General features: G+C 37.1%; 1 protein-coding gene across 5 annotated transcripts; it reads left to right on the top strand.

Annotated features, from left to right (window-relative positions):
• The first annotated feature begins 32,501 nt into the window (after positions 1–32,501).
• Positions 32,502–86,269, top strand: DYNC1I2 (dynein cytoplasmic 1 intermediate chain 2). 5 transcript variants are annotated; one of them, XM_037139517.2, is made up of 17 exons: positions 32,502–32,648; positions 34,074–34,190; positions 38,698–38,815; positions 47,428–47,518; positions 54,003–54,062; positions 56,172–56,287; positions 66,495–66,590; positions 66,798–66,960; positions 67,067–67,166; positions 67,856–67,981; positions 68,896–69,042; positions 69,395–69,508; positions 69,822–69,955; positions 70,821–70,965; positions 81,856–81,996; positions 83,776–83,901; positions 85,618–86,269. In XM_037139517.2, exons 2-17 carry the CDS (start codon positions 34,083–34,085, stop codon positions 85,729–85,731), a joined length of 1,899 nt encoding a protein of 632 aa, XP_036995412.1. In that variant the 5' UTR covers positions 32,502–32,648; positions 34,074–34,082; the 3' UTR covers positions 85,732–86,269. The 5 variants fall into 5 exon arrangements, with proteins under 5 accessions (XP_036995412.1, XP_036995414.1, XP_036995411.1 ...); XM_037139519.2 differs by lacking the exon at positions 32,502–32,648 and adding an exon at positions 32,660–32,896 and having other exon boundaries at positions 85,621–86,269; XM_037139516.2 differs by lacking the exon at positions 32,502–32,648 and adding an exon at positions 32,661–32,896.
• Positions 86,270–112,585: the final 26,316 nt, after the last annotated feature.

Raw genomic sequence — 112,585 nt, forward strand, 5'->3', positions numbered from 1 at the left:
TAGGGTCTGTCTGTGGTTAGCCACTAGACCATCTCCAGCCAGCCCAGCGAACTCTCAGCATTAGGTCGTGTCCAGTCAGCTGGAGGAGGATCTCAGTCTAGTGCTACGAGATCCAGCTATCAGAACACCAGCACTGCATTAGCAGCAGGCCTGGGGAAAGAGGATATGGGAAGAGGTGGGAGCTGAGGGGGAAATGGAACTGACTGCCCTGCACGAGTCTCTCTTTTCCCCGTTCTCCACAAAGCAGTACAAAAAAAGGCTAATTTAATTACGTTTCTTAAGGACAAGGATTGTATCTTCATTAGTACCATTTGTTACCTGAAAGTATTAAGAATAGTTAGTTGCTGCTCTTATAAAATTTAAAATGAAGTTTAAATGTCAAAATCTTTAAGATGAAGCCACTAAGCACATTTGTTTAACTAAAGAGTATAACAGGGTGATCTACTTTTTAAAAAATTCCTTTTTGTTTTTATTGCTGTTTCTTTAGTACTGTTGATTTAGGGGGGAAAGAAAGCCTGACTTTTCCCAAGGCCCCACTGGCACCACCACAGAGTTAAAAGGCTGAGTGGGTGTCCAGGGACTAAACACTAAACCAAATGAAGGTCCCTGTGCCACGAGGAGCAGAAAGCATGTGGCCACCAGCAGAGCCACCCCCTTGGGATGGAGTGTGTCACCTTAGTGAGGAGGGTCAGGAGTGCCAGCCAGGAAGAGCTGAAGAGTAGAGGCCCTTCTCCAACCTCCTGGGGGCCCTTTTACAACCTCGAGGAAAGGAAGTGGCTGAAAAAATTACTGAGACTGAAGTCTGTCAATTTTTAAAAATTAAAAATAAAATCTATTTATTTATTTTTAGAGAGAGGGGAAGGAAGGAAGGGAGAGAGGGAAACATCAATGTGTGGTTACTTCTCACATACCCCTGACTGGGCACCTGGGCTGTATCCCGGGCATGTGCTCTGACTGGGAATCAAACTGTCAACCCTTTTTGATTCACAGGCCAGCACTCAATCCACTGAGCTACACTAGCCAGGGCTGGAGCCTCTCAATTTCAAGAGAATAATGACAAAGCCAGATTTGATTCTAGCTGGAACATTGTGTGCTATGGAGCAATTCATTCCTGTTGTATTTGTACGTTGTAAAAGTATGCAATGATAGAGAAACAACATGAAAATGAAAATCACACATACTGCTCACAGATAACCACTCATAATATTTGGGTGATGACTTTTCCTGAAAACAAACATACACACCCGTACATATATTTGTATATGTGGGATCATACTTATATACCATTATATAAACTGGGGTTTTTATTTTTATGCAGCATAACTTTGCAAAATGTATTTCCACATCAATAAATACATTTTTCAACATGCCCTGGCCAGTGTAGCTCAGCTGTTTGGAGTGTGGTATGTAAACTGAAAGGTTGTAGGTTCAATTCCTGGTCAGGGCACATGACCAGGTTGCAGTTTTAATTCCCTGTGGGTTTGGTCTCCCCTCAGGGCAAGTAAGAAAGACAACCAATCAATATTTCTCAAAGAGACGGTTCTCTCTGTGACCCTCTCCCTTCCCTGCTCTCTAAAAATCAATAAGCATGTTCTCAGGTGAGGATAAAAAATTTTTTAAAATACATTTCTGCAACATAATTTTAATAGCTACATAGTATTCTATTACATAGAGTCTGTATTTTCTATATTATAAATATTGCATACAACCAAATTATTAGTTAGATTTGGTGTTATAATTAATAGCACTGTGGTAATTATAACTAAATCCCTTTAAACTTTCTTATCAAGCTCCTAATTTCCTTAGTATAATTTCTAGAAAGTGAAATATTTGAATAATGTTAGATTTTAAAATATATATGCCAAAATTTATTTAAAATAAATATTTTTTGAATTACATTCTCTACTTAGAGAAAATTTTTACTGGCCTATTAAATTGTCATACCAAAAACTTCACTTTCTTTTTCTATACCTAACCGTTTCATAACAAGAGTCCATTATGATGGCAATGAATTTACTACCCTGAAATTGTCATAGGTCTTATTTTTACTCCAAGTTAAAACTCTTTTATTTTCTAACTGCTTACTTTCTTGAATTTCTTCCACACATGAATACTCAACAACAGGGTTTGTAGCCCAATGTTTCGGCCTATTAATATAGGCAAATCTCTTTAGTAGTTCTGTTCATCTTTTGATCAAATTGATCATTTTGCATAAAATGGTAAGCTGTCACTATTTAAATTAAGTGAATTTAAAATAGAACATGCTAGGCCTTTTTGATTTGCAAATTTACCTGTAAAAGCCATGTCTACATAGCAGTTGAATGCTCAGTCTTTTGATATTAGCCCAGCATGAAAAGCAACAATTTATATATCTTGATAGCATGCATTTATTTTTAAAATATGCATAGCTATGTACATATAAACACACATGCATTCTAGGGATATGCTATGCTTTATTGCTTACAGATATGGCATACATTATTTAACTTGTAAGCCAAGTATTTGCAAAAGTGTTTTGTTATTGCTTCTAATCTGTATAAAAACCACTAGCTAGATGCTCCCTCTCTGCTCTGTCAACCTTAGCAAGGAAAAGTATACAGTCATCCCCACTTGTCTGCAGTTTTTCTTTGTGTGGTTTCAGTTTCCTAGTCAACCAAGGCCTGCAAATATTGAATTTCCCCAACCATCGATATCATCTGCTCTTGATAATCAACCATGGACATCATCGTGGCCCGATGACCCTCCTTCTAACATGTCATCAGGTCAGTAGTAGCCCAAGCCTATGTCACAGTACCTAAGTCCTTCACCTCATTCCATCTTATCACATAGGCAGTTCACCATCTCACATCATCACAAGCAGCAGGGTGAGTGCAGTACAGTAAGATATTTTAAAAGATACATTTAGATATTTTATATTTTAACCTTACAATCACATAGCTTTTATTATAGCATAATGTTATAATTATTCTATTTTTATCATTATTGTTGTTCATTTTGTACTGTGCCTAATTTATAAATTGAAGGTTAATATAGGTATGTATGTATGTATAGAAAATAACACAGTATACGTGGGGTTTCGTACTAGCCATGGTTCGGGCATCCACTGCAGGTTTTAGAATGTGACCCCCACAGATGATGGGAAACTATCGTAATTTAGCACTTGAGAATTAGTTTTGTTCAAAGACTCAGAAAATGCTAATGGCTAGACAAGTGACAGAATATTTTAACTTCAAATTTTAACTTAAGTTCACAACATGAACTACTTTTTCACTCACACAAAACAGAAAAATGTAGAAAATCTGACCTTTTTATGGAAAACTGTTATGAGGGAAACAAAGTTTCCCTAAGTAAATGTAATGTGAATTACAAGATCCATTAAGACCATATACTGATTCTATATATTTGGGAAGCATTGTGGACATAGAAATAGACAGGTTGTTTTTATAGAAGAATTGATCTATGGAAACAGAACAAATTTTTAATTAAGTTTATTGGGGTGACATTGGTTAATAGGATCATATAGGTTTCAAGTGTACATTTCTATGATACATGATCTGTACATTCATTGTGTGCCCACCACCCAAAGTCAAATCATCTTCCGTCAGTCCCCACACACTTTTCCCTCTGGCGACCACCACATTATTGCCTGAGAAACAACAGATTGGGCAGTGTTATTATGGCCTTAATTATTTGTATGAAACCATGAGTTAATTATGTATAATGACTCACTGCTGTACTTTCAACACCTTTGAGGATCAAATTCACCCAAAGGTGAACAGAGCCAGCACCGTATGGTCTGCATCAAACACTGACCTCTCAATTCAAATGCAAACTGCTATTGCAGATGAAATTCACTGGGACAAAATGTTCAATAGAAAGATTACATTTCCAGTGGCAGAAAGATATTTGCCAGCATCTCATTAAGGCTTCAATACCAAGTCTTGGGTTTCAATCAGCATTGAGAGAGAATGGCAATAACCCAGCAGCAAGACTGTGGTGAGGGCTTTGTTTCCCACAGCAATGCACATTTCCCCATCTACAATGAAATCTTGAAAAAAAATTTTCAAGGAATAGATATGGAAAGAAATAACCATGTAATCACTTTAATGTCAGCCACACAAAGCATTCGGAGAAGCCACTGCGGCCTAATAACTTTGCCTCTCACTACAGGAGAAAGTGAAATCATTTGCATTTAGCCCAACAGACGAAAAAGCCTGAAATTCTCTATGTGGTAAATGTAGCATCAATTCTTCCACCTTTGCAGCCCCACCTCCCATCATTAATATAGTCCAGCCATTTTATCACTGGCATTTTATCCTCTCTCCCTAGAAGTAATTTACTGACTTAATGGAAGTGTGAGAGATTTGCTTTAACAGATTTGATGAATTTAAGCAAAAGGTCCTGCTGAACATTCCCTCTGGAGAGAGGTTATTCTTTGGCCAGGAGGCATTTGTAATAGTTCAGTAATCAAAAAGGTTTGCTTCAGACTTGATAATTTGCTCAGATTCTTAAGTAACAAAAGGGTCTAAACTCTGCCTCTCGATTTAAAGTGAGCTCATAAAAGCTTCCAGCTTAGCAAGAAAATCTAAGAATTCACAGTCTGAAGTTTTAACCCCATTTCAATTCAAGCAAGTGTGATATAATTAGGGACAGATTTCTACTGTGGGGGAGCTGTGGCTTTTCACAGAATTTAGTTATTTATCCAAGAGGTGGTGGGTGGGGTGGGAGAACACACTGAAGACAAGACTATCACAGAAATAAGCTTGTTCCCTTAAAAAATTAGAAGCTGGGAACACTGCAGATTTCATGGGACCATCTTTTTTGTATGAAACTTGTGGTCAAGTGCAACCAGGTAGGAACTCAAGATTAGATTTGAATTAAGGGGTGGAAAATTCAACTGTATTCTTCTCAATTTGCATGGCTGTATCTGAAAAAGATACAACCAGGCAGAAATATGACACTGTATCCCCAGCATCTAGAATAGTACCAGGCACTGGAATGCTCAGGAAATATTGACTGAATGAATGAGCTGTAATAACACAGAACCACAGATATTATTTGGCCAGGGAGAGACACTGTGCTCTGCCTCAGGTTTTATCAACATCCTGCCATGCTTTGACTGGCTGCTTTGAGCTGGTTGCTCCGGCTCCTGGTTCCAAACATTTTTTTTCCTGAACAACTAATCAGAACAACTAATCAAACTACATAATTTAATAGAAAAATGTGTAGTGAGGATTAGGGCCTCTTAACCCAGAAAACAAGAAGAAAGCTAATCTATAAATCAATAATCTTGTTCAACATGTTAGTACTTTAAAAAAATCTATACAATTGAGGCCCTGGCTGGTGTAGCTCAGTGGATTGAGCTCGGGCCTGTAAACCAGACAATTGCGGTTCGATTCCCAGTCAGGGCACATGCCGGGGTTGCAGGCCGGTTCCTGCAGGCCAGTTCCCAGCAGGGGACGCATGAAAGGCAACCATACATTGATGTTTCTCTCCCTCTCTCCTTCCCTTCCCCTCTAAAAGATAAATAAATAAAATATATATTAAAAAATCTATACAATTGAGAACCTGGATAATCATATTTGCTGGAATTCCTGAAACAGTTCTAATTTTTAAAATCTTGTCTCACTGCCTTTGAAATCATTGCCTAACCATAGTAGGTGCTCATCATAATTAGACTGAAACACAGAGAGTGGAAAACAATAAGCAGGAAAGAAAGAAGAGGTTTTGCCAGAGCTTAACTGAACTAAATTACTTCCTCTGCGTATGTCATTCTGAGAATTACTAACAACCCCACCAGACAAGCATGGGCAACTCCCACATAAAGCAAAAGGGTTAATAATGCAAGCATGGGTAGTTCAGCATCTTCTCATATTCAAGGTAATATCAGTAGTGGTGAGACCAGTTATGGTTGGTTCATAAGTATATGCAAAGATCCAACAGGAAAGAAAATATGGCACACTTAGGTAACCCAGAGGCAATATTTCAGTTTGACACATAAGCAAAATTGTTACCTTATCAGTACTCTTCATTTTTGTTAAAAATTCTTCCTGAAATACCTTGCCCCTCCTCATGCAATTCTTTTTGACCACTTTGTACAGGCACCATCTGAGGACCTTTACCTGGCTTGTCTCACTGGTGTGTTAATTGGCTAAATCATACTAAAGTCTTTCAACTTTTACAATCCAGGGAGAACACCACTTTGGTTAGAATAAAAACTCCTGTGGCACACTACTTGTCCTAGACAAAAGAGAGAGGGAAAAGAACAGAGCAAAATGTCATTTGCCTTTATAAATAATTGCTACATTTTTATTTTTTATTTTTCAAAATGTTAATAAATGTTTGTCTTAATTTTTAAATTAATTAATGAATGTACACACATAGTCTAAACACTCAAAAGACAATATAAGGGCTATGTCTCAAACTTCCACACCAACAAAATCTGCTCTTTTAGCTGTTTATCCTCATTTGTAAATAATATTCTTAGGCTACTAAGATAAGTAAAAAACAAAGAAAGAGAACCCAAACGAAAGAAGATAATTCTCTAGAAAAAGGACTAAATGAAACTGAGACAAGCAATTTATCAGATAGAGAGTTTGGGGTAATGATTATAAGGATACTGAACAGCATGAAAAAAGACATAGAAATGATTTTAAAAGACCCATGAGAAATCAAGAATGTATTATCTGAGATAAATAATACACTGGAATGAATAAATAGTGGATTAGATGAAGCAGATGGTCGATTAGTGATTCGGAAGACAAGGTAGGAAAAGCACCCAAGCAGAACAGCAAAAAGAAAAAAGAATTTTTAAAAACCAGGAGAGCCTAAGACACCTTTGGGACAACATGAAGTGTAAGAACATCTGCATTATGGGAACACCAGAAGGAGAAGAGAGCAAGCAAGGGATTGAGAACCTATTTGAAGAAATAATGACTGAAAGCTTCCCTAACCTGGTGAAGAAAAAAAAAAAAAAACAAGTCCAAGAAGCTCAGAGAGTCCCAATCAAGTTGGACCCAGAGAGTCCTACACCAAGACATATCATTAAAATGGCAAGGCTTAAAGACAAGGAGAGAATCCTAAAAGCTACAAGAAAAAAGCAGGTAGTTACCTACAATGGAGCACCAATTAGACTTCCACCTGATTTCTCAAAAAAACATTTCGGGCCAGAAGGGAGTGGCATGAAATATTCAAGGTGATAAAAAGCAAGGACCTACAACCAAGGCCACTTTACCCAGCAAGGCAATAATTTAAAATCAAAGGAGAAATAAAGAGCTTCCAAGACAAGAAAAAGCCAAAGGAGTTTGCTAGCACCAAACCAGTACTGCAACAAATGTTAAAGGGCTTGATTTAAGAAGAACAAGAGCCCTGACTGGTGTGCCTCAGTGGGATGAATATTGTACTGCAAAACTTAATGTTGCCAGTTCAATTCCCAGTCAGGGCAGGTATCCAGGTGGGGGCTTTTGAGAGGCAACCCACTGATGTTTCACTGGCACATCAGTGTGTCTCATCCTCTCTTTCTCTCTCCTTCCCTTCCTCTCTCTCTAAATATAAATAAATAAAATCTTTTTTTAAAAATGAAGAAGAAGAAGAAAACAGAGGAATATAGTCTAAAATAAAATGGCACTGCATACATTTCTATCAATAATCACTTTAAATCCAAATAGCTTAAATGCTCCAATCAAAAGACATAGGGTAACTGAATGGGTAAGAAAACAAGACCCATACATATGCTGACTCCAAGAGACCCATCTCAGATCAAAAGATACACACAGAGTAAAAGCAAAGGGATGGAACATGATATTTCATGCGAATGAAAAGGAAAAAGGGCTGGGGTAACAGTACTTACATCTGAAAAAATAGACTTTAAAACCAAGGCTATAGTAAGAGACAAAGAAGGACACTACACAATGATAAAGGAAACAATCCAACAAGAGGATATAACCCTAGTAAACCTTTATTGCTCACAACATAGGATCACCTAAATATGTAAGGCAAATCTTGGTGGACATAAAAGGAAAGTCTGACAGAAATAGTTATAGTTGGGGATTTTAACACCCCATTAACTTCAATGGATAGATCTTACAGACAGCAAAATCAACAAGGAGACATTGGCTCAAAATGGCACACTACATCAAATGGCTTTAACTGGTATCTTCAGAGCATTTCACCCCAAAGTAGCAGAATATACATACTTTTCAAGTGCACATGGAATGTTTTCTAGGATAGAGCACATGTTAGGACATAAAACAGGTCCCAATAAATTTAAGAAGATTTAAATCATATTGAGGAGATCCTCTGACCACAATGCTATGAAACTAGAAATCAATCACAAGAAGAACACTGAAAAACACAAAGACATGGAAGGTAAATAACATGTTATTAAACAATGAATTGGTCAACAACAAGATCAAGGAAGAATTCAGAAGATACCTTAAAACAAATGAAAATGAGGACATAACAATCCAAAATCTGTGGGACACAAGGAAAGTAATTCTGAGAGAGAAATTCATAACATTACAGACTTATCTTGAAAAAAACACCCAACAGACAAACAAGAAAAACCTCAAATATACTTTACATTTAAAGGAACTTGAAAAAGAACAACAGAGCCCAAAGTGACTAGAAGGAAGGAAATAAAGATCAGAGCAGAAATAAACAAATAGAGTCTTAAAAAATGATACAAAAGAGCAATGAATCCAAGAGCTGTTTTTTAAAAGATAAAAAAGATTGACAACCTTTAAACAGATTCACCAAGAAAAAAAGAGGCCCCAAATAAATAAAATCAGAAATGAAAGAGGAGAAATAACAACTGACACCAAAGAAATACAAAGGATTGCAAGAAAATAGTATGAACAATTATATGCCAAAAAAAACTGGACAGCCTGAATGAAATAGATAAATTCCTAAGAACATACAATCTTTCAAAACTAAATCAGGAAGAATCAGAGAATCTGAATAAACAGATTACACCTAGTAAAAGGAATTAAAAAAAACTCCCAACAAACAAAAGCCCTGGACCAGATGACTTCACAGGTAAATCTTAACCAAACCTTCTGAGAAGAAATAACACCTCTCCATGTCAAACTACTTCAAAAAATTTCAAGAGAAGGGAGTCTCCAAAGCTCATTTTATGAGTCCAGCCATATGTTAATTCCAGAACCAGACAAAGACACTACAAAGAAAGAAAATTACAGGCCTATATCCCTGATGAAACTAAGTACTAAAATCTTCAACAAAAATAGTAAACTGAATAGGGCAATGAATTTGAAAGATCATACACCATGATCAAGTAAGATTTATTCTGGGAATGCAAGGTTGGTATAACATTTGCAAATCAATAATGTGATTCACCACATAAAAATGAAGGATGAAAACCACATGATCATATCAATAATGCAGAAAAAGCTGTTGATAACATCTAGCACCCATTTATGATTTAAAAAAACTGTAGCAAAGTGAGAATAGAGGGAACATACCCAATATGAGAACATACCTAACACACCAAGTAGTAAAGGCCATATATGACAAACCTACTCCAACATCATACCAAATGGGAAAAAACTATGAGCATTCCCCTTAAGATCTGGAACAAGACTGGAATGTTCACTTTCACCTCTCCTATTCAACAGAGTACTGGAAGTCCTAGCCACAACAATCAGGCAAAAAGAAGAAATAAAAGGCATCTAAATTGGAAAGGAAGAAGTAAAACTTTCTTTGTTTGTAGGTGGCATGATACTATACATAGAGAATCCCATAGATTCCATCAAGAAACTACTAGAATCGGTAAATTAATTCAATAAAGTAGCAGGATACAAACTTAATACCCAGAAATCAGTATCCTTTTTGTATGCCAATAATGAACTAACAGAAAGGGAAATTAATGAAACAATACAATTCACAATTGCTTTAAAATGAATAAAATACCTAGAAATTAACTTAACCAAGGATGTAAAAGACCCATATTTAGAAAATTATAAGACACAGAAGAAGGAAATTGAAGAAGATACAAATAAGTGAAAGCACATACTATGTTCATGGATAGGAAGAATTAGCATCATTAAATTGTCCATACTACCCAAAGTAATCTATAGATTCAATGCAATTCCTCTCAAGATTCCAAGGGTGTACTTCACAGAATTAAAACAAGCATTTCAATATATATACGGAGCCACAAAAGCCCCCACATAGCAACTGCAATCTTGAGAAACAAGAACAAAGCGGAAGGAATCATGCTACCTAATATCAAACTATAAGTCTATAATAATCAAAACAGCCTGGTAGTGGCATAAAAAAGGCCACATAGATCAATGGAACAGAATAGGGAGCCCAGAAATAAACTCACGTCTTTATTGTCAATTAGTATTTGACAGAGGAAGAAGTACATACAATGAGCTAAAGAAAGTTTATTCAAAAAACAGTTTTGGGAAAATTTGACAGATATGTGCAGAAAAATGAACCTAGACCACCTTCTTACGCTACATACAAGAATAAATTCAAAATGGATCAAAGACTTAAATGTTGGACCCCAAACCATAAAAATCATAAAAGAAAACATAGCCAGCAAAATCTTGAACATTGCTCATAGTGATATTTTATCAGATATCTCTCCCCAGGCAAGAGAAACAAACAAACAAAAAAATAAACAAATGAGACTACATCAAATGAAAAAGGTTTTGCACAACAAAGGCAAATATCAACAAAATAAAGAGAAAACCCACAGAATGGGAGAACGTATTCACTGATACATCTGATAATGGGTTGAAATATAAAATTTATAAAGAACTTTAAAGCTTAACACCAGAAAAACAAACAACCCAATTAAAAAATGGACAAAGGACCTGAATAGCCATTTCTCCAGAGAATACATACAGATGGCCAATAGGTATATGAAATATTCTCAATGTCACTAATCATTAGAGAAATTCAAATTAAAACCACAATGAGATATCCTCTCACACCTATCAGATGGCTATCATCCACAAATCAACAAACGACAAGTGCTGTTTAGGATGTGGAGAAAGGGGAACGCTTTTGCACTGTGGTGTAGCCACTGTGGAAAACAGTATGGAGATACCTCAAAAAATCAAAAATGAATCTGCCTTTTTACCCAGTGATTCCCTTCTGGGAATATATACTAACAAACTCAAAACACGAATACAAAAGAACATATGCACCCCTATGTTCATTGTGGTGTTATTTACAATCACCAAAATATGGAAGCAGCCCAAATGTCCATCAGTAGATGAGCAGATAAAACAACTATGGGATATTTACACAATGGAATACTACTTGGCTGTAAAAAAGAAGGAAATGTTACACTCTGTGACAGCATGGATGGCCCTAGAAAACATAATGCTAAGTGAAATAAGCCAGTCAGAGAAAGGCAAATATCATATGATTTCACTCATACATGGAATCTAATGAACAAACTGAACTAACAAGCACAATAAAGACAGACTCAGAGAGCAGGACAGCTAAGGAGGTGGAGGAAGGTTAGGAGGGATTAAGCTAAAAGGAAAAAGGACTCATGGCCATGGACAAGTGTGGTGATTGCAGGGGCAGGGGCTATAAGGGTACTAAATGTTAATGGAAAAAATTAAAAATTACAAAAAGTAGCATCTGGCCTTGGTGTGCCCTGTACCTCTTGCCTAGTGATCCCAGGTGTGGCACTAGTGACACCTTGCCCTGGTTCACAACTTGGCCTCTCCTGGGCACCTCCAAGACCAGCATAAGTAGCAACCATCTGCAGATCAGTTTGTAGCTGATGCCAGGTGGTTCCAGGCAGAGCATAGGCAGTGGCTGGAGGCTCTAAAGCCAGCACACCTGGTAGACAGCTTCAGACCAGTTGAGACATCACCCAACCACCTCCGCAAACAATACACTCAAGGGGTGGACTCATTGAGCACCAGAGTCACACTGAAGTAAGTCCTGCTCTGTGGGGTGGAGCTCTGCTCAGCTAATTCTCAGTGGTGGTCGGTGATTGCAGCCATTTGGCTTGGGGGTAAATCTCTATTACTGATGTGCCAACATTAATCAAGGCTCAAATACAACAGGACAGTGTACATAGCCCACAATATGAGGGACACACAACTGGGGTGCCCAGCTCAGGTGAATGAGGAGGCTATGCCACTGGACCCTACAAGATACCTACTACATAAGGCCACACTACTAATCCAGGAGACATAGCAGTTCTACCTAATACATAGAAACAAACACAGGGAGGCTGCCAAAATGAGGGGACAAAGAAACGTTTTACAAATGGAAGAAAAAAACAAAACTCCAGAAAAAGAACTAAACAAAATGGAGAAAGGCAATCTACTAGATGCAGAGTTCAAAACACTGATTATATGTATGCTCAGTGAACTTAGGGGAAGAGTGGATTAATTTAGTGAGAATTTCAATAAAGAGAAAACATAAGAAGAAAACTAGAAAACATAAGAAAGAAACAGTCAGAAATGAAGAATACATTATAGGGAATCAACAGTAAGGTAGATGAAGCAAAGGACCAAATCAGAGTTTTGGAAGATGACAAAGCAGAAAATACATAATTAGAACAGCAAAAAGAAAAAAGAATTAAAAAAAATGAGAATACTGTAAGGAGCCTCTGGATCAACTTCAGGCATACTAACATTTACAACATGGAAGTGCCAGAAGCATTAGAGAGTGAGCAAAAAATTAAAAACTTATTGGAAGAAATAATGATGAAAACTTCCATAACCTGGTGAGAGAAATAGACATACAAGTCCAGGAAGCACAGAGAGTCCTAAACAAGAAGAACCCAAAGAGGCCCACACCAAGACACATCATAATTAAAATGCCAAAGGTTAAAGACAAAAAGAGAATATTGAAAGCAGCAAGAGAAAAGAAAGCAGTTCACTGCTTACAAGGGAGCTCCCCTATGGCTGTCAGCAGATTTCTCAACAGAAACTTTGCAGGCCAGAGGGATTGGCAGGAAATATATTTTTTAAATATTTTATTTATTTATTTTTTGAGAGAGGGGAAGGGAAGGAGAAAGAGTGGGAGAGAAATATCAATGTATGGTTGCCTCTCATGCATCCCCTGCTGGGAACTGGCCTGCAACCCAGGCATGTGCCCTGACTGGGAATCAAACCTCGATACTCTGGTTCGCAGGCCCATGCTCAATCCACTGAGCTATGCCAGCCAGGGTGGCAGGAAATATTTAAAGTAATGAAAAGCAAGAACCTATCACCAAGATTACTCTACCCAGCAAGGCTATGATTTAGAATCAAAGAACAGATAACGATCTTCCCAGACAAGAAAAAGCAAAAGGAGTCCATCACCACCAAAACAGTATTACATGAAATGTTAAAGGGTCTTCTTTATGAAGAACTAAAACAAGACAAAAAATGTCATGATAGAATGACAATAAATACGTATCTATCAAGAACTGGTGAGGAACAAGTATGAAAGACACAGAGATGAGGACTGGGTGGGGGGAGGAAGGGGGGAGACCAGGCAGGGGGGTGGGGTGGGATGGGAGAAATAGATTTAAAAAAAATGTACTTGAAAAGTAACTAAATAAAATTTAATATTTAAAAAAAAAAGAACTGGATCTAAAAATCAAAATAAACCAAAATCAGAACAGAAATAACTCTTGGATACAGAGAACATTTTGATGGTTGCCAGATGAAAAGGGTTTGGGGGAATAGGTGCAACAAGGTGAAGGGATTAAGAAGTACAAATTTGTAGTTACAGAATATCATGGGGATGTAAAATATAATCTAGGGAATAGTCAATAATATTGCAGTAACTATATATGATGCCAGATACGTACTAGATTTATCAGGATGATACTTAGTAAGTCATATAATGTCTAATCACTGGGTTGTGCATCTGAAACTAATATAATATTGTAGGTCAAGTGTAATTGAAAAAAAATTGAATGTCAATAAATTAATAAAATAAAAATAGGTGTGTAGGTTTTTGGTTATTTAATGTATGATTTATACAAATCAAGACATTCCTGTACCTATTAAAGTACCAATGGCATATTTCACAGATATAGAACACTTCAAAAATTTATATGGAACCATAAACAACCTGAATAGCAGCTGCAATTTTGAGAAAGAAGAACAAAGTAGGAGGGATCACAATACCTGGCATCAAACTGTATTACAAGGCCACTGTAATCAGAACAGCCTGGTACTGGCATAAGAACAGACTCACGGACCAATGGAACAGAATAGAGAGCCCAGAAATAAACCCAAGTCTCTATGGTCAATTAATATTTGACAAAAAGGGAAGAAGCATAAAATGGAGTAAAAATAGCCTCTTCAACAAATGGTGTTGGGAGAGCTGGACAGCTACATACAAAAGAATGAAACTTGATCACCAACTTACACCATACACAAAAATAAATTCAAGGTAGATAAAAGACTTAAATATAAGTCGTGACACCATAAAATGCCTAGAAGAAAACATAGGCAGGAAAATCTCAGACATTCCATGCAGCAACATTTTCACTGATATGTCCCCCAGAGCAAGGGACATAAAGGAAAGAATAAACAAATGGCATCTCATCAAAATGAAAACTTCTGCACTGCTAAAAAAGAAGCATTAAAATGAAAAGAGAACCAAACATATGGGAAAACATATTTGCCAATGATACCTCAGTCAAGGGTTTGTGCTCCAAAATATATAAAGAACTCATACAACTGCACTCCAGGAAGACAAACAACCCAATTAAAAAATGGGCAAAGGACTTGAACAGACACTTCTCCAAGGAGGACATACAGATGGTCCAGAGACATGTGAAAAGATGCTCAGCATCTCTAGTCATTAGAGAGATGCAAGTTAAAACCACAATGAGATACCACTTCACACCAGTGAGAATGGCCATCATAAACAAAGGAACAAACAACATATGTTGGAAAAGATGTGGAAAAAAGGGAACCCCAGTATGTTGTTGGTAGGAATGCAACTGGTGCAGCCACTATGGAAAACAATATGGAATTTCCTCAGAAAAGTAAATATGAAACTGCCTTTTGACCCAGCAACTCCACTGCTAGGATTATATCCTAAGAACCCTGAAACACCAATCCAAAGAAACCTATGCACCCCAATGTTCATAGCAACACAATTTACAATAGCCAGGTGCTGGAAGCAACCTAAGTGCCCATCAGTAAATGAATGGATCAAAAAACTACAGTACATTTACACAATGGAATACTATGCAGAAAAAAGAAAGAAGGCATTCCTGCCATTTGCAGCAGTAAAGATGGAACTGGAGAGCATTATGCAAGTGAAATAAGCCAGGGGATGAAAGACAAATACCATATGATCTCACCTTTAACTGGAACCTAATTAATAAAAAAAAAGCAAGCACAATATAATCAGAGACATTGAAATTGAGAACAAACAGACAGTAACCGGAGGGGAGATGGGAGCAGAATAATGGAGGGGGGGAAAGGGTGAAGGGTTTTCAGAAACAACTATAAAGGACACATGGACAAAACTAAGGGTGGGCGAAATCAGGGGAGGGAGGTGGAGATATCTGGGGTGGGGGGAGAGATGGGAGGGAGTCAGAAAGCTGTACTTGAACAACAATAAAATTTAAAAGTATTAAAAAAAAAAAGACATTCCTTTTCTGGCCTGTCACTGATTGCAAATTCCTGTGGTTTGTGGAAAGCAGTTAGAGAAAGAAAGAAAAATGAATTCTCTGTTCTGTCTACTTTGTCTCATTTGTCATTGGAAGGGAAACATCACACATTTATAATGCAACCTAATGTTGGAAGTAAAGGGGAAAGAGTGGGAAAGAAATGTGGATGTGAGAAACATTTATCAGTTGCCTCTTGTACACACCCTGACTGGGGATTGAACCTGCAACTCAGGTATGTACCCTGACTGGGAACTGAATTGGTGACCTTTTGCTTTCCAGGATAAACTTCAACCAACTGAGCCACATTAATCAGGGCTTGGCAAATATTCTTTTTAAAATTAGCTTTTCATTTGGACCCTTGGGTTTTAAACAAACTGTTTAATGATGTGAACATTTTTTCCAGCACCAGAAGTTATTTTTCTACAAACCGTAACAATTTGTACTCTTTATAAGAGCAGTTGAGAATGAGGCCTAAGAGTTTTAAATTTTTCTGACTTGATAATTATATAACTATATATTTTTATTTAAGTTTGCACATCTTTACTACTACAGATTAAACATTTTCACACATAGTAGTAATTTGTAGTTGTAATTGTTTACTGCATATTGTAAACTGTCTTCGTCTCTATTTCCTAGTGTACTACTATTTTTCTATGATTTCTGTTGCATCCTCTGAATGTCAAAAATAATTGTAAGTCGTACATTCACTGAGCTTAAGCCAAATGTTTTACTGCAGAGCTGCTTGAAAACAATTTTACTTGTTTATTTTGTTACAACATGAAAAGGAACATTACAGTTTGTGATGTCTAAACTATTAGAATTATAAATCTGTGAGGTCCAAAATAACGAGTACCACTGTAATTACATTATAATTCATCAAAATTCAATGGCTATTTCTTGAGTGCCCACCATGGGCTAGGGACTGTTCTCAGGGCTGGGGGTACAATCTTGCTTGGGGTAGCCAAGCAAGGTTGGGGCGGGGGGTGCCTGTGTGGGGAACTGATCTGCCTGGCAATGGCAGTTGTAGCTCAGCCCTATTGGAAAACCCAATAGGTGCATTGTGGCATGCAGGAGCCAAACCCACAGATGGATTCTGCAGTGGGAAATCAGGCCTGCATTATAACTAGGCTGCTTTGTGACATGCTCTTGCTAAACCCCCCTCACCCTGAGTTCAGGCAGAAAATGCTTACTGCATATCTTTGAAGTAACTTCTCCCAAGGACTGAAGTGTAACCAGACCTATGATTCTTCTCCTTTCCTTGCATTTGCAACATTTTTTCCTTGTTAATCTGTAAGAAGTAATTAGTAACATTCCTTTTGTCGCTATCTGTAAAAAGTAATTACCTAAAGCAAACCTAAGCATAATGAACATAAACCTTTGCTGTATGCTATTAAAAAGCCAATAAAAGCTTGTCAAGGCAAGGGTCAGCGTGATCTCCCCTTGAGAGAGTGGCAGTGCCATCCCTTTTCCTCCACAGGACTCAGTAGTCCGTGTGAATTTGTCTTGTATCTCATCTATAATGACGCGGGCACTGCGGGCCAGTGATTGCATCAGGCCTGCACCCCCTTCAATTTCCTGTTTTTACTCTAGGGCCTTAATAATCTAGAATACACTTGAGAACAGCCAAGTCTTTAGAAATTGTGGGATTACTCAGTGGAAAGTATTATAGGCAGTAAATTAAAGTGATAGGGGGCTGTTAGTGAAATAGTTACAGATGGCATCCAGTGACAGCTGATGTGATGACCTCCTGGCCCCAGAGTCCTAGAAGCTCACATTTGGAACCATCTAACCTCACCTGCCCCTTCATTCCTATTCTAGCTTCTGAGGTTAATGTGGCTCCAAGGCCAGGGAAATTCGACTATGGGATCCACAGCCTGTGGCTCTGCCTCAAGTCACCCTCAGTGCTGATCCAGCTCTTAACCTTTGTCTTCTGGCACCGGACTCTTGTGGGGGTAGCATGTGTGACCAAGTCCCTGCCTGCCGTCCCAATTCTAGGAATATATGCCCAGCCTTATGTCTGAACCCCTGGCTTCCCTCACCTCTACCTAATTTCCCCCTAATCTACTAGTTCTTTGACCCTGGGCTCTCTTGGTCGAACCTGAGCATCATTAGTCCCTGTGGCCAGATCCTCACTTCCTGCTGCCACGCTTCTCTCATGAAGACCACCTGCCTGAATCTAACACTAGCTGGAGTCACACTTGCTGCAACCTTTCCACATAGCACCACAGATGTCTTTCTGTTGTCTCCAGAAAGTATTTAGTAGATGGAATAGAAGTGGGTGATATGGAATCTAAAAAGAATAGTTTTGCAGGACTCCGGCTTGGATGACTGAAGGAATGATGGTTTCATTCAGTGAGGTTGGGAACCAGGGAGAAGCAGGCTTGCTGGGAAATATGACAGGTCAGTTTTGGACACGTTGGATTTGAGGTGCCTGTAGTATCTCCAGAAGCTCGGGATAGTGTTACATTGTGTAAATATTTCTGTCCCTCTCTTTGTGTGTATATATATATATTCATGCATACACATAGGCAACATTTTAAATGCTAAGCACCTGCCAGTGATCAAGATTTCTATATTCATGTATAGCTGAAAAGATCACTGAGAAAACCATAGTTCTTTTCCCATTATGCAAATCTGTATGTGTTGTTAATCAACACTTTTGTATAATTAGAAGCTTATTTCCATGTTAATGTAGAAAGTCTTAACCACCCTGAAATTTGCCTGAAGTCAGTAAGGTCAAATGTTGAATAAATATTTATTCAAAGAGGAACATTACAGGTCAATGCTTCTAACCTGACAAATTAATCAATCTCTTTCTGATTTCAGTTTGCATAGGGTTTGTGATTTTCAAATCTGCCAATTAGTAATTGTTTTCTACCCTTACATTTGAAAAACAATGTATTGAATACCCAAGAATAACTTTCGAAAAATGACTCAAGATTTGATTCAATCACAAGACACTAAATCAATATAAGAAAGTCTGAAGGAAGAGTATCTCCCTGCACATTTGGGGGTGTATACTCCTTTAATGGGGCCCTAATAATTCTGATTACAGTTAATGGGGGTTGCATGTGTGTATCATGAGGTACACAAGCCTCACTGTGTCTATCAGGGAAGGATTCCTTTTGTGTTGATCTCCTCGCTGTGTTTTCATTTTACCTTTTAAAACCACTACACCTAACAGAGTTGTGAGTGCATTATCGGTAACTTGAAGAAGCTGTCATTATCTCTTCTCTCTTAACCACATAATAGGGGGTAGAAAAGTGAGAGCACAGCATAGACACCATGCTGAGGAAAAGGAACTTGCCTTGAATTTTTGAACCCTCAGCCTATTTTCTGTAATGCTTACTGGTGAATCACTCTTAAGTGCTCCATCATTCACTAGGATATATGCTTCCTGCCAAAGGTTACCAGATTACAAAAGTATCCTTAGTCGGAAGGGACTCATAATTTCCCATCACCTTATTTTGACACCAAGAAAGAAAATATGTGCATCAAGACAAGCAGAGAAAATAATGAAAAAAGGGTATATTAAGTTAACAATGAGGCAAACACTCCAAAGGGAAAAAATACAGACTAGAACAATAGTAAGGATAATAGAAAGTAATGCTGTTAAATTATGAGCAGAGATTTGCTGCTCAGCCTGTGAGCATTCCCCTGAATGAAGGTAGTTTCTTAAAGAGCTTCCCGTAGGCATGAGAATAAATGAGAAAGTTAAGATAGCTCCCAAAGTCGGAAGGAAATAGTTAGTTGTGTCAATGCTCCTAAAAGACATGGTCAAGTACATTTCCTGAAGGTGAGATAAAGGTATTTTTTAAAAATTAAAAATACCAGTGACTTGGAAAGAGATGTTAACATGCAAATAATGAGCAATCTCAAGGCCACAGAGGCAAGGTGGTGAAAACTTCAGGAAGTCAGGCAACCGAAGTGAAATCCTAGAGGACCTCTAATTAACATGTAGAAAAAATAGTAGAGCTGCAATATTTAAGAAAAGATGCTAGGATGTATGCTCTTTATATGCTCCTGTATATAAAAAATTCACAGGAATGTGTACCTGTGAATTTTAGCACATTTTATTTTGCAAAGTTATAACCAAATGAGTGACATTTACAAAAGGATACTAAAAGTGTAGTTACCAGAAAATTTTATCACAAATGTAGCTATAACTTACTTTTTTACAACATAATCTCACTGTAAACTTTGAATGGTGAGGATGTATATCACAAGACTTTCAACAAACAGTTATAAATGCAAGAATTGACTACTTGGGAAACCTCACTGGATGCCTGAATGATTCACTGGGTAACAGAACACATTTCTAACCCTTTCACATTCTTTCTTCTTCCTATTTGGGTGACTGCTACATCTTTCTGATGGTTTGTATGTTTGCTTATTTGTCTAAGTGCCACATTTTAACAGGTTACTTTTTCTTAAGTTATTAATTGACTGTAACATATATATATGTTAGAGGATTATATATTTTTAATATATTTTATTAATGATATTATTACAGTTGTCCCATTTTTCTCCACTTTATTCCCCTCTGCCCTGCACTACCACCTCTCACCATCATTCCCCCACTCTTAGTTCATGTTCATGGTTGTACATATGAGTTCTTTGGCTTCTCCATTTCTCATACTATTCTTTTTTTATTTTTAAATAATTTTATTTAATTATTTTTCAAGTACAGTTTTTTGTCCATTTCTCCCTCTCATACTATTCTTAACCTCCCCCTGTCTATTTTGTACCTACCATATATGCTTCTTATTCTCTGTACCTTTTCCCATTATTCTCCCCCCCCAATAATCCTCCATGTGATCTTCATTTCTGTGATTCTATTCCTGTTCTAGTTGTTTGCTTAGTTTGTTTTTGTCTTTTAGGTTCATTTGTTGATAGTATTAAGTTTGTTGTCATTTCACTGTTCATAGTTTTGATCTGCTTCTTTTCCTCAGATAAGTCCCTTTAACATTTCATATAATAAGGACTTGGTGATGATGAATTCATTTAGCTTTCTCTTATCTGGGAAGTGCTTTATCTGCCCTTCTATTTTAAATGAAAGTTTTGCTGGATAGAGCAATCTTGGGTGTAGGTCCTTGCCTTTCATGACTTGGAATACTTCTTTCCAGCCCCTCTTGCCTGCAAGGTCTCTTTTGAGAAATCAGCTGACAGTCTTGTGGGAACTCCTTTGTAGGTAATTGTCTCCTTTTTCTGCTTTTAAGATTCTCTCCTTATCTTTAATCTTAAGTAATGTAATTATGATGTGCCTTGGTGTGTGCTTCCTTGGGTCCAATTTCTTTGGGACTCTCTGAGCTTCCTGGACTTCATGGAAGTCTATTACCTTTGCCAGATTGGGGAAGTTCTCTTTCATTTTATTTTTCAACTAAGTTTTCTATTTCTTCTCCTGTTTTTCTTATGGGACTCCTATGATTTGGATGTTGAAACGTTTGAAGTCATCCCAGAGGTTCCTAACCCTCTCCTCATTTTTTTGAATTCTTGTTTCTTCATTCTGTTCTGGTTGAATGTTTATATCTTCCTTCTGCTCCAAGTCATTGATTTGAGTCTGTTTCCTTCCCTTCACTTTTGATTTCCTGTTTATTTTCCTTTATTTCACTTTTCATAGCCTTCACTTTTTTCTTTATTTTGCAACCACACTCAACCATTTCTGTGAGCATCCTGATTATCAGTGTTTTGAACTCTGCATCTGATAGGTTGGCTATCTTTTTATCATTTAGCTGTATTTTTTCTGGAGCTTTGATCTGTTCTTTCATTTGGACCATAGTTTTTGTCTTGGTGCACCTGTTACATAGTACGGGGCAGAGGCTTAGGTATTTGCCAGGGCGGAGCAACCCACATTGCTGCAGTGTGGTGTTGTCAGTGGGGGAGGGGTCTGAGAGGGAACAATGCTGCTTGCTCAGCTCTCAGCTGCTTTCAATCACTTCCCCACTACCCACAAGCAAATTGCAGTCTTCTGGTGCTGATTCCCTGGTGGGTGGCCTTGTGTATATTCTAGAACCTTGTGAATCTCTCCAACAAACTTTCCTATGAGGCTGGGAATTTCTCCCACAGTAGAAATTCCCACAGGTTTTAATAGCCAGAGGATTTGGGGCTTTATTTCCCTGTGCTGGAACCCTGGGTTGTGCGGTCTGTCTCACTCTCCAGTTATTCCTCCTGATTTATTAACATGCAAATGTGGGATGGCCTGGTCCTCTATCTGCCACGTTGCCATGCATCCAGAGGACCCTTCTTAAAGACAGAATTTTCCACAGATTATATAAATTTGTAAAATGTATACAACTTTACAGTGTACAGTTGTGTAACGAGCTGTCTGCAGACTATATAAATTCATGAAGCCCCAGCCCATATTAAGATGTGGAATATTACCAACATCCCAGACACCTTCCCACATCCCTCTCCAGTCAATAACCTGTACCTCAATGGCAGTGCTCTGTCTTATATCATCAGTGTCATTTTGCCTGCTTTAAAATGCCATATAAAAAAAGCCATATAAATGAAATCCTACAATATGTTCCACATATTTCTCCAAAACACTTTCCATAAGTTTGCATAATTGAGTTCAAGTGTAATTCTAGATAGAAATTTGTTCAACAAATGCAAATTTTATCTATTTCTATCCTCTCTTACAAACCATTCTAAGATTTAAAATGAAAATTCTCCCAACCTCTCCCCCCCAACATAAAACAAAATACCTTTTCAGCACTAATGCTCACTCTAACTCCTCCTCAATCCTGCCAATTTAGGAATGACACAGTGGTTGGAACTAAATAATAGCTGGAGTACTGACCTTTCTTCAGTCATTATAGTCTTTCTAATCAATGCTGATAAAAATGTTAAAAATGAAACAAAACAAAAGCCTGGATTGGTTTTTTTTTGTTGTTACATATTTATATATATAAAACCTTCATTTTACCCTAGGTTCTAAGACATCTAACCCCCTTCTGGAGAGACAATTACCCCCTTCTAGAGTAGTAATCATTACTTACTTCTTGTGTGTCTTTGCAAAAATAGTATACACATGTATGTTTCATTTTTTAGCACACATGGAATTATTCTATGCAAGTTATTCTGTAATTAGTTTTTTTTAATTGTAAATTATGTTGGTCATTTGCCATCAGCACATAAAGAATTACCATGCTGATTTTAATGGTACTGCATTCTATGGCCATGCCTTTATTTACTTAATCAGATTTTAGGATTTGAAAAACAGCCAGTAATTCTTTAACCACAATGAAATAGAAATTTTATGACGTTAAGAGACAGAAACCAGTTTTCACATATACATTCCCCACTAAATGGATAGAAATTTCAACTAAATCTTCCCCACACCACTTTCAGCTCCCTGCCTGAAAGCATCAGTCTTCAGTCCCTGGAGCCCAGAGCGGACAATAGTCCCTGTGTGAGAAGGGTCAAATAATGGAAGAGGGGTTGCCTATGATCTTAGAGAGGTTGCCAATGAAGGAAAGAGATATTCTGACTTTTTAAAAGAGCAATAATAGTTTTAAGACTGATCAGGAACAAGGCAAGTGTGCTTTCTTTCATCGCTTTACTTCAGCATTGTACTGAAAATTCTAGCCAGAGAAATTTAGACAAGGAAAGGATACAAAATGCATGCAAATTAGACAAAAAGAAGTAAAACTATCTCTACTTACAGGTGACATTATCTTATATACAGAAGATCCTAGAGAATTCATACACAATTCTGGACTTCCGGCCAAGATGGAGGCATAGTTGGACACACTGTGCCTCCTCACACAACCAAAATTAAGGACAACAAAGATTTAGAAACAAAAACACAACCAGAACAGACATAAAATTGAACTGTACGGAAGTTTGACAATTGTCCAACCAGACCAGTAAGAGGGGCAGAGGCTGGTGGAGAGGTGTTTGCAGCAGGAATAGGCGGTGGCTGCCAGACCCGGGAGCACAGGAGGCATGGGGCTAGCAGACCCTGGGCACAGGGAAGAAATGAGCAGAGCATGCAAGGCGGTTGGCTGACTGTGATCACACATTTGCACACAGATAAACTAGGCAAAAACGGGCAGCGAAACAGACCATGCAACGCAGGGCTCCAGCTTCGGAAAATAAAACCTAAAAGCACTGATTAAAAAGGTACCAGGTGAGACTCCCAGTCTCACAGGAGAGTTTGTTGGAGAGACCCACAGGGTCCTAGAACGTACGCAAGCCCACACACCTGGGAACCAGCACCAGAAGGGCCCAATTTGCTTGTGGGAAGTGGCAGAGGGGACTGAAATCCGACTGAAAGCGGAGCAAACGTCATTGCCCCTCTCGGACCCCGCCCCCACATACAGTGTCACAACCCAGTGATTGGGTTGCCCCACCCCAGTGAACACCTAAGGCTCTGCCCTTCTGTATGTAACAGGCATGACCAGACCAAAAAATTATGGCTTAAACAGCAAAACAAATCAAAGCCCCAGAGCCGATACTTTTAAGCGACCAAGAGATGGCCAACCTATCAAATGCATAGTTCAAAACACTGGTGATCAGGTACTCACAGAACTGGTTGATTTTGGACACAAATTAGATGAAAAAATGAAGGCTACACTAAGTGAAATGAAGGAAAATGCACAGGGAACCAATAGTGATGGAAAGAAAACTGGGACTCAAATCAATGGAGTAGACCAGAAGGAAGAAAGAAACAAACAGAAAAGGATAAAGAAACAAGAATTTTAAAAAATGAGGAGAGGCTCAGGATATCTTTAAACGTTCCAACATACTAATTATAGGGGTACCAGAAGGGGAGGAGGAAGAGCAACAAATGGAAAACTTATTTGAACAAATAATAAAGGAGAACTTTCTCAATCTGACAAAGAAAATAGACTTCCAGGAAGTCCAGGAAGCTCAAAGAGTCCCAAAGAAGGTGGGCCCAAAGAGCAATACTCCAAGGCACATCATAATTACATTAGCCAAGATTAAAATGAAGGAGAGAATTCTAGAAGCGGCAAGAGATAAGGGGACAGTCACCTACAAAGGAGTCCCCATCAGACTGTCCGCTGATTTCTCAAAAGAAACCTTCCAGGCAAGAAGGGGCTGGAAAGAAGTATTCCAAGTCATGAAAGGCAAGAACCTACACCCAAAATTGCTCTATCCAACAAAACTTTCATTTACAATAGAAGGACAGATAAAGTACTTCTCAGATAAGGTCAAGTTCAAGGAGTTCATCATCACCAAGCCCTTATTATATGAAATGTTAAAGGGACTTATCTAAGAAAAATAAGACAAAAAAACATGAACAGTGAAAGGACAGCAAATTCACAGTTATTAACAACATACCTAAAACAAAAGCAAATTAAGTGGACCCCTAAAACAGGAGTGAAGCCACAGAAATGGAGATCACATGGAAGGTTAGCAACAGAGGAGTGGGAGGAGGAGAGGGGAGGAGAAGGTACAGAGAATAAGTAGCATTGACGGTGGGGAAAAAATAGACAGGGGGAGGGCAAGAGTAGTGTGGGAAATGTAGAAGCTAAAGAACTTGTGACACATAGACATGAACTAAAGGGGGGGAATGTGGGTGGGAGGAGGTGTGCAGGGTGGAGGGGAATGAAGGGGGAGAAATGGGACAACTCTAATGTCACAATCAACAAAATATATTTAAAAAAAGAATCCATACATACACACACAAAGCTGTTAGAACAAATAAATGAATTCAGCAAAGTTGCAGTATACAATACTAATACACAGGTCATGGTCAGGTAGCTCAGTTGGTTAGAATGTCATCCTGATATGCCAAGGTTGCAGGTTTGATCCCTGGTCAGGGCACATGTAAGAAGCAACCAATGAAGCATAAATATGTAAAAAAAGGAATCAATGTCTCTATTCCTCTCTTTCTCTCTCTCTCAAACTAATTTTAAAAAGATTAATACACAAAATTCTGTTTTTTTAATACACTAAGAAAGAACCCAAAATGCATATTAAAAAACCAATTACAGAACTTCTGCCAAGATGGAGGCATAGATGGCGATGCCGTGCTTCTCACACAACCAAGTTTAGAGACAACTAAATACTAGCAACAGAAAACACAGCCAGAACACAGAAAACTGAACTTTTCAGAAGTCTGATAACAACAAATTCTTCAGCCTGACCGGTAAGAGGGGTGAAAGCAGCAGCTGGCGGAGCGGGGTTGCACAGGAAAACTCGGTCAGACGGACTCACGTGCATGGAACCCAGGCGCAGGGTTGGACCTTGTGGGCAACTCAGCGAGCAACAGCAGGGAAACAGCGAGGGAGCAGGGCTGTGGGTTGACTGTGGTCGCGCATTCATGTGTGGATAGACAAACCAGGGAGTGGGCGATTGGACGAGAGCCAGCAGCCCCAGCGGCAAGGGGCAGCGGAGGGCACGCCATTTCCCCGCTCTAACCCCGCCTCCACATACAGCGTCATAACCCAGCGACTCTGAGTGGCCCTGTCCCGGTGAACAACCTAAGGCTCTGCTCGTCACCCAGCAGCCAGAAACTGCAGAGGGGGCCGCCATTTCCCCACTCTGACCTCGCCCCCACATACAGCGTCACAACCCAGCGACCTGGGAGTTCAAGGCCTCGCTCCTTAAACTTAACGGGCGTGAACGAACCAAAAATGGCTCAAGAAGATCTCAAAGCCCCAGAGCCTATAAATCTAAGCAATGAAGAAATAGCAAAACTCTCAGATGCACAGTTTAAAACACTTGTGATCAGGATCCTCACAGAACTGGTTGATTATAGCCACAAATTAGACAAATATATGAAGGTGAAACTAATTGAAATGAATGGAATTGCACAGGAAACCAATAGCGATAAAAAGGAAACTGGGACTCAAATCAATGGAGTGGACCAGAAGAAAGCAAATAATGGCCAAACAGAAAAGAGTGAAGAGCAAGAATTCAAAAAGATGAGGAGAGTCTTAGGAACCTCCAGGACATCTTTAAACGCTCCAACATCCGAATTATAGGGGTACCAGAGGGAGAAAGGAACAGCCACCAGTGGAAAACTTATTTGCACAAATAATAAAGGAGAATTTCCCCAATCTGGCAAAGGAAATAGACTTCCAGGAAATCCAGGAAGCTCAGAGAGTCCCAAAGAAGTTGGACCCAAGAAGGAACACACCAAGGCACGTCATCATTATATTAGCCAAGATTAAAATGAAGGAGAGAATCCTAGAAGCAGCAAGAGATAAGGGGACAGTCACCTACAAAGGAGTCCCCATCAGACTGTCAGCTGATTTCTCCAAAGAGACCTTACAGGCAAGAAGGGGCTGGAAAGAGGTATTCCAAGTCATGAAATCCAAAGACCTACAACCAAGATTGCTCTATCCAGCAAAGTTTTCATTTAGAATGGAAGGACAGATAAAGTGCTTCTCAGATAAGATCAAATTCAAGGAGTTCATCATCACCAAGCCCTTATTATATGAAATGTTAAAGGGACTTACCTAAGAAAAAGAAGTTAAAAAAACATGAACAGTGAAAGGACAGCAAACTCACAGTTGTTAAGAACCACACCTAAAACAAAAGCAAACTAAAAGGACAGCTAGATCAGGAGTGGAAACATAGAAATGAAGATCTCAAGGAGGGTTAGCAACAGGGGAGTGGGAGGAGGAGAAGGGGGGAGAAGGTACAGAAAATAAGTACCATAGACAGTAGATAGAAAATAGATGGGGGGGGGGCAAGAATAGTGTGGGAAATATAGAATCTAAAGAACTTGAGACACATAGTCATAAACTAAAGGGGGGGGTAATGGTGGGGACGAGGGGGTAGGGTGGAGAGGAATGAAGGGGGGGAATAGAACAACTGTAATGGCATAATCAATAAAAAATATATTATTAAAAAAACCAATTGCATTTTCAATAATATCAAAAAGAATTAAATATTAGGTAAAATTGAGCCAAGGAGAGCAAGGCTTGTACACTGAAAACTGAAAAAAAATGCTAAAAAGGAGGTCTACTGAAAGAAATTAAAGAACTAAATAAATGGAAAAATATTCTGTGATCACAGATTGAAAGACAATATTGTTAAGATGCAATACTCCCCCAAGTGATCTACCAGTTCAATACAATTCCAACCAAAACCCCAATGGCCTTTTATTGCAGAAGTAGAAATATCCATCCTAATATTCATATAGAATTTTAAAGGACTCCAAATAACAAAAATAATATGGAGAAAGAAGATCAAAATTGGAGGTCTCACACTTTCTGATTCCAAAACTTAATTACAAAGCAAAGGTGATGAAAACACTCCATCACTCAAGAAGTTTCCCTTATGCCCTTTTGGCAATTAGTCACTCCTTCCCAACCCTAGCAAACTACTGGTTTGACTTTTGTTATTGTAGTTCTGCCTTCTCTAGGATTTCATAGATATGCAACCATACAGTACACACTCATTTCTTTCACTTAGCATGATGTTTTCAAGATTCATTCATGCTGCTGCATATTTGATTAGTTCAGTCCTCTCTGTTGCTGAGTAGTGTTCCATTGTATGGACATATTACAATGTATTCATTCACCAGTTGGTGGACATTTGGCTTATTTACAGTGCTTTTCTTTGTTGCTGTTGTTTTATTATTTTTAAATTTTATACTTTCATTCTGCTGTGCCAAATTCTAGATTTCATTTATCCCATTAGCCACTAATTTAAATTCTTTAATATGTGGATTGGTGATTTTTGTCCATTGTTTTTTCAGGTATTGCTTCTGCCCTGTTTTCTCTCCCCTTTCCTTGCAGAGCTTTATTAGATGCTTGCTAGGCCTTCTCCTCCTAACCTCTGTGTTGCTAAATCTTTCTCATGTATTATATTTTTGTCTCTGAACTTCATTTGAAATAATTTATGTAGTACTATCTTTTAATAAACAAATGTTGTTTTTTAACTTGCCCCTAATATTTCTAGGACTCTGGAAAGAGTACAAATGTAGGCCACATGCTATGTGGATATATTTAAAATTAGAAATCAAGCTAGCAAAGAAATAAATAAAATATATTCCACCCTCCTATCTTGAAGAAGGCCAGGTTTGAATTTAAAATTCTTGGATACCCCCAGCTATGGCCTCTGTTACAGCGGCACTGAGACAGCTGACTCCTAACTGCAAGCCTGAAACTCCTCTCTTTCTATTCTGGGCTCCATATCACATTGTAAGGGACATCAAGTGTGCACATTTAGACAGCCAACCTACAAATCCAGGTTCTATCTATAATCTCCCAAGAGCCATTTCTTGGCAACACCCTGAGGACTCAGTCTACCCTCAGGAGAGACACCTGGGAAGAACTAGAAGCAGGCTCAGGACCATTTGAGCTGAGAATTTCAGGGTCTGTGGGGCCAGGGGTATGATCTAGAAGGGAGCATATAGACTCCATGTGACCGGCCATATTCCTAGCCATGAAGATTCACTGTGGCTGGCTGAAGGGCAGAGACGACTCCAAAGTACAGGGCCTAAGGCTGTATAAGGCAAGTAGTATACTGCTTTCTGTAACTAGGGTAAACCCATCTTTGAGTTGTTAATTTTATACACTATATTAATCATTTCTTTAAGTTCCTATTGATTCTTTTTACAATCTGCTATTTTAGTCATATTTCCTGTTCCTTCTTTTTATTTTTTAAACATGTTAACCATATTTATTTTATATCCTGAGTTTGATGATCCCCATTATCTGAAGTCTTTGTGGATCTTATTCTGCTATCTGTTGTTTTGGTTGGTTGACACTTGCTTCTTGTGCCTTCTTTCTTTATGTGTTTTTTGATGTTTGAGCTCATATTTCTTGAAATTTATCTTTGTCAAATTTCTCAAAGCCTGCAATAAGGATGATTTCCTATAAGGAAGATTGCTTCTCCCAGGCACCTGAGTATATAAGAAGCCTAGAACAACTTTAAATCAAATTTTCAGACCATATTTTTATAAACCATCCAGATACTGAAATTTTAGGTTGAAGAATCCTTGTGAGGGCCCACTTGTGATTGAATATTCTCATATTTGCCTCCTCATTTCTATCCCACTCAGTGCCAGAGTTGTTGGATAATTTTCCAAGAGTGGAGGTAGATTTCTTACAGCAAGGATTTATTGAGAGGTTTCCTTTTTAAAATTCTAGTGTAGAGTACGCCTTGGGCTCTGTCTCTTGTAATTTGACCCCATAAAGCTGTGAAAATTTATCAAATTAGGCAAATGCTCTTTAGGTTCCCACCGTTTTTTTGTCTTAAGTATTCCTTACTTTCTTGCCAGCTCATTAAAGCAAGAAGAAAGGTATTTTATCTTGCATTTTTATCTAGTATTTTTAAATGTTTTTGGAAGGTCACATGGGGTACTTAGCCTGATTTATTGTTATAAAAGTTTTACACAATCTTAACATTTGCCTGGTTTATCTATTTTTCTTAATTCCCACTGCTAATGTATTGGCTCACATGTATACTTTTTGGCTCCATCCAAAAGCCTTCTAACTGCATTCTCTGCTTCTAGTCTCTACCCTGCCTCTTCTCTCCTTCTCTCCATCTCCCTTCCTTCCTTCCTTCCTTCCTTCCTTCCTTCCTTCCTTCCTTCCTTCCTTCCTTCCTTCCTTCCTTCCTTCCTTCCTAGCTATCAGTAAGGGTCTTGGAAGGAAACAGAATTAACCCAAGTAGTTCAAATGAAAATAATTTAATGAAAGGATCAGTTATAGAAGGAGTAGCACAGGTAAGAGAGCAAATCACAGTTGACAATACATTTAGAGATTAGCTACAGAGCAAATGCTAAAGAGACAAAGGGAGAAAATAAAGTTTGCAGAGCCCAGTGCAAGGTAGGGTCATGGAGGAGGGGCCACCTGACAGGAGGTATAATCATGGAGAGATGAAGTTACTGCTGGACACGTATCATCAAAGGAGAGAAGGAATGGGGAAGAGATGCCCAATTTCCCTTTCCACCGACCTTCTGATACCCTTGCCTAGGCCTTTGTTTATACCCAATAACATGAAAGTCCTCAGAGAAGCTGAGATCAATCCCTCAGGCATAGAGCCTGACACAGAAAGGCAGGAAATGAGTGAGGGATAAAGAAAATGGCACCAGCCTGTCTTCAGACTACCTGAAAAGGTCAATTGTTTAATATGCTAATCATATCATATCGGCATCCTACTTAAAATCTGTCAGTGAATTCACATCATCTTCAGGACTAAATCTAAATTTAGATATGTGATTTCACTGCTATTTATGTCTTTATTCCCCAGCTGTTGTCTTAGCTTACAGCCATTCTGAATTAATGTATTCTTATTTATTTATTTTATAATTATTATTTTGCAAGAGTAATAATTTTATTTGTAGCCCCAAATGAATAGTCCATGTGTACACAGTGAAATTTAAGAGAAAATAGAGCCCTGGCTAGTGTGGCTCAGTTGGTCGGAGCATCCTCCATAAACTGAAAGGTCGACTGTTTGATTTCTGGTCAGGGCACATGCTTAGGTTGTACGTTTCATCTCTGGTTGGGGCAGGTGCCAGACACAACTGATTGATGTTTCTTTCTCACATCCATGTTTCTTTCTCTCCACCCACTCTGCTTCCCCTCTCTCTAAAATCAATAACCATATCCTCAGATGAAGATTAAAAAAAAGAAATATAGGAATTAGAAATTTTTATTGCTAATTTTCAAAACTTTAACACAGAGGTAAGCAAGTTTACACCATAAATACTAGTAAAAACTGAGTAAAATTTACAAGTATCTTTCGTTTTCCTCCCCTCTTTATTGAATTCATTGGGGTGATACTGGTTAACAAAATTATATAGGTTTCAGGTACACAATTCCACAACATATCTGTACACTGTATTTTGTGTTTACTACCCAATTTTCTCACAGTTTTTGACAGAATGGGGTTACAGTACCTTTTAACAATTTAGACTTTTTATTTTAAATTCTGCCTAAGATCCCACATGAAACCTCTATACAGCATTTTCCCCCTAAAAACTGGTATATATGAGCAGGTACCCCCAAAGTCCCCCAAAATTATCTTTTTAAGGGAGGGTCCCATGTAGTACAGGCTTCCCCCAATAAGTGAGTGTTCTAGGAACCCATCTGTATCTGTGCACCAGCTGGCATTGTTGGGTGAGGCTGTGGTTAGCTTCAGTTAATTTTTTTGAAGGCTCTTTCAATGCATTTGCCAATTTCATGATGGATGATTCACGAGCACACCTGCTCACACCACATTGAGTGTTCATCAGTTTTTGACGAAAAACGGAATGATTTTTCCTATTCACCCAATCTCATCCTGAGCAACATTTTTTTTTTTGTTTCCCTCTCTGAAAAGAGTCCTCCATGGGAAACATTTTGCCAATGTAGAAGAGGTGAAACAAAAAACAGCAGAAGCACTAAAAGGCATAAAAATTGACGGATTCAAAAACTGAGCAGTGGAAAAAACGTCTCAAGATGTTTTTTCTCCATACTACTCTCACCTTCAAGTACTCTCCATTTGTTGCAATGCACCTATGATGTTTTTTTCCACAGGTGCATTGCAACAAATGGAGAGTACTTGAAGGTGACTGAAGTTTAAACATGTGAGAATAAATATACAACTTTTTGTAAGGAAACTCCAGGTTTTAGGGAGTCTCCCCTTGCATACCCTAAGAAGTGTTCTACACCAAAAATCTCAGAGCAATGTATAGCTTCGCTACTAGAAAACCCTTCTTAAAACAACCCTTCTTAAAAAATCTTGAGATACAACATACAACATTGTGATCAACAAACATAATACTTTAAGCAGTGCTGAAAGTTTCTAACAGGAGTTTTGAAGAAAGAAGGGCTCAAGGAGGGAGAACCCAAAACTAAGAAACACTACGTGTCCCAGAATACTTTGCGACTATCATGAACCACAATTCCCAGAATGCATCGCTCGTCTCACGCAAGTTCTCTTGGAACTGGGGCCTGTAGTTCTCCCCGGTGGTGTATGACAAGGGCGGTGGTTGTTTATTGAGTGCGAGGGTATTAGCAATAGTCTTCCAGTTTTGGGCAAAGCCAAAACACTTCGGGTCCTTGGACTGACTGGCTCCCTTGTCTCATCTTTTGGCTTCTGCTTTACACAGGTAAATCACGGAGGGACTACAATTCCCCTCAGCAGGGCCCCACCCTCTCTTTTTGAGAGCGACCTCTTTTTCTGTTGAAGCCATTTGTCCCTAAGCACTTGCCGTAACAGCCACCGCCCATCCCTCTTTGTGTGCTTCTGGTATCCCCCGAGCTGGTGGCGGCGACAGTTGGTCTTGTGTGTGAAGGAGTGGGACGTTACTGGGAAGTTGCAAGCCGGCGGATTCTTCCCCGTCCCGCCACCTGACAGGTGGGTTGACTGTCCTTACTTCCAGGCCCCCCTGTCTGCTGTGTCTCACATCAGGACTCAAAGGGCGGTTGGGAGTTCCTGCTGACATTGCCGCTGGGGCCGGCTCCGGGAAGGAGAGGCGGGGAGAGCCAGGTGCGGTGACTCAGGAAGGCCGGGGAGACGGGTCCGCGGTCTTACGTTCTTGATCCTTCTTCGGTGGCTCGAAGAGCCTCGTGGCTTTTCCAGCGCGCTCTGGTCCCCTCCTCCAGACACACTGCCCAGAACCGCGCCCTCTTGGTGGTGACCCCAGGGGAGAAGCGACTTCTTTTCGCCTTGCTCCATTTTATAAATAAAAGTCATTACCACTCGCATTGACAGCGTTTTCCCTCATCATTTGTGTTGGAAAGTACCCAAGTGCGGAGATGGTAGCATAAAATTCCAGAGCCATCTTCCGTCGAGTGTTAAAAAAGTGAACATGTGCGTTGTTAGTCTTTAGGGCTCAGACTTCTGTGAAGATGAGCGGGCCGATCAGCTTTATGTAGTCAAGCCGGTCAGGCTTTGTTCAGGGGCTTTGACTAAACATGTATTTACTGTAACTAAGTGCATTTGATAGTAAATGATGGTTATTTTGTGCTTTGCTTGTTAAACTATTACTATTACATTGTGCTTTTAGAATTTACAGCAATTTTGTGTCTGATTGCACAGTGTTTTTATTAAATTCCTGGGAATGAATAGAAAACTCAGGGAATTTGATCTGTATCATATAGCTTAAGTTAAGGTTCTTAATGACAACCCATATACTCTGTTTTGAGAGCCAGAGCTATTGCGTTACATTTGGGCATTTGTAGGTTGAAGAGCTATGTGCTAGGTACTGTGTTCAACTCTGAATATATTTTCTGGGGGTTTTTTTTGTACCTCCCTTCTGCTCTTCGCATTAGCTCATCCTGTATTTTAATTCCTTAATACATTTTATTTCTATACACATGTCAGCTCACAAAGTGCTCTCTGTTGTTTTTAAAGATCAATAATCTCTGTAATGATACATATTTACTCCTAATTGCACCTCAGTCCTTACATTTTCAGGTTCAACCCTGAATATTTTTTATACACCTTTGTTTATAATCTTGAAGACATTTTTAAAAAGAGTGCTGTTTTTACCAATGTAACAATGATTGCATATGATTATATGCTTCTTAAGGTCACAAACATGTCGGACAAAAGTGAATTAAAGGCAGAGTTGGAACGTAAGAAGCAACGGTTAGCCCAAATCAGAGAAGAAAAGAAGAGAAAAGAAGAAGAAAGGAAAAAAAAGGAAGTACGTATGATTTTTTAAAATAAACTTAATGTAAAGTAATTGCATTTTATTTAAATTACTTAACTTTTATGTAAAGCTTTCAGAATAGTTAAAAAAATCCAGGGGTTGTAACTGTAATAGGTGAATCTTACTTTAAAGAAACTGGATATGACTAACAAAATTCACTGTAGACAGTAGCTTGAGGAATAGGTATCTAGTCGATGTAGGCATTTGAGGTTCACAGTAGTCCCTTCTCATCTGTGAGGAATAAGGGTCCAAGACCCCCAGTGGATGCCTGAAACCCCAGATAATACTGAAAATGATAAAATGATCAATTAAAATACGGGTTTTTTTTTTACTAAATAAAAAGTATTTCATTGATTTGCATTTCTAAGATTTGATTTATGAAAGTTCAACTTACATAATTATTGAGTTGGCCAAAAAGTCTTTTGCATTTTTTCTATAAAATAAGACACATTTTTCATTTTCAGCAATAACTTTAGTGATTTGGGTATTTTGAGTATGTGGGCTATCTCCCTCTATTGGCTTATGGTGGATAGAAGCCAGAGGTGCTGCTAAACACCTTCCAATGCGTAAGACAGCCCCACAGCAAAGAACTATTTGGCCAAAAGGTTCATAGTACCAAGAAACTTTGCAAACTACTTTTGACGTGTTCTATCAGTCATAGCAACTTCTCCATACACCGCACAAATCCTTTTTGTATTTCAGTTAGTTGCTTTTTTACCTTTCTTGAAATAATAAACCATAATATGCTGAAAATGTTACATATTTTATTCCATCTTTATATTGAAATGGCTGCATAAAAACTTACCAATTTTGATAAGTTTTTTTTCTATGCAAACCCATATGACAGCTGTCATGATACAATCTAGCAGAACTGTTTCAAATGAAGTTAAAGACAATTAAGCACTAGTAGAGCTGTTTTACAGAATGTAAATAGACTCAAAATGTAATAGACTTTTTGGCCAACCCAATAGTTTTCTAGGAATGTGTTTATTATATAAAGTAAGGGGCTTCTGCTCATAAAACATGGCATATACAGTATCATAACTTTGGATTTTGGACTTACTAGTATGAACTGTTAATAATATTTTACTAGTTTGAACTGCTAATAATTTGTCAAGATAGTATTGATGGCAAAGAAATTATTTAATTAAGGGATTTGTTTTTATCTACTTTATCATGAGTTAGTCATTGAAATATTTTTACTAAGTAAAGGGTTTGCTATATCCTAAAGGTGGACGAGGTACTTATATCTTCTGATTTTTGGCATCACCATTTAATCATGTACGGCAAATATTTATTGACCCTAAGTTGGAGATATGTTACTTACTTCTCTATTGAAATGTACATTTATCCCTACAGAAGCTCTTTAGATAAAGTTTGTATACTTTCATCACAGATATGTTTTTAATGGCCAATGTAAGATAATTTGTTCTAAGTGTGACGTTAGTTCCAAGTTTTCTGCTGTGATAGCCTAAACAATAGCAAGACTTACAGGAATCTCTTAGGAAAAAAATAAAAATTAGTAGTAGAAAAATCAAAGATACAATTTGTTTGTGGCATTGCAATGATGCTGTCAATGCCTACAATTGAGGCATTTTTCTAGTGTGTTCTCCACCTTTCTGTGATACATAATTATGAGAGAGTTGGAGGTTTAAGCTAGTTATTTCTTTAAAAGCTCATGGCAGAAACATGAGTCAGACCAGCAGAGCCATTACAAAGTAAGCCCTTCAGTGCTGAGAGCAAATTCGGTTTTTTGTTTTCTAAGGATGACCATAAGCGGCCTCTAAAGGATATCTATTACATGATTTATATATCTAAAGTTTATGAAACATTACAAGAAATAATAGTATTAAACAATGAGTCTACTAATATGTTGTTACACAAAGTGTCAATTTGATAGTATAGCCTGTTTGGCCATTCTGATGAAATTTTTTAAGTTAAAATGGTATAGAAAATTATGACTGACAAAATTCACTGCAGCAGTAGTATGAGTAATAGTTGCCTTGTTGGACTAGGCATTTGAGGTATACAATAGTATTCCTCATCTACAAAGGATAAGGTCAGGAACCCCAGTGGAAACCTGAAACCCCAGATAGTACCAAATGCTATAAATATTGTGTTTTTTCCTATACATATGTTCCTATATTTAATTTGTAAATTAGGCACAGCAACAACAACTAATACAGCCAGGTGCCACTATATGACATGAATGTGTTCTGGGAAGTTTGTCATAGGGGAGTTCGTCCTTGTGTGACTGTCATAGGTGTTTACACAAACTTAGGTGGTGTAGCCTTCTATCCACCTCAGCAGTATGGTATAGCCTGTTGCTCCTGGGACACATACCTGCGCAACATGTTACTGTATAAAACAAAATGACATTAAATCAGCACGGTACATACATGTAAACACATAGTAAACGAGATGTATGAGGCTGCTGCCAGGATAATACACATGCTGTTTTATAGTAAACTTATTTTTTATAAATAACAATAGTACAGTCTAAAATAATGATGATAAGTATAGTATAGTAATATGTAAACCAGTAACAGTAATTTATTATTATCAAGTATTATGTACCATACATAATTATATGTGCTGTACTTTTTTATAAGACTGATAGCACAGTAGGTTTGTTTCCACCAGCATCACCACAAACACCTGCTTAATACATTGCACTTTGACATCACTAGGAGGTAGGAATATTTCAGCTCCATTATTATCTTATAAGACCACTGTTGTATATCTGGTCTGTTGTTGACTGAAATGCTATGCAGTACATGGATTATAATAATATACTATAATAAAGGTTATGTGAATATTTTCTCAGCAAACTAGCACAGATTTTTTTCCTTTACAATTTCACAGATAGAATATTCATTCTTATTGTAGATCTTAGCAACCTCAGCATATAATTCTTTTTCTTTATTTAAGGTTGAGAATTTTCACTTGTTCTCTTAAAGGATGCACTTCATGGCTTCTCTTTGGCATATAGGAATTGATTGCCAGCATCAATTTGGGACATTATTAAGTAAAGTAAGGGTTCCTTGAGCAGAGGCACTTCAGTACCATAATAGTAGATCTGATAACTGAAACAGTTACTGACTTACAGGTGGTTAGCATACATGCTGGACAAAGAGATGATTCACATCCCAGGCTGGACAGAGTGTGACAGAGCAAGATTTCATCATGCTGCTCAGAATGGCATGCAATTTAAAACTTATAAATTATTCATTTCTAGAATTTTCCATGTAATATTTTCAGACCAAGGTTGACCAACGGTAACTGAAAACCATGGAGATGAAATAGCAGATAAGGGGACACTACTGTATATATAGAACTTTTCTCTTGAAGGCTTAAATTTCTCCTGAAGGATTTCACTTTTGGATGGAATGAAAATATTGAAGCTTATCTAGTTAAATTTTTTTAAAGACTTTTTTCTTATGTATATTTAGGGAGGGGGAGGGAGGGAAAAGGGGAGGGAGAGAAACATCAGTGTGTGCTTGCCTCTTGAGTAGCCCCTACTGGGGACCTGACCTGGGACAAAGGCATGTGCCCCAACTGGGAATCAAACCAGCGACCCCTTGGTTTGAAGTCTGGCACTAAGTCCACTGAGCCACACCAGCCAGGGCTTGAAGCTTATCTAGTTTAACTGGAATTTTGCTAAAATTCCAGATTCCATAAATCTCTAAAATAAAAGCTGGCAAGAGTTTATTTTTAAAATGTTTAGAACTAGGCAAAAGTGATTTTTAACAAATCCAACCACATATTCATCATAAGCATAATATCTTAGCTTAAAATTTTTTTAGAAAACTTTTCTTCAGATGTATTTCTTACATACAGCGAATAAATACAATGAAAACTTTATACAGAAGTTTGAGGTACTCATACTTTTTTCAATGAATAAAATTGTCCATTTAGTTAAAATTTGTTACCTTTTAGATAATTCCATCTTGTTCTAACTGGTGTGGTTCATTGGGGTGGGTGTTTTTGATTCTGGGTCAAGGCACATGCCTGGGTTGCAGGCCAGGTCTCCTGTTGGGGGTGTGCAAGGGACAACCAATTAGTGTTTCTCTGGCACATCGATTTTTCTCTCCTTCTCTTTCTCCTTTCTTTGCCCATTCTCTAAAAATAAATAAATAAATAGGTTTTTTTTTAATTCCATGTTTTTTTTTTCCATAACATTGTGATACTTATGTCTAAGCTTTTGTGCCACTGGGGGAGATTTTCACAATTCCTAACTGTGGATAGCAATTTAATGCTGTAGATAATTAGAAGTTGACTGTACTTTTAGAATTTACATATTAAGAATTTTTTTATGGGAGCTCTGTGATTGCATATACAAATGGGTCAATTTAGTACATGTCATTTGGAGATTACTTACTAGAATTCTATTGAGAATGATTTTCATTTAATGAGTATAATGTGTAATCAAAATCCTTTTTTATAAACAGACATGTTGAATACCATATGTAAACTTAAGTTTTTATCTTAAAAAATTTAGACTGATCAGAAGAAGGAAGCAGTTGCTCTTGTGCAAGAAGAATCAGATCTAGAAAAAAAAAGAAGAGAAGCTGAAGCATTGCTTCAAAGCATGGGACTAACTCCAGAATCCCCCATTGGTAAGGATAAGAATATATCCATTTATAAGAGACAAGTATTCTATTCAGCTCATATGTACCTGAGATGGATGAGTTGACAATATATTTTGCATATTTTTCTTATTCATATCTTAAAAATTACCGATCTTATAATTTATTTGAAATTGTCTTTTTCAGATGTGCTAATATTTTGTTTGTTCAAAAGAACTGCAAGGTTAATTATGTTTATTAACATATACAAACCACCACTTGACTTTTTAATTAAATCAGTCATTTATTTCAACAAACATTTGTTGAACAAGTTTCTATGCTATACTGTATTAAGCTCAAAGATGACTGATTCCTGATTTTAACTCTATATTCCTCTTTGTAGGTTAGACAGAGGTATAATCAATTAGTTTTCAAAGGTACAGGAGTGGGAGGAGAAGCATATAGCCTTTTGCTCCATGCTAATAAGGGAAATAATATTGGTACATTATTTTGGCAGTGATCTGACTTTGTCTCATTCTTCTTCTAGATTCATTTTGATAGCAGTGCTAGACCAAAAAGCTGAAATAGGAGAGGTACTGAGGACAATATAGTTACATATCAAAAAGCATTAAATGCTTGCTTAAAATAATTTTGAGCTTGGTACAGAAGCTAAATATAGTATTATTAGTTTGACATGACTCTTGTTTAGGGACCTAAAATTTCAGGGTTAGCTTGAAGGCTAATTTCAGGTAGTCCAGGGAACGAATACCAGAGATAGCAACTGCTGTATACCTGTTTTGAAACTACAACAAAACTGTCCCTAGAGCTGATATATCTAAAAGGTGTGAAGATGAAAAGCTGGTTACTCTCATGGTCTGCTTCACTGTTACTTCTTTCAGATTATTCGCCTTTTCCTTATTGGTAGATTGTGAAGATTGAAATACATTAATGTTTACAACTTTATTTAATAAGCTTATGTTGCATATTTTATGTTGCATAAAAGTAAATGAATCAGGACACTGTTATCTTGTTTTAAAAATACTAAGTTGTTGTTGTTAATTGTATAGTCTTTAAATAATCATTTTTCTCTGAGCCATTGGCTTTTGTTTGTCCCCTGTAGGCTTTTTTTCTCTTTTCTGTTCTTTTTTAGGATATTGGTTTCACAGAATCCACTTGCTCATAATTCTTAATTTGTGGCCCACCTCCAGTCATCACTTCTTGGCAGATTGTCCTTTAGCTGTGTGCATATGTCTATGAGTGTTTTTCCCTTATGCACCATCTCCAATTTAATTCTTCTTCCCAGTCCTGCATTAAGTGCTTTTGCATTTGTAACATACCCCTTTTTGATCTGTACTACATGCGTTTACATTCGGGGTTTCATATATCTAAGTGTCTATGTGTTTTATATGCATACATGGCATTGTGCTGTATGTCTCGTTCTTCAAAGGGGAGCTTTCCTTCAGCAAATAGGGCTATTTGATTACTCTAACTGCATTTTCTGTTAGAAAAGCAGGAGACATGGTTCACTTTTTTCACTTTAATTACTAATAGTCACCTCTAATGGGTGGCAGACAAGGGGTGTGTGTGTGTGCATGTGTGTTTTAAAAGTAGATTAGCTAATATTTTATTTTGAATTTTTGTGTGTATACTCATAAGTGAAATTTGCCTATAATATTCTTATACGTCCATGTTCAGTGGCTACTCTGTTATGGTTTAAAATAAATTGGATAGCTTTCCCTTTTATTATTTTGTACAATAGGACCATTTATAAAATGTAGGTATTACCTGTTCCTTAAAAACTTGATGAAATTGAACTGTAAAGCTGCCCGAGATTATGACTTTTTCCCAGGGGATGGTTGACAACAGGGTTGTTTTTTTGTTGTTGCTTTTATGCAAGTTCAAGTTTTTTATGGTTATAGTCTTTGAGTTTTCTATTTCTTCTTAGATAATTTTTTAAAAATATTAAACATTTATAGCCCTGGCTGGTGTAGCTCAATCAGTGGATTGAGCACGGGCCTGCGAACCACACGATCGCAGTTCGATTCCCAGTCAGGGCACATGCCTGGGTTGCAGACCGGTTCCCTGCAGGCCAGTTCCCAGCAGGGGACGCACAAAAGGCAACCATACATTGATGTTTCTCTCCCTCTCTCCTCCCCCTTCCCCTCTAAAGATAAATAAATAAAATCTTTAAAAAAATTAAACATTTATTGTCTCTCACAGTTTCTGCCAGTTAGGAATGTAATGGTTGCTTAGCTGAGTGGTTTTGGCTCAGGGCCTCTCATGGGGCTGAAGTCAAGATGTTAGAATTGTAATCATCTGAAGTCTTGGCTGGGACCAGGGGATTTGCTTTCAAGATGGCTCACTCCCATGGCTGGCAGGTTGGTGTTGGTTGTTAGTGGGAGAGCTTAATTCCTCTCCATGTGGGCTGCTCCACAGAACTGCTTACGTATCCTTGCAGCATGTCAGCTGGGTTCTCCTAGGGTGAGCAATCTAAGAAAGCAAGAACCGGGAGGAAACAATCCTTTTTGTGACTTACCTTTGAAAGTCCTAGAGCATCATTGTGCCACATTCTGTCTATTAGAAGACAGTCCCTAAACCCAGCCCACATTCACACAGAATTTGTGGACATTCTTTAAAACTGCCAAAATATTTACAGAAACTCATACGCCTCTTCATATTTTAAGATGAAAATAGGTTTTTTTCCTTTGAATGTATTAATAGGATGATTTATATTGGTCTATTTTCTAATATAAAAACATGCTTATATTCTGGAATAAACCCAACTTAGTTATGAGATACTGTTTTTCTTATATATTGCTAGATTTGTTAGTATTTTATTTAGAAATTCTTCATCTATGCTCAAAAGACTCATTTTTTCCTTTTACTGTATTTTGTCTAGTTTTATTATAATGGTTATACTAACATCATTAAATGAGTTGTGTGGTTTTCCACCTTTTGTTCTTCGACCAATGCCTAAAAATCTTTCCATTATTTATTTAAAACTAGGCCTGAAAAATACAGGATACACATGTAGGCAGTGACTATCAAACTCTTTTGACAGTAACTCACAGTAAAAAATACATTTTGTCTCATGGCCCGAGATGGATACTTGTTCTTTTCAATACAGAATAAATTTATTAAATATTTTAATTATGTAAGAATACTGCTAGGATACTCAAGAAGATATATTAAAAACCATCGACCTATTATTAAAATGGATTTGTTTTTCTTTTATTTTATTCTCCCAAAAATAATTTGCTTTTTTAAAAAAAGGTATAGATATAATAAATAAATTTTTAAATAATATAATAAAAATAAGAAATAAATTTTTGATCAAGTGAAAAAAAGATATAGCTAAGAAAACCTCTTAGCTTCTCTTCACTGGTAGATCCTTATTTATTTGGTCATTTGACTACTTTTTGACAAAGGCCCTTGGGAGTTGGGATAACATATTACATTTTTATCCCTGGTGCCCAGCACAAGTTAGAGACTTCACTGTTTGTTCAATTGCTGTAAGTCAATTGTCTTTATAGCTGGTAAGGCCAAATAAAAGCTATTCTGCTTTAAAAGCAACAACAAAATCTTACTGTTAAAGTTTAGGAAAATGCATAGTGGAAATTTCCTCTATGGCTTCATTTTTTTTCTAACTAAATTTAAGTGGCAAGTCTTAAGAAAGTTAATTTTAGACCCAGTATGCAAAACAGTGTATCAGCCCTGGCTAGTGTGGCTCAGTGGATTGAGTACCAGCCTGCAAACCAAAATGTCACCGGTTCAGTTCCCAGTCAGGTCCTCAGTTGAGGACCAGGTCCCCATTTGGGGTTTAGGAGAGGCAGCAGATCCATGTATTTCTCACACGCTCATGTTTTGCCCCCTCTTTTCCCCTCTCTCTAAAGATAAATAAATAAAATCTTAGTGTATCAAATGGGGAGTTCTTAAACACCGATGATTGAGAAAATAAAGTGAATCTCTGTATGTATAACTACTGTTTTATCCATCTTGTACAGAGATGAAAATATATTGTCAGTTAATCTGTAGCCCAAGTCTTTACCAGTTGGGCAGAGTAAATTGATTAGTGTGATAGTTGATTATCTGAATTTTCTTTTATTAAGAAACAAAAGCAGCCCTGGCTGGCATAACTCAGTGGATTGAGCATGGGCTGCAAATCAAAGGGCTGCCAATTCGATTCCCAGTCAGGGCACATGGCTGGGTTGTGAACCACGTCCCCAGTGGGGGCCATGTGAGAGACAACCACACATTGATGTTTCTCTCCCTCTCTTTCTCTCTCCTTTCCCTTCTCTAAAAAGAAATAAATAAAGTCTTTGTAAAAAGTAAAAAGAAACAAGCAATTTGCTAGTCATAATAGTATTGCTTCCTTTTTTCCCTACCTCTTGAAACTTTTTAATATTTTAAATATGATTTTTAGAATGCTTTTCATGTAACAAGTTATTTTTCAAGTGATTTTAGTCTGTTTTTAACAGTTCCTTGTAATATTTTAATTCTATATTTTTATTGATATCTTTAAAAAATGTATCTGATGCTCTAAATTGCAGAGATTAAAGGAAAGAAAACATTTAGAGCATTTTAGTGGAAGATAAACTTCATTATCAGGAGAAAGGGCCATAGAAAAGAGAGTAATTAATAGTTTTCAGAGATTTAAGATTTAAAGCAAGAGCTTTCAGGACAAAAAGAGTAAGGAATGAAAAAGTTACTTATTAATATTCCAGGCTAGGAGCATTTGTGTCCACAAGAGGGCGAAATGCTAACAGAGGCTGTGTTTGAATACTAAGTACCCTAGAAGAGACCTCAATATCAGAAGCTCACTCTTTTCCTATCACTCTCTTCTACCAACACTTCCATTCCCTGCATTTACTTTCCTTGACTGTCCATCTTTCTAGATTCTTCTTTCTGAAAAAGTCCCATGATGCAGATCCTGGCTCGTGGGGTCCTCCACATTGTGGATGAGACACAATAAATTCACACAGACTACCAAGTCCTATGGAGGAAAAGGGAAGGCATGGCTTCTCTCTCAAGAGGAGAAAAAGCCTCGGCCCTTGCCTTGACAGGCCTTTATTGCTTTTCTGGGCACATTACATGATGGTCCTCATTTACTATGCACAGGTTCACTTTAGGTGGTTACCTTTTACAGAAAACAAAGGGGATGCTGCTAATCACATCACAGAAGAAGGATATTTGCAAATGCAAAGGGAAAAGTGGTTGAACTGGTTACAGTACATATTGGGGAGGTTTAGCACAGACTTTAGGAAGTTGCAGTAAGCACTTTTGCCTCAGTTCAGGGTGAGGGAGTTTTAGAAAAAGCAAGTCTCATAGCTTGTCTAGGTACAATGCAGGCCTGGTTCCCCACGGGAGAACCTGTGGGGAATCTCTGGGCCTGGGTCCTTTTTGAGCCCATGCCACACAGAACGGTCTCCTATATCTCTTCGTACCATTCTTTTACTTGAAAAATAATTGGGCTTTTCCCCATCCTTCATCTCTGAGACTTTTGTGTACTCAGTGGTTGACTCAGATTTAATTCTAATACTAAATCTAGGTGTATTCCCAGGTCCTTTGTGCTTTGAGAATATTCTAGTTGTTTCTTCACAGGCCAAAAGGCAGCAGTGTTAATTTTATATCCCTGGAAGGGCCTTTTTGATTTTATTTCTCTAGAGAATTAGAATCACAGCCTTTCAGTATTAATATTTATATGACCAGTGTATGCCATGGTGTAGATTTGGTTTTCAGTTTACTTCTTGTTTCTCTGTCGGTTCTCAAAGAAGGAAATAGGTGCCTTTGTCCTAAACTTCAAAGAAGTTTACATTTATTTACATACTCACATATGTCAATATTAAGTCTTTATTTTCTACCATTTAAAAGTTTATTTTAGGCTATATCATATACAGAACTGTGTAGTAAGGTGATCTGATTGAATTACTCTTATTAAGCAAATCATTTCTCAAATATGTGGCAAAAGCAAATTATTATTAGCTTATGTTATTTTCAAAGCTGATTGGACTCTTAACCCATCTTTAAAAATGAATTCTAGAATTGAGTCTTTTCTGAAAGGCAATGAGTTGTGTAGCTTTTTTTTTAATCTCCCTGAATGCATGCTTTCATTTGTCTTAGGGGTCATTTATTGGAGCCTGGGAGTGTGGTGGCATTGCCTTATTGTGCAATTACTGTATTCTTTGATTTTTCCAGACTAACTGGGTTAAAATATGGTAGCCATCAAATGAAGCTACCATTCCCTTTTTTCCTATTAACATTCCTCCTTTTGCACTAATAGTAAAACTTTCTTTTTTAGAGTTGTCTCTCTGTAGTATACATTATTTATTGATGCAAGATGAAGTTGGTAGGCCAGATAATAAATTTGAGTCTTTAATAAGCCCTGTTTATCAGCTGGCTTGTGTGTGTGTGTGTGTGTGTGTGTGTGTGTGTGTGTGTGTGTATTTAAGAGAGAATATAGCTTTGGGATGGAGATTTTTGTCTATAAATTTAAAATTATAGTGATTTATTTTGCTTCTGGCTTAGAAACATAATTTAGTAGCATTATCCTTATGATTTATTTTTAATTTCTGAAACCTTTATTTCAGCATTGGCTAAGTTAGTGTATTTATTTATGAATGTATAATTACTGTTTAACATGTTTTCATAAAGAATTTGAGGTAACATTTTTTTCAATATAGTTGTTAAACTTGCTGAGTGGAGTTATGGATACTTGAAGTCACTAGAAAGGGGAAAAACATATTAACCCAGAAAATAATTTTATAGTTTATCACAAACAATTGAGAGTAATATTACTGTTTTCCTTTCATCTAATATGTTGCTTAGAAAAATTATTTTCCTAAGCATGAAGTATGTAACTTAAGGAATACAAAATTTCTTGTTTGAAAACCTTTAATATCAAAACATGTTGCCTCACAATGATTAATAAACATTTATTTGTGCTTATAGTGACAAACCACTGTCAGATATTACTCTTTATCCCTCTCCATTTGGATCTTAGCATAAAGGAAACCTCATAGTGAGAGATGGACAAAAGATGAGGAAATGTAACATAAGAGAAGTTAAGGGATATTAATGTTCTTTTATTTCAGATACAAGTCACTTTTAGCTGCTTTGAGTTACATGTATATGCAGCACCTAGCACAGTGCCATCAGCGTGTGAACTATATGAAGGCAATTTGGTTTTATCATTGTTTCTGAGAGACTTAATCACATAATTAGAAACATGTAATTATATTTTATAATCCTTTAGAATTTAAGTAATAATCACTGTCTCAGGAAACAGACATACTAGCTATGATTTTTCTTCTAATCTTGTTACCAATAGAATTTGCCTCTGAAAAGATAGGATGATCAGTTGTATGCCTATGTTTAAGATGTAACTCGTCATACTGAACTTGTACATTTGTTAGATTAGCAAATTCATGGTTTCTACTGCAGCATGTATAAATATTTAAACATAATTTTAAGGATGCAGTGAAAGTGACTATTCCAAAAACGCAGACTTTTAATTAAATACATATTTCTTTAGTTCCTGGGAACTAAAGTTCTTTATATATCTGGGAACTTACCTTCTTTTCACTAGACTAGTAAAAGAAGGACTTGCGACTCAACATAAAATGCATTAGTCACTTAATATTGTACATTGAAAAATTATTTTAAAAATATTTGGGATCGGGGACAATAATGGTAAATTTTAACCAGAAGATGGCAGTGATGATCCTCCTATACTCCCTGCAATGGTAATGAAAAAGTTTTACAAATGTAATAGCATGAAATATGCACGCTCAGCTATTGGTATATAATGTTGTAAGTGACAGTTTAGGGGAAAGCATTTGCTGTTTGTTGTATATACTATGAAAAAATGTGTATTTTTCTATAAGAAGGGATTAAGAATATTTTGGGTGTCTGTATCTTTGTCTGTACACTTCAGTTTTTTCTGAATACTGGGGTAAGGAAGTTACCATAAGTCTTGCCTTGTTTAAGTTGCATGAATCACTTTATGTTATGCATCATGTCTAGAAGGCATGCTGTTTTATGGCCTGTTTGCATTTTTTACCCAAATTGCTGGAAACTAATGGACATTTTAAAGGAGCCATTCCTTTAGCAGCAGTCATTTCTCTAAATTGGCCTTTATTTTTTTGATGGGGAGGCAAAAATTAAATCATGTAAGACATTTTTGAAAGAAAAAAGACAAACAAATAACATTTAAAAATAAGTCTCAGAAAACAAGAGTTAATGACTTTAGAAGCATATTTTAGAGTTTTGATTTTGAAACAATTCTAAATATTATTTATAATCTGGTGATCTTAAAAGTGAGAAGTTAGAAAGGGGAGAAGGAATGCTCTCCTTTGAAAATTAGTGCCCACATTTGGTGTTGGCTGAATTGAAGATGCATCCTTCTATAATCTTGCTTTTTTTTTTTAATGTAAAGCCCAAATGCATTTTGCCGGAGAAATTGCATGAATTGTCAGCATGCATTGTTAACTTTGTCTTTTTCCTTTTCTTTCTACTGTTCATTTTCATTCATGTATTTTTGTTTTGTGTTTTGCCATTATTTATCTTTTTTGTTAATTACTTCATGTTAAATTACTTTGAAACGTCATAAGCTGAGCAACCTCTCCGTGTAGTAACAGAGGATACCTGTCTATTTCACTATTTAGTCCCTCCTCCTATGTCTCCATCCTCCAAATCTGTGAGCACACCAAGTGAAGCTGGAAGCCAAGACTCTGGAGATGGCGCAGTGGGATCTAGGTATAGTAATTTTCTTTTAATATTTTAATGATAGAATGCATTTAGTGCCCACGTACTGCCAGTGCTTTATAGGGACTTTAAATAGTTATGTTGAGTTAGTCTTAATATTTCAGAATCTAAATGGCACAGAAGTTGTTTGTTATAAGTTGGGTTTTTTGTTTTTTTTTACAATCAAGTGTGACAATAATCACACTTGATTAATTTAGTACTAAATAGTTAACTGATTTTATGCTAATTTATTTGATATTAAAATAGAGGTGTTTATTTATTTAAATGTTTTCTGTTTAAGCAAACTTTATATTGGTTAATATATGACTGTTTTGGGTATAAATAGTATAAAATCTCTCTATTCTGCTTAGTTCCCCATTCAGTAATTTAAAATCTCAACAATACAATTAAAACAGCTTAATTCTATTCTACTAATTCACTAGTTGTAGTTAAGATAGAAAATAATAATGCATAAAATATCAAGAATAAGGAGTAATTGCTAAGGAAACATTAGGTTTTTTACTTCCTTGAGGACATCATGCCAAGTAAAATAAGAGAAAGACAAGTTGCCATGTAATCTCACTTATATGTGGAATCTTTAAAAAATAAATAAGTCACAGAACCAGTGGGTGGTTACCAGAGCAAGGCAAGGGGCAGGCGGAATGGGTGAAGTGGGGGGGGGGGGCGTTAAAAGGTACAAACTTCCAATTGTAAAATAAATAACTTGAGGATGTAATGTACAGCCTGGTGGCTATAGTTAACAATACTGTGTTTAAAAGTTAAGAAGAGAATAGATCTTTAGAAAGTTCTCATCACAAAAAAAAAAAAGAAAGAAATTTATAACTGTATGGTGATGATGTTAACTAGATGCATTGTAGGGATCATTTCACAATATATACAAATACAGAATAATTACACTATATAGCTGAGACTAATATAATGTTATGTGTTAATTATATGTCTTTTTTTCATATTATTATAATCATGTTTTTACCATTTAGTGCTCTTATTTCCCCCTTCGGTTGCGGTCACCCCCCTGTTGTCCATGTCCACGAGTCATTTTTCCTTTTTGCTCCATCCCTCCACCACTTAACCTCCCCCCACCCCCTTAGCTGTCAGCCTGCTCTCTATTTGTGAATCTGTCTCTATTTTGCTTGTTCATTAGATTCCATATAAGAGTGAAATCATATGGTATTTATCTTTCTCTGACTGGCTTATTTCACTTAGCATAATGTTCTCAAGTTCCATCCATACTATCACAAAGGGTAAAATTTTCTTCTTTTTTATGGCCAAGTAGTATTCCATTGCGTAAATGTCACATAGTTGTTTTATCCACTCATCTACTGATGGACACTTGGGCTGCTTCCTTGTCTTAGTGATTGTGTTCTTTTGAATTAGTGTTTTGGGTTCCTTCAGATATATTCCCAAGAAATAGGATCACTGGCTCAAAAGGCAGATCCATTTTTAATTTTTTGAGGTATCTCCATACTGCTTTATAATTATATCTCAATTAAAAAAGAAAAGGTTATTTACTGCCAAGTTTTCCTAAATTTGTATCTTCCTTGGGAGACTGTACTTCATGCTTGTTTTAGGATTTTGGACACTTTCTGGGTCTTGCTGTTCAGGATTCAGTAAAAATTTCACCTTCTTTCCAAAACTCATATTAGAAAACATATTACTTAACTCTCCGTCACACACACACAAATGCACGCACACAACAATAGCAAGTCTTTAACAACATACTTTTTGACTTCTTATGACAGCTAAAATGAGATTAAACATAGCTAGTCAAAATCTTTTATTTAGAATCTTTATTTTGGGCCAGGAAGTTAAATTTCCTTCTCAAGAAAATCTCTCGACACATGTTTTAATAAGAAATAAACTGAAGTTTTATCTTACATGTGCCTGAGCCCCTCTGAGTGAAGTTGTTTTTTTTAAAGATTTTATTCATTTATCTTTAGAGGGCAAGGGAAGAAGAGAGGGAGAGAAATATCAATGTATGGTTTCCTCTCATGTATGTTTCCTGCTAGGAACTAGCCTGCAACCCAGGCATGTGCCCTGACTGGGGATCGAACCACTATCCTTTGGTTTGCAGGCCCAGGCTCAATCCACTGAGCTACAACAGCCAGGGCTGAAGTTTTAAAGAAGTAATGGAAAAACAGAGTAAGAAGAAAGAAGAGCAAGGAAGCAACACAATCCATAAACTTAGTACTCATTACTCCTGAATAATCAGGTCATCATTAATAATTAGAAAGCACAAAAGGTTCAGTTTGGATTTGAAATGTGCTTTCCAAAAGTATTCTGTATATAGAACCAAAATTGTAAATCTAGGCAAGACTGTCATTGGAGGTAAATGATATAACGCTATCATTTAAGACAAATCAAAGTGTTTTTTTAAGAAATATTACCTGATAAAATATTATTATTATAGATTATTTAGTCTAATTTTTAATATTTATACTCCCATGTTTTTATACAAATATGTTACTATTCCTTTGCTAATAAGCAAATGGTATTTTCAAGTGCAGGGTTTTTTTCCCTTCTACAGCATTACCATAGTAAAAATATTTCCCAAAATAAAAAATTAATTATTAAATTTCTTTTTAGGTATTTATTTATTTTTATTTTATTTTTTCCACTACCATTTATCCCCCTTATGCCCCTCCCTCTGCTTAAAATTTTTTAATCTAATATTATACGTTATTTTTAAGTATATAAAATACTGTGTTCACTCAAAACTCAGTTTTTTAAATTTTGAATAGGAATAGAAAGAATATTTTAATGCAGTGTCAGCAAGTTTGCTTTCAAAAACACTATCATCTATTGGTTATTAAAATTAATTTGAATTAAAACATGTCCCTCTGAGTTTCATTGGGAAACCTAGAAATTATTAGAGACCTCTTGGAATATTTTAAATTGGTACAGGAAATAAATACTACTAAGAAAAATATTTATGTGTATATACAAAGAGGGGCAAAAGTAGGTTTACAGTTGTGAGTATGGCAAAGGTTTATTCTTGAATTATCATTTATTAATTACTGTCTTACTTTCCATATGAACAACTGTAAATCTACTTTTGCCCCACCCTATAGAATACATATGCACTGAATCACCAATTTAATGTTAAATACTATAGATTACCACTGACAATAAAGTGTTCATGGCCCTTGCCTTCGTGGAACTTACGTTCTAATGATTACATCATTGATTTATGGGGGAAAATGTTTATAAATGATATGTCTGATAAGGATTTAGTACCCAAAATATGTAATGAACTCAAACTCAACTTCAAAAATAATCCAGTTAAAAAAATGGACAGAAGACTTGAATAGACATGTCCTCTAAAGAAGACGTACTGATGGCCAACTGACACATGACAAAGATGCTCAACATCACTACTCATCATGGAAATGTAATCAAAACCACAAAGCAATGTCACCTCACAAAAGGACAATAAGTAGTAAGTATTGGCAAGGATGTGTAGAAAAGAGATCCCTTTGCACTGCTGATGGGATTGCAAGTTGGCGTGGCCACTATGGATATAGTATGTAGGTTCCTCAAAAAACTAAAAATAGAACTGACATATGATCCAGCAACTTCACTCCTAGGTATTTATCCATAGATAAAGAAAACATTAAGAAAACATTAATTTGAATATGCACCCCTATTACCATTGCAGCATTATTCACGATAGCCAAGATATGGAAGCAGTCTTAAGTGTTCATCAATACATAAATGGATAAAGAATACATGGTATTCTTTTAATACATTAAAAAAGAATGAGATCTTACCATTTGTGCCAACATGGATGGCTTAGAGGGTATTATGCTAAGTGGCATAAGTCAGACAGAGAAGGACAAGTAAGATTTCACTTACATGTGGAATCTGAAAAACAAAACGAATGAACAAACAAAACAAAAACAGACTCATAGATTCACAGAACAAACTGGTGGTCTCCATAGGGAAGGAGAATAGGACTGGGCAAAAAGAGTGAAGGGAAAGAGGAGGTATAAACTTTCAGTTTTAAAATAAAGTCATGGAGATGTAATGCACAGCTAGGGAATATATTAGTAGTACCATAATAACTTTGTACAATGACAGATGGTTACTAGATTTATCACAGTGATCATTTTGTAAGGTATACAGTGTTGAAATAGTATGTTGTACACCTGAATACTTCAACTATGCTTTAACTAATTGACATATTCATATAATGCCAACTATGCTTTAATTTAAAAAATTGAGGATGTTATTCATTGTATTGAAAAGTCCTAATGATAGCATGCTAACTTGTATTTAAAGTATACATTTTTAATAATAAGTTATAAAACAAGAAAATAGGTATTTAATATCTTTGGGGATATTTGTTCTTATTGGAGAATGAATACAAAATTACTTTCTTCTAAGTTTAAGAGGAGAGGGAAAAATTCCTGAGTGAGATGACATATCTTTTTAATCTTAGTGTATGCATTGTCTCCTTTGAGCTCATTTTAAACATTAATTTTCAAGAGGGCTGAGTAAATTCATTACACACACACGAGTAGGAAACTATGACTTCCACTAAATCATCTCCAGATTCCGTAGTAGAAAGATAATTAATATTGTTGGTGTTATTGGTAACAAAATAATAGCATTTCTAAATATGTATATGGCTTTGAAAAAGAGTGCTAGGGTCTGAGAATAAAACAACAAACTTGAGCAGGCATGATTCAATAAATGAAGAAAAAAAAAGAAATATCACAGGAAAATGCCTGAAGATATGTAAGATGGCCAGGACAGTCTAAGGTTAGCACCCTCAGAGAGAAGGAAAAGATAGTAGACATTATCAGTTATGGTATTTGATATCACATGTTGAAATCAGGATCTCTAAGTGCTAAAAACTTCTATTGGGCCTGGTGGTAATTTATGAATAAATTTAAAAGGCCATGAAAATTGATATTTCTCTGACGTCACATTTCATTAGGTTTCTAGTTCACTTTCTCAATCACTTCTATTATCTCAAATTTAGGTGGCAGCAGTTATTCTATTGGGAAATTCATGCCTCTTGTTTCTTATTTTCCATTCTTCATCAGTTTATTTTTCAGGCTTTTGGATTATGGGAATTTTACTTTATATGTCTGCAGGTGGCTTTAATAAATATAATTCCATATATTGTCCAGTGTGTTTTTAGTACTGGCTGTATTTTGTAGCAAAGTATTACTTGATGTTAGACTAAAATGACATCTTCAGCAAGGAGTTCTATGTCACTGATAACAGCTCGAGCTTTCATATAATATAAAGGCTGTGGACCAAACATTCCTAGGACAGCATTTCATAGAACCCCTTCTGGTTTAACAAAGCCTGTGTTTGTTGCTGTTCATTGCTTTGTACAAAGTAAATCTCTGTGGCCTCTTTCTTTGCATACACATAATAATGTTTAAATCCCAAGATCTTTCTTTATATTTCTAAAATGAAGAATTAATTCCTCTAGTTCAAATTAACTGATCGTTTTTATTGATAAATTGTATAGGGAAGTAAAGTATAGAAATCCTTTGTTGTATTTGAATATTATAGCAGTTTTAGTTGTGCATTGTCACTTATATGAGAAACAAATATTTTGACAAAAATGGTAGCACTGAATGTATTATGCTTAACTTTTTAATATGAATATGTGCACCATACAGTACTGTACATAATTATTTTATAAGAATGCCATTGTGGCAAAGTACCTTTTGTTCTAGTAATGACTAGATTTCACTTAGGTGGAAAACATCCCAATAGACAAACCTAAAGCCCTACTCTATATTTATTTAGAATCGATAATTCTCCAAAAACTTAGTTTAGGTAAATCCTTTGAACATAAAATATTTTTTCTAGGAAAAATCTATTTCTTCCTGGAGACAGAAATCTTTAGCTACTTTTTAAAGCAGATGACATGTAAGCCCAAGGCAGTGCTTAACCCATAAATTACATAAGGGTCAAATTTTGGAAACTTTAGCTATTTCATATCCCAGTGGAATAGTCTTTGGCTTTCTTACCGAAAGGCTTATGTGTTGACTCATTTCCTTTACCAATATGACAATTTCCTGCACACATTTAATGCTTTGGGCAAGATTATAATATGTTAACTAAGATGTCTTTACTAATGTTTTTTTCATTAGGAAACTTTAATTTTAAACTATTTTTGTAGTCTAGCTTGTTATCATCGAAAAATAATATATTATCTGTGTTGTTGAATGCTTGGCTGTTCTTATCCATTATTGTGCAATATTAGTTTCCCATGATCTGAAAATACTGTCTTTTAACTAATCTAGGTTGCATGTTTCCATCTTTAACTGTATTATGCTTATTGCATGCACTAGAGCATTGAGTGATGCCCGGTGGTTTTTTTTTCATACTAACCAGAACATGTGGTTTTTAATTGTAAACAGTACTTTAGCTATTCATAGATTGTATTTGCTTGACTAACTTATGGCCTTTTCTGCTAATGCTTCATGGTTGCCCTACAACCATTTAGGACGCTGCATTGGGATACAGATCCATCAGTTCTTCAGCTTCACTCAGATTCCGATTTGGGGTATTGAATAGATTTATTACCTTCCCTTTTTTATAATTAATTTGATTCTTTGTGAAACTGTCCTAATTTTATTTTGCTTAAATTTGTAATATGTAGTATGTATTAGCAAAAGAGTTATATTTTACTGTGACACCTCATTTATCCTCTCTCATTTAGTGAAAGAAATATTCTATGTGTCCAATTTTCTAGGTACCCTAAATCTGCCCATTTAAGTGTCCAGATTCCTCTTTTTATTTCTATATTTTTATGTAAGTTTTTAAAAGATGTATTACAAACTTCCCAGACTTTTAATATATATTCCACATGTAATCAAACATTTTCTAGGTTACTCACTATGAATATTTATTTTTCTGTATTAAAATTCACTGATGATTTCTAATGTTTTGAGAGGAATAGAGCTGTTGGTCTCTATACTGTGGTCCCAGAGTGCTATTGATTTATTAATTTATTAGTTCAGTTTTTCAACTCATTTTTTTATTCTAGTCCCCAATGCAAAATGTAAATATTTGCTGCTGCCCCTGTGCTTGAATGAGATGCTATTTTCTCTTGCTAATTTGCAGCTTGTAAAACATATAACCAATAGTTTTCAAATTATGTCTAAAGTAAGAATAAATAAGCCTTGAATTGCAGGTAATAAAAGCATAGGAGCTTCTTGTTCATTAGCTGGAAGGCCTCTCTATTGGCTGATCTGAGGCTCCCCTACCCCTAAATTGCTTCCTTATTCTCAGCAAAAATGGCTGTTGAATAAGTGAGGTATTACCTCCCTACTTCTACCTTTAAATCTTAGAATATTTTGTTCTAATATTGTGATTTTTTATCTATTAGATCCTATATATACTCAAGTTAGTAACTTGTACTAATGTTGTTGCCTTGATCATACTTCCCAGATATGTGAGTCTTCCCTTTTCATGTGGTTCCCATATTAAAAATCAGAATATAATGTTTCTTACTTCAGTTTTTATTCTTAGAACACTAGATTTTTTAAATGTACTTATATTTTCTCATTTAATTTTTTGGTCATGCTTTTTTTCTTTAAGGCTAAGATATTCATAAAGTAAAAAATGCATTAATAATTTCTTATGTCCTACACTGAGGACCTTAGAGAAAAGTAATTTTTTTAATGTACTAATTTTACTATACTTTTTAATAATACAGGATTTTGAGAAGGATGTTTATATAAGAAAAATGTTATATATTACCAATGACATATATGTGTATTTCAAATATCCTATTTGATATTTTGGAAGTTACAGCAATGTCTTGATCAGATCCTTTAAGACAGCTTCATAATTGAGAACTTCTTTGGGAGTTTGGATGCATACTTTATCTGGTTTAGAATTTAAACATCTGGTATAATAACCAAGAAAAGACACAGACACCTAAAAATATATTTTTCAACTTTTTTATGTTTGTAAAATAAGAATACTTTTCCTCTATTTAAAATAGAAATTACTTTAGTAGTTTTATGGTATTCAAAAAATCAGTTGCTTTAGTTTAGATAGAAAGTACCAGCACTGTAGTTTGTCCATGTATGAATCAAGGACGACCTATATACCATGCAGATATTAGCAATGTAAGTTTAAATATTTTATTTTAAAGTCTAAACTGACTGTATGGTTCTCAATTTCTTCTAATTATAAGTAGAAAAAAAAGGTTTTCAGCAGAAACTTGTTTTTCAATCTTAAAAGTCAAGGGAACTGAACGTGGTGTGAGATCCATATTCTCTGACTTTCAAAACTGTCCGGAATCGCATCCCTGCTAAAAAACATTCTCATAGCTAACCATATTCAGCAGACCACTCTGAAACTCCTATCCTCTTATTCTATTATTACCCATACATTTGCTCTAAGAAACTAAATTATTTGCCTCTTTAAGGTGAAAAATAAATACCTTGAATAATTCAGAAATATCTTTTGTTTTTGCTACAATCTAATTCTTTTGTTAAGATAAAGCCAATTGCTTGTTCATTTAAAATTTCTTGAGTAAAACAGGGATTTAAATTACAATGTTGGATACACAGTGTTTAATTCTTTTCCAAAATAACATGGTTTGATGTAGTCAAATGTGTCATTTGTTGTATTTTAAAACATTTGTGTTGACTTTATTTAGACGAGGACCTATTAAACTTGGAATGGCTAAAATTACACAAGTTGATTTTCCTCCTCGAGAAATCGTGACATATACCAAGGAAACTCAGACTCCAGTTATGGCTCAACCTAAAGAAGGTGAATATCTGTCCTTATATAATTGTCATGAATTTCTCCCCTCCATTTTTAAATAAGTGGATTCTTTCTCTTTTTTTCGTACGCTTTTTTGTTTTTATTTTTTGGCATATTTTCTTAGGGTAAAATACCATAAAATTAATGCTTGCAGGGGTGTCCAACCTTTTGGCATCTCTGGGCCACACTGGAAGAAGAGTTGTCTTGGGCAACACATAAAATATACAAACACTGACGAAAACTGATGCGCAAATTAAGGTTTTAAGTAAATGTACGATTTTGTGTTGGGCTGTGTTCATAGCCTGGGCCCCTGGTTGGATACCCCTGCTGGGTGTCTGTACTTAGGTATTTGTCTTTCATAGTTTTAAAACTTTTTCTTTTAAAAGTTAATCAAGTATAAGTTGTATGTATGGTTTAGTTTTGTTGACATAAATTTAAGTTGATCTTCATTTTGTCATTAATAGGTACAGTTTTAGAAGCAGATTTGCTTAGCAATGTTCTATTTCTCTGTCACTGAACATAATTCTTCCCTACAAGAGCATGTATTCCACAGCAAATGAAATCATGTAAATAATTTCTGTAGTGCATACTATATTCTAATATGTTGTAATGCTGTAATTATTTTCCATATTAATGAACAAATCGTGACCTAATTCTTAAATTTTCTCTTTTATGATCAAAGGGCTCTACTATGTTGATTATATAGCAGCCTTTAATCTGTGTGTAATGAAGGGAAATATACACACACACAATATTGAGTGTGGAGTACTTTGATTTTTAAAGCAGAAGGAGTTACCATCTTTACATTGGGAACTAATTTTTTAAATTTCATCAGATAGCTAATGATTCAAGCATAAATTTAATAGATATGATAGTTCTTGTTTTTCCCAGTACAGCTAAATTTATGTCATATATATAAGAGGTTTACATAAGATCCCTACTACAAACATACAGTTTCTTGTCTAAAACCACGGGGTCATATATGTATTTGAAACCAGAATTTTTCAGATTTCAGAAAAGTGGTAAAGTGTAAGTACCATATATTGAATATAAACACTGTGTCAACATCATGGGCATTAATATTTGGGTGGCAAAAGATATAATTATTCAAACAAAGTCAGATAAATAATATTATAAACAGCTTTACTTCTGGTTATATCAGGGTTTACCACCAAACGAGTTATGGGTTTTAGAGCTGTTGATATTTTGAAATTGTGGGACCCTAATAAATTTTCCTTGTAGCAATCTGCACCTAAAGAACATTTTTTTCTTCTTAGCCAGGAAAAGTTATTCCTATTTAACTATAGAATATTGAACATAAAAACTATCATATGTTTTTATATAACTATGAGTTTTATGACTTAGTAATAGATCATCACGTGCACTTTTAACAATTCTTTTTCTGCCCATGGAGAGAACTGACATTAAATACCTTAAATTTTTTCTTGTACCCAGAGGAGCTGACATTACCATATGTACATACTTTGAAAAATTTGAGGAAATCAGAGTAACATTTTTATCTAAGTATTTTTTTACTTGACCATGTAAGTGTTCATTTCTGTGGATACATTTTTTTCATTCCTGCTGCTCCTTTGGTTGCTAAGATAGCTTTCACAGGTGCAAAATCCTCATCTTAGGAAAGAAATGGTAAACTTGTTTGAGATACAAGCAATTTAAAAAAAGAAAATAGAAAAGGTAGTGTTGAACTATCAGTATGGAGAATATTAGTATTGCAGGATTCCATAATTTCCAGAAAGTATTATTTTATTAACTAGAATATTAATTTAAGTATTACAATGTCTGTCTTTGGAGCTACATTATGACATGTGTTTGCTCAGAAAGTGCACCAAAATTGCCAGAATGCAGCACAATGACTCATTTTAAAAGTAAATTGGGCTTTTTTTCCCCTATCTAATAATTTGGAGATTGATTTCTTGTTACATCATTATACTTATGAAGTACATTTTAGAGTGTTTGAAATCTAAAGTGTTCTGAAGCTATTTTGGATAATGCCTCTTGTAATATACCTATGATTATATTCAGTTTAAGTGAAGACTTTCACTTTTAAAAATAATTTTTTCTAATTATAATAGTAGTATATAATAGAGAATTTAGAAAATACAGAAAGGATATAAAGAAGAAATGTCCATGATACCACTGTGTAATAGCCATTGTTCATATTTTGTTTTCAGTCAAAATATATTTTTATATATGATAAAAATATATGATATATATTTTTATAAATACACATGGTTTTATATCCTTCTTGAAATTTTCATTTCCAATTGCTTATTTTTGAGATGCATATAAATTTTAAAATATAAACATATAACTTACTGCCTTCGAACTAATTTGATGTATACCTGCATATTTAAGATTGGCATATTTCAAAAAGTTTTTCCATTTTATTTTGCAAGTAATCAAAACATTAGAACAATCCTGATTTGTTAGATAAGCTGATGTCCCAAAAGTACATGATAAACTGTATTCTTTTCAGTTTGAAATTATTTGGGACAAGGCTTTAGCTTCATCATACTTTACCTTCTTTGACAAATTTTTCGTGAAATAGAAACTGTTTCTTCTTCAGTGCTGTGTGTGCCTGGTCCAAAATAGTTCCTGGTCTACAGTGAGTACTCAATAAGTATTTGCTGAAGGAATTAATTACTTTTATCTCCTCAGGAGAATGATTTTGTTTACTCGACATGTTTATTTTCGTGTGTTTATTCTGGAAGTAAGTAGTAGGAAAATAGGTTGTTTTCAAGTGTTAATGCTACAATATAATTATTGATAAAGTTGGGTGAAAAGTATGATTATCTTAGTTCTTGGTTTTAATGACTATCTTGTATTGTATTGTTATTTGTTCTGAGACCCTTAAATGAAACCATTACAGATTCTGCTTTATGGCCTTCCTGAATTCCATGATGACATGCTGGGTAGATGCAAGTGTGTGCTGTTATTTTCTGTTCTATGTATCCCATCTGAATGCTTTGAACAAAATTGAACCTATTAGCATCTTTCAAATATGTATTTTTTTAGCTATTCATTTGTGACAGTTCATCAAACTTCATATTTAAATTGATTACTGAAAGTTTTAACAGCAGAGTGTCTACTACATGTCAGGGGTGGTGTGAAGCACTTTATATTACTTCTGATGCTCTCACCAAAACCCTTAGAGTTAAGTATTGGTACTGTTTGTGTACGTGAAGAAGCTGAAGCTGAAAGAGAGAATTTATCAAGGGTCTCAAAGATAGTAGCTAAGATTCTAAATCAAGTCCAACTGATTCCAAGATGTGCTTTCTCTCTCATGCTGCCACTGTAGCAGCACTTTCCTGCTTTTATGATAACCGGTGGTAAGAAATTCAATTAATATTACAGTCCAATACAAACATGGATACAGATGAATTAACTGAAACAGTTAATTCATGAATTAACTGAAACAGTTAATTCATGGATTAACTGAAACAAAGATTTTTATGGAATAGCACCTTCCCTGTCCTTGCGATATTTCACTTTTTTAAATGTTGACCATTGTGTACTTAATTTACTGGTTTAGATCTGTAGTTTGAAAAATACCTCATTATAGTTCACTTATTTATTGGCATATACATCAGGATAATGTTGTTTTATAGTGATTACCTAAGAATAATGAATGAGCAGCTTTGCTCTTTCATAGTATTAAGTAGAATTTTTCTTATTTTTACTGATAGGAGGTGAAAGTGACAAGACAGGTGAACTGAGCCTAGTTTTTAATCAGCACCATTGAGGCAGGCATACCTTTAAAATTTGTCTGAGGACTAGACTTAGTTATTAATTTTACAAAGGTCCATATTTATTCATTTGTAACATAATAAGTATTCATTGATTCTACAGGTTTATTGAGTATATGATATATATGAAGGCACTGGATTATCTTTTCTTTGGTGTTTTTAGTTTCAGGTTGAGGTATGTAACTGAAGCAGAGGAAGAAATATATCCCGATACCATGTGGCCATCCTTAGCCTTTGGAACTATTTATAAAAATTAGATAATTTTCTTTCTCTGTCATTATAATTATTTTCATGTCAAGGGCTCTTCCATTAAGTTTCTTCTCCCAATTTGTGGAAGTTTTTAGAAAGAAGGGAAAGAAAAAACCCTGAAATTAAGTTTATATAATGAAAACACTTGTACTTATCCATCACTTTAATACAGTGGTTCTCAAACTTAGCCTAGCAGGTTCCCATTGAAGAATTATGTAACAAATTCCAAAACTCGCCATGAGACAAAATTGCAGAAATCACAATTTGAGTGTAACAGACAGTAAATTAAACTTGGGTAGGCAGTGTAATCAGTGCAGAAGTAATGTGAGTTACCAAATTGAAGATAAAAATTGGTCATAGATTTAACTCTTATCGTTCTCTCATTTTCTTAAATGGCATGAACCTATTCTTTTAAAAGGCAGTAGTTTTTATTCTGTCTTGTTTTTTCTTTTTCTCCATTCTATCCATCTTCTTGCTTTCAAGTTTACTGTGTAAGTTGGTGGTACAGTTTCGGAACCAAGGTTCTTTGCTGTCTTAAAGTGCCTACTGTGAATGAAATTGACTAGGAACACGTGAACTCAGTCAATTTCATTCTCCACAGGTAAAAAGCTTCTCATGGCAGGAGCACGGTGCCCACAGTTATACTCCTGGAAAAGTTACTTTTCCCCCTTCCTTACCTTTTAACAGTTTTTAACTTTTTTGAAAAATGGCATTTTTATTATTCACCTCTCAGTATGGATTTTTGTTGCTATTTTTAGAAATTTTTTTTTAAGAGGAAGAAATCCTAAAGGTTATCTACTAATCATCTTGTTTACAACTAAGGCCTTGGGAAGTTGGTTGATGAGCCTATGGTCACAATGTAGAGAGAATATCAGGGCTACCTCCCTTTTAATTTCTAGTAAAGTTATTTTTTTATACCATTCAATTTTATTATCTGAGCAGATTTTGCCATTACTTTTGGTATTGGTTTAGTAGCCAGATGTCTTTATTCAGGTATATGTTAATTAGCATTTATAATGTGTAGGAAAGTATTATATGTAAATAGCTTTTAATTTTTTATTGAATGATCTTAACATCTGGAATTAACACTTCCCAAGTAAACTAAATTCGTGGGCCTGTGGTTAATGCTAACCTTGTCTAAAATGTTTTTTTTAAAATTCTGGAATATAATAACATAAAAAAGTTAGTTTTAACCCTCAGAGAATCTGTGAGTATATAAATATAATTGAAAGTTTAAGCATTTGTTCTTAATCTGGATTGAAAGACTTTAATCAGCATACCTGAAATTATGGCCTCAGAGAAATGGAATATTTATGAGAGCATAGATCATAGGGTCTGTGTAAATTATACCAGTACTGCCTAAATAAAATCTGAATTTTGTATGAAAAGACCATGTAGGAGAGACAAATTCTGCATTAAAGTAAATATAGAGTATTATTCCTTTCTTATACGTTCCCCAAATTAGCATTAGATCTGTATTCAGAATATCTGCAACTTTGTTGCAAAATAATGCAACAAAGTTGAAGGAGGAGAATACAATGTGGATAGGAGGCTGTAATTTATAATTCACAGTGCTCAAGAATGACCTGTCCAGTGTGATTCAAAATCCCTGTCTTTGATTTTAGGATTTACATACAGTGAATGCTACCAGTAAACAAAATTGATCAGACTAAAAAGTCTGCTATTGAAGATCTAAATTATTAAGGAAATTCAAGTGACCTTGCATCTTACTCTAGATATTTAAAAAAAAATGAAAGGAATGGATTCCCTTGATACATTCATGAAGCTTTGTCCCTATATATTTTCTCTTTTTTAAGCTTTATTTATTTATTTTTAGAGAGAGAGGGGAAGGGAGGAGAAGGAGCAGGAGAAAAACATCAATGTGAGAGAGAATGTCGATGGGTTGCCTCTCATATACACCCTCCAGGGTGGGATCTGCAGCCCAGGGATGTGCTCTGACCCAGAACTGAACTGATGACCTTTTGCTTCGAGGGATGATGCTCAGCCAACTGATCCACACTGCTCAGGGCCCAGTATAAAGTCGCTTAATAATGATTTTAAAGAGTAGGGTATAAGAAGGTGAAATTATGGACAAATGGATTGAAATGAAGTAATTCAAATGATGTTGATCCAAGAAGGGATTATTTTAAAAATATTAACAGAAAGTAATACATATCTAACCCGTATTTGTAAATTAATGATTGCAGCATTTCCCACTAATATTCTCATGTTCTGAAATATGTTTATACAGTTACTCATGTTTAATTTTTGTAAATTAAGGAATATTTTTATATGCAACAAATTTCTTGATTTTTAAAACTCAGTGGCAACTTTCTTTGTACCATGAATAATCAGACTACTTTTTAAATTAGGTATTCTTCATTGGATTAAACTTTGACTAGGGTACACCGGAATGATGAAACTATTTATAGACAACAAATATATTTTTAAACAACACTGATGGACTAATGATGGGATTTGTTTTTCACTTCATATTGAAAATTAATCATAGTGATAGATTAAAAATTATCATTGGTTAGTGAGCATTTTCCAGGCTTTTGTATATTACCTGTTAAATGAGTTGTAATATTTTAAAATAATTCAAAGTGTACTTTGTAGCTTATTCTTATCTTAGAATTCTCTTAAATATAATATGACATACAGATGAGAAAACTTGCTCTTAAGACTCCCTTCAGTTTAACAAAAGCCACCCATTTCACAGGTGATTTAACTTTGATTAACCTACTGCATTGTAACAGATTATTCTGACAACTGAAATTTCATTCTTTGGTGTTATTTCTAGGTGCAGTTTAATTTACAGAACAGCTTTTCTTTCCATCTCACCAAAATACATCACAATTTTGATGTTAACTCAGAGTAAAAATTCATTGGTTCATTAAACCTAGTCTTAGCGTTCATTGACAAGAGATTTGTCATTTTAAAAGTAACTGCTACTTTTATGCATTCTTTACTGCTCAGTTTATAACCTTAGATTCCCTGTCAGAGAAAGCATGGAGTTAACCACTTAGCATATTGCAATGAATATTCATCAATGAATTGATGTGACATGGCAGTCCCATTTTTCAGTCTTCCTGCTCTGTTGCAGTCTTTTTCACTTTTAAATATATTATAGCTTATCATGTAATAGGGACTAGCTTAGAAAATCTTTAGTATTGTAATATTTTGGTCACATTAGTAGTCCTTTGGTAGCTATTGTATTAGTTTTTAATAAGGGAAATATATTTATTTTAGGAACATTCTCTAATCTGATGTTAATGATGTTAAGCATTTTTGCCAAATATTTGGTTTATATATAGGTAATTGTTTAAGATTTTATAATAAAAATATTGTTTTGCATTTCATAAGAATAGATCATTTATTTTTTATGTGCCTTGAAATTTTATCAAGCTTAATCATTTTTATGAAGCTTGGGTTTAAATACCTATCATAATTTTTAAATGAGTTTTTAATCAATGTGGAAAGGGAGGTATGCACATTCATTCTGAAATTAAATCCTGAAAACATGTATTTAAGTAGTTAATACTTATCATTCAACAACTAAAATAATCTATATAGGCAAATAGACATGGCAGATGCCATATAGTAGGCAGATATAGATCACTGTCTAACATACTTCATCTACATTTTAAATTTTAAAAGAAAAAGAGTATCTATAAACAAGATCTTTTCTGTTAAGTATGTAGATTATGAGGTCACTTAGCACTAAAGTACTGACCATATGCATTATGACAGGAATTTGACACCTGTCATTGGAAATGGTACTTAGAAGCCGTATAATGCAACAAAGTTGAAGGAGGAGAATACAATGTGGGTAGGAGGCTGTAATTTATAATTCACAGTGCTCAAGAATGACCTGTCCAGTGTGATTCAAAATCCCTGTCTTTGATTTTAGGATTTACATACAGTGAATGCTACTAGTAAACAAAATTGATTAGAATAATTGATGGTATTAGCAGAAAATGGATATATATGTACATGTGTGTGTATTTACATGTATATCCCCAGACTTAATTTTTAATTGGAGTAACTATCCTATTCTAAAAGTCAACTTTTAAGTTAAATGTAATTAAATTATTTTATTACATTACACCTGCAGGTGACTTTATGGTAGGATTTTGTTCTAATGTTTGAGCAGTGGAGTATAGAATTGTTACCAGTTATACCATTTTCAGATTAATAATCCGTTGTATATGAGAATTCATCTAAAAAAGGAGTACTGTCTTTCTGTTTCTCTATGTGATTATATTGTCCCCAAAAAGCTTTCATTTTTTAAGTAGCACAAAAGCTGTAATTGGCATGCTTTGTAAGGAAGTGTCAATGTGCAAGAGAGTGGCGATCACTAAGAATTCTTTTACGTGTTCTTTCCCCTTTGCACCACCGCCTCCTCAGCGGGGTCACTGAGATCACTAGCTTTTCTTGAAATGGCCATTTTCACTGGCAGGTGCATTATACCCTGTATTTTCAGATTGTTTTTCCATTCTGAATGTTTGGCAGGTTGATTGCTCTGGCTGCATTGACGGAGAAAGGGCTGACAAATGCGGTTGGGCTGGCTGAAAAGACAGTGATTACTGTTTTCCTTTGTGGCTGATTGAGGCCCTTGAAAGGAAAAATTTTAACCTTCACCATTTGGTTCAGAAGTATGAGCATATATTGAAATCATTCGTGCCATTTATCCTAGTTCTGTAAACTTGTCAGAACGTAAAAATCACTCTATTTCAAGTAATGTAGGATTGGCATACGTCATTATCATTTTGATTAAGTTGGAGGTTGTATCATTGTGTGCATTATACAGTGTCATTTAAAGCTTTCTTTCCTACAGCTACAGTTATATTTTTATTGCTTATACTATAGAGTTAGAAAGATTTTCATAGCTCTCCAAACCTAACACTATGTGTGTGGTTTGGCAGCTGGTGTGGCCTACAAGCTGCATTTTGTTTGCAGGGTAAAGGCTTATCTGTAGGCCTCCTGGAGTGTGGGTAATTGCACGGCTCACCATTGGGGAGAGACAGGATTGGAAGCAGTCAAGCGGAAGAATGTTATGCCATCCCATTGCCACCATGTAGCAGAAAGACACAGTCCCAGCAGTGCCATCTGGTTGTTACTATCTAGTCAGCTGGCCTGGCTGCTGGGACCGTGACTTGGCAGCTGGTTCCCATCCTTGGCCATTCTTTTGTGTATGTCGTATGTATGTATGTTTTAGATAATTTTGAACATGGGTCAGGGGAATGATTATAACTAACAAGTAAAGTTCCCTTATTGAATAGGCTCTCATTACTTGAGATGTACTCTGCTGTAGATGCCTGCTGCTATTCCCTTATAGACAAATGACACATCTGTTTAGGCAATAAAAGTAAGTGTTTTCTCCATGAAAATCCATCTCAGTATGTAGCGAAAGAGAAGATAGGGAGAGTTGTATGTTCTGTAACATTTTAAAATAAGTGCTTTTAAGGTATTTCCTGGTTTGGGAATATAAGAGGACATTCGTAAGAAAAAAAGGTTGTATTATAAACGTATAAAATTTCAATATATATTTTTATTCAAGTTAAGAAAATATTATTTTAAGTGCTTATTGCCACATTATATAACGATAGATAATGAGACATGCATTTAAAATGACAGAATAGAAAATGTGGTCTCATAGCTATTATCTTTAAAATCTGCCTCTCAAATAGCAACCTGAGAGTTAATGTAAGCTGTCTTTATGCCATATGAAGACCCATTAGACACTGATGGTTTCAGATCACAAGTAAGCAGCCAGCTCTGTAGGCTATTTTAGACATTTGATTTTCTTCATTCTACAGCATTAATGTGTCAGCATGCTACATAAAACTATGCAAGAGTAGCATGTTGTTCTGTCTGGAATGATAAATGCTTGCAAGCTTTTAGAGATTTCCATAAGGAATTCATCCTGGTTGCTTATATATCTTATTTCAGTTTCCGTAGCTACAGAATTCGGTATGAGTGTTGATGAAATACCACATAGGTATGTATAAAAACCAGGGGGTTTTATTTAATCTTTCTTCAGAATTTGTTAGCAAAATTTGTATTAATTGCCCTCATTCTGTCTTATCAGTGCTTTCCTTTTGCTTTTATGTAAAGAATTGTTATACTTTCTGCACAGTACCTCAAAATTAGCCATTATTTTCATAAAAGTAATTTTTGTTCTGTTTTTTTAGATGAAGAAGAAGAAGATGATGTAGTGACTCCTAAACCGCCTATTGAACCTGAAGAAGAGAAAACTTTAAAGAAAGATGAGGAAAATGATAGTAAAGGTATCTTAAAGAATTTAACTTGAAAAAAACGTTGTTGATTCCTATTAAGATTTATTATGTATGTATGAACGTAGAATAAAATGCTCTAAATCAAAGAGGTGAATCAGATTGCAAAAGAATGTGTGATATTCATTGATCCAAACTAATGGCAAGTTGACCTGATTTGGCTCACATGTGTCAGACATCAGAAAAACATTCGTTTTCCAGCTCCCCCTCATGAGCTGACTGAAGAAGAAAAGCAACAAATCTTGCACACTGAGGAATTTTTAAGTTTCTTTGACCATTCCACAAGAATTGTAGAAAGAGCTCTTTCTGAGCAGATTAACATCTTCTTTGACTACAGTGGAAGAGATTTGGAAGACAAAGAAGGGTAATGTTTAATTTCTAAAATTATGGCTTCAGAATGTTAAATTACTTTAGGACTAAGAACAAGAAGTTATAACACCATCTCTTTTTGGATGTGTTTTTTTCTGTAGAGAGATTCAAGCAGGTGCAAAACTGTCATTAAATCGACAGTTTTTTGATGAACGCTGGTCAAAGCACCGGGTTGTTAGTTGTTTGGACTGGTCATCTCAGGTAAATAATAATGGCACTAGTTGCTATTAACTTATTTTTTCTTGTTTTCCTCCTTTATTTTTTTTAATTTATTGAATTTGTTGGTGTGACATTGGTTAATAAAATTGTAGGTTTCAGGTGTACAGTTCTATATCATCTATTGTACTCTGTGTTCACCACCCAACTCAAGTCTCCGCCACCATTTATCCCCCTTTACCCTGGTCTACCTCCCGGCAACTCCCACCTCCCTCTGGTAATCACCATACTGTTGCCTGTGTCTATGAGTTTCCCTTCACCTTTTATTTTAATTATGGAAACTTTATCATATTCATTGTGTCGTATGTACTATGGAAGAAATTATTGGAAACATTACTTACATTTAAAAGTCATGATTTTATTTATGCCACAATCCAGTTTTACTCATTTCGATTGCTCTCAAAATCCTTTGATAAAATTGCAACACATATATTAATGAAGTTAAGTAGTAAAACATTTCTGAATAGTATAAAAGCATTTGAAATAGCTAACTTTACTAATTCAAGGTTGTACTTACTAACGTTGCAGTGAGCATTACTCTAGAGATACCTTTTTTGATGAAGTGTTAGGTATTTATATTTCCAGAATAATTTGATAGACAACTGAGTAACTAGGAATATAAAAGCAGTTCTTATTATCACAGCATTTTTTTTCTACTTGATTTTTGTGAGCAGTATCCAGAATTACTCGTGGCTTCCTATAATAACAACGAAGACGCTCCTCATGAACCTGATGGTGTGGCCCTTGTGTGGAATATGAAATATAAAAAAACTACCCCAGAGTATGTGTTTCACTGCCAGGTAAAATGGTCTTTTAACAGTCTTCACCAAGTTAAAAATACATTAATGAATTTAGACGAGTGCCTTTTTTCTTTTCTTGTCAACATGATGATTTCATTGGGTTGGCATTTGCTAAACCACCCCGTATTTGCAAGCAGATGTTAACAGAAAACTGAAGACTTCTCAGCTCCACATGATCTGCCTTTTGTAGTGTTTCTGACATCTCTTATAATGTTTAATCACACCTAAAGTTCTTTGCACTTGTGATTTTCTGTTATTGTGATTGATTATATAAAAGAAATCTTTTATAAAATGTCTTTTCTACAGGGAGTTTTTCGGGAACGAAAAATACAATTAGACTGTTGGCCCACTGAATATACAATTAGACTGTTGGCCCACTGAATTACTTATACATGGCCTGAGGAGTTGGAACTAGATAGTTTTAAGTAGAAACATATGTTTGCAGTAAGAAACAGATGCAGCATTTTAAAGTAGATTTAGTGGAAGGTTAGAATTTGCAAGCCTATTTTGGTTGCATGCATTATAATCTTTTAATAATATAATAATTCTGAAAAAATACTTAACTGAACTTAAACTAGCATATATCCTATTGTAAGGTTATTGTTAGAGGCTAATGCAGAGCCACTTATCTTTTGACTTAAATCTATAATCAAATAAAATAATTGTTTGCTTTCTTTATAAGTTACTTAAACATTTATTCAAGTAATCATTCCATTTGACTTTTTAGCAAAAACTATTCTAAAATAAATATTTTTTTTTCTGGGACAAACAAAAATTTCAAATGAAGTTATTATTTTCATAACCTCTAATACCTTACAATAAAGAGGAAAATGTTTTGGACATAGATTTATTTTTATAACTTGTCAGGCTTCTATCATTTTAATCTTAAGTATACAAATATTACTTATTTGCAGTCAGCTGTGATGTCTGCTACATTTGCAAAATTTCATCCAAATCTGGTTGTTGGTGGTACATATTCAGGCCAGATTGTGCTGTGGGATAACCGTAGCAATAAAAGAACTCCAGTGCAAAGAACTCCACTGTCGGCTGCTGCACACACAGTAAGTAGAGAGGTTACTTCCTTAGACTTCCGGGCTCCTTCACCATTAAATACTTAGTAGTGTCCATCAGAGTTGTCTCAGACTGTGTTTCCTTTGATGTATGAATTCATCATCATTTAGCAACCAGGGGCAAAGGCTTTCTTCTGTATTTTTGGAAATTTGTTTTATTAGAAACTCATCTTTCTCCTGAGGCAACCTTTTGTTAATCAACAAAATAGCATTAACCCTCACTTTAATGCTGTGATGATACAAGACTGTTTTGATATGAAATAATACCTGTGATCATGGAGTAAAACATTGTCTTAGTTTTTGGTAAAATAATCTCAGAAAACCTTAATATTTCTTTCTCCAGCATCCTGTGTATTGTGTAAATGTCGTTGGAACACAAAATGCTCACAATCTGATTAGTATCTCTACTGATGGAAAAATTTGCTCCTGGAGTCTGGACATGCTTTCCCACCCACAGGTAGGCTCATCCGTGGAAAACATTGAAATTTTGAGGCAATTGTTGTTATTGTTCAAGTCTATGTAAACCCCAGCTTATGTTTTTCAGAATGTTTTATAATGGTATTATGGTAACAGTTCATAAACCTAACCATGTGTTAAATATATTGATTGCTTGTTATATATATATTTTTCCAACCTGGTTCATTGAATCAAAGACAGTCTATGTAAGTATATAATAAAAGAATTGTTTATAGACCAATTAACACCAGAAGTTTTTTAAAAATTTAAAATTACAAGTTTACAAACTAATCGCCTTCATTTTTTCTGTGCAGGATAGCATGGAATTGGTTCATAAACAGTCAAAGGCGGTGGCTGTGACATCCATGTCCTTCCCTGTCGGGGATGTCAACAACTTTGTTGTGGGCAGTGAGGAAGGCTCTGTGTACACAGCATGCCGCCATGGCAGGTACACGTGAACCAGAATCCGCAATTATTTAAAATTCTCCATTGAATAATCTCATTAAGACAAATTGCCCCTTGTCTAAGGAGAAATCTATCCCCGAGCACTATTATTTGTGACAAATTATTTGAGGTCAGGTATATAAAATTTAAACAAATCCTTTTTAAAAAATGAAGTGCTATTCTGGGTGCTGATGTGTCCTGAATGTTGAGGGCTGTGGTGTGCTGTGGTTTGTGTGTGTGTGTGTGTTCCCAGAAGTCAGTAGTAGGACATGACATTCAGCAATTACAGACACAGTGTGCACGTGCCACACACTGACCTTTAAAATTGTAAATAAAATTTTCAGTCATTTTCCCATTTTATTTGGACGTGGAGCTTTCGTCTGTCCTCTTAATAATTGTACAGTAATGTCACGGACACATTTTAAATTGACTAGTATTTCTCCTGCTGTTTAATCTGTTTTGAAATTGTCTGGCTGTTCCTTATCAATTGCTTCCTTAAAAAAATTGAATGTCCAGTTTTGATCTCAAATACAGATCTCCTTCCCTTCAAAGCTTTTGATTTGAGAGTAGCTCAGATTTTCTCTCTTACATGTAGCATCCCTTTGTCTCTATTTCGCCACCTCAGATATTGGACTTTTGATTTCTGTCGTCAACAGCGTGATGTTGATGATTCCGAATGTACTTACTGCTTTAGTTGTGCTGTCAGACAGAGTAACACTCAATTTGAGTTATTCTGATGTGTTATGAGTACAAAGTTAAGTTTATTGAAATTATGTTAGAAAGTCTAATATATAAATCGTAAAAATAATGTTTTTGTAAGTGGTCATCTTACAACAGATTTCTCTAACATTTTCACTTTTATGAAATAGCAAAGCTGGAATCAGCGAGATGTTTGAGGGACATCAAGGACCAATCACTGGCATCCATTGTCATGCAGCTGTTGGAGCAGTAGACTTCTCACATCTTTTTGTTACTTCATCATTTGACTGGACAGTAAAACTTTGGACAACTAAGGTACCTAAAAACACACGTCTGCTCATTTGCTTAGGTTTCTGACACAAGGTGGTGCTCTAATACTACATAGGAAAGATGAAAAGCTTTCTAATAGCTTAGCATGATTAACCGATAGGTCAAATCTGATAAGAAGTTATAAACCAAATGAACTATTATTGGAGGTTGTAGTTTTCATAGAAGTGTGCTGACAAATATGGTAACCCCACCACACGGAGCCAAAGACCAGTTTTCCCACCAGTTCAGGCTTTTCAAGCATAGAACTATCTACCCTGCACTGAGTTGGAGAAAAAGCCTCCGAGCATCTGACATAGTGCCTCACATAGCTGTCACAGCACAAAAATCATACATTTTTCTCTTTGGAGAGCTTTTAGAGACTTGTTCAGAACCACAGTGTTTCACAGAGCTGATGGAAAATGGAGAAAAGACAGATAAAAACTGATGTACACTAAGTCCTGTATGGTAAGGCTACACATAATAAACTTGAATCATTAAGAAAGTATATAAAGTAATGGGTGCTTATATATATTTGTTCTCCACAATAAATAATTTAATAGGGGCTTGGGTTTTTTGTTGTTGTTGTTTTGTTTTGGTTTTAATAAGCTTTAGTTACTCAAAAACCCCACTCAGGTTATAAAGTGCTTGCTGATTCTCCAGCAATTCCAGATACATGTGACATGGCCCAGCCTCAGTGAGAGTCTCATGGCAAATCCAGCTTGGGAATGTTACTTTCTGTGATAGGCCTTGTAATTTCATTTGACTCTAGTTTATTTTCAAGATTTTATTTATTTTTAGAGACAGGAAGGGAGGGAGAAAGAAAGGGAAAGAAACATTGATGTGAGAGAGAAACATTGATTGGCTGCCTCTCATAAGCAACCCAACCAGGGACCAAACCTGCAACCCAGGCATTTGCCTGACCAGGAGTTGAACTGGCAACCTTTCACTTTGTGGGACGACACCCAAGCAGCAGAGCCATACCTGTCAGGGCTGACTCTATTTTAAAATTAAAAGCCTTGTCTGTGCTGTCTTAACTTTTCTGCAGTGTTACATTGTTGCTTGGGAAAGCTGTATCCTTGGAATATCAGGTTACATTTGAATTAAGTTAAATTTTAAGCTATACTTTTCATGTTTCCATCTGCCCTATCCTAAACATTGACCTTTTAAATGATTCACCATGAGACAAAGTTCAGAGACCTTACTTGATTCTTCCAGGTTTTTTTTGATTCTTCAATTTTTTTTTTTTTGAGAAAACACAGTAGTCTTAAGAGATATTCTGTGCTTACAGTGAACTTATATTTGTTAATCAAATACTGGCTTCAGAAAACTGGGATGAGCTCACTGTTCACTATTATCCTTTTATGATACTTTCTTTCAGTCTAGTACCAAGTGAGTTAGAAAACTTGATCACATCTAAAAGCTTGCCTTTTAAAATCAAGCATTTTCAGGTTTGACATTATCACGCAGAAAAACAGTACTTACCTTAAGTCTAATAAAGAAAACATATAGAAAAGTGTTTAACTCAGTGTCTAGCATGTAATAGGTACTTACCAATGTTCAATTTCTCCTTTTCTCCTTTCATGGGAATCAGACAGCATCTGAATGCAGTGGTCTATTTTCTTTCTTGGATCATTCTCGAAATTTTGTTCTTTTAATGAGTCCTATTCATATATGACAGGAAACCCCCCAAAACTCGGAATTTATTTATAAAAAATTGTGTATTCTTACATGTTTAAAACTTCAGTCACCTTCAAAGTACTCCCCATTTGATGCAATAACCCATCAAGACATTTTTTCCACTGCTCAAAACAATTTTTGAACCCGTCAGTTTTGATGCCTTGTAGTGGTTCTGCCTCTATTTTTGTTTCACCTCTTCCACATTAGCAAAATGTTTCCTTTTGAGGACTCTTCATTTAGGAAAACAAAAAAAAGTCTCTCAGGGTGAGGTTGGTTAAACAGGAGAGGGTGGGTCACAAGGATCATGCTGTTTTTTGGTATGAAACTGCTGAACACTCAGTACGGTGTGGGCAGGTGTGCTCATAAATAACCCATCATGAAATGGGAAAATACATTGAAAGGGTCTTCCAAAAATTCGCCAAAGCTGAACACAGCCTCTCACAACAATGCCAGCTGGCCCACTGATACAGGTGGGTTCCTAGAACACTCACTCAGTGGGGAAAGCTTGTACTACAAGGGGACCACCCTCCAGAAGATAATTTGTTTTTGTAGGGTTCCCCCCTTGTAGAATGGAAAAGAGAAAGAAGACTCCCAGAAAAAAATGCATAATCCAGCTAGTAAAACCGAAGGAAGATACAGGACTAGAAAGATAAAGCCAACTTTCTTTCTGCAGGCTGCGAGTAGCAATGGTCCTTTATATAGACACAGAAGACATTACATCTTTCTTAGTTTTTTGGCCAGCTTCTTTTTTTAATAATTGAAAATAATCTGTAGATTTGTTATTATTTTTAATATCTCAGGGCTTCAGTTTGCTAGCCTTCTGTTAGCTTTAAATTTGAAGCTTTTATTCTGACATATATAACTAATAGGACTGGAAAATGAAGGGTTCATCTCACCTAAACAAGAACAGAACTTATATCTGTGAAAGCAGACTAACTGATGTTTGCTTTTGTGGTACCGCACGGTTGATTGGCGGTTGATTTTTTTTGTTCTTATATTTTGCTTTATTATAACATAAAACCATCTCTGAATGACAGGCAGGCATATCTCTTTCTGGGCTAGGTTTCCTTCTGTAAGCTTCATAAAGAAGACTTGTTTATTCATTCAATGATTATATTTATCTCTCCCCTGCTCCCTGCATTTATGTACCGCTCAAATGTTAGTGGCCAAAGGACTGGCCAATGTAGAACAGGGTGTTTTTATACATGCCCAAGGACCCTCTAAAACTTTATCAGAAGAATTACTTTTTATTCTAACTGTTCTGCACACAGTTCTGCATGAAGGCTGGAACAGCAACAGTCTGCTGAGTAAAATGTTTTTATTTGCCAATATGTAGCTCCCAATGGCATTGTTTTGTTGTTGCTGTTTTAAGATTTTATTTATTTAATTTTATAGAGAGGGGAAGGCAAGAAGAAAAAGAGAGAGAGAAACATTGTTGTGAGAGTGAAACATCACCTGGTTGCCTCTCCTACGTACCCTGAACAGGGCATACGTATCATGAACAGGGACCAAACCTGCAACCTAGACATGTGCTCTGCTGGGAATCAAACCCATGACCTTTCACTTTACAGGATAATGTCCAACCAACTCAGCCACACTAGCCAGGGCCTCAGCGTTATTATTATGATCTTAGATTTATACTTCAAGGCTAGTTGTGTTGCTGGTGTTCGTTTCTGCCCTGCCCAACAACCTGATGGTGCCTATGTGCTCTTTAACACAATGGTTATGAGTAATGGGCAGGTAAAATTTTTATATCCTCTTTTTAAAAACGTCGTTTCAATTTTATTTTAAGCTTTTAAACCAGTATCTTTACATTTATGAATTTAACCGACTTTTTAAATGTTTTTCTTCTTTGTCTCTACTTAAAAGTAGAGACACTTAAACACTTTTAAGTGTTTTTGGACCCTGGGAATTGAGCCCCCATAAACTGGAAGGATGAATCATTAGATATTGCTGTATCTTTGTGTCCTTTAAAGATCAGGCCCTGCCTCTGTAGCAAAACAAGAGACCTTCTTTTCCTCCGTTTCTGTAAGTCCCCTAAAAAGTCCATAAAAACATCAGTTTGGCACTGCCTCAAATTTAAAGTAATCTATTTTTGTAGTCAGCTTCTAAATTTTGCCTAGTTAGGAATTTACAACACAGTGAAAGAGTTCTGGATCATCAAACTGTTTTCAGTACTTGTTTGAACTTAGTGACTTTTACTAAAGCAGATAAAGATAGGTGATTTTCACATTTTGGTGAGGTTAAACCAACCAAGACATTGCTTCTAATATATATGGGGGATTCAGTTACCTTTTCAAAATACCAAATTTGAAAAATTACAACAAAAAGCATTTCTGCAGGCTTAAGAAGTGGTAGGAAGAATATGTGAAGAGTAAAAGTTTCTTGACTGTACTCTGAGGATTCCATAAGAACTTGACCTAGTAAATTAAAAGGTAGACCTGGTATATTAGCTTCATGTTCTATTACTTTTAACTGTACTTGTTACAGGTTACTCTTAAAATACAAGGTTTATCTGGGGGACAAACTATTTTAATGTATACATGGTATATTCTAGTCTCAGAACAATGCCTCTCAGAACCATATTTACCATAAAGTGACAAAATTAAGATTGTTAATGTGGTAATTTCTCAGAATTGGTAGTTTTCAGACTTTTGTAATCCGTATGCACCCTAAAAGTTTTTACAATCTGATATCTTAAACCCCCTTCCTGTTTTAACAGCTTACCTGTTTAACTCTCAGAGAATACAACCATTGAAATAGGGTAAAGATTTTGGAATAGCAACTAGGCATGTATTAGAGAAATTAAAATGAAAAAAATGTTTTGAGGTTGGAGTGTTTCTTGGGGAAGCCTACTGACCGTTGGACTCGGGCAGCATTTACCATAGTAAGTTGCTGCTAACCAGTTTCCAGCCTGTCTTACACATATTTAGAAACTCAGTTCGGTCTGTCACTAGTGTTGACTAGCTAGGGAGTGCTGACTGGAACTAACAGGTTCCCGAGACACTGATACATTGCAGAAGGTCAATTTATTAATTTACAATGAAGAGTAACTGCCAAAATGCCCAAATACTCATGCTGGCCTCACCAATTCATTGTTTCCCTGTAGACAACCCACATGGGAAGCCAAATTATAATCAGAAGATTGCTTAGTGAGCAAGGAATTGGAACAAAAGAAGCTTTCTAATTTGAATGTTTAATGGCATCAAGCAAAGATAGCCCGATTCATTCATCTTCACATAGAGACAGTCTTGCCATGGGTGGTAATTCTTAGAGTACACTGACTGAGACTTTCTCCCTCCTGGCAGTGCTTGCATTGGGCACTGTCCGTGTTTTTCTTGTAAGACTCTGCTTCTTTGTATTTCCATTGTTTTTAATGGACACATTTCTCTTCAAAAAGGTAGTATCATCAGTCAGGTTATAAAGGAGGTATTTCTGACCTTGGAGTCATTTCTTTTTAAAGAGGATCTGTTTATTTCTGTTCTGATCCAAGTGAGGACTTATTTCCTGGTTCCCTTGAGAGCACCTCACTGTTATGTTCATGTACTTACAATAGGGACTCTGGTTATTAATTTCAATCTACCTAGTTACCCCAGAAAAATACAGAATTACTATATTCATTTCCTAGGGATGCCAGAACAAATTATTACAAAATAGGTGGCTTTAAACAACAGAAATTTATTCTCATAGTTCTGGAAGTCCCAAATCAAAGTGTTGGCAAGGTTGGTTACTTTGGGAGGCTCAGAGGGAGAATCTGTGCCTCTGTTCCATGCCTTGGTTCCCCGCCTCAGGGGGTTGCCTGCAGTCCTGATTCTACCAGTGTGTAATTTACCAGCAGCACGCGAAAGTTCCCTTAGCTCTGCATCCTTGTCGGCGTTTGGTATTTTCTGCATTTCTTTTGCAATTTAATCATTCCCATGAGTGTGGTCACATTATATTGTACTTTTAATTTGCAATACCTTGAGACTAATGAGATTAAGTACCTTTCCATTTGTTTATTGCCACTTTGTGAGGTGCCTGTTCAAGTCTTTCATCCATTTTTCTATTGATAATCTCTTCTTTAGACTATGTAGACCAGTACATATTCGTAGAGTTAAGCATGTGAACATGATTGTGTATAACTTCTCTTTTAAGTCTGATGTCTCAGGACCATAAAACTGCCTGAAAATTGGGGTATTCTTGAAGCAATATACAATCACCTCAGGAGTGACAGACCCTTACTGTGGTGGTTCTTAATCATTGACATGCATCAGAATCGCTAGTGAAGTAACAACAAAAACACTGATGAAGTGCATTGAGGGTGAGGCCCTGCATCTGGATTTTTACAAAGCACTACAGATGATTATGATGCCCACTGCCTCAGAGTGAAACTTCATTTGGATTGTTGCCAAGGAGAATGATAAGAAAATAATGATCTTAAAAGGGGAAAAGACTTTTAGTTTCTGTTAATTAAATTTTATTAAAAATGTATTTTCCTAATTACAAACAAATATTAATTTTTGGATATTAAGGTAATCGTGCTGGTCCTGGCTGGTGTGGCTGAGTTGGTTGGGCGTTGTCCCAGAAAACGAAGGGTTGCCAGCTCAATTCCCGGTCAGGACACGTGTCTGGGTTGGGAGTTCAGTCTTGGTGAGGGCTTGTAAGAGAGATGGCCAATCAATGTTCCTCTCTCACATCGATGTTTCTCTCCCACTCTTTCTCCTTCACTTTCTGTCTTTCTAAAAATAACTAAATGAAATCTTTAAAAAACAAGATAGTCATGCTATTAACATTTATTGTGATATCTGAAAATTTCCAATTCGTATTTTTAAACTTTTTTTATCTGCTATTTTCCAACTGAATTTTTTAATTGTTGTTCAAGTATAGTTTTCTGCCTTTTACCCCCATCCCAGCCCACCTTCCCCCTCCCTCCCACTTCCACCCCCCTCTTGTTATTGTCCATGAGTCCTTTATACTTGTTCCTGCAAACCCTTCCCCTTTTCCCCTGAAATTCCCTCCCCTCTCCCCTCTGGTCACTGTCAGCTTGTTCTCAATTTCAGTGTCTTTGGTTATATTTTGCTTGTTTGTTTGTTTTGTTGATTAGGTTCCAGTTAAAAGTGAGATCTTATGGTATTTGTCCCTCACCGCCTGGCTTATTTCGCTTAGCATAATGCTTTCCAGTTCTATCCATGCTGTCGCAAAAGGGTAGGAGCTCCTTCTTTCTTTTCTGCTGCATAGAATTTCATTGTGTAAATGTTTAAACTTCTTATTATGGAAAATTCCAAATAGATATAAAAGCAAAGAGAAGAGTATAACTATCATGTTTGAAGCAGGATCCAAATGAGGGCTATATATTTGCAGTTGACACACCCTTGAGCCCCTCTCTTAAAATAGGGTTTTCTTTCCTCTCTTCCCTTCTTGCTTTTTCTTCGTTGTTAAAGAAGAAACCAGGTTGGTTGTTCTATTAGAGTTTCTCACAGTCTGGCTTTGCATTCTTATGTTATTGTTCATTTTGTTGTGTATAGTTATAGATTCTTTATACTTCCAAAGAAAGAAGCTTGCCCTCAAGAAGCACTTGGTATCTATCCTCTACGCCTTCTGTTAATGTCTCTTCAGTATCTTTGGTCATCTGAAGGTCATCCTATGATTATTTTCCACGGGTGCATTTTTCCCATATTCACGAGTCTGTCTGGTTATCAAGGTCAATTCTGCTGTATATAAAATCCATGATTTACATTTTTCTTCAGTTACAATGAATATGTTATTCTATTGCCTTCTGACAAAAAGCATTATTGTCAAAAAGTCTGGTGAAAATCCGATTTTTTTTTCCTTGTGACTTGGTCTTAAAAAACCTGGGTGATCAAATGGTCTTTTTCTTTTTCTTTAAAGGGTCGATTGTCCAAAATACACAGGATACGATCCTTCAACATGTAGTTTCAAGCTGTCTTGTATTTTAGGCCAACTCTCTTGAATTACCATTTTTAAATTCTGTTGTAGTGCTTCGGCTCTTCTTCCGAGGCCGTCATTTTAGCATATCTTTGCTAATCTTTGTTTATCATTTATCTTTTTTAAACTTTTAATAAAGTATTTATTTATTTATTTTTAGGCGGAGGGGAAGAAGGGAGAAAAGAGAGGGAGAGAAACATCAATGTGTGGTTACGCTCGTGCACCCCCTACTATGGACCTGGCCTGCAACCCAGGGCATGTGCCCTGACTGGAAATTGAACTGGTGACCCTTTGGTTCACAGGCTGGCACTCAGTCCACTGAGCCAGGGCTATCTCTTTTTTTAAAATAACTGTTAATGAGATAATTCATATACCATAAAAATTTAACTTTCTAAAGTGTACAATTCAATGGTTCTTAGAATATTCACAGAAGAGTACACTATCTAATTGTGGAACATTTTCAAATTTCAGAAAGAATCCCTGTACCCATTGGCATTCATTCCTTGTTTCCCCTGCCCCAGCCCTTAAAACAACTAATCTACTTTCTATTTCTTAGGAACTTCTTATTATACACAGTTCATGGACATTTCATAGAATCATGCCATATGATTGGCTTCTTATCATGACTAGCTTCTTTCACTTTGCATAATATTTTCAAGGTTGTAGCCCATGTCTATACTTTATTCCTTCTATGGCTGAATGCTATCCCATTATATAGATATAGCACTTTTTGTGTTCATGAGTTGATGAACATTGGGTTGTTTCCATTTTTGGTTATACATAATGCTGCATACAAGTCTTTATGTGTATATATATATTCATTTCTCTTGGGTATGTACCTAGGAGAAGAATTGTTGGGTAATATGTCACCTCTAATTAGCATTTTGAGGAACCGTTTTTCAAAGCAGCCACTCCAGTTTACATCCCTCCCAGCACTCTGCGAGGGTTCCGATTTCTCACAGCCTCACCACCAGCACTCATAATTACCTGTCCTTTATAAGATTACCTGATATGAAATGATATCTCATCGTGGTATTGATTTTTAGTACCCTAATGTATAATGATGTGGGACATATTTTCAAGTACTTAGTTGCTATTTGTAGATCTTCTCTAGAGGAATCTATTCAAATCCTTTGCCCAATTTTTAATTGGGTTATTTGCCTTTGGTTAATAAATTATAAGAGTTTTAGATACAAGTCACTTATCAGATATATGATTTTCAAATATATTCTCTCATATAAATTACCTTTTCACTTTCTTGAGGGTATTGTTTGAAGGCACAAGAGTATTTAGGGTTTTTGTTTTGTTTTTAATTATTTTATTGTTGTTCAATTAGAGTTATCTGCATTTACCTCCCACTCCCCCCCCAACCCGTCATCCCTACCTCCCTCCCCTGCTGCCACCCCTCCTTGGTTTTGTCCATGTGTCCTTGATAGTTGTTCCTGAAAACTCCTCCTTTCCCCCCATTATCCCTTCTGGTTACTGTCAGATTGTTCCTAATTTCAATGTCTCTGGTTATATTTTGCTTGCTTGCTTGTTTTGTTGTTTAGGTTCCAGTTAAAGGTGAGATCATATGGTATTTGTCCCTCACTGCCTGGCTTATTTCACTTAGCATAATGCTTTCCAGTTCCATCCATGCTGTTGCAAAGGATAGGAGCTCCTTTCTTTCTGCTGCATAGAATTCCATTGTGTAAATGTACCATAGTTTGTTGATCCACTCATTTACTGATGGGCACTTAGGTTGCTTCCAGCACTTGGCTATTGTAAATTGTGTTGCTATGAACACTGGGATGCATAGGTTCTTTTGGATTGGTGTTTCAGGGTTCTTAGGATATAATCCCAGCAGTGGAATCACTGGGTCAAAAGGCAAATTCATTTTTAGTTTTCTGAGGTAATTCCATACTGTTTTCCACAGTGGCTGCACCAGTGTGCAATCCCACCAACAGTGCACAGGGTTCCCATTTCCCCACAACCTCTCCAACATGTGTTGTTTGTTAAGAGTATTTAGTTTTGATGTAGCCCAATTTATCTACTTTTTCTTTTGTTACTTGTGCTTCTGGCTTCCCATCTAAGAAACTATTGCAGAACCCAAGGTTGCAGTGATTTCCGCCTGTGCTTTCTCTTAAGAGTTTTACAGTTTTACCTCTTATAATTAGGTCTGTGGTACATTTTAAGGTAATTTCTGTGTGAGGAAGGAGGGCGTCCAACTTCATTCTTTTGCATGTGCATATTCAGTTGTCCCAGCATCATTTGTTGAAAAGACTTTTGCCATTTAATTGTCATGACACCCTTATTGAAGATCTGTCATGATAACCCTGTGCGGGGATTTGACTAAGGTACTCTTTTGTTCCCTATTGTCTCCTAGTAAAATGAGTTTTCCTCTACTGTTGGGAGGGAGGGAATGGGTAAAGATAGATTTTCTAGTTGCATTGTCCAGGTAAAAGCTCAGTCTTCCGTGTTTTTGTGAAGTGGATATATGTCTTTATCTATCTGAGATAATGCCTTTTCTGTTGCTCTTCACCACGTGTATCTGAACCTTCTCTTTCCTCTGTCCCTGTTGTGCTGTATTCTACAGCTTGGATTCTGCTCCTAGCAGTTTTTCTTTGGTGAGACTTTGTCTTGAAAGGATGATTTGGTTTGTTAATTTTGAGAGTTATAGGACTAAGACTGCACCATTAGACCTTACAGCACACAGAATCTGTTTGCATTTGTTTATAAGTGGAATTGTGCCAAACTCCCTCACAGTTTCTACTGCTCCTCTCAGACTGGCTCCCATGCTGTCCACTGAACATCTGCTATTGACTATGAGAGCCTCTTCTGGTCTCTTCTTCAGCTTTCAGAAGCTCTCAGGCCTCCCCCCAGGTCTCCCCTCACAGATGCTCCTACCCTGCAGGACTTGCACTTGCACTTGCTTACATTTGGAGCTTTGTCTCCTGATTTTGGTATAGAAGTTGTCTGTGAATCCTTGGTTTTGTTATGCTTTGTCTGGGTTTATGAAGATATTTAGAGGAGATTCAAAGACTACAGTGCCATTACTATCATCTTTCCAGAATCCTTGCACTGAAAAATGTTTTCAAAGCACCATCTATTCTTTTTTTTAAACAATATGGTGTCTATAAGTTAAAAAGAAAATGGAATCCAGTAGTTGATTGTTAGTTCCATAACTCCAGCTAATTTATAGTGGAACAAATTATAGGAACTTTTTCTAAGCTGAGTTAAAGATCATAAAATGTTATTGTACCTGTTGAATGTGTCATATTTTGACTGTGCTAAGAATCAACTTTTCCCTTTCAGAATAACAAGCCTTTATACTCATTTGAAGATAATTCAGATTATGTTTATGATGTGATGTGGTCACCGACCCACCCAGCCCTCTTTGCTTGTGTGGACGGCATGGGGAGGCTAGATTTGTGGAATCTCAATAATGACACAGAGGTAAGCAGGAAAATCACACGAGTTGCACTGAAAAACAGAAAATTGGAGATTTATTGAATAATTTGTGGAAAATCTTTTCATCCCATACAATGTAAAAGGGCTCTGTGAGTGTATCATCATCACAGAAACACAAATAAGCTTTGTACCCTAAATAATAAACAGCATGCTTTGCAGAACTGAAGGGAGGAGTAATGTGGTGAAGAGCACCGAGGCATTTCCTTCTACTTCTGAAAAGCACCATGGTGTCTCTCGTGTCCTGGCAAAGTCTCATTCATAAAGCAACAGGAAAATTTTTTTATGCATAGACCAGAAAGCAGAGAGTTTCAGACTCTTAAAGTATGTTAACCTTACTTCTGACTTTCTCAGTTCTCTCTTAGCCTTGATAGAATTGTATAACAGTCTTAGCCCTTATTTGAATGAAACAAGGATGTATTTTGAGGACTTGTTCCATGAAGGAGTGAAAACATTGTTACTATTAACATAAAATGAATATAGAAACCATCAAGTTTCTTAATTGCTATACCAAAATCACTTGTTGGCAATGAAATTTAACTGCAGCTAGTATTTATTTTTATCCATGTGTATTTTTACCAGCTTAGAGAGGCTTAAAGATATTCTTAGAATTCTCTATTGCTTCGTGGTCGTAAGAAGTGATGTTAGCAGTTCTATCAGTAACGGTTGAGGAGAAAGCCTCCTGGTTGCTTTCCCACATCTCTTTATATTTGTGTTCAAATCCCTTGAAGTAAAATAGTTGGTTATAGAGGGCAAGGAAGTTACATATCAGAAATGTAAAAAAAAATAACACTATGCTAACTACTAGTGCTTTGAGGAGCATTCACATGCCGCTAGGAAAAGATACTACGTCCTAGCTAGATGATTGGGATTGATTGCACATTGCTGGTTGTTACAGTGGTACCAGTTCTGTTTTCTTAGTTTGGGTTTTGGTGTTAAAGATTTGTGGCTACAATTAAATTTGTACAATACAATAGAGGAGATCCTCTATGAATCATTAACTCCAAGAATAATCTTAATTATAATTTCTCTGTGTAACAGTTTTAACATTCTGGGAGGTTAAATTTGTCATTTGGGGATGACTGGTGTCAATTAGATGGATTATTTTTAGTCATTTCAAATTTTTTAAAAAATGTTTTTGTGCTCTGATCTGAGTCAAATACTGAATGTTTGTTCTGCATGTGGTAGGTAAAACTGGTTTTCTTCAGCACAGGAGAGATAGTCAGATTGCGAGGGGCTGGTGCCGCTGCATCAGGGCCATCGTTCTCCCTGCCCCAGACAGTTCATGCTCACCAGGGGCTTGGGGGAAACCCATCCTGTACTTTTAGTGTGAACTCTTCCCAGGAACTGTGGGTCAAATCACAGGTTGCAGCCAACCGAGATGCAAGCTACAAGAGTAATTCCTGTCCTCCAAAATTGAAACATAATGTTTATGAGGGCCTTTGGAATTTTTTCAAACAGGTTGACTTCTTAAAGAAGTTAAAACAACAAAGAATGCTTTATTAAAGAGATCTTTCTAAAGGATGTATCCAGTCACATGAGAATTTCTTATATAAGCTGTTATTTTCCCCAAACAATTTTTGAAAATTGAGTATGATATCGTTCATAATATATCACTGAACAGGAAGAAGGTTGGAAAAATTCTTTATCTATGTTCATCTTTTTCTTTTAAAATGTAGCCAGATTGAAAGAAGAATTACTGTTTTACATGTTTATAGAAGGCTTGATGAAACTTCTAACACCGCACTGCATTTTAAATGACTTTAGGTGCCAACTGCCAGCATTTCTGTGGAGGGTAATCCTGCTCTTAATCGTGTAAGATGGACCCATTCTGGAAGAGAGATTGCTGTGGGTGACTCGGAAGGACAGATCGTTATATATGACGTGGGAGAGGTATGGAGCTCACTGCCTATAATTTTGATACATCTGTTTAGCTTTCACAGTGTAGTAGTAACCCTATCTTTGGGGCTAAAACTTGTCCTTGAGGTTCATGAATTTTATAAACTATATGGTTGTAAAGATAATACTTTTCACCGTCAGAATGACACTGGAGATTAATTTTCTTTCTAAACTGGATGTCCTATGTCCCCATACAACAGATTGTCAGGGTAATATCATATGTTGGAAGTACCTTGTTTCTCGAAGTATGCATTGCTAGAAGCTAATAATTTTTAGGCAAAATAAGAAATTTGGAGTTATAATGGACTTTGGAGCTTTACAGAATTGACATTGAGATAAGATTTTGTTTTTCTGTATTCAATCATTTGTTTGGGCCATGCAGTAGAAATCAAAAGTAATGTTTTTGAGGGTTATCTGATGACATTGCGAAATGTGAATCTTGTCTCTTGAGCTTGTTGCAAAACCGTATCATTGAATCCAACAGGCTGAGCTGCATTTCTCTTATGAGTGCTTGGGTGGGCTGTACACAATTATCAGGAGCAAGTTTCTGTTTTTCAGTCCTGGCTAGTGTCTTCTCTGTTATGTCTTATGATTCCCATCTCTCTGTGCACTCTGAGGCCTCTAAGCAGTTGGATCTGGAGAGAAGTAGATTGAATCATTTAGAACAGCCAATTGAACTCTCTGCACAGACGGAACTGCTGTATCCGCACTGCCCAATATGGTGGTAGTGTGTAGCCACATATGGCTGTTAAACACTTCAAATAGGGCTAGTACAGCAGAAGAACTGAATTTTAAATTTTATTTAAAGTAAATTAAATGTAAATAATCACATATGGCTGGTAGCTACCATATTGGATTGGATATTATCGTCCAACTTAATCTGATCTTTTTTAGAAGCAAGCATATTCATTTACCACAGTGAATGGTTTGTGTCCTAATATGCCGTATTCACATTTCTTCAATATTATTATAACAATTATCAAAGATTTTGGCCCTGGCTGGTGTAGCTCAGTGGATTGATCATGGGCCTGTGAACCAAAGGGTCACTGGTTCAATTTCCAGTCAGGGCACATGCCTGGGTTGCGGGCCAGGTCCCCAGTAGGGGGCACGGAAGAGGCAACCACACATTAATGTTTCTCTCCCTCTCTTCCTCCCTCCCTTCCCCATTCTCTAAAAATAAATAAAATCTTTAAACTAAAAAAACTTTTTTGGTCATTGGACTTGCTTAGTGAGCCAAAAGCATCACAGACCTCTTTTCCCATGTTGCCCTTAATGCATCACTAAAGTGGGAAGAGGTAAGCCTACCTTCTGATGCAGGGATTAAGATGTCAAGAGAGGTTATCTTATGCTCCAAACCAAAATAAATACTTTTAAGAAACAAGCTTTTTGAACATGCTTGAAAAACTATTTCATACTAGGAATGGTGCAAGAAATAAAAAATTTTAAGATATTTCTCTCCACCAGCAAAATTCATGAGATAGTGCCTAGGAGTTACAGTTACAGAGCATCATTGTTGTTTTCTCACACTCCACAAACACTGTCTTTTGTTTCAAAATATTGTATATCATGTTGTAATCCCTGTAATTATGGAAAGGCCATTAGGGTCAACTATTGCTTTTTAATGGAAAAATTATTTGAAAACAAACAATAATAGTAAGTAAATTGATCTTTTGTTTCAGAATACATAAAACATTGTCTTTCTTTTAACAGCAGATTGCTGTTCCCCGAAATGATGAATGGGCACGGTTCGGCCGAACACTTGCAGAAATTAATGCTAACCGGGCTGATGCAGAAGAGGAAGCTGCTACCCGAATTCCTGCTTAGCTTCTGAAGAGATGATAGGTCGCCCTAGTGGATTTGGAGAAGACTCTAAATAGATCCTAAGAGTATTTGCATGCTTCTGTCTAAATGATAATTAAAGGGAGATTTCGTGGATTAAACCATGGATTTAATGCAGCAAGCAAATGTTATTATGTCCCTTTTTATATATAACACGCATCTTGTTTGGGATTTGTGTCATTTTTAATATAGCTGATTGACTTTGCTGAATGCAGCTGTTTTCAAATTCTTATACACAGGTGTATATTTGGGATTAGTTTTTCTTTTGAATTCTTTTCAACTTAAAACACTATACAGTTATTTCTAAAGCACAGATTAAATAAGTTCTTCATATTTTTAAATCATCATAATTCCCTGTAATACTGATAATGTTCTCACTAACCATAATATGTAGGAACATTTGTTTATTTTAGCTATAGCCTGCATACATCTATCCAAGTTACATTCTAATATCCTTTTTCTTCTTTATAATTCATGTGATAGCTGTCTATAAATAAAAACAAATATGGTTTAACTTTTCAAATTTTCATAAAGTGTCTTTTTTGTATCTTTAAGTTCCTGTTGTAAGTAGCAACCTCAGATGTTAGTGCATTTTGTCTAATATACCAGACAGTATACTGTAGACTTCCCAATTTGTTGTGAACTGACGTTTAGATAATGTCAGTGAAAAACATTTCTCTTGCATTAACGTTTGCTTTGCTCCCTAATTTTTTAAAATATATTTTATTGATTATGCTATTACAGTTGTCCGATTCCCCCCCTTCATTTCCCTCCACCCTGCACACCCCCTCCCACCCACATTCTCCCAGTTTTGTTCATGTCCATGTGTCATAAGTTCCTTACCTTCTACAGTTCCCATACTATTCTTGCCCTCCACCTGTCTATTTTCTACCTACCATCTATGCTACTTATTCTCTGTACCTTTTCCTCCTCTCTCCTCCTCCCATTCCCTTGTTGCTAACCCTCCATGTGATCTCCATTTCTGTGGTTCTGTTCCTGTTCTAGTTTCCTTAGCTTGTTATTTTACGTGTGGTTGTTATTAATTGTGAGTTTGCTGTCATTTTACTATACATGTTTTTTGTCTTGTCTTAGATAAGTCCCTTTAACATTTCATAAAATAAGAGCTTGGTGATGATGAACTCTTTGAATTTGACCTTATCTGAGAAGTGCTTTATCTGTCCTTCCATTCTAAATGAAAGCTTTGCTGGATAGAGCAATTTTGGATGACTTGGAATACTTCTTTCCAGCTCCTTCTTTCCTGCAAGGTTTCTTTTGAGAAATCAGCTGACAGTCTGATGGGAAGTCCTTTGTAGGTAACTATCTCCTTATTCCTTGCTTCTAGGATTTTCTCCATTTTTTATCTTGGTAATGTAATTATGATGTGCCTTGGTGTGTTCCTCCTTGGATCCAACTTTTTGGGGACTCTCTGAGCTTCCTGGACTTCCTGGAAGTCTATTTTCCTTTGCTAGATTGGGGAAGTTCTTCTTTATAATTTGTTCAAATAAGTTTTCCACTTGTTGCTCTTTCTCCTCCCCTTCTGATAGCCGTATAATTTGGATGTTAGAATATTTAAAGATGTCCTGGAGGTTCCTAAGCCTCTCCTCATTTTTTCAAATTCTTGTTTCTTCAGTCTTTTCTGGTTGGATGTTTCTTTCTTCCTTCTGGTCCACTCCATTGATTTTATTCCCAGCTTCCTTCCCATCGCTGTTGGTTCCCTGTGCATTTCCCTTCATTTCACTTAGGGTGGCCTTCATTTGTTCATCTAATTTGCGACCAAATTCAACCAATTCTGTGAGCATCCTGATCACCAGTGTTTTGAACTGTGCATCTGATAGGCTGGCTACCTCTTGGTCACTTATTGTATTATTTCTGGAGTTTTGATCTGTTATTTTTTTTTTTGGCCATTTTTTGGGGGGTCTTGTCTCAGCTGTTATGTATGAGGGGTGGAGCCTTAGGTGTTCACCAGGGTGGGGCAACCCAAGTCTCTGGGTTGTGACGCTGTATGTTGGGGTGGGGTTTGAGAGGGAACAATGGCGCTTTGCTCCACTCTCTGTTGGACCTCAGTCCCTTCCGCTGCTTCCCCCAAGCAAACTGGGCCTTTCTGGTGCTGGTTCCTGGGTGGGTGGGCTTGTGTGCATTCTAGGACCCTGTGGGTCTCTCCAACGAACTCTCCTGTGATGCTGGGAGTCTCTCCCGGCACCTCAACCCCCACGGGTGTTTTCAATCAGTGTTTTGAGGCTTTATTTACTAGTGCTGGGACCCTGGGTTGCGTGATCTGTCTCGCTCCCCAGTTATCTACACGTGCATATGGGACCGCTGCCCCCTCAGCCCACCACTTTATGCCTTGTGCCCTGTGCCCTGCTTCTCAATCGCCGCCTCGCTGGGTCTGCCCGTTGCTGCCCCACACCCAGGGTCCGCCTGGAACCATCTTGCCTGCCCAGGTGCCTTGTGTGCCCAGTGTCACTACTTCCTGTGCCACAACCCCTCTCCGCTTGGCTGCTTGACTCTGCCTCGCCTGGGCGAATGTGTTTATTTCAGCTCCTTGGCTGTCTGACTTCCATACAGTTCAATTTTCTGTCAGTTCTGGTTGTTATTTTGTTTTCTAAATTTTTGTTGTCCTTATTTTGGTTGTGCAAGGAGGCATAGTAGGTCTGTCTATACCTCCATCTTGGCCAGAAGTTACACCCTTAATTTCTGTCCATTTAAAATATATGTAATTTAAAGAATAAACAGAAAGCTGCCTATTATTTTCACTGATTGAGATTACTATGTATGTGAACTCACTGAGACTAAAACCCCCTTTAAGAGAAATTGATTTCATGGTTGCAGTAGCCATGAAGGAAAAGTGCTCAAATGAACTTTGCCATTGAATCAACTTTACACCTTTCTTTTTAGACTTATTTATTTTTAAACAGAGACAGGGGGAGAAAGAAAGGGAGAGAAACACCAGTGTGTGGTTGCCTGTCACATGCCCCCTACTGGGGACCTGGCCCACAACGCAGGCATGTGTCTGGACTGGGAATCCAACCAGGGACCCTTTGGTTCACAGGTCGATGCTCAGACCACTGAGCCACACCAGCCAGGGCTCAACTGTACATCTTGAGGTCTGTCACCACAACCTTGTCTACAAGTCTGAAAGTAAATGACAACTAGTAATTAGTGTCAAAATCAACTTGTTTCAGGATTAGCAGGATTACGATTAGATCTTGATTTTATCTGCTTTAAATTATCTATTTCCCTAATCTTGACCTTTTGTTTTTCTAAAGTTTAACTAATTAATTTAAGAAGATAAAATAGGAAGGAAGAATAGCAACCAGACTTTGAATATTTTTGTTTGGTCTGATTTTTTAAAATAATTTAGGCCCTAGCCAGGTACCTCGGTTGATTAAAAGAGTCATCCTGATATGCTAGGTTACAGGTTTAATTCCCAGTCAGGACACATACAGAATTAGCCAAATGAATACATAAATAAATGTAACAGCAAATTAATGTTTCTCTCTCTTCATGTCTCTTTTTCTCAAATAAAATAATTCCAACAAAGATATGTTGGGATATAAATTTCCAAATAAAACTTTTTAACTATGAATATTGTGTAATGTAAGGAAACAATTGACCACGAAAATGAAACCCAACTGTGGTTCGAGCTCTGGCACTCATGAGAAATGTGATTTTAGCCAAGCCTTCCCATCTGTCTGTGCCTCATTTTGTCTAGGAATTAAGTTTGGATTGCCTTTCTAAATTGCCTTCCAGCTCTAAAATTATAATTACTTCAGGCAATTCTCCACTTTTATATATTCAGTTTTTACAGATTGACACCCCATAATGGCCTATTATATACCAAAGAAGTTTTTTTTATCTGCAGGCAAACATTTCAAGTTATCTCATGGTAGCAATGTCTGAAAGTTCAATTTCAGCAGGGTAACACAGTATTTCTATAGGAAAATGTGTACAATCTCTGTAATAGTTACTATATTTTTGCCCTCAGTTTGTAACAAAGGCTAGAAAAAGTGGGAACATAATTTGACTAAGGTTGGAAATCAAGAGATGTGGCAAATTAGATGTACATTGGACTCAAGCTGATGTGTTCATTTGTGAAAGAAAAAAATGTAAGTAATATTTGCAAAATATTTATCACCAAGGAGTTTTTGCTTTTGGGGAGTAACTTCTTCCCTTTCCCTTCAAAAAGTCCAGTATGGACCTTTGCCTGTTTAACTTAAGTCTACATTTTTAGGAACACATGAATTTAATGTGAGGAATTGCTTTTTAAGGTTGACTATATAGTAGCAAAATAGAAAGTACTGAGACTGTCAATATTGTAAAATCTTGACAAATGAAGTTGACCAGAAAAGTGTAGCAGAGTTCCATCACAGTTTTAGAAATGAAAACCTTTTCAATTTCAAAGAATATTAAGTTATGAAATGTACCTTATTTTTTACTAGTTACATTTGTTTTTTTTCTTAGTGGGAAGCAAGCCATAGCTTTCTGGCTAATTTTTTTTATTGTTTGGTTATTCTTTTTTTGAGTGAGTAAAGAATTATTTGTTGCTTTTGTTTATACAGCCTTTGCAGACAGTAATTAACTTGCAGAAAATCTCAGAAACAATCATTTTTTGTTATTTAAATTTTTTAAAAATGCACTGGTAGAAGCTATTTTTCTATTTATAAATTCAGTTTCTTAACAAAATTTAGAAAATCTAAATATAAAATCTTGTTGCAATAATGCTGAGACACTGCATCTTCAATGAATGGATGGCCTAATTTAGGGGAAACTAAAAGAAAGTCATGTTAGGGATGATCCTCGTCTTTTCATAGTGTAAGCATGTTGACTCATTCTAGTTTGTACTAGTCCTGATAGACCATAACCTCTACCACAGGAACCCTATGGAACAGAAGGGCTTCAATGAATTAAAATCTGGTGTGAACCATATGATTTTTCACTTCCATTCTTTTGGGCAGTGCATTATAAAATTTTTACATTTTTTAAAATTTATTTTTACATAGAAAGAGAAGCATCAATTTTTCCCACTTATTTATGCATTCTTTGGTTGATTCTTCTATGTGCCCAGACTGGGGATTGCACCTGTAGCCTGGGTGTATTGGGACAACGCTCTAACCAGCTGAGCTACCCAGCCAGGGCTAGGCAGTGCATTTTTTTTAATACTCACCCAAGGGTATGTTTATTGATTTTAGAGAGAGAGGAAGGGAAAGAAAGAGAAGAACCTGTGTGAGAGAAAAACATCAGTCTGCTGCCTCCCGTATGTACCCTGACCTGGGATGGAACCCACAGCCTAGATATGTGCTCTGACCAGGGATCGAACTCACAAAATTTGGTGTACGGAATGATATGCCAGCCAAATGAGCCGCCTGACCAGGATGGCAGTGCATTTTTAAATGCCTTTTCCACAATCCCTGTATTTCAACATTGTCATTGTGAAAATTTCTAAATAGGAAAACGGCATACAATTAGATGTATGTCAGAGAGAATGGAGCTTCAGTTACAGCTTTAGCTGCTCAGTTTCTATGAGAACAAAGTTGTTGAAAACATGACATTCCATCCAAGGTGGTGGTGTCATGCCTGAATCTTGAGCATAAATCTAGGTTATAAATCCATTGGCTTGGCCTCATTTGTTGATTTAGTGATGGGATTCCCACTGATATTTTTTTTTCCAAGCTACATAGAGGCAAGAATAGAATTTGCGTTTTTGCTATCATTGTGCTGATTTCTAGGCAAACTAGGGACCTTACAGGTCTGGGGAAATCACTTTTGACTCATTAAAAAATGCTAGAAAATTATTTACTTGCAGATCTGGCTTACAGATTCTAGAGGCTGCTAGTGCTACTGGAAAACGTTGCCCAAAGGCAAGAAGGAAAGAACACCCACGTTCACTATTTCTTTTGCGGTACCGGATTACAATTAAGAACATTCTTTTAACAAGTGTCTATCTTACTACCCCCCAAAGGTAATAATTTGCTTGTACCTAGTGTACTATATTTTATGAGTTTTTGCTTATACTTAGTGTATCATGGTTTTAAAATCCTTTTCACATATAAGAAACTCATCTTGGAAGAAAGGTCCTACATTTCTAACCAGAAGCCTACGGGAATCATGCAATTGGAATGCCTTTCTCAGTAGGCCGACACTCTCAGACCTTCTGTTGGACTTGAGATTTACAGATTCTCTTTCTGCCCCAAACTTTCAGAAACTGGGGGAACCAGAGTTCCCTAGCTTCTGAATGTTCAAATGGATTTCAGGTATTTAAGTTTTCAGTATGTACCTTCTAGACACTGATAGTTTCAACATAGCCAATCAGCAATCTTTCATAAACTTTTCTAAAATTACAGTATTTTATGTTGTTCATTTCATAGCAGGAATCTCAGATTTTGCTTCTTAATATTCCATTACCAGCTCCCAGTCAGAGGATGGAACAGCTTGCACTCAGGTAAGCTTTCAGAAAGGTCTGTTCCACTTTGTGAGGTCATTTATTCAGGCCCCTGGTAATGTATTATGCTGCTTCTCTTTTAATGTACTTGATTTGGTCAGAAAGCTGTGGGGCAGTGATTGTATAGGGTATAGAACACGCCTACGTGTGGCTGAACATGCAGAGACCTGACTCCGTGATTCTGGAAATCAGGTATACCAGCGGTAAGGCTTTGATGGCAAGTAATTTTATCTTTTGTGAATTTTTGTAGTAGGTTTTTTTTTAACTTTCTGAACAAAGTAATGTAAATGCTTTGGAACAAAATCCCTTATTATTTCAGGTGGTCTAGTATGTGAGGAAAAGAACACTGGGCTGAAAAGACCCAAGTTCTGTTTTCCTGATACCCTCCTTGCCAGTAATGTCACCTGAGACAAGGATTGTTATTTTCATCTGTTAAGTGAGAAGGAAAGATTGCTTTTTGTGAACATTAAATGAGATATTATGCATGTAAGGATGTTTGTAAATTATAAAGTACCACACAAATAAGGGTTTTTATTTTTTCTTTTTTTAAATACTAGAATGGAGACTATTTTGTGTAGCTATCTGTGCAATGTAAAAAGTTCTCATCTCATAAAGATTAAGTGGCTTGGTAGTCAAGAAGAAAGCCTTTTTTTAATTGTAAGAAATCATACCACAATTTGAACCTTCAGATGTTCGGGAGTAGCAGTAATTTGAGGGGAAAATATTAATTGCCCTTAATCAAGGATATTTCCCTAGGAATGTTTCCTCTTATTCTGTGGTTACAATTTACAAATTACACTAGTAGGAAAAAAAGGACCCCCTTTGAATGTCCAGCTGATTCTACACTGCTGTTCATATGTTAGTCGCAGAACATAGATTGTGATATTGGAAACTTTAGAAAAGAGGGGGTGGAACCCCTTTTTCAAAACAAAGAGAAAACAAACTTGATTCCAGACCAGCCCAGCTACATAGCAGCACAACTGGAATCAGTCACTTGCACAAAAATCTGGGAAGCAACAGTCACTCAACTGTTCCAGCCTAAGCGGCACCCTTTCTTCTTCCTTAGGGTCAGTCCCCTTTAAAATAAATGTGTTTTTGTGGGAAGATGATCACTAGAAGGGGGAGTGTTACTCCTTGGGGACATGTGTGTGGTTGTCAGGATGAGGGGAAGGCCCAAGTTTAGTCCTGAGAGAACAGCTTTTATCTAATGCACCTCTAATTTGCAGGTCTCTGCTGTCTCATTGTATCTGATAGATGATTTCCAGAAATCAATCAAAACCAGACTTGTAAATGAATACCAATTGAGCAAGAAACTTGGTAAAATAACTAGGCCCTTCCTAATGGGCCCCATTTGCAATAATGTTTGATGCAATATTAATTTGTCAGTACCTTGAGAATCATTCAGTGGATTTGGAGGACCCTTTGTCTTCCAAAGGCTTTAGCCTTCCTGGAACTCATGAGCTACTTGGCTAGGATTTGTATCAAATGAGAAAAGGACTTTTGTGTTTTGTGTTGAAAATCAGGTAAGGAGTACAATGTGATTCATAAGAGACTTCCCCTGGTTTTTCTGCTCCTCATCTTTGGCAAATTCTTCATCTTTCTAGACCTTCATCATCTCCATTATAAAATGAATGCTGCAGTAATCAGTGTTACAAAGGAATAATGAGAATAATACATCTACAAAAGTCAGTAGCCCTAAAAGGCTAATTGAATATCAAGATGTTGCGCTTTAGTTGGAATTATAACAACGGAGAGGAAACTGTGCGCTAAATAATGTTTTGTGGGTAGATGAACCCCTCCACAACGTGCTGGTCCCGAGATTGTATTTCTCGTCGGCAACTTGTGTTAATACTTAACTGTACACTTAAGCAAATGGCTTCACCTGTGTAAGCTTAGTTTCTCATCTACCACGTCACAGGGCTGTTAAACCTGCACACAGATGGAGGTGAAGCCCCACAAAAATGCGAGCCGTTGTTATGGGAGGTGGTAAGTAAAACCCTTCAACAGGTTCAGTGACTTTAGTGCCTCGAGATAGAGCCTCCAAATGGATAGGCTCAGCTGTTAAAGGTTAAAAACAAACACAAATCAGAGATTTCTGTTTTCTGGCTTGGCCAGTTAGGATTCCCTCCTACTCTTAACTTTCTTTTTTCTGCTTCCTCTATTGTGAGAGACCACAAAACCAGTATGAAATAAGTTTCAAAGAAGTAAAATTGAGATGATCAACACTTTCCATGGTATAAATGCTCCCACCACAGCCAACAGTAAACCACCAATGTGATGTCACTGAACATGGAGTTGGGAAAATTCACATGTAACTGATTCTCACTGAGCTGGTGCAATCCAGGTCCAGCATATCACAGGGCTTGGGGACATGACTCACTTTAGGAACTAAACCCAGGCCGTTAGATTTTTAGAGTTGTGATCTTAACCACTGTACTATACTGCCTTTATGATCTTAGTCTACCAACAAGTTGATATTTTATTCAGATAAGCCTACATACATGCAGTGCCATGTGCTTATAAGACCATAAGGCAATTATGTAAGAAAGAGAGGAATTAGGATTTCTCTTCTGGTTTCTGGGAACCTACAAAGTGATTCTAGAACTTTCTATAGTTCATTTGGTTGACTGAAACTGCTGGCTGAAGAAGACAGCGGTAGCTGTAAGTAAACAGGACTCCAGAACCTACCACTTAACAGGGCTCCCTTGTGGCATTGCTATTAGCAGCACTCCCTGAAACCCACTTAGCAACCACTACCTTTCTCCTTCCTAGGCCTTCCCCTAACATTTGCAGTGCTTCAGGCAATAGGTCAGATATTTCAATGTTATAAATTTAAACTAACAAGCTATTATATTTATAACACACATGTATGTATGGCCTGGATTTTAGAATTTCCACACTTCTCAGAATTCCATGTCAGAAGATGGCAGCCAGGAGGGAACTGGCTCACGGCCCATTCCTCTCCTCTTCCCCCGACTCCATCTGTTCTGTGAGAGGCCTCAAAGGGACAACTGTGGATTCTTCAGCCCACATGCCTAAGTTTTGCACCCCTACAAATAACACCTCTTGGTCACCCTTTAGATACAGGGTGTGTCTTGGGGAAGTTGGCCCTGGTTGAAGTAGGCTTATGAAGGCCCTGGAAGCTGAGCTGCTTAGGCAGGAAATTTGAGACCAGGCACCTTGAATAAGATGTGGAATGGAGCCCGATGGGCTCTAGGTGGGCATATCCTGTTGGCCTATAGACTCCATACCCTTCAGAGAGGGGCACAGCCGCAGGAAGGGATAGGCTGAGAATTCTTCACTTAAGGGACTCCAATGAGTCAACTAAAGGCAGTGCTGGACATTTTCTCTTAAATCGGTTTTTAAAAATTTATTCAGAATATAACAGTCTGTAAGTTTAAGGTGTACAACCTGTTGATATGTTTACATATTGCAGTATATAAACAGGTGTAGCATGCTGGAGGGGTAGCATTAACTAAGACCTCTATCAGGTCACATATTTATCTTTTTTTGTGGTTGGAACAATTCAGATCTCGTGTCTTAGCTACTTTGATATTGTTGTCTATACTCACTATGCTGTGCATTAGATCTCTAGGACCTGTACGTATATTAGTCCCAAGTTAGTACCCTTAGAGGGCATATCCCTAGTCCTCCCCTTCCCCTCACCCCACCCTGCCTCTAGTGATCACCAATGTACGTACTCTGTTTTTATGCGCTTAGCTTTTTTTTTATAATAGAGTCCACCTATAAGTGATACTGTACAGTATTTGTCTTTCTCTGTCTGACTTATCTCAGCATAATGCCCTTAAGGCCCACCCATGTTGTCACAGTGGCAGGATTTCTTCCTTTCTCGTGGCTGAATAATATTTCATTGTGTGTTTACATACCACAACTTCTTTATTCATTCATCTGTCCATGGACACTTAGGTTGTTGCCATACCTTGGCTATTGTGAATAATTCTGCAGTAACACAGGAGTGCATATAGCTTGTCAACATAGTGTTTTCGTTTCCTCTGGATATATACCCAGAAGTGGAATTGCTAGATCTTATGGTAGTTCTATTTTTAATTCTTTTAGGAACTTCCATTTGGTATCAAATTTTATAGTGGCTTCAACAACAGTGTACAAGGGTTTTCTTATCTTCACATCCTTGTCAACATTTACCTCCCCTCTTCCTTTTTTAAATTTTTAAAATATATTTCAGTGATTATGCTATTACGGTTGTCCCACTTTTTTCTCTCCTTTATTCCCCTCCACCCTGCACTCTCCCTCCCACCAGCATTCCCTAACCTTAGTTCATGTCCATGGGTCGTACATATAAGTTCTTTGGCTTCTCCATTTCCTATACTATTCTTAACCTCTCCCCTGTCTATTTTGTACCTACCATTTATGCTTCTTATTCTCTGTATCTTTTCACCTATTTCCCTCCTCCCACTCCCTGCTGATAACCCTCCATGAGATCTCCATTTCTGTGATTCTGTTCCTGTTCTAGTTGTTTCCTTATGTTTTTTAGGTTCAGTTGTTGATAGTTGTGGGTTTGTCATTTTACTGTGTGTAGTTTTGATCATCTTCTTTTTCTTAGGTAAGTCCCTTTAACATTTCATGTAATGAGGGTTGGGTGATGATGAACTCTAACTCGACCTTATCTGGGAAGCACTTTATCTGCCCTTCCATTCTAAATGAAAGCTTTGCTAGATAAACTAATCTTGGATATAGGTCCTTGCCTTTCATGACTTCGAGTACTTCTTTCCAGGCCCTTCTTGCCCGCAAGGTTTCTTTTTGAGAAATCAGCTGATAGTCACATGGGAACTCCTTTGTAGGTAATTGTCTCCTTTTTCTCTTGCTGCTTTTGAGTCTCCTTTTGTCTTGGGTAATGTAATTCTGATGTACCCTGGTGTCTGCTTCCTTGGGTCCAACTTGTTTGGGACTCTCTGAGCTTCCTAGACTTCCTGGAAGTCTATTTCCTTCACCAGATTGGGGAAGTTCTCCTTCATTACTTTTTCAGATAAGTTTTCCATTTCTTGCTCTTCCTCTTCCCCTTCTGGTACCCCTATAATTTTGATGTTGAAATGTTTAAAGTTGTCCCAGAGGTTCCTAAACCTCTCCTCATTTTTGGAATTCTTGTTTCTTCATTCTGTTCTGGTTGAATGTTTATTTCTTCTTCTCTAAACTGTTGATTTGAATCCCAGTTTCCTTCCTGTCACTGTTGATTCCCTGTGCTTTTTCCTTTATTTCACTTTTCATAGTCTTCACCTTTTCCTCTATTTTGTGACCATACTCAAGCAATTCTGTGAGCTTCCTGAATACCACCAGTGTTTTGAACTCTGCATCTCATAGGATGGCTGTCTCCTCATTGCTTAGTGGAATTTTTTCTGGAGCTTTGATATGTTCTTTCATTTGGGCCATTTTTTTGTCTCGGCGCACCTGTTACATAGTAAGGAGTGGAGCCTTAGGTGTTCTGTGTGGAGCAACCCACGTTGCTACATTATGACGCTGTCTGTGGGGGAGGGATCTGAGAGGGAACAGTGCCGCTTGCTCAGCTGTCCTCCACCTTTCAGTAACTTTCCCTGCTTCCCACAAGAAAATTGGGCCCTTCTGGGGCTGATTCCAATGTGGGTGGATTTGTATAGTTCTAGGACCCTGTGGGTCTCTCCAAGGAACTCTCCTATGAGGCTGGGAGTTTCTCCTCCCTTAGCAACCCCCACAGGTGTTTTCAGTCAGAGGCTTTGAGGCTTTATTTCCCCTGTGCTGCAACCCAGGGTTGTGTCGTCTGTCTTGTTCCCCGTTCTTCCTCTGGGTTTATCCTCACGCAAATGTGGGACCACCCAGTCCTCCAGCCGCCACCTTGTTGAGAGCCCTCTCTACCTGACTGCCTATCTCTGCCCCTCCTACCGGTCTGGATGAATGTTTTTTCTTTAACTCTTTGGTTGTCAGACTTCCATACAGTTCAATTTTCTGGCAGTCTGGTTGTTTTTTTGTTTTTAAATTTGTTGTCGTCCTTTTGGTTGTGCCAGGAGGTGTCTACCTACACCTCCATCTTGGCCAGAAGTCCTACTTCCTCTCCTCTTGATGACAGCCTTTCCAACAGGTAGGCAGTAGCTCATTATTGTTTTTTAAAATATTTTATTTATTTATTTTTCGAGAGGGGGAAGGGAAGGAGAAAGAGTGGGAGAGGAATATCAATGTATGGTTGCCTCTCATGCGTCCCCTGCTGGGAACTGGCCTGCAACCCCGGCATGTGCCCTGACTTGGAATTGAACCGCGATACTTCATTATTGTTTTGATTTGCATTTTCCTGGTGTCTAATGATGTTGAGCACCTTTTCATGTACCTGTTGGCCATCTGGATATTTCTTTGGAAATTTGTGTATTTAGCTCCTATGCCATTTTAAAACTGGATTATTGGGGATCTTATTAAGATGTATGAATTCTTTATGTATTTTGGGTACCAACCACTTATCCAATGTATGATTTGCCAATATTTTCTCCATTCTATAGGTTGCCTTTTCATTTTTTCTTTAATTAATTTATTTTTAGAGAGAGGGGAAGGGAAGGAGAAAGAGAAAGAGAAACATCAATGTGTGGTTGCCTCTCACATGGCTGCCACTGGGAACCTGGCCTGCAACCCCGGCATGTGCCCTGATTGGAATTGAACTGGCGACCCTTTGGTTCGCAGCCCACACTCAATCCACTGAATCACACCAGCCAGGGCCCTTTTCATTTTTTTGATGGTTTCCTTTGCTGTGAAACTTTTTAGTTTAATGTAGTCCCCCACCTGTTTATTTTTTATTTTGTTGCCTTTGCTTTTGGTATCAAATTTTAAGAATCACTGCTAAGACTAATATCAAGGAGATTACTGCCTCTGTGTGTTCTTCTAAGAGTTTTATGGTTATCAGGTGTTATGTTTAAGTCTTTAATCCAATTTGAGTTAATTTTTCTGAGCGGATGCAATTTCATTTTTTCTGCCTATGGTTATCTAGTTTCTCTAACACCATTTGTTGAAGAGACTGTTCTTTCCCCAATTAGGGTTCTTGACTCCTTTGTCAATATTAGTTGACTGTATATGCAAGGATTTATTTCTGTGCTATTTTGTTCCATCGGTCTATGTGTCTTATTTTTATGCCCAATCCATACTGTTATAATTCTACAGCTTTATAGTGTAGTTGAAATCAGGAAGTATGAAACCTATGCTGGCTTTTTTTTCTTCTCAGGATTGTGTTGGCTATTATAGGGTCTTTCATGGTTTCATAAAAATTTTAGTATTATTTTTTTCTATTCCTGTAAAAATTACCATTGGAATTTTGATAGGGATTGTGTTGAATCTATAAATCACTTCAAGTAGTATGGACATTTTAACAGTATTCTTCCCATCCATGAATATAGGCTATCTCTGCATTTGTGACTTCTTAAACTTCTTTCATCAAGTTTTCATTAAATCTTCCACTTCCTTGTTTAAATTTATTCCCAAGTATTTGTTTTGATGCCATTGTAAATGAAATAGTTTTCTTAATTTCTTTTTCAGATGTTTCATTATTAGTATAAAAAATACAACTGATTCTGTATGTTGATTTAACACTGTATAACTTTGAGGCTGTGTGTGCTTAAAGCTGAAGTTTGCCTCTTGTAGGCAACATATCTTGCAGGTAGCATATAGTTGGATCTTTTTTTTTCTTTAATCCATCCAGCTACTCTGTCTTTTTTCATTGGCAAATTCAATCCATTTGTATTTAGAGTTATTATTGATATATAAGGACTAATGCCGTCTTATTAATTGCTTTCTGATTGTTTTTGCACCTTCATTACTTCCTTTTCCCTCTGTTATTGCCTACCTTTGTAAATTGGTGATTTTCTACGGTGGTGTGGTCTGTCTCCCCTTTATCTTTTGTGTATCTAGGTTTTTGTTTTGTGGTTACCATAAGGCTTACATAAAATGTGGATAAAACAGTCCATTTTAAGCTGATAGTAACTTAACTTCGACCACCTACAAAAATTTTATCTTTTTACTCCCTATTCCCATTTGTATTTTTGTCATTTGCCTCTCTTTATATGGAGTATTCATTTGAAATTTACAGTAGCTATAATTATTTTAATACACTTCTCGCTTAACATTTATACTATAGTTAAAGTGGTTAACAAACCATCCTTTACAGAATTAGAGTGTGCTGAGTTTGTATTTATCTTTACCAGCGTGTTGTGTATCTCCGATTGCTCCACTGGCTTTTCTCTGATGGCAGATAGTCTCTGTTGCATTTTTCATGTCACCGATTAGCACCTTTTCATTTCAGCTTGAACAACTCCTTTCATCATTTTGTTCGAGATAGGTCTAGTGATGATGAACACCCTCAGCTTTTGTTTGTCTGGAATGCATTTCTCCTTCTTATCTGAAAGATAACATTGCTAGATGCAGTTTTCTTGGCTGGCAACCTTTATTTTTCAACAATTTGAATTTGTCATTCTACTTTCTCCTGACCTGTGTTTTCTGCTGATAAATCAGCTGATAGCCTAATGAGGGTTTGTAGGTTACATTTTTTTCCCCTGCTTCTAGGATTCTCTCACTATCTTTGATTTTTGACAGTTTTATTATACTGTGTCTTGGAGAAGGCTGTTTTACATTGAGCTCATAGGGTGACCTATTAGCTTCATGAACTTAAATGTCCAAATCCCTCTGCACCTTTGGAAAATTTTCAACTATTATTTCTTTAAATAAGTTTTCCGCCTTTTCCTTTTATTTGTGGCCTTCTGGAATCCCAGTTATTCTAACTTTAAAAAATAAATTGAATCCCATAGCTTACACATAGTCTTTCTTCACATTTTTTCATTCATTTTTCCTTATTCTGCTCTGTGTTCTTTCAAAGTTTCTATCTTCTAGGGCACTCATTCTGTGCTCCACTGGCTTTCCTCTGATGCAGATACTCTCTATTGAATTTTTCAACTTCATTCACTGAATTTGCAGCTCCAGAATTTGTTGGTTTTTTTATTTTGTTCATATATTATTTTCTTCATTTCACTCCATTGTCTATATGAGTTTTCTTGTTGGTCATTGGGTTTTTCCAAAACAGCTATTTTGAACTTTTATCAACTGGATCACAAAATTTCATACTTTGAGCTCAGTTCTTAGAAAATTGTTGTCTTTGGAGGATGACATGTCTGCTTGACTTTTCATATCCCTTGTAAGTTGGCATTGCTGCTTTTGCAAGTGAAGTAGCTCATATCTTAAATCTTTACTGGTTACCCTCAGATGGGGTATGCTGTTTGTTGGAGCTGTTGTATCTGGGGTTTTCTAGGCCTTTGTGTACCTGCTACACTCTTCTTTCTCTTGTGGCGGTTCTTAAGCTTTTATGTCTTTTCTGGGTCTTACCACTCACCAGACTGTCTCCTGGAAACCTCTCTTTTGTTTTCAGGTTTGTGGTTTCTCCCTCACCTACCTATCCTGGTCTGTTTTTCTTTTACTGTTCACTGGACTTAACGCTTGGAGCTGCATTTAGAGCACACACAAGGAGCTGGCTGAGAGTGGCTGGGACATAGGTGTAGGTTTAGCACTCAGATGTTGAGGGTTCCTGCAGACCTGGTGAGGTGATACTTGGGAGAGACATTGCTGGGGGCTCATACGCAGACTTCTTGCTGAAGTCCTGGTCACCCTTATCAGGAACTGCATTCCTTTTTAAAGACCAACTTGTCTGATATAAGTATTGCTACTCTTGCTTTTTGTTTGTTGGTTTCCATTTGCGTGAACTGTCTTTTTCAGTCCTTTACTTTCAGCCTGTGCATGTCTTTAAATCTGAAGTAGGTCTCTTGTAGGCAGCATATGTACAGGTCTTGTTCTTTTTGTTTTTTGTTTTTAATATGTTAAGCTACCCTGTCTTTTGTTTAGAGCATTTATTCTATTTATATTTAAAGTATTTATTGATAGCTATGGAGCTATTGTGATTTTATTGTTTTCTGATTGTTTTTGTAGTTCTTGTCTGTTCCTTTATTATTTTCTTACCCTCTTCTCTTGTATGTTGATGACTTTCTATAGTGTTATATTTGTATTCTTTTCTCTTTATTTTTTAATTGATTATGCCATTACAGTTGTTCTATTCCCCCCTTCATTTCCCTCCACCCTACCCCCCATCCCCACCATCACCCCCCCTTTAGTTTATGACCATGTGTCTCAAGTTCTTTAGATTCTATATTTCCCATACTATTCTTACGCCCCATCTATTTTCTATCTACTGTCTATGCTACTTATTTTCTGTACCTTCTCCCCCCTTCTCCTCCTCCCACTCCCCTGTTGCTAACCCTCCTTGAGATCTTCATTTCTATGTTTCCACTCCTGATCTAGCTGTCCTTTTAGTTTGCTTTTGTTTTAGGTGTGGTTCTTAACAACTGTGAGTTTGCTGTCCTTGCATTGTTCATGTTTTTTATCTTCTTTTTCTTAGATAAGTCCCTTTAACATTTCATACAATAAGGGCTTGGTGATGATGAACTCCTTGAATTTGATCTTATCTGAGAAGCACTTTATCTGTCCTTCCATTCTAAATGAAAGTTTTGCTGGATAGAGCAATCTTGGTTGTAGGTCTTTGGATTTCATGACTTGGAATACCTCTTTCCAGCCCCTTCTTGCCTGTAAGGTCTCTTTTGAGAAATCAGCTGACAGTCTGATGGGAACTCCTTTGTAGGTGATTGTCCCCTTAGCTCTTGCTGCTTCTAGGATTCTCTCCTTCATTTTAATCTTGGCTAATGTAATGATGATGTGCCTTGGTGTGTTTCTTCTTGGGTCCAACTTCTTTGGGACTCTCTGAGCTTCCTGGATTTCCTGGAAGTCTATTGCCTTTGCCAGATTGGGGAAATTCTCCTTTATTATTTGTTCAAATAAGTTTTCCACTGGTGGCTGTTCCTTTCCCCCTTCTGGTACCCCTATAATTCGGATGTTGGAGTGTTTAAAGATGTCCTGGAGGTTCCTAAGACTCTCCTCATTTTTTTGAATTCTCGCTTCTTCACTCTTTTCTGTTTGGCCATTATTTGCTTTCTTCTGGTCCACTCCCTTGATTTGAGTCCCAGTTTCCTTTTCATCACTATTGGTTTCCCGTGCAATTCCATTCAATTAGTTTTGCCTTCATATGTTTGTCTAATTTGTGGCTATAATCAACCAGTTCTGTGAGGATCCTGATCACCAGTGTTTTAAACTGTGCGTCTGAGAGTTTTGCTATTTCTTCATTGCTTAGATTTATAGGCTGTGGGGCTTTGAGATCTTCTTGAGCCATTTTTGGTCTGTTCGCGCCCGTTAAGTATAAGGAGCGAGGCCTTGAACTCCCAGGTCGCTGGGTTGTGACGCTGTATGTGGGGGCGGGGTCAGAGTGGAGAAATGGCGGCGCCCTCTGCTGCCCCTTGCCGCTGGGGCTGCTGGCTCTCGTCTAATCGCCCACTCCCTCGCTTGTCTATCCACACACAAATGCGCGACCACAGTCAACCCGCAGTCCTGCTCCCTCACTGTTTCCCCGGGGTTGCTCGCTGTGTCTCTCACTAGGTCCAACCCTGCGCTTGGATTCTGCGCGCCTGAATCCGTCTGACCGAGTTTTCCTGTGCAACCCCGCTCCGCCAGCTGCTGGTTTCGCCCCTCTTACCGGTCAGGCTGAAGAATTTGTTGTTATCAGACTTCTGAAAAGTTCAATTTTCTGTGTTCTGGCTGTGTTTTCTGTTGCTAATATTTAGGTGTCTCTAAACTTGGTTGTGTGAGAAAGCACGGTGTCTCCACCTATGCCTCCATCTTGGCAGAAGTCTCTATTTTTTGTGTGTATATTTGTGTGTGTGTATTATGTAAAATCTTACAGATTTCTGGTCTGTGGTTACCATGTGCTTCATATATACCAAGTATGTTTATAGCAGTCTCTTTTACATTGATGGTCACTTAAGTTTGAACACAATTTAAAGTCACTACAATTTTTACTCACCCTCCCCTAGTTTGTTTTGTCATTAATTTTTACTTCTTGTGTGTATTTACATGTATCCTTTAACTCTGTAATTACACACGATCTCCCTACTTTTGTCTTTTAACCTTTTTGTTTAGCTTTTTAGTTGGTTGATCCACTGCTTTTACTACTTACTTTTGTTGGTAAGAATTTTTCCTTTCCTATATTTTCGTATTTGTATTTTTTCTTACTTAAAGAAGTCCCTTTAACATTCCTTGTAACACTGGTTTAGTGATGATGATGAACTCCTTTTGCTTTATCATGTCTGGGAAACTCTTTAACTTTCCTTTGATTTTAAATGGTAGCTTTTCTGCATAAAGTAACCTTTGCGTTCATCTCTATTTTATGCCAGTCCCTTCTGACCTGCAATGTTTCTGTTAAATCATCTGGATCTTATGGGAGCTTCCTTGTACATAACTAACTGCTTTTGTTTTACTACTTTTAAGATTCTCTTGTCTTTAGCCTCTGGATTTTGATTATAATGTATCTTTGTGTGGGGCTTCTTTAGGCTAATCTAGTTTGGGACTCTGTGCTTCCTGGACTTAGATTTCTATTTCCTTCACCAGGTTAGAGAAGTTTTTCAGTCATTATTTTTTCAAGTAGGTTTTCAATCCCTTTCTCTCTCTTCTCCTCTGGTACCCCTATTATGTAAATGTTGGTATGCTTGATGTCCCAGGGGTCCCTCTAACGATCCTTATTTTAATTTTTTTTTCTTTTTGCTGTTCCACCTGGGTGTTTTTCACTACCTTGTCCTCGGGATCACTTTTTCAACCCTCTGCTTCATCCCACCTGTTGATTCGCTCTGCTGTGTTCTTCACCTCAATTGCTATAGACTTCATTTCTGGGGGTTTTGTTTTGTTTTGTTTTGTTTTGCTTTCTATCTTTTTTATGTTTTCTCTTTGTGGAAGTTCTCACTCAGTCCATCTATTCTTCCCCTAAGGTTATTGAGTATCACTATAACCAGTATTTTCTACTGTGTATCTGCTAGATTGCTTGTCTCCCATTTTGTTTCTTTTTCTGGAGATTTGTTCTGTTCATTTGGAACATGTTTCTTTGGCTCCTTATTTTGACTGACTCTCCCAGTGTTTGTTTCTATGTGTTAGGTAGATATGCTACATCTCCCAGTCTAGGGGGAGTGGCCTTATGTAGGAGGCGGTCATCTGAGCCGTGTGCTCCAGGGCTGTCCCTTGTGTGGGTTGTGTGTGCCCTCTTGTTGTAGATGAGTTTTGATTGCTGTTGGCACTTCAGTGGGTGGAGTTGACCCTCAGCTTGACAGGCTATGAAGGCTGGGTATGACTACAGTGAATGGGCTGTTTGCGGGGGTGGAAGCCACGGAGCAGGGGTTGCTTTAATGGGGCCCTAGTGCCAGCTGAGTCCATCCATCAGGTGTGTCATTTGTGGAGCTGCTTCGGTGGTGCTCTGGTGTGTGCGGTCAAAAGCTGGTATGTCAGGTCTAGAGCCTCTTGGGAGGGGCTGGTACAGGCCTAGGTCAGCAACCATTTGTGCCTGACTTGGAAGGAGCTACAAAGTGATCTGCAGTTAATTGCCACTTGTCCTGGGCTTGGAGGCAATTGAGAGGTTACACTGTGAGCCAAAGCTGGCTGCCGCTTGTGAGCTGCCTCCCTGAAACCTAGTTGAAGTTCCAGGCCAAGTCTGGCCACCACTTATGCCAGGCTGGGGCTACCTGATGGGAGTTACAGTGCAAACTGAAACCAATTAGCACTTGTGACGGGCTTGGGGCCACTTAGGAAGAGGTACAGGGCACTCCAAGGGCAGCCACTGCTTGTTTAGTGTTTGTGGACTTTTGAGAGATTGGGAAAAGTCTATAGTGTGAACTGTTGCAGACCACTCCTGTCAAAAAGCCACTGGAAGTGGCTCAGGTTGGGAGTGAACTGTGTTAATCCACGTGAATAGTGAGCACAGATTTGGCACCTGCTTGTGCTGGGCAGGCCAGGTAGGAGGAGAGTTCAGCAAAGCAACATCCATCCCAGGACAGAGCTGCCCTGACCTCTGCCCCTTCAGCCTTCACCCTGAAGGTGGGCAATTCACTCCCTCCTCACAACCTCCTAGTGCTTTATGAGCTGCTGCCTCTGCACAGGGGCCTGGAGAGAGGGAGTCTGTGAGTGAGTGAGTCCGGGCCTGGCCCCTCAGGAGGAGTGCCTCAGTCTCCAGCAGCCCTCCATCTTCAGTTGGAAGCAATCTCCACTGTTTTTCACAACTGGTATTAGGGGGACTCCTCTAACTGGTGCCCCGAGCTGGAGAATCTGGGTTGGGGCTGTGACCCCTCACTTTCCAGGGGGCATCTCCACAGCCAGGATATTCTTCTCCACTCTTAACTGCCACACTGGGTGCAGGACCTGCCCGTTCTGTCTCCGCTTCTTCCACCAGTCTTGATGAGGCTCCTCCTTTATACCCTCAGTTATAGGACTACTTCTCAGTTCAGCTACTCCTCAGGTGGTGCTCCTGTAACTATCAGTAGCTGTCATTTTGATGTGCTTGTGGGGTGAGATGAGCTCAGTTTACCTACTCTGCCATCTAGACTGGAAGTCAGGTACCTTATTTCTTTAATGTGCTTTGATATTATCTGCTTCTTCCCCAGTCTCCCCAGTCAGGGGAGTCTCACCTCAGTACTCTGGGTGCTGCTGGAGAGAAACTGGCTTCTCTCCAGCAGCACCTCACCCCACTGGAGTAGCTGGGCACTAACTCCCTACTCTTCTTTCCCCCTGGGATGGCTTGCCATCGCTGGAGAGTTTAGCCCTGTTAGGGGTTGGCTTGAGGGTGGGGAGACAGCACTGGGAAAGTTCCTCTTATCCTCTCCACTGTATTCAAATTCGTATTTATTTTTGCTCTGGGGAATGCTGGAATCGCCCCTTGGGAAGTCTGGGTTTCTGCATATTCTGTCTCATCCATGCATATCTGCCCAGGTCAGCACACTCCAGGTTTATTCCCAATTGTGGCAAGAGGGTTTGGAGCAGTTTTACTGGCTCTGCAGCCTGTACCAAGGTCTGCCTGTTACTGGGTGCACAGGCACTGGGTGTTACTGGGTGGAGGAGACGCCTCGCAGCCCTCATTCTCACAACTCCCATGATAGCACTTTTGTTTGCAGGTTTAATTTGTTGTTACAATGGGGGACAGAAAGGAGGAATGTCTCATACCACCACGATGCTGCCCAACTGAGTGCTTTTTGAGATAATTTTATTGTCCCTAATCTTTCAATGCAAATAAAGGTGGTTATCACTCAATACCATTTTATTACTGCTAGGAATTGCTTCTTACTATTGATAGGTTTATCACAAAATTGTGCACATTAGGAGGCAGGGAAAAGAGCTAATATTTCACTAATTCCTTGTAAATAATACCTTCTGTGAACAGCTTGCAGTACAGGCCATTTTGTAACTGCAGGACCACGATGGAGCTGCTGCGACATTTGTTCTTTTCTAGGAAAGTAACTGGAACAAAAGAAACTCTACAAAAGAGTTTTTGTTCTGTTTGCATAAAGTGGTATTAGTGAGATCTGATCAAGATGCCAAATGGAAGAGAAGCATCTACTATCCCTCTCAACCCTAAATCCCATAATGTGATAAAGCATTAAAAAAGAAAAAATGAAACAACACTGGAAAATGACAGGGCTAGCAATGGAATAGAAATTTTGGGGAATGCCATGAGGATAGAAAGCATATGGGGTCAAAGCTATAGGCAAATAAAATGAGGAAATTGCAACACAAAACAAAGGAATGGATTGAATCTCAGAACCAACAGATGCCAAGAGCAGGAAAGCTCCCATGGGTGATGGGCAATTTATTACAGTGCTGATTCAGACACCCCCCGACCATGGGCCACGTGCCTGGCACAAGGGGTGTTTATACCCAGCCTATAACATAACAGTGGGTGAAGCCACTGAAGCTGAAAAGGCAGGGAAATGCCCCACAGGAACCTGCTTACCCTCAACAGAAGATGTGAAGCCTATAACTAATTCCAAATATTGGCATATGCTCCCTTGGCAGAAAACCTACCCCTCCCTTCACAGACTGATACACAGAACATCTACAAAAAGAGATCTTCAAATGCAAAATATGAACAACTAAATAAATTATAACTAAGAATTACCAAAATATTTCAAGAAAGCCAATAATATATGAAAGGCCCAAACAACAAATAATCTACACACACACAAAAATAAGTCTATTTAATATCCCAAGGGCATAGAATTTTAAAAAACAAACAGGCTGGATAGTAGAGGGATATAGCTGAACAGCAAAGCTGTGGGCAAGATGATCACAAGGCAAGTCTCCCATTCCTCAACCTAGAAGTTTAATGGAGAAAATATCAAGGAAAACTAAGAGATACAGGGATAAGTTCAACAATTCCAACATCTAAACAGAAAGGAGATAAAAGTGAGAATATAGAGAGACAAATAGAGAACAGATTTCTTTGGTCTGAAAAGTCTTAGTATTAAAAAGGTTCATCCCCATCCAGCACAGACCCAGACAAATTAAGTACCAAAATTACAGGACAAACTCTAAAAGCAGCCAGAAGCTAAAAAAAAAACAAAAAAACCAAAACAGCGTGCCAGTTAACCCTCCTAACATCAGGCCTTTCCTTGATAATAATGTGTGAAGACAAAGCCAATTACTTCGAACCACAGATCCTAGACATCATTTCCAGTCCTGCAAGTAAGAAGCATGCCACTCTCTCCTAGTAGTAAGGATTATAATAAGCTTAACACACTGAAGATGAACAACTCCTCCTCAATCCATAAGGGAAGTAAGGTCACAGGGCGAACTGCTGTCCGCCATGTTGGAGAGCCTGACAGGCAAAGCCAGAGAATCACAACCTCCTGGAACAGTTACTTCCATGGCCACCAGTTCCACGGTAGGGAGACCTGAACCATAACTGACAAACTGCTGGAGCTTCACCGTGAACAGTTCAGGGTTTAAAAACTCCAGAGGGACCCACAACCTCACTTGGGGAAGGTGGGAGCAGAGGGGAGACACTTTTGTTTGTGCGTTTTACCTATTGGGTCTGTACCAGTTTTTCACAGTGAACATATGAGAATAATTCCATAGTGGTTCTGACAGGATGAGGCGGGGAAGGCATTATTCTGAATATGCCAGACTACTGTTTTACTTAATAAAGTCTGCCTTCAGGGGAAACTGCTTAACCAGAGCCTAAGACACCTGGGAGAAGGGAAATATGTACCAAACTCCACCCCACTCTTACGACCCTGTCCCACCTACGGGGGGCACTAAGGGGGGACTGAGAAGTACTTGTGTAATTCACAGTCCAGGGGCAGAGGCTCAAAGACTGAGGTCTAATTATAGGAGTATAAAGTGCTTCTCCTTTTAGGCCACACCATGATACTACTAAAGGCCTGTTTACAACAGTACCTTTTACCTAGTTATCAGGAAGAAATTACAGAACACAGTGTAGAAACCGCAGTTGGAAGACACAAAGCAGACATCAAAAATATGTGATACGGGGTATATGTCATACAGCAGATATGGCAGGGATGCTGGAGTTATCAGGCCAGGAACTTAAAACAACTATAACTTAATATGTGAACGGCTCTAATGGACACAGCATGCAAGAAAAATGGGCAACATAAGCCAAGAGATGGAAATTCTATGAAAGAACCAAAAAGTAATGCTAGAGATAAAAACACTTAACAGATGCAGAATGCCTTTAGTGGACTCACTGATAGGCTGGACATGGCTAGGGAAAGAATCTTTGAGCTGAAGGATACCTCATTAGAAACCCCTCATGCTCTGGCTGGTGCGGCTCAGTGGATTGAATGCCGGCCTGTGAACTGAAGGGTTGCTGGTTTGATTCCCAGTCAGGGCACATGCCTGGGTTGCGGGACAGGTCCCCAGTAGAGGCCACATAAGAGGCAACCACACACTGATGTTTCTCTCTCTCTTTTTCTCCCTTCCCTTCTTTAAAAATAAATAAAATCTTTAAAAAAAAAAGAAAACTCCCAAACCTGAAAAACAAAGGAAAAAAAAAAAGACTGAAAAGGAAAACTCAGAACAATATCCAAGAACTATGGGGTAATTACAAAATGTATAATGTAAAATGGGAATATCAGAAAGAGAAGCAAAGAAGGAACAAAAATATTTGAAACAACTGAGAACTTCACCCAAATTCATGATAGACATTAAATCACAGAGCAGCTGAAATCCTGGAAGGATATTCAGCAGCTGGGGGAAAAGCCAAGCTGGGCTCTCCAGGCTACAGCACCAGAGCCAGAAAGGAACCAAGATAACATCTGGCTGTGAAAAGCAGCAGGTTTCTGTCTGCTGGGGAGAGATGGCTGGAGACACAGAGAGCCTCTTAAAGGGCCAACACACAAAATTTTATTTGCAGCCACTTACCCTGGGCTCCCGCAAAGGGACGGCAGAGTGAATTAGAGATGCTTGAGTAGAGTCTGGGGCTGGTGGCTCTGGGGAGAGAACTGAAGGAACAGCCACCAGGATCCCTGGGCTGAGTCATTCCCCGCACTGCAGGGACCATCTTTCTCAGGCAAAGCACTTCCCTCCAAGCGGCATCAGCCTGAGGAAAACCAATAGCCTCACCCTGTGATGCTTAAGCCAGACTGGTGATTTACAGCTTGATTAAATCAACAGCAGAGCACTATGATGGAGGATTAGTTTAACAGCCAAGTCAGAAAATACAAAGCAGCAACCAAAATGTGAAGGCAAAGAAACAGACCCCCAAATGAAAGAACAAGAGAATTCTTTGAAAGAACTAGATGAAATGGAGGCAAGCAATTGGCAGGTAGATAGCACAGAGTAATGATTAGAAGGATACTCAACATCATGAGAAAAGACATAAAAACCATAAAAAAGGGGCCAGTCCAAAATAAAGAATGTAATACCTGAGATAAATAATACACTGGAAGGAAGAAATGGTAGGTGAGATGAAGCAGAGGATCAAATCAGTGTTTTGGAAGACAAGGTAGAAAAAAACATCTAGGCAGAGCAGCACAAAAGAAAAAGAATTTAAAAAATGAGAGCTTAAGAAACATTTTGGACAACATGAAGCATAATAATATCTGCATCATGGGAATACAAGAAGGAAAAAAGAGCAAGTAAAGGATTGAGAACCCATAAGAAGAAATAATGACTGAAAACTTCCCTAATCTGTTGAAGTAAAAAGTCACACAAGTCCAGGAAGCTCAGAGAGTCCCAAACAAGATGGACTCAAAGAGGCTAACACCAAGACATAATTAATGACAGGGCTCAAAGTCAAGGAAAGAATCCTAAAAGCTGCAAGAGAAAAGCAGGTAGTCGCATACAAAAGAGCACCAATTAGACTGGCATCTGATAACAGAAACATTCAGACAAGAAGGGAATGGCATGAAATACTCAAGATGATGAAAAGCAAGGACCTACAAACAAGGCTACTTTACCCAGCAAGGCTATCATTTAAAATCAAAGGAGAAATAAGGAGCTTCCCAGACAAAAAAAAGCTAAAGGAGTTTGTTAACACCAAACCAGCACTGCAACAAATGTTAGAGGGCTTGTTTTAAGAAGAAGAAAAAGAAAAAGGAAAAAAACAGGGGAAAACAGTCTACCTACCAATAAAATGGCACTACATACGTGTCGATTAATAATCACCTTAAACATAAATGGCCTAAATACTGACCAAAAGACATAAGGTAGCTGAATGGATAACAAAACAAGACCCATATATATGCTGCCTCCAAAAGACTCATCTCAGATTAAAAGATACACACAGACTAAAAGTAAAGGGTTGAAAAAAGATATTTCATGCAAATGGAAAAGAAAAAAAAGCTAGGATAGCAGTACTTATATAAAACAAAACAGATTTTAAAACCAAGGCTATAGTAAGAGACAAAGAAGGACACTACATAATGATAAAGGGAACAATCCAACAAGAGGATACAACCCTAGCAAACATTTACATACCCAGTATAGGATCACCTAAATATGTAAAGCAAATCTTGATGGACGTAAAAGGAGAAATCAACAGAAATAGTAATAGTTGGGGATTTTAACACCTCACTGACCTCATGGATAGATCTTCCAAGCTGAAAATCAACAAGGAGACAGCAGCCTTAAACAACATCTACATCAAATGGATAGAGTTAATATCTTCAGGGCATTTTACCCCAAAGCAGCAGAATATACATGCCTTTTAAGTGCACATGGAACATTTTCTAGGATAGATCACATGTTAAGACTCAAAACAAGTCTGAATTAATTTAGAAAGGTTGAAATCATGTCAAGCATTTTCTCTGACCACAATGCTACAAAACTAGAAATTAATCACAAGAAAACACTGAAAAATATGCAAAGACATGGAAGCTAAATAACATGTTATTGGACAATGAATGGGTCAACAACAAGGCCAAGGAAGAAATCAAAAGATACCTTGAATCAATTGAAAATGAGGACACAGCAACTCAAAATGTGTGGGACACTGGGAAA

This window comes from Artibeus jamaicensis, unplaced genomic scaffold (assembly GCF_021234435.1).
Source record: "Artibeus jamaicensis isolate MK-2021 breed Jamaican fruit bat unplaced genomic scaffold, CSHL_Jam_final contig_391, whole genome shotgun sequence".
In the NCBI taxonomy this organism is placed as follows: Eukaryota; Metazoa; Chordata; class Mammalia; order Chiroptera; family Phyllostomidae; genus Artibeus; species Artibeus jamaicensis.

What these genes read in the sequence shown, in the direction of transcription:
- DYNC1I2 (XM_037139517.2), top strand. Translation starts at nt 34,083, where the DNA reads ATGTCGGACAAAAGTGAATTAAAGGCAGAGTTGGAACGTAAGAAGCAA. An exon ending in GATTTGGAAGACAAAGAAGG is followed by an intron (nt 66,961 to 67,066) that starts GTAATGTTTAAT and finishes TTTTTTCTGTAG; the next exon opens with AGAGATTCAAGCAGGTGCAA. An exon ending in TGTCGGCTGCTGCACACACA is followed by an intron (nt 69,043 to 69,394) that starts GTAAGTAGAGAG and finishes TTCTTTCTCCAG; the next exon opens with CATCCTGTGTATTGTGTAAA.